Source organism: Oryx dammah, unplaced genomic scaffold (genome assembly GCF_014754425.2).
Source record: "Oryx dammah isolate SB20612 unplaced genomic scaffold, SCBI_Odam_1.1 HiC_scaffold_3, whole genome shotgun sequence".
Classification (NCBI taxonomy): domain Eukaryota; kingdom Metazoa; phylum Chordata; class Mammalia; order Artiodactyla; family Bovidae; genus Oryx; species Oryx dammah.
Window position 1 is genome coordinate 107,970,342 of NW_024070187.1, and position 144,179 is coordinate 108,114,520.

Sequence of the window (144,179 nt, forward strand, 5' to 3'; positions counted from 1 at the left end):
TCCTGAAAGATGATGCTGTGAAAGTGCTGCACTCAATATGCCAGCAAATTTGGAAAACTCAGCAGTGGCCACAGGACTGGAAAAAGTCAGTTTTCATTCCAATCCCAAAGAAAGGCAATGCCAAAGAATGCTCAAACTACTGCACAACTGCACTCGTCTCACAAGCTAGTAAAGTAATGCTCAAAATTCTCCAAGCCAGGCTTGGGCAATACTTGAATCGTGAGCTTCCAGATGTTCAAGCTGGTTTTAGAAAAGGCAGAGGAACAAGAGATCAAATTTCAAACATCTGCTGGATCATTGAAAAAGCAAGAGAGTTCCAGAAAAACATCTATTTCTGCTTTATTGATTATGCCAAAGCCTTTGGCTGTGTGGATCACAAGAAACTGTGGAAAATTCTGAAAGAGATGGGAATACCAGACCTCCTGACCTGCCTCTTGAGAAACCTATATGCAGGTCAGGAAGCAACAGTTAGAACTGGACATGGAACAACAGACTGGTTCCAAATAGGAAAAGGAGTACATCAAGGCTGTATATTGTCACCCTGCTTATTTAACTTATATGCAGATTACATCATGAGAAATGCTGGACTGGAAGAAGCACAAGCTGGAATCACGATTGCTGGGAGAAATATCAATCACCTCAGATATGCAGATGACACCATCCTTATGGCAGAAAGTGAAGAGGAACTCAAAAGCCTCTTGATGAAAGTGAAAGAGGAGAGTGAAAAAGTTGGCTTAAAGCTCCACATTCAGAAAACTAAGATCATGGCATCCAGTCCCATCACTTCATGGGAAATAGATGGGGAAACAGTGGAAATAGTGTCAGACTTTATTTTGGGGGGCTCCAAAATCACTGCAGATGGTGACTGCAGCCATGAAATTAAAAGACACTTACTCCTTGGAAGAAAAGTTATAACCAATCTAGATAGCATATTGAAAAGCAGAGACATTACTTTGCCAGCAAAGGTCTTTCTAGTCAAGGCCATAGTTTTTCCATTGCTCATGTATGGATGTGAGAGTTGGACTGTGAAGAAAGCTGAGCACCGAAGAATTCATGCTTTTGACCTGTAGTGTTGGAGAAGACTCTTGAGAGTCCCTTGGACTGCAAGGAGATCTAACCAGTCCATTCTGAAGGAGATCAGCCCTGGTTGTTCTTTGGAAGGAATGATGCTAAAGCTGAAGCTCCAGTACTTTGGCCACCTCATGCGAAGAGTTGACTCATTGGAAAATACCCTGATGCTAGGAGGGATTGCGGGCAGGAGGGGAAGGGGACGACAGCTGATAAGATGGCTGGACGGCATCACTGACTCGATGGACATGAGTCTGAGTGAACTCCGGGAGATGGTGTTGGACAGGGAGGCCTGGTGTGCTGCGATACATGGGGTCGCAAAGAGTCAGACACGACTGAGCGACTTCACTTTCACTTTCATCCTATATGTGTAAATCATTAAAAGAGTGAATCCTAAGAATTCCCATCACAAAAGACTGTTTATTGTTTCTTTAATTTTGTATCCATCAGTTCTGTTTAGTTCAGTCAGTCGTGTTCGACTCTGCAACCCCGTGAATCGCAGCACGCCAGGCCTCCCTGTCCATCACCAACTCCCAGAGTTTCCTCAGACTCACGTCCATTGAGTCAGTGATGCCATCCAGCCATCTCATCCTCTGTCGTTCCCTTCTCCACCTGCCCCAAAATCCCTCCCAACATCTGAGTCTTTTCCAATGAGTCAACTCTTCGCATGAGGTGGCCAAAGTACTGGAGTTTCAGCTTTAGCATCATTTGTATCCGTAAGAGGCGATAAATGTTCACTAAACTTATTATGATACTCATTTCATGATGTATATAAATCAAATCATTATGCTGTACATCTTAAACTTACACAGAGCTGTATATCAATTAAATCTCAGTAAAACTTGAAGGAAAACATACATATATGGAACGCGTTATACTAGGCATTGAGGAAAGTGGGATGAATGGAACTTGGCTCCTATCATCAAGGAGTATTCCTTAATTAAAGGAATAAGGAAAGGCAGGGAAATAAATTATTATAAAACAATGTGATATTACTTGACAGTTAACATGCACAAAATAACATGATAATATCAGGATTGCTAGTTGGTTGGTGATAAAGCCCAGAGATGCTACATCAGAATCCGGATGGGAAGTGAGTGTCCAAGAGAACTATTTGGAGGATAGGTTAGGCTTGAGCTGAGTGTTTTTGGAAGGGTAGCTGTTGTTCTATCGAACCCTGGTCTCCTACAATCCAGGCAGACACATTAACCTCTGAGCCACCAGGGATGTCCTCAAGTCAGTAAGTCATGTCCAACTCTTTGTGACCCCATGGACTATAGTATACCAGGCTTCCCTGTCCTTCACTATCTCCTGGAGTTTGCTCAAACTCATGTCCATTGAGTCAGTGATTCCATCCAACCATCTCATCCTCTGTCTCCCCCTTCTCTTCTTGCCCTCAATCTTTCCCAGCATCAGGGTCTTTGGAAGGGTGCATAGAATTAGCTGAAGGGAGTGGAGAAATGTTCCATACCAAGGAATTCTCACCTTCAAATATTTGGAGATGTGAAATAGAAGTAAATATATGAGGACCTGGAAGTAGTTTCAGAAGGTTGGTATGAAAGGGGAGGTAGGGAATGGGGTTAGGAAGATTAAAAAGCTTAGACAAAGACTAGGTTAAGGTTGCTGGTACTGGGAAGAACTTCCACCCTCAAGGAGAATGTGGACTCTGGAGATCTTGTTTGTAGTTTTGTTGTTTTAAGCTCAATGCCTACATCATGCTTAAGAATTTCTTACTGGGATGCACACTCCCCCTCTAGGTCAATATTTCCTGCTATGTGAGAGGTCATCCGAACCGGCCCTACAACTAGAATCAGTAATTTATGCCATGTCTTGGTTTGGAGAAGGAAAATCAGCCTTCAGGGTAAACAGAAAGTTGTCAAGGCTGGAGTGGAGGGGGTTGATTAATAGCTCAGAAGGCATCTGCTAGGAGACGGAGTACCCCCTTCAGATCTTGGTGGCCTTCTACAGCTTTCACTAAACTTTCACCTGGAAAGTCACGGATTACCTTCTTCAACAGGACATTTAAGCATCTTCCATGGCAGCTGTGGTCCTGATATCCAACAGACAGGTTGTGAGGCTCAGCCGGGAAGCTTATCTGGCATGTATTCTGTGAAGACTGTTTATAGTCATTGTGTTGTACTAGCCATAATTGAGTGGGCATTTCCCATGTGACAGCTTCTATGCCACACTATAAACATCCCTGATGTCTAGTCGCTCAGTTGTTTCTGACTCTTTGTGACTCTATGAACTATAGCCTGCCAGGCTCCTCTATCCATGAGATTCTCCAGGCAAGAATACTGGAGTGGATTGCCATGCCCTCCTCCAGGGGATCTTCCCAACCCAGAGACTGAAACTGTATCTCCTGCACTAGCAGGCGGGTTCTTTACTACTGAGCCACCTGGAAAGCCCATAAATATCCCTAAACACATTTAATTATCACAATATCCTTATAAAGCAGGCACTGTTATCCTCATTTTACTGTTGGGGAGAGTGAATTTTAGAAAGATTGAGTGGCTAAACCTATAATACACAGTCAACATTCAACGTGGAATGACTTGGGTTTGTCCCATGCTAGACTTCTCTCTATGTGGTACATGGCCAAAATTGTCCTTTGATGTTTTAGTCCTCAGCTTTGTACCTTCTCTCTGTCTGGAGCATCCCTTTTTCTTATTCCTCTTGGTTAAATTCTAGATCATTTTTTTAGACCAGCTCTTACAGTCTTCTATGAGGACTTTCTTGACCCCATTTATTCATCTTAATTTCTTTTTTTTTAACATTTAAAACATTTTTTATTGTGGCAAAATATGCATAAAAATCTACTTTATTCTTCAGTGTACAATTCAATGATATTAGTTTCTCTTCTTTAAATCAGAATTATCCCTCATGCCTTGTTCTGTCTGTACTTTGTACAAATTTCTACTTTAGCTACTCATAACAGCTCAGGCTGCAAACTTTAGTGCTTTTTAAAATTTTTTTGTTTTATAAAAAATATCTTTTGAAGTGCAAGGTTGTGCAGTGTAGGAGGAATTCACTTTGTTTGCAACTATCATCATTCATATCCCAAACATTTTTAATCTTGCAAAAGTGAAGCGCTATACATTAAATAACAACACCCCTTTCTTCCTCTCCCTCAGGCATTGTAACCCTTTTTCTACCTTCTTTCTCTGTGATTTTGACTATGGCATGTACCTCACAAGGTGGAATCATACAGTATTTGCCATTTGGTGACTGGTGGTTTCATTTAGCATAATACTCTCAAGGTTCATCCATGTTCTAGCATGTATCAGAATGTCCTTCTTTTTAAGGCTAATAATATTCCATTGTGTGTATGTGTATAAATCTATCTATCTATCTGTTTAAAATCACCTATCTAACTGGCTAGCTATCAATTTCCTATTGGTTCTATATACTTGGAATATCCTAACACACTCTAGTTTTTTTTTTTTTTTTTTGGATAGTTTCAAATTTGTGGTAAATTTACCTCGTCCTCTGAAAATAGTTGTAGTTCAATATTCTTCAAAACCTTTAAGATCAAGATCTTAGCTCATTCACCTCTCCTCTAGAGAGAGTGATAGGAACATGATACATAGATCCGAGTCTTAATCTGACCTACCCGACTACTGAGTGTGTAACTTTTCTAGCTTTTGCAATTTCCTCTAACTCTTGTTAACATCTTACTCAAAAGGTTGTTGTCAAGTTTAAACTAGCTCATATACATAAAGAATTTCATAAATCACAGTAGCCTTTTGTTGCCTCGTTAGAATATTTTAATATTTCTTTCTTTTCTCCCTTTTATTTTTTTCAGTTCTTGAAGGACTGCCAATCCTTGGAGGAATATGAAGGGCTGCCAGTTTCTGGGAAGAGCGAACTATCTTCAGACTAATGTCAATAACATCTTCATGGTCAGGTCAGTAGTTGTTCACCTGATCTTGCTTCTTGCCTTCACTCTCAGTGGTTCAATTTCTTGGGTCTATTTTAGCTGATAAGAGGGAAGAGTTTGATCCTAATTTCTGCTCAAAGCCAGTACATTTAGTTTCCTGGGCCACAGTCTTTGAAGAGATTAAAGATTATCAAGGAGGAAAAATACCGTTCACTGAAGAGCATCTTTGAAGATCTAGAGAAAAAAAAAAAAAAAAACTGGAGAGTGAAGGACGGCAATAGAATTGATATCTGGGAGCAAAAATCAGATGTTGTATTAATTCCAAACTCCTAATTTACCCCCCCCCGTCCTTTCCCCTTTGATAACCATAAGTTTGTTTTTTCATAGGTGCATTTCTTTGTTGTGTATAACTTCATATGTATCATTTGAAATATTTTTAGATTCCACATATAAGCAATGTCATATGATATTTTTGTCTGTACACCCGAAACTAACACAATATTGTAAATCAACTGTGCTTCAATAAAAAATAAAAAGAAAACTCCAAAAATCAGATGTTGTAATTATTTTTTTCAGATTTCAATATCTTTTCTTGTCATAAATAAGGCTACTTATGATCCTAGATATGTCTAGATATATCATCTTTATTCATATAACTTCTCTTGTATAAAAAGAAACCTTCTGTTTGTCTTCTGTTTTCCATCAGTAAGTCTGGCCTTTGAACTACTGTCTTGCAAATTTATGCACATATTTCAGCTTGAGGAGATAGTTGAAATTGAGTGAGACAACACAATCACTACAAGATTCTTCAAAGGAAAAAATAAAGAATTAAAAACCCACAAAAATAGCCCAAGCGATATTGGTGAATGCAGAGAAGAGAGAACAAGCTTCAGAACCATTGCTTGGGTGTTTCAGACAGTCCCATCCAGAGAATTGCAGAAGAGAAAGACAAGTAATTCCCTCTCAAACAGTCTATCATCAAAAACTGATGAAAAAGCAAAACTTCTACCTTTCAATAGAATAAGAAGTAGGAAGGTATATTTATGACGGATCTATGATTTTTTCTTTCCTTTGTCCCTTTTATCTCAGCAAATGACATCATATCTATTCAGCTCAAGCCAAAAACTTGTGAGAGATTCTCAATTCTTCCTTTGTCATCCACAACCAAACCTCCTCCAACTCCACACAGAGAGCCTGACTGTCCAAATGAGAATCAAACAATCATTCTTGGTGGCCCTCAGGTTGGAGGAGGTTACACCCCAGAGAGGACTGACCTAGCCTAAGAGAGCTTGTTCAAGCTTCATAGTGAAAAGACACCTCCTATGTTCTATACTGTATATCTTCATCAATCCTGTTGCATTTTTTTTAATGAAAGCTTATTTAATAATAAGTAATAACCCATATTGTGGATTCATATAGATTTCAGGGTGGAATAATTGTTGGAGAAGTCTCAGTTCTCTTCACTCTAAGGCAGTCTTTGTTCTTGAATTTGAAAGATATCTGTGATGATGAGAATTACCCTCTTTTATCTCTCCATTGAAACACAGTAATCTTAATTTTGTCACTTGTACTCTGCAGTGATGAATCATGTGTTCGGACCTTGACGGAAACCTCCTTAAGCTCGTTCAAAGATAGCATTGAATCTCATGTATAAAAACCCATTTCATTTCCTTCGATTATGTCATTGCCAAGTCCTTTGTAACATCTGACACCTATTTGCTCCTTCTCTGCAAAAACATAAAAATTCATTTCAGACAATGAAATTCAATTTGTCTTGAAAGTAATTCCATAAAGAAAAATTAATAATCTAGGCAGCATTCTAATCTCCTTCTACAATGTTATGTTGAGTCTGGGCAGTGTTAACTGGCATTGTTCTAGTATTATAAGAGGATAAGTGGGAAATTAATGTTTCTGGTAAGGCAACTATTAATGATAATGGAAAGTAATTAAAGCCCAAAGTAGAACCTGGAGGAAATTCACTCCAGTCCAGAGGAAATTCACTCCAGTCCAGAGCAAATCAAAAGATTTCTGGTTTAATTTGCTGTGATAGATGGTATTATTAGTTCACAATTATTCATTCTTTCTCTGTCCTTATTCTGAGTTTTTAATCCTGGTTGCTGTATTTGCCCAGTTATAATAAAACTGGACAGGGGGACCAGTGGAGCACCTAATGTTTGTTTTCCTTACTCATCTATGTAGCGTAAAGCCTACCTACTTAAGACGATGGGGGTCCATTACATTTGCCAGAATGGAAATCCTTTCTTTTCCTTCTATTTATAGGCATAAGGAGCCAAGGTAACAGAAGACTTTAAGTTGGGGAGGATGTTTACTGTGTGACCCCATGAAAATCTTCCTCCTGTTGGGACAAGAAACTCTACACTCATAGTGTCAAGATCCATGAGGAAATGGAGTGTAAATTTCCAGACTGGGTCATTGGGAAAGCTGACCACTCTTTCCACATCTACATTCCTTGACCTGTGTACCCTACCTACTGGAGAACATAATATCCTATACTGTTTATGTAAGGTACATGGCATCTTTTCAAAATACCATCTCTAATCTGGTGCATTAAATCCATCATTCCATCAGGTTAGCATCTTCGGTGAAAGGACCAAGGGATTTTGTGCCCACAGCTACATCTCATTTAAAAGGGGCTTCTTACTCAGCCATCAAATACAATGAAATACATTGCTGCCATTTGCAGCAAAATGGATGAATCCAGAGACTATCACACTAAGTGAAGTAAATCAGACAGAAATAAAACTGTCACGTGATATCACTCATATGTGGAATATAATTTTTTAAAAATGATGCATATGAATTTACTCACAAAACAGAAACAGATTTACAGATATCAAAAACAAGCTTATGGTTACCAAAGGGGAAACACTGAGGGGAAGAAGGGATAAATCAGGAGCTTGGGGTGAACATATGCACACTACTATATATAAGATAGATAAGCAACAAAGACCTACTGAGTGGCAGAGGGAACTCTACTCAATATTCTGTAATAACCTATAGAAGAAAAGAATCTAAAAAGGAATGAATGCATGTATAGATTTAACTGAATCACTTTGTTATATACCTGACACTAACACAACATTGTAAATCAACTATTCTCCAATAGGGCCAAAATTTAAAAAAAAATAGAAAGGGGGTTTCTTGGTCCAAAAAGAGGTCACATGTCTGTATATCACTCACTCTGGGAACCTTCAGTTAATTATGCTAGTTTCATGTAAAAAAATTACATAAAATGCTACCTGCATAGAACAGACTTCTCTTCTTAGTGTTAGTTGCTCGTGCCCAACTCTTTGCGACCCCATGGACTGCAGCCCAGGCTCCTCTGTCTGTGGGATTTTCCAGTCAAGAATAGTGGAATGGGTTGCCATTTCCTTCTCCAGGGGATTTTCCCAACCCATGGATTGAACCCAGGTCTCCTTCACTGCAGGCAGATTCTTTACCATCTGAGCTAACATGTGGTTAAATTTGAAGGACAAGTGGTGATAACCTATCTCACTTCTCAGTTGCAGAGTAACACCTGCTTTCCAAGGATAGCATGCATGGCACCCGCTGGTGAAATGAAGTGTTTGGATGTGAATGCTAGGAGAGACAGCTAATTTGTCCTGCTCTCTGATGGAGAGGGGAGAAGTCTTTGTTGATGCTTCTGCTGCCAGCCACTTGGTTTTCCAGTCGGCAGCATCCATGGGGAACATAGCAAATTATATGCTACCTGGTCCTTCAACACCTTCAGGCTGTAGGCACTGAACAGCACAAAGTAGAACACATAGATAGTAGTTCTATTTGCTTGCTACAGTGACTTTGACATTTGTTTGATAGCTTCGATCTTTGCGTGTGCTCAGTCACTTCAGCCATGTTGAACCCTTTGTGACCCCATGGACTGTAGCCCACCAGACTCCTCTGTCCATGGAATTCTCCAGGCAAGAATACTGGAGTGGGTTGCCAGGCCCTCTTCTAGGAGATCTTCCAGACACAGGGACTGAACAAGCGTCTGCTGTGGCTTTTGCATTGCCAGTGGATTCTTTACTGTTGAGTCCCTGGGGAAGCCCCAGGGTTGATTTTTAACCTTATGTATTTTATTGTTTGATATTTTCTGTTTCTCAGTTTTGCAATACATTTTTATTTTTCCCAGAAAAAAACAAAAGTGAATGTTTGATGTAATATTAAGCACTGGCTTCAAATTTCTTTAGAAAGCTAAGGACAATTGTGGAATTTGCCCAGTGTATTTGTTGATACTTAGCCATCCACCAAGAAGAACATGGTGGTATAATTGGCTGCAGACTCTGCACAGATATGACACATTAAAACTTCTAGTCAGAGATGGTGTGAAACATGGCTATTTATTTAGATCAATTGAGTATTGCTCTAAATTTATTTTCTTTGTTTTTTAATTTTTCCTGTGTATGTACCAAAAATGGAAAACATAGCTGCAAATATGTTGACTCCATTAGAAGAAAAACATTTTGGAAATAGTTAAAGGACATAATCTGATTTTTCAAGGAAAACACAAGTTGGTTAATATCATCTGGATAATTGATCAATTGTTTACTTTGTTAATAAATCAGGGTAAAGCTTTGGGAATTTCATTCTGTCAAAGATGACATATCTGACATTATTATAAACACTGCTTAAAATACAATCAAAAGACAAATTATATCTGTGGTGATAATATGGATATAAATATTGATGGAACATATCATCATGAATATGTGATGTTCTTGATGGATTAAGAAATCTATGGAGCAGCCATAAAAAATGAAATCTTCCCATTTGTGACAATATGAATAAACCTAGAGGGTATAATGCTAAGTTAAATAAGACAGAGAAAGACAAATACTATATGATTTCAGATATAGGAGAAATCTAAAACAAAACAAATTGACAAACATAGGAAAATCAAAGCAGAGTCATAGTTGCAGAGAACAAACAGGTGATTGCCAGAGGGGAAGGGGATAGGGAAGTAAGAGAAATTGGTAACGGAGATAAGAGGTACAAACTTCCAGTTGGAAAATAAACGAACTATGGGTAAGTAATATACAGTGTGTGTGGGGTGTGGTATATGGTCAGTAACTACGTAATAACTTTGGACAGTGACTAATCATAACTAGATTTATCATGGTGATAATTTTGAAATGTATAGAATGCTTGATTCATTATGTTGTATAACAGGAACTCATGTAGTGTTATTGGTTGATTGGTCATCAAAAACAAACCATCAAACAAGATTCAAAGAAAAAGGGATCAGATCTCTGGTTACCAGAAGAAAGGGTAGGGGGATGGGAAGTAAAATGAAGGCAGTCAAAATCAAAACAAACTCCATTCATAAAATAAATAAGCACTATAGATATAATGTTCAACATAATCGATATAATTAACACTGCTGTAATTACATGGGCTTCTCTGGTGGCACAGATGGTAAAGAATCTGGCCGCAATGCTCAAACTACCACACAATTGCACTCATCTCACACGCTAGTAAAGTAATGCTCAAAATTCTCCAAGCCAGGCTTCAGCAGTACATGAACTGTGAACTTCCAGATGTTCAAACTGGTTTTAGAAAAGGCAGAGGAACCAGAGATCAAATTGCCAACATCCGCTGGATCATGGAAAAAGCAAGAGAGTTCCAGAAAAACATCTATTTCTGCTTTATTGAGTATGCCAAAGCCTTTGACTGTGTGAATCACAGTAAACTGTGGAAAATTCTGAAAGAGATGGGAATACCAGACCACCTGACCTGCCTTTTGAGAAACCTAAATGCAGGTCAGGAAGCAACAGTTAGAACTGGACATGGAACAACAGACTGGTTCCAAATAGGAAAAGGAGTACGTCAAGGCTGTATATTGTCACCCTGCTTATTTAACTTATAGGCAGAGTACATCATGAGAAACGCTGGGCTGGAGGAAGCACAAGCTGAAATCAAGATTGCCGGGAGAAATATCAATCACCTCAGATATGCAGATGACACCACCCTTATGGCAGAAAGTGAAGAGGAACTCAAAAGCCTCTTGATGAAAGTGAAAGAGGAGAGTGAAAAAGTTGGCTTAAAGCTCAACACTCAGAAAACTAAGGTCATGGCATCTGGTTCCATCATTTCATGGGAAATAGATGGGGAAACAGTGTCAGACTTTATTTTTCTGGGCTCCAAAATCACTGCAAATGGTGATTACAGCCATGAAATTAAGACGCTTACTCCTTGGAAGGAAAGTTATGACCAACCTAGATAGCATATTATAAAGCAGAGACATTACTTTGCCAACAAAGTTCCAGCTAGTCAAGGATAGTGGTCATGTATGGATGTAAGAGTTGGACTGTGAAGAAAGCTCAGTGCCGAGGAATTGATGCTTTTGAACTATGGTGTTGGAGAAGACTCTTGAGAGTCCCTTGGACTGCAAGGAGATCCAGCCAGTACATCCTAAAGGAAATAAACCCTGAATATTCATTGGAAGGACTGATGCTGAAGCTGAAACTCCAACACTTTGGTCACCTAATATAAAGAACTGACTTATTGGAAAAGATTCTGATGCTGGGAAAATTGAAGGCAGGAGGAGTAGGGGAAGACAGAGGGTGAGATGGTTGGATGGCATCACTGACTCTATGTGTGTGAATTTGAACAAGCTTTGGGAGTTGGTGATGGACAGGGAAGCCCGGCATGCTGCAGTCCATGTGGTTGCAAAGAGTTGGACATGTTTGAATGACTGAACTGAACGAAACTGAAACATCACTGCATCCAAACAAGCTTAAGAATTCAACAGCAATGGACTTCATGTTGCGTCCTCCCCAAATTCACAAGTTGCAATGTCCTAAATGTGATGTTTTCAGAGGGGGATGTCTTTGAGAGGTGATTAGGTCATGATAGTAGAGCCTTCATGAAAAGGATTAGTGCCTGTATAAAGGGACCTGTAGAGAAGGAAATGGCAACACACTTCAGTATTCTTGCCTGGGAAAATCCCATGGACAGAGGGGCCGAGCCTGGTGGGCTACAGTCCATAGGGTCACAAAGAGTAAAATGCAACTGAGTGACTGAGCACAAAAGGGACCTCATAGAACTCTCAATTTCTTTCCACTGTGTGAAGACACAGTGGAAAATGGTCCTCTGTATCCCAGAAGAGGACCCTGAACAAACCTGACCATGCTGGCACTCTGATCTGGAACTTTCAGCCTCCAAACCTGTTGTTTATAAGCTACCCTGTTTATGTCATTGGGTTAGTGGCAAAAGTTCATTTGGGTTTTTCTGTGAGATATCAGAGAAGCTTATGGAAAAACTCAAACCAACTTTTGGCCAACCCAATACTTTGTTATTTCAGCCAGAATGACTAAGATGTCTACTAATGAAAATAAGAGCTCTGATTGTTAAAGTTTACATGAAAATAAATAGTACATGTAAAGTAAATAGACTACAACCTTGTTTGGGGGACAGTGTAGATGTTGAGGACAAAAGACACTTTAGCATCAAAGGGCCAAGACTGTTGTTGCTTAACCGAATTTTAGAAATATGTGGGCTTTTGAAGAACAATTGAAAAATCCACCTACGTGCTGTAAGGGAATTTTCTCATCCTTCAGTCAGTAGTTTCCCTCATTCCTCTTATAGTGTGAATAATTTACTATCATAAGATTTTATGCAACTCTATAATATGATTCTAAGATAGTCATCATCTTATCACTTTATAAAAGATATCCCCCTCAAGTTAGTCACTGTCCTATCTTGTGCTTGTATGCTTGTGCAGGGTCCTTGGGACCATCTCCGATTTTCTCCTTATTCAGTGATTTCAGCACATAATCCCTATAAAATACAAGTATTCTATAATAAATTAATAACTTCATAAGGTAGTGCTATGATATGGGCGAGCATAATATCAGTGAGTGAAAGGCTTATTGAATGCAAACCTATTGTGAATAATCATGCTTATTGGGTTTTGTGAGAACACACTTGTCTGGTTTTGTGAATCATGCCATGAGAACATGGGGGTCATTACTGAAGGTAGCCCAGGGCATCAGTGGGATGTTCATGTTAAGATCAAAGGTCAGACCATCCATCCGATGGGATTCTTCCTGAACAGTTGTGCTTGCCCTGGGTGTGATAATACATCTTGAACTAAGGCAATAATAGCAACAAATGAAGGTCCTTGACAGAAAACATGACTCAAAAGAGGTTGGGATGGTGCTTCTTTGAAATGATGATCCTGACCCTTAGGAGATTTGATTCTCTGACAGTTAAAAGAAAAACCTCTAAGATGTAGCAATGTTTATAGGAAAGAGTGTGAGGGGAGATAGAGCATGGGGCTTGCCATTTAACAAGTATCCATGTACCATCTCCTGGTGGCTAAGCTGGTAAAGAGTCTGCCTGTGATGCAGGAGACCTGGGTTTGATCCCTGGGTCGGGAAGAGCCCCTGGAGAGGGAAATGACAACCCACTCCAGTATTCTTGTCTGGAGAATCCCATGGACAGAGAAGCCCAGCGGGCTACACTCCATGGGGTCGCAAGAGTCGGACACAACTGAGTGACTAAACCTAACCTGCTGCTAAGCTGCTGCTAAGTCACTTCAGTGGTGTCTGACTCTGTGTGACCCCATAGACGGCAGCCCACCAGGCTCCCCCGTTCCTGGGATTCTCCAGGCAAGAACACTGGAGTGGGTTGCCATTTCCTTCTCCAATGCATGAGAGTGAAAAGTGAAAGGGAAGTCACTCAGTCGTGTCCGACTCTCTGAGACCCCATGGACTGCAGCCTACCAGGCTCCCCAGTCCATGGGATTTTCCAGGCAAGAGTACTGTAGTGGGTTGCCATTGCCTTCTCCCTAACCTATATACCATCTATTAGCTGAGTGGCTTGAAAATAAAAGCCAGACATATCCATCCTTTCATGGGGTGGAAGGAGCACACATTTTGGTAGTAAGAAACATGGTGGGCTGAGTCTGGTTTTACTCACACACTCTCTTTATTTATTATTTGCTGCAATAATTTTTCAACACATATGCATCATAGTTATGCCATGCACACTTGTGCACCTTATCTAATAAATATATCCCCAGCAGTCCGTATAAACGTACCCCCTCTAGGAGTGTAGAATTCATTGTATGAATAAATTTTACTCAGTCTTCAATGGATAGGATTGTTTCCAGCTTGTTTCAAGCAGATATTTTACATGGTACATTTCATCATGTTTGCATGTATATATGTAAATTCCTAGAAATGGAATCATTGAGTAGACAGAAAAATCCACTTTATTTTCAGAAGATATGGCACAATTACCCTCCACTTAAGTGTTGGCCAAGGTGTAGACTGAAGACGCTAACATTCACTGATGGGGGAATGTAAATTAGAATGGAGATACAGGATAGTCATTTTACATGGCTTATACAGCATAATTCCCTTCAACAAATTGCCTCATGGAATTGCTTGCTTGTATATCTCCTAAACAGTTTATTTTGGGCAGCCTTTTAGAAAGTAGAATAACACAAATTTATACACCTGACTATATACGTGTGGGTGCTCAGTCATTCCAACTATTTGCAACCCTATGGACTGTAACCCACCAGGCTCCTCTGTCCATGGGGTTTCCCAGGCTAAGAACACTGGAGAGGGTCACCATTTTCTCCTTCAGGGGATCTTCTCCACTCAAGTATTGAACCCTCATCTCCCGCATCTCCTGCACTGGCAAGCAGATTCCTTACCACTGAGCCACCAGGGAAGCCCATATATCTGATTGGTGTCTTACTAAAGTATTTAAAATTTTTGTTTTTTTGAAAAATTTTTATTGATCAAAGCATTTTTTATTAAAATTTTTGATTGCCAAGACACAAACAATCCAAGTGTCCATCAACAGATGAATGGTGTGATATATATATGGAATATATATATATATATATAGGCTCAGAAGTTAAAACGTCTGCCTGGAATGTGGGAGACCTGGGTTTGATCCCTGGGTTGGGAAGATCCCCTGGAGAAGGAAATGGCGACCCACTCCAGTACTCTTGCCTGGAGAATCCCATGGAGGGAGGAGCCTGGTAGGCTACAGTCCTTGGGGTCGCAAAAAGTTGGATACGACTGAGCGACTTTATTACTTACTTACTTACATATATACATATACATATACATATATATGTATATATATAGACATATATCATATATATATATATATATGGAATACAACTCAGTCAAAAAAAGAACAAAATTTTGCATTTGCAGCACAATGGATGGCCTCGGAAACATTATGCTAAGTAGAATAAGTCAGAGAGAGAAAGATAAATATTGCAAGACATTGCCTGTATGTAGAATCTAAGAAAAAAAATACAACAAATTAGTGAATATAACATAAAAGAAGCAGACTCACAGATACAGAGAACAGACTAGTGATTTCCACTGGGAGGAGAGGGGTAATACCGGGGTGAGGGAACAGGAGGTATAAACCATTGGGTTTAAGATGGGCTCAAGGAGGTTTTGTACTACTCAGGGAATATAACCAATATTTTGTAGTAACTGTAAATGGGAAGTAAGCTTTAAAAAATGTGTAAAATAAAATTTAAAAATGTGTTTGTTTTTGTCCTAGGTGGGTATCCTCTGAGCCCCATCTTCTTTTCAGCAATGCAGGATCTTACTTAGCTGGTCACATGGTCTTCATGAGCAGACTGAAAATAATCTTCTGTGTGAATCCTGCCCCTCACTTCTCTTCTGGGTGGAAATGCAGCGGACTTACATTCAGACACTTGGGTTGGTCTAATCTGTGTCTTCAGTTCTCATAAATGCTCTTTTCCCTGCATTTGTCTTGTTGGTCTCTCAGGCACATGGTTCTATATGCCACAGAAAAGTAGCAAGTTGAATTCAAGGCATCTCACAGGTAGAAGCTGTGCCAAGCTGAATGTTACTCCATGTCTGTACAAAGATGAGCCAAGAGAGATGGTATCCAGGGAGGGTTGTTTGAGATAGACCACTCTGTCCTCTCTTTCAGAAATCCTTAAATATACACCTGGATCACATACAATAGCTGAAGAGCTTTGTCCAAGACCTTGCCTAGAAGGATTTTTGCTTAAAAAACTGAATTTCATCTTGCTGCAATATCTGTTCAGGCTATTTTGATATTATAAGAAATAGCCTTCTGAAACCCTGGTAGGATTTACAGTAAGGAAACTGTACAGGTCACTGTAGTCATATTACAAGATTTCTTTTCCTTTTCTTTCTTTCTTTTTTTAAATGAGAACCCCTAGGAGAAATTCCTATAGGAACATAGCATTAAGGAAAGTTGCAATTCTCCTGAGCCACTGGCTTATTTTTATTTCATGAATACTTCGCATCTTGTAACAGATATACTTTCTATTTTTGTTTTGCTTGCCGAAAAAGCTTCAAGCTAAATTTCTGATTCATCCACAGTAGATTTTTTTTACAGAGCAGATTCTTCCAAGGTTTTAGGGATTCCATCTTTTCCTGTTCAACAAAGCTTATTCATTATAAAGCCCACCTTTGTGTGGGTATATACAATACCGTGGTTTTTTAATCTTCTAACCTACCAAGGGGCCATGAGACAAGTAGGACAGTGCCACCAAAGATTTCAATCACTCATGCTAAAATAAGCATATTTTCCCCCAATCCCAAACAGATCTTTATTGTTGTTGTTGTTGGTTCTTCTTTTGCCTCCACTCAGCTTTCCACAGGATGATTTATGCTACATTCATGGGGCTCCACAAAACTGCCTATTTCAACTTTTATTTGTTTATTTATTTTCCTTAATTTTTTTTTATTTTTAAAATTTATTTATTTTAATTGGAGGCTAATTACTTTACAATATTGTATTGGTTTTGCCATACATCAACATGAATCCACCACGGGTGTACACGTGTTCCCCATCCTGAACCCCTCTCCCACCTCCCTCCCTGTACCATCCCTCTGGGCCATCCCAGTGCACCAGCTCCAAGCATCCTATATCCTGCATCAAACCTAGACTGACGATTCGTTTCTTGTATGATATTATACATGTTTCAATGCCATTCTCCCAAATTATCCCACACTCTCCCTCTCCCACAGAGTCCAAAAGACTGTTCTATACATCTGTGTCTCTTTTGCTGTCTCGCATACAGGGTTATCATTACCATCTTTGTAAATTCCACATATATGCGTTAGTATACTGTATTGGTGTTTTTCTTTCTGGCTTACTTCACTCTGTATAATAGGCTCCAGTTTCATCCACCTCATTAGAACAGTTTCAAATGTATTCTTTTTAATGGCTGAGTAATACTCCATTGTGTATATATACCACAGCTTTCTTATCCATTCGTCTGCTGATGGACATCTAGGTTGCTTCCATGTCCTGGTTCTTATAAACAGTGCTGTGATGAACATTGGGGTACATGTGTCTCTTTCAATTCTGGTTTCCTTGGTGTGTATGCCCAGCAGTGGGATTGCTGGGTCATAAGGCAGTTCTATTTCCAGTTTTGTAAGGAATCTCCACACTGTTCTCCACAGTGGCTGTACTAGTTTGCATTCCCACCAACAGTGTAAGAGGGTTCCCTTTCTCCACACCCTCTCCAGCATTTATTGCTTGTAGACTTTTGGATAGCAGCCATTCTGACTGGAGTGAAATGGTAACTCATTGTGGTTTTGATTTGCATTTCTCTGATAATGAGTGATGTTGAGCATCTTTTCATGTGTTTGTTAGCCATCTGTATGTCTTCTTTGGAGAAATGTCTATTTAGTTCTTTGGCCCATTTTTTGATTGGGTCATTTATTTTTCTGGAATTGAGCTGCAGGTGTGCTTGTATATTTTTGAGATTAGTTGTTTGTCAGTTGCTTCATTTGCTATTATTTTCTCCCATTCCAAAGGCTGTCTTTTCACCTTGCTTATATTTTCCTTTGTTGTGCAGAAGCTTTTAATTTTAATTAGGTACCATTTGTTTATTTTTACTTTTATTTCCAATATTCTGGGAGGTGGGTCATAGAGGATCTTGCTATGATGTATGTCGGAGAGTGTTTTGCCTATGTTCTCTTCTAGGAGTTTTATAGTTTCTGGTCTTACGATTAGATCTTTAATCCATTTTGAGTTTATTTTTGTGTATGGTGTTAGAAAGTGTTCTAGTTTCATTCTTTTACAAGTGGTTGACCAGTTTTCCCAGCACCATTTGTTAAAGAGATTGTCTTTAATCCATTGTATATTCTTGCCTCCTTTGTCAAAGATAAGGTATCCATAGGTGCGTGGATTTATCTCTGGGCTTTCTATTTTGTTCCACTGATATATATTTCTGTCTTTGTGCCAGTACCATACTGTTTTGATGACTGTGGCTTTGTAGTAGAGCCTGAAGTGAGGCAGCTTGATTCTTCCAGTTCCATTCTTCTTTTTCAAGATTGCTTTGGCTATTCGAGTTTTTTTTGTATTTCCATACAAATTGTGAAATTATTTGTTCTAGCTCTGTGAAAAATACCTTGGTAGCTTGATAGGGATTGCATTGACTCTATAGATTGCTTTGGGGGTAGTATACTCATTTTCACTATATTGATTCTTCCAATCCATGAACATGGTATATTTCTCTATCTATTAGTGTCCTCTTTGATTTCTTTCACAAGTGCTTTATAGTTTTCTCTATATAGGTCTTTAATTTCTTTAAGCAGATATATTCCTAAGTATTTTATTCTTTTCATTGCAATGGTGAATGGAATTGTTTCCTTAATTTCTCTTTCTATTTTCTCATTATTAGTGTATAGGAGTGCAAGGGATTTCTGTGTGTTGATTTTATATCCTGCAACTTTACTATATTCATTGATTAGCTCTAGTAATTTTCTGGTGGAGTCTTTAGGGTTTTCTATGTAGAGGATCATGTCATCTGCAAACAGTGAGAGTTTTACTACTTCTTTTCCAATTTGGATTCCTTTTATTTCTTTTTCTGCTCTGATTGCTGTGGCCAAAACTTCCAAAACTATGTTGAATAGTAGTGGTGAGAGTGGACACCCTTGTCTTGTTCCTGACTTTAGGGGAAATGCTTTCAAGTTTTCACCATTGAGGGTAAAGTTTGCTGTGGGTTTGTCATATATAGCTTTTATTATGTTGAGGTATGTTCCTTCTATTCCTGCTTTCTGGAGGGCTCTTATCATAAATGGATGTTGAATTTTGTCAAAGGCTTTCTCTGCATCTATTGAGATAATCATATGGCTTTTATTTTTCAATTTGTTAACGTGGTATATTACAATGATTGATTTGTGGATATTGAAGAATCCTTGCATCTCTGGGATAAAGCCCACTTGGTCATGGTGTATGATCTTTTTAATGTGTTGTTGGATTCTGATTGCTAGAATTTTGTTAAGGATTTTTGCATCTATGTTCATCAGTGACATTGGCCTGAAGTTTTCTTTTTTGTGTGTGTGGCATCTTTGTCAGGTTTTGGTATTAGGGTGAGGGTGGCCTCATAGAATGAGTTTGGAAGTTTACCTTCCCCTGCAATTTTCTGAAAGAGTTTGAGTAGGATAGGTGTTAGCTCTTCTGTAAATTTTTGGTAGAATTCAGCTGTGAAGCTGTCTGGACCTGGGCTTTTGTTTGCTGGAAGATTTCTGATTACAGTTTCAATTTCCGTGGTTGTTATGGGTCTGTTAAGATTTTTTATTTCTTCCTGGTTCAGTTTTGGAAAGTTGTACTTTTCTAAGAATTTGTCCATTTCTTCCACATTGTCCATTTTATTGGCATATAATTGCTGACAGTAGTCTCTTATGATCCTTTGTATTTCTGTGTTTTCTGTTGTGATCTCTCCATTTTCATTTCTAATTTTATTGATTTGATTTTTCTCCCTTTGTTTCTTGATGAGTCTGACTAATGGTTTGTCAATTTTATTTATCCTTTCAAAAAACCAGCTTTTGGCTTTGTTGATTTTTGCTATGGTCTCTTTTGTTTCTTTTGCATTTATTTCTGCCTTAATTTTTAAGATTTCTTTCCTTCTACTAACCCTGGGGTTCTTCATTTCTTCCTTTTCTAGTTGCTTTAGGTGTGAGTTAGGTTATTTATTTGACTTTTTTCTTGTTTCTTGAGGTATGCCTGTATTGCTATGAACTTTCCCCTTAGCACTGCTTTTACAGTGTCCCACAGGTTTTGGGTTGTCGTGTTTTCATTTTCATCCATTTCTATGCATATTTTGATTTCTTTTTTGATTTCTTCTGTGATTTGTTGGTTATTCAGCAGTGTGTTGTTCAGCCTCCATATGTTGGAATTTTTAGTAGTTTTTCTCCTGTAATTGTGATCTAATCTTACTGCATTGTGGTCAGAAAAGATGCTTGGAATGATTTCAATTTTTTTGAATTTACCAAGGCTTGATTTATGGCTCAGGATGTAATCTATCCTGGAGAAGGTTCTGTGTGTGCTTGAGAAAAAGGTGAAATTCATTGTTTGGGGGTAAAATGTCCTATAGATATCAATTAGGTTTAACTGGTCTATTGTATCATTTAAAGTTTGTGTTTCCTTGTTAATTTTCTGTTTAGTTGATCTGTCCATAGGTGTGAGAATTCAGCACCACCAAACCAGCTCTCCAAAAAATGCTAAAGGATATTCTCTAGACAGGAAACACAAAAAGGGTGTAAATGGCAATGGGATCATACTTATCAATAATTACCTTAAACGTAAATGGGTTGAATGCCCCAACCAAAAGACAAATATTGGCTGAATGGATACAAAAACAAGACCCCTATATATGTTGTCTACAAGAGACCTATCTCAAAACAGGGGACACATACAGACTGAAAGTGAAGGGCTGGAAAAAGATATTCCATGCAAATTGAGACCAAAAGAAAGCAGGAGTAGCAATACTCATATCAGATAAAATAGACTTTAAAACAAAGGCTGTGAAAAGAGACAAAGAAGGACACTACATAATGATCAAAGGATCATCCAAGAAGAAGATATAACAATTATAAATATATATGCACCCAACATAGGAGCACTGCAATATGTAAGACAAATGCTAACAAGTATGAAAGGGGAAATTAACAATAACACAATAATAGTGGGAGACTTTATTTATTTTTTAATTCCATGTCTTTTTAAGATAATTGCTTTGGGGCTGTCAGTTAATCTTTACTCAGCATTGACTTTAATAGAATTTGATTTTCTTCCAAGTGGGGTAAGTAATGTTATACTTGTGAGATAAAAGTTATACAATCAGATGCTAATTTTCTCTTATAGACACCAATTTTTTTCTTTGACTGTTTTTGCAGAAAGCCTATTTTCCTCTGATCAGTCTACATTTTCCTGAAAAGTTATTCTAACAAATTAATATGTTCTGTGGTTAGTTTTACTCCAATAGATATGTTGTTGGTATTGTTCAGTTGCTCAGTTGTGTCCAACTGTTTGTGACCCCCATGGACTGCAGCATGCCAGGCTTACCTGTCCTTCACCATCTCGTGGAGCTTACTCAAACTCATGTTCCTTGAGTCAATGATGCCATACAACCATCACATCCTCTGTCATCCCCTTTTCCTCCTGCCTTCAATCTTTCCCAACATCAGGATCTTTTCTAATGTGTTGGCTCTTTGCCTCAGGTGGCCAACATATTGGAGCTTCAGCTTCAGCAATAGTCTTTCCCATGAATATTCAGGACTGATTTCCTGTAGGACCGACTGGTTTGATATCCTTGCAGTCCAAGGGACTCTCAGAGTCTTCTCCAACACCACAATTCAAATGCATCAGTTCTTTGGACCTCAGCCTTCTTTATGGTCCAACTTTCACATCCATACATGACTACTGGAAAAAACATATCTTTGACTATATGGACCTTTGTTGGCAAAGTAATGCCTCTGCTTTTTAATATGATGTCTAGGCTGGCATAGCTTTTCTTCCAAGGAGCAAGCATCTTTTAATTTCATGGCTGCAAGTCACCATCTGCAGTGATTTTGGAGCCCAAGAAAATAGTCTGTTTGTTACCATTGTTTCCCCATCTATTTGCCATGAAGTAATGGGACCAGATGCCAGGATCTTAGATTTTTGAATGTTGAGTTTTATGCCAATTTTTTCACTCTCCTCTTTCATCTTCATCAGGAGGCTCTTTAGATCCTCTTCACTTTCTGCCATAAGGTTGGTGCATATCTGAGGTTATTGATATTTCTCCTGGCAATCTTGATTCCAGCTTGTTCTTCAAACAGCCTGACATTTTTCATGATGTGCTCTGTATATAAGTTAAATAAGCAGGGTGACAATATACAGCCTTTATGTACTCTTTTCCCAATGTTGAACCAGTCCATTGTTTGATGTCATATTATAGACACATATTAAACATTTGTTAACTCTTTTATAACAGCCAAAGTTGAAAAAAAATAGTCACACTTTTTTTTTTTTGCATGAATTTTGAACTGTGCTTTGGTGTATGTTTTTGTAAACAAAAGAGAAAAACTATAGTTTTTTTTTTTTTTTTTGGCCACACAAGGGACTCTCAAGAGTCTTCTTAATCTTCAGTAATTTATGTAGACCATTGTAATATGTTTTCTTGTGCTTTTACTAGCTTCACTTTGTCCCTGTCCTTATTGTTTGCCAACTTTATCTCTATTTTGATATTTACAATCCTCTCTTAAACTATCTTATAAGTTGCAAAAAACATTTCTGGAAATTTTGGGGAATAAAGATAAGCACACAACTAATGTTTATTTTGGCCTGTGAGAAGTCATCATGTGAAGGAATAATATTTTCTAGAGATACATTAAATATTAATTGTAACAAATATTAGCCTAAATTTCTCACTTGAACTATCTAATAATTCTAAAGGACTTCAGTTTCCTGTGTTCTTAGATAAGTGATGAGTAAATTTGATACAATTTTATGTCCTTCAAGGATGAGACAATTTTTAAGTCAAAATATGCACAATTACAACAGGTAACATTTGAGGGAGAGTCATTTAATGTTGTCTGGTTCCTTTTGGGATAGAATCAATTAATTGAGTAAGAAAATAGCATCACTCTCATGTTCTTATTAAACATGTAAACTACTGTTTTAATCTTAGCCATGTGCTATGCCTTGATGGTAAGAAATTTTAGACGAGGCTGAAAGCAGATACATAAACTGGTGAGTCAATATGGATTTATTTTAGCTCTGATATGTAAATTGAATTTGACACTGATAAACATATGAAACAAAGGTAAAGAAAAGTCCCTGGTTCTACTGCAAAGTATGATTTTTCACCTGTAGTAGCTTTATTCAAAGTAGCTTTGTAGATAGACTTGAATATTTATGACCAATTGCTATTTGGAGCACCTGAAGGTTTTTGGTCACAAAAAGACTCGCCCAAGTGAGGAAACAAATCAAATAATTAATACTTGCTAGTCACACTGATCACAGATTGCCCTGATGCCAGGGGTACATTTGTGGCATGACTGATTGTAAACTAGAAGTAGTTAGTGAAGTGATCAAGGTTCATAGAGCAGAAACATGGAAAGATAAAACAGTTTACACCAAAAGCAAACCAATGTCTCCACTACAATGAGTGGTTTCCTCAGATGCCCAGGAAAGCTAATTATTTCAGTCTTTGCTTGCATGGCATAGGAAACTAATTTTTATTCAGAGTTTCCAAAAGTCATAATTATACCTCTCCAATCCTGTTTGTCTGGACTATGATAAGTTCCTTGATGGTGCTAGAAGACCCCCAGATTCACTCAGACTTTTTTTACTCTCTCTGCATCTCTGTCCCAGCTCCCATGTGTCTTTGCTCCTAAGGGCTTACACTGAGACCCTAGGCTATTGAAACTGGCCTGTATGCAGCATAGAGAGCCAGAAGTCACTGGGATGACTTGTCGATGATGGGCTTGTGTAAGAGTATGAAAGACTAGCTCCCTTGCTCTGAATCGGCACCAACTCTGGAACTTAACTTATATGCCAGGGCTCTACAGGATAAGGGTGGAGCAATCTGCTGTGAGGCTTTACCTGAAATCACATCCTTCCTTGATTTTTGTCCCTTCTCTTCTTCGTTTCTTCTACGCACTTTAGGTTTTTCCTAGGAACCTTTCCTTAAGAATCACATGTACAGAAATCCTGTCTCAGGGTCTCCTAGAGAGCCTGACAACGATCAGCATTCCTTCATCCATCCTGGTTTTCCCAGGTCGAGTAGGGACTTACCAAATGCTTGTGGAATTAAGGAATGAGAAACACAGAATCGATTCGGAAGTAGAAACTTGGCAAATAGACAAGTGTCTGCCTTTCCTAGGGGTAGCTTTTATATACTTACACCAAATTCTGAGCTGGACTCACCACACACAGTCTGATGCAGAGGTGTTTTGGTCTTGTTCTGTTCAGGTGATCTGGCCTGGTTTAAGGAGGATGCTCCAGAAAGAACTTTTATGGTCCGTTGACACAGTTGCTTGTTCACACAGAATGAAACTTATTTCTGGCTTTACTGATGAAGATAAGCAGGTGATGTATAACACAGAGGGTACTGAGGAAGTGGATTCTGAAAACCACTGTTTCTGAAAATAAATCTGCACACATTTAGAAAGCGGAGTGGAAGGCAAAGGTTTGTCTATGTTCCTTCTTGTCTGTGTCAGTCTTCTGCTTAATCCCCCTTGAAATCTCTGCCAGTCCCTGTCTGTTGACTTCAAGATCCTTATGGTGCCCAAGGTTCTTTAGGGCCTGTCTAATGTTTTAGTATCATTTTCCATTACTCCTTCCTTAATGCTTGTTATCCACACTATCTAATGCCAGATATCCCTCCCTACATCATACTATTCCTCATCTTTATGTCTTTCCTCATGCATTTTCTGGAATGGGCTCCTCTAACCCAGACCCCTTTAAGATCCATTTTGGTTACAGTTGTCTTAAGTATTAGGTGTTTTTGTCCACTTCTCTGTGCATGTATATCACCCTCTCACTGGACATATTTTAACAGTCAGTGGCTGTTAATGGAGCTTTCCTGGCTAGATTGAGAGTTCCTTCGTGGTGTTGTTTTGTTTTGCAGTATATAGGTATTTACTGGATAGCATCCTCTTCATTGACTCTATAAATACCAGTGTTCAAAATCATTCAGAGTTAGACAATAAACATTCTTCTGAGCGACTCTTCTTCCCAAAATGCCTATGCTAAGAGCTTTCATACCTCTGTTCTTATTTGATGATCAGAAGAACCCCATGGGGTGGAGGGTTATTATCTGCATCTTTAAAAATTAAAAAAAATCAATTGAGGTAGAGTTAATTTACAATATTATGTTAGTTTCAAGTGTGCAGAAAAGTGTTTCAGTTATACACACACATATATATTAAATATGTTCTTTTTCAGATTCTTTATAGATTATTACAAGAAATTGAGTATAGTTCCCTGTGGTATATTATAGGTCCTTGCTGTTTACCTATTTTATATATAGGAATGTGTATATGTTAATCTCAAGCTTATAATTTATCTCCCCCCCCATTCCATTTGGTAACCATAAATTTGTTTTCTATATCTGTGAGTCTATTTCTATTTTGTAAATAAATTCATTTTGATAATTATTTTTTAGATTCCACAATCTAAATTCCACAATCTTTATCCAATTTACTTCACTTAATGAGGTAATCTCTAGGTCTATTCATATTGCTGCAAAAGTCATTATTTCATTCTTTTCATGGTTGAGTAATATATATATATACATTGCATGTGGTGGTGGTTTAGTCACAGAGTCATGTCTGACTCTTGTGACCCCATGGACTGTAGCCTTCCGGGCTCCTCTCTCGATGGGATTCTCTACACAAGAATACTGGAGTGTGTTTCCATTGCATCTCTTTTGCCCGTTCATCTGTTGGTGAATACTTAGGCTGCTTCCACATCTTGGCTATTGCAAATAGTGTTGCTATAAACATTGGTGTGCATGTATCTTACCATATTATAGTTTTCTCTGTATGTATGCCTACGAGTGGGATTCTAGGATCATATAGTATTGCTGTTTTTAGTTTTTTAAGGAACCTCCATACTGTTCTTCATAGTAGCTGCACCAAGACTGGATGCTATAAAGCTCCTAGAGGAAACATATCTAGAACACTCTTTGAAATAAACAGCAATTTGGGGAGATTCATCCCCTAGAGTAATGGAAATAAAACAAAAATAAACAAATGGAGCCTAATTAATTTTAAAAGATTTTGCACAATGAAGGAAACTGTTAAAAAAAAAAAGACAACCTACATACTGAGAGGAAGTATTTGCAAATGATACTATCAAGGGACTAATTTCAAAAATACACAAACAGCATATACAGCTTAATATGAAAATAAACATACAACCCAATCAAAAATAGGCAGAAGGCTAAATAAACAAACATTTCTCCAAAGAAGACATACAGCTGTCCAGCAGGCACATGCAAAGATGCCCATTATCACTGATTATTAGAGAAATGCAAATCAAAACTACAATGAGGTATTACCTCACACCAGTCAGAAATGCTGTCATTAAAAAATCTACAGATAGTAAATGCTGGAGACAGTGTGGAGAAAAAGGAACACTCCTACACTGTTGGTGGGAATAAATGATTTTCAAATTAAGATATATACACTGTAATGCTATTGCACACTCAATAGACTACAGTATAGTGCAATAACTTTTATATGCACTCAGAAAGTGAAAAATTTGTGTGACTCTTTTGCAGTATTATCTTTATTGCAATAGTCTGGAACCGAGCCTGAAATATCTCCTAGGTGTGCCTGTACAAGTGTGTTTTTGTGTGGAGCAAAGAGACAAGAACATACCAAATAGCCTTAAGCCCAATGCAAATAATTATTACCAGGCAAAGAGTGATGGAGAGCAATACTTTACATAGGGCATTTTCCTGTGGTGGGAAAAAGGTCAGTGTTGGTGGAGTATCATGAGAAGAAGTAGAGACTGCATTTCAGAAAGCAAAGGAAGAATGGAATTCTATTTTGATTCATAGTAATCTTTGGGCTCTCCAAACCTCAGAATGAACACAAGCTGGTAGTCTATGAAAAAGCAAGAGAATTCCAGAAAAACATCTATTTCTGCTTTATTGTCTATGCTAAAGCCTTTGACTGTGTGAATCACAGTAAACTATGGAAAATTCTAAAAGAGATGGGAATATAAGACCACCTGACCTGCCTCTTGAGAAACCTGTATGCAGGTTTAGGAAGCAACAGTTAGAACTGGACATGGAACAACAGACTGTTTCCAAACAGGAAAAGGAGTACGTCAAAGCTGTATATTGTCACCCTGCTTATTTAACTTATATGCAGAGTACATCATGAGAAACGCTGGGCTGGAAGAAGCACAAGCTGGAATCAAGATTGCTGGGAGAAATATCAATAACAGATAGGCAGATGACACCACCCTTATGGCAGAAAGTGAAGAGGAACTAAAAAGCCTCTTGATGAAAGTGAAAGAGGAGAATGAAAAAGTTGGCTTAAAGCTCAACATTCAGAAAATGAAGACCATGGCATCTGGTCCCATCACTTCATGGCAAATAGTTGGGGAAACACTGGAAACAGTGGCTGACTTTATTTTTCTGGGCTCCAAAATCACTGTACCTGATGATTGCAGCCATGAAATCAAAAGATGCTTACTGCTTGGAAGGAAAGTTATGACCAACCTAGATAACATATTAAAAAGCAGAGACATTACTTTGCCAACAAAGGTACATCTAGTCAAGGCTATGGTTTTTCCAGTGGTCATGTATGGATGTGAGAGTTGGACTATAAAGAAAACTGAGTGTTGAAGAATTGATGCTTTTGAACTATGGTGTTGGAGAAGACTCTTGAGAGTCCCTTGGACTGCAAGGAGGTCCAACCAGTCCATCCTAAAGGAGATCAGTCCTGGGTGTTCATTGGAAGGACTGATGCTGAAACTGAAACTCCAAATACTTTGACCACCTGATGTGAAGTGCTGACACATTGGAAAAGATGCTGATGCTGGGAAAAATTGACGGCAGGAGGAGAAGGGGATGACAGAGGATGAGATGGCTGGATGGCATCACTGACCCTATGGACATGGGTTTGGGTGACCTCCAGGAGATGGTGATGGACAGGGAGGCCTGGCGTGCTGCAGTTCATGGGGTCTCTAAGAGTCGGACACAACTGAGCGACTGAACTGAAGTGAACTGAGTCTACTCTCCTACCTCCCTAAGAAAATGACTCTGCAATGAAGAACCAGTGGACTGTACTCACTGAGATGGCTCATTGTGTGTCTCCTTGACTGGGGTACAGACCACCTAGACACTGAGTTAAACATTATTCTGATGTGTCTGTGAAGTGTGTCTAGACATTTGAATCAGTAGACTAAGTAAGTAGATGGCCCTCCCCAATGCAGGTGGACCTCATCGTAATCTGTTGAAAGCCTAAACAGGATAAGAAATGAAATAAGAGAGAACTCATTCTCTCTGATTGTCTATATATCCAGATAGGTAGATAGGGGATAGGTGTCACCTATTGCTTCTGTTTCTTTGGGGAACCTTAACTAATACATCACTCATTTCCCTAAAACACCACTTTTCATAGTCCCTGTCATGTATTCCCTTAAAATCTTTTCAGTATTCCCCAGAGTCTATAAGTTATGATCCAACTCCAGCAGTGTAATTTTTACTGTTGTGCTGCTGATGTTATGTGTGTCTGTGTGTGTGTGCGTGTGTCTTTGTCGCTCAGTTGTGTCCAGCTCTTTGCAAATACATGGACTGTAGCCTGCCAGGCTCCTCTGTTCATGGACTTCTCCAGGCTAGAATACTGGGATGGGTGGCCATTCCATTCTTCAGGGGATCTGCCTGATCCAGGGTTTGAGCTTGGGTCTCCTGTATTGAAGGCAGAATCTTTACTGTCTGCCATTAGGGAAGCCCCTGCTGATGTTCAGTTCAGTTCAGTTCAGTTCAGTTCAGTTGCTCAGTCTTGTCCGACTCTTTGTGACCCCATGAATCGCAGCACACCAGGCCTCCCTGTCCATCACCAACTCCCGGAGTTCACTCAGACTCACGTCCATCAAGTCTGTGATGCCATCCAGCCATCTCATCCTCTGTCTTCCCCTTCTTCTCCTGCCCCCAATCCCTCCCAGCATCAGACTCTTTTCCAATGAGACAACTCTTCGCATGAGGTGGCCAAACTACTGGAGTTTCAGCTTTAGCATCATTCCTTCCAAAGAAATTCCAGGGCTGATATCCTTCAGAATGGACTGGTTGGATCTCCTTGCAGTCCAAGGGACCCTCAAGAGTCTTCTCCAACACCACACTTCAAAAGCATCAATTCTTCGGTGCTCAGCCTTCTTCACAGTCCAACTCTCACATCCATACATGACCACAGGAAAAACCATAGCTTTGACTAGACGGACTTAGTCGGCAAAGTAATGTCTCTGCTTTTGAATATGCTATCTAGGTTGGTCATAACTTTTCTTCCAAGGAGTAAGTGTCTTTTAATTTCATGGCTGCAATCACCATCTGCAGTGATTCTGGAGCCCCCAAAAATAAAGTCTGACACTGTTTCCACTGTTTCCCCATCTATTTCCCATGAAATGATGGGACCGATGCCATGATCTTCGTTTTCTGAATGTTGAGCTTTAAGAAAACTTTTTCACTCTCCTCTTTCACTTTCATCAAGAGGCTTTTTAGTTCCTCTTCACTTTCTGCCATAAAGGTGGTGTCATCTGCGTATCTGAGGTTATTGATATTTCTCCCAGCAATCTTGATTCAAGCTTGTGCTTCTTCCAGTCCAGCATTTCTCATGATGTACTCTGCATAGAAGTTAAATGAGCAGGGTGACAATATACAGCCTTGATGTACTCCTTTTCCTATTTGGAACCAGTCTGTTGTTCCATGTCCAGTTCTAACTGTTGCTTCCTGACTTGCATACAGATTTCTCAAGAGGCAGGTCAGCTGATCTGATATTCCCATCTCTTTCAGAATTTTCCACAGTTTACTGTAATCCACACAGTCATAGTCTTTGGCATAGTCAATAAAGCAGAAATAGATGTTTTCCTGGAACTCTTTTGCTTTTTCCATGATCCAGCGGATGTTGGCAATTTGATCTCTGGCTCCTCTGCCTTTTCTAAAACCAGCTTGAACATCAGGAAGTTCACGGTTCACGAACTGCTGAAGCCTGGCTTGGAGAATTTTGAGCATTACTTTACTAGTATGTGAGATGAGTGCAATTGTATGGTAGTTTGAGCATTCTTTGGCATTGCCTTTCTTTGGGATTGGAATGCCAACTGACCTTTTCCAGTCCTGTGGCCACTGCTGAGTTATCCAAATGTGCTGGCATATTGAGTGCAGCACTTTCACAGCATCATCTTTCAGGATTTGAAACAGCTCTACTGGAATTTCATCACCTCCACTAGCTTCATTCATAGTGATGCTTTCTACGGCCCACTTGACTTCACATTCCAGGATGTCTGGCTCTGGGTGAGTGATCACACCATCATGATTATCTGGGTCATGAAGATCTTTTTTGTACAGTTCTTCTGTGTATTCTGCCACCTCTTCTTAATATCTTCTGCTTCTGTTAGGTCCAGACCATTTCTGTCCTTTATCGAGCCCATCTTTGCATGAAGTGTTCCCTTGTTATCTCTAATTTTCTTGAAGAGATCTCTAGTCTTTCCCATTCTGTTGTTTTCTTCTATTTCTTTGTATTGATTGCTGAGGAAGGTTTTCTTATCTCTTCTTGCTATTCTTTGGAACTCTGCATTTAGATGCTTATATCTTTCCTTTTCTCCTTTGCTTTTCGCCTCTCTTCTTTTCACAGCTATTTGTAAGGCCTCCCAAGACAGCCATTTTGCTTTTTGCATTTCTTTTCCATGGGGGTGGTCTTGATCCCTGTCTCCTGTACAATATCACGAACCTCATTCCATAGTTCATCAGGCACTCTGTCTATCAGATCTAGGCCTTTAAATCTATTTGTCACTTCCACTGTATAATCATAAGGGATTTGATTTAGGTCATACCTGAATGGTGTAGCAGTTTTCCCTACTTTCTTCAATTTAAGTCTGAATTTGGTAATAAGGAGTTCATGATCTGAGCCACAGTCAGCTCCTGGTCTTGTTTTTGCTGACTGTATAGAGCTTCTCTATCTTTAGCTACAGAGAATATAATCAATCTGATTTCGGTGTTGACCATCTGGTGATGTTCATGTGTAGAGTCTTCTCTTGTGTTGTTGGAAGAGGGTGTTTGCTATGACCAGTGTATTTTATTGGCAAAACTCTATTAGTCTTTGCCCTGCTTCATTCCACATTCCAAGGCCAAATTTGCCTATTACTCCAGGTGTTTCTTGACTTCCTACTTTTGCATTCCAGTCCCCTATAATGAAAAGGACATCTTTTTGGGTGTTAGTTCTAAAATGTCTTGGAGGTCTTCATAAAACCGTTCAGCTTCAGCTTCTTCAGCGTTACTGGTTGGGGCATAGACTTGGATAACCATGATACTGAATGGTTTGCCTTGGAGATGAACAGAGATCATTCTGTCGTTTTTGAGATTGCATCCAAGTACTGCATTTCAGACTCTTTTGTTGACCATGATGGCTACTCCATTTCTTCTGAGGGATTCCTGCCCACAGTAGTAGATATATAATGGTCGTCTGAGTTAAATTCACCCATTCCAGTCCATTTTAGTTCACTGATTCCTAGAATGTCAACGTTCACTCTTGCCATGTCTTGTTTGACCACTTCCAATTTGCCTTGATTCATGGACCTGACATTCCAGGTTCCTATGCAATATTGCTCTTTGCAGCATCGGACCTTGCTTCTATCACCAGTCACATCTACAGCTGGGTACTGTTTTTGCTTTGGCTCCATCCCTTCATTCTTTCTGGAGATATTTTTCCACCAATCTGATTTCGGTGTTGCATATTGGGCACTTAATGACCTGGGGAGTTCCTCTTTTGGTATCCTATCATTTTGCCTTTTCATACTGTACATGGGGTTCTCAAGGCAAGAATACTGAAGTAGTTTGCCATTCCCTTCTCCAGTGGACCACATTCTGTCAGACCTCTCCACCATGACCCGCCCGTCTTGGGTTGCCCCGCGGGCATGGCTTGGTTTCATTGAGTTAGACGAGGCTGTGGTCCTAGTGTGATTAGATTGACTAGTTTTCTGTGAGTATGGTTTCAGTGTGTCTGCCCTCTGATGCCCTCTTGCAACATCTACCATCTTACTTGGGTTTCTCTCACCTTGGGTGTGGGGTATGTCTTCACAGCCGCTCCAGCAAAGCACAGCCACTGCTCCTTACCTTGGACGAGGTGTATCTCCTTACCGCCGCCCTTCCTGACCTTCAATGTGGGATAGTTCCTCTAGGCCCTCCTGCCCACCTGCGCAGCCACCGCTGTTCGGGTTGTTCCTCCTGGCCGCTGCCCCTGGCCTCTGGCGCCCCTGCTGATATTAGTGTCCACCAATTAAACCCTCCAGGTTTCAGCTCCTTCATCTGCAAGCTGTGTCTACTTTATCTGTCCTGTCTCTTCTCTGATAAGACTGTATCCTTGGATTTTCAGTCACCTTTTCCTCTGACACTTTGCCAAATTGCCCATGGTCTGGCTTCTAATGTCTGGAGTCACAGAGAAGGAATGTTAGGTTTGCTTAGAGCCATATTCACCTTTCTAGTAAATAACTTTCTAATTCATATATGAACTCAGGAAGTGATCTGTGTGCACATTTCTTACTTTAGAAACTTGCAGCAGCTCTAGCTTTGTCAGATGGCTGTGACAGAATTACAGGATTTTTGTTCCTTGCATTTTCCCTTTTGATTAGAATGGAACAAAACTTCCTACGCCTAAAGAATTGTTTCCCAAATGAAATATTCTCTTCTCTATTGCCTTTGACATCTGTGGCTAGCAGATCTCTACTTTTTGTGTGTATATAAACTGCTTATTTGATTTGACCTGGTTCTGAATCAAGAAATTGATTTAGATGGGCCTCTGCCTTTGGAAATTGTATTGCATGAAATCATCATGGTAACATATGCTGGAACTTAACACTGCAAATGCAGAGGGAGAAAATGATCTTGCAGCTACTTCCCTTCTTTCGAGGACTGGAGACATGAAACTGTATTCTAATAAAATGAGGTGCGTTTGCATCTGAGGCTGGGGCAAAATCAAGATACATTAGGAGAAATTGACATTAAAAGTGCAATATAACAGACGGGTGGAAAAATGAATTTTTATCAAGATGATCTATTAGTGTTCTGCAACCAGTCAGAGGAGAACCATGACCCAGAACAAATCAAGAAACATGGTGCTTGACCTGTGTTTACTTGTTCGAAAGGGTGACCTGTATTTATAATCTTTAATTAGATATGCATTTGTTTCTGGTTGACTAGATACATTTTTCAACTACTGTTGTTTTCTTTTGGGGTGGGGGGAGTTGGGAAGGTGGGTGTTGGAGGTGGTTTGGGGCAAAGGATTTGGGTTCATCAAATTAGATTAAATGCAAAGAGAGAAAACAAGTCCAGTGGAGTGAAGCCCTGATTAAGTGGTAGAGTTTTTTGCAAAGAAGGAACATTAATTTCCACATTGGGGGTGGGGAGCTGAGTAGCTGAGTAGTTAATCAGCTATTAACCTTGCATAAGCTTGAGTAACTTTGACATCAATATTTAATAGCAGGTAGACTGCAGACCTTGTTTTTAACCTCATATTTTCTCTTTTCCTGACTATCAAGCTTTCTGTCTACTCTTTCACTTACCTCTGGAATCAAGTACTTGTATTTTAATGGAAAGAAAGGAGAAAGAGAATGCAAACAGAATGCCCTTAAGTTTTCTGTACAAACTAGGCTGAAAATGCAAGCCAGTGAGGGCACTATGCCAACTCATTTGGGAAAACTTGAAGTTTTATTGCAGATGAATTGCTAGGTTGCTTGCCTCGATGCCAAGGAATAAGTAGCTTGGGATAATTCATTTGCCATATCTGCTGCTTGTACCTATCACTTCCTTGCCGCTGGCTGATGTCAATAATATGCCTGGGAGGGGGAGGAGGAGACAGAAGTTTTCTCCAGTGTCACTATATGCCTCTAGAATCAGTACAATTGTAACCCAATTCCATATGCTTGGATTAAAACCCCAGCCTATCAAGCTTGATCAAACTCCCCTAAGAATTCTTTTGGGAACAAACCATAGTCATTTAGCTAAAAGAAGGAAGATGAGAAATGGTAAAGGACATTTTAATAAAATTTTAAACCTGGAAAGAAACCTTTATAGATGGTGTAATTCCACCTAGCCTAGTATGGAAATAAGACAGGTGAAAAACGTTGAACTCAATGGACACTACACGGTGCCAGGTGACGTGTTCAAATTTCTTTCTACCTCACACTCTATGTCAACATTTCAAGGAAGGACTATTATTATGTGTCCATCACCCAATTTTTCTAGATAAAGAAAGTGAGTCTCAAGTGTTACATAACGGATTGCCTAAGTTTCCTCCAAAATCTCCCCAGACAGTGATTGCAGCCATGAAATTAAAAAATGGTTGCTCCTTGGGAGGAAAGCTATGACAAACTTAGAGGGCATATTAAAAAGCAGAGACCTCACTTTGCTGACAAAGGTCCATATAGTCAAAGCAGTGGTTTTTCCCAGGTGGCACAGTGGTAAAAAGAATCCACCTGCTAATGCTGGAGATGCAAGAGACTCGGATTTGATCCCTGGGTAGGGAAGATACCCTGGAGTAGCAAATGGCAACCCACTCCAATATTCTTGCCTGGAAAATTCTATGGACAGAGGAGACTGGCAGGCTACAGTCCATGGAACTGCAAAGAGTTCGATTCATCTGAGCACACACACACATCATTTTTCCAGTAGCCATGTGGGGATGTGAGAGTTGGACCATGAAGAAGGCTGAGTGCTGAAGAATTGATGCTTTTTGAATTGTGGTGCTAGAGAAGACTCTTGAGAGTCCCTTGGATAGCAAGGACAATCAACCAGTCCATCCTAAAGGAAATCAATCCTGAATATTCATTGGAAGGACTGATGCTGAAGTTGAAGCTCTGATATTTTGGTCTCCTGATATGAAGAGCCAATTCATTGAAAATGATCCTGATGCTGGGAAAGATTGAGGGCAGGAAGAGAAGGGGGTGACAGAGAATGAGATGGTTAAATAGCACCACCAATTCAGTGGACATGAATTTGAACAAACACCAGGAGATAGTGGAGGGCAGAGGAGCTTGGTGTGCTGCAGTCCATGGTGTTGTTATTGAGAACAAAAACAAGTTTTCTCAGCTAGTCCAGGATACAGTCCTTATCAGAATCCATGAATGTTAGATTCCAACCCCATGCAAGGATATGCGCAATGTGCAGGAACATAGTACCTTTCCCAAATAGCTGTGGTGGTAACATCAACATGAGATAATATTCCTAAAAGTATATCTCCCTCCAAAAATTCTAAATTGAAAGATATTATTCCAGTATGAATTCTTCATATATGAAACATCCTCAGATTGTGGAGTTAGAGTAACTGAATTTATTTCAACCACTCACAATGAGTAGGCATCCATGGATGTCCCAGATTCTCTGAACCTCAGTTTTCTTATCTCTGAAATGGAAACAATATTTTTACATGTGTAACCTGGCAGTGTTGGCAAAGCACAATTGCTGGCACAGGTGGTGAGGACGAGGTGGGTGGGTGGAGTGGTGAGTAGAGGGAAGAGTACAGATAAATGTTGAGATGTGGGGAGGAAGGAACCTGCTGTACCAAAAACTAGATGTCTATGTGACAAGGTGTGCTGTGTGACAGGGTTCAAGGGTGCTCTTAAGAGGAGAGAGACCTTGTTTTTGCAGCTTGTATGCCAGGCAGGATCAGTACAGGAGAAAGTGCACAGTTCAGTTCAGTTCAGCCACTTAGTCATGTCCGAAGCTTTGTGACCTCATGGACTGCAGCGTGTCAGGCCTTCCTGTCCATCACCAACTCCTGGAGTTTACTCAAAACTCATGTCCATTGAGTTGGTGATGCCATCCAACCATCTCATCCTCTGTCGCCCCCTTCTCCTCCTGCCTTCACTCTTTCCCAGCACCAAGGTCTTTTCAAATGAGTCAGTTCTTTGCATCAGGTAGCCAAAGTATTGGAGCTTCAACTTCAGCATCAGTCCTTCCAATGAACACCCAGGACTGATCTCCTTAAGGATGGACTGGTTGGATCTCCTTGCAGTCCAAGGGACTCTCAAGAGTCTTCTCCAACACCACAGTTCAAAAGCGTCAATTCTTCAGCGCTGTTTCCTTTATAGTCCAACTCTCAGATTCATACATGACCACTGGAAAAACCATAGCCTTGACTAGATGTACCTTTGTTGGCAAAGTAATGTTTCTGCTTTTTAATATGCTGTTTAGGTTGGTCATAACTTTCCTTCCAAGGAGTAAGCATTTTTTGATTTCATGGCTGCAATCACCAGGTGCAGTGATTTTGGAGCCCAGAAAAATAAAATCAGCCACTGTTTCCACTATTTCCCCATCTATTTTCCATGAAGTGATGGGACCAGATGCCATGACCTTAGTTTTCTGAATGTTGAACTTTAAGCCAACTTTTTCACTCTCCTCTTTCACTTTCATCAAGAGGCTCTTTAGTTCTTCTTCACTTTCTACCATAAGGGTGGTGTCATCTGCATATCTAAAGTTATTGATATTTTTCCTGGCAATCTTGATTCCAGCTTGTGCTTCATCCAGCCCAGCATTTCTCATGATGTACTCTGCCTATAAGTTAAATAAGCAGGGTGACAGTATACAGCCTTGAAACAGAGTTCACATGAGGTACCAAATCAATGTGCTTGGCTTGAAAGTAAGTAATGATTCTTACCAGTCTGAAATAGATGGTCATTTATATTAGAGTTTAGTTAGCTTGAATGCAAGTGGGGGTAACCTGGATGATGGATATATGCTATCTTCTCTGGGACTGCAGAAGGGATTGGCAATCTGCTCCAGTATTCTTGCCTGGAGAATCCCAGAGGAGCCTGGCAGGCTACAGTCCAGGGGGTCTGCTAAGAGTTGGACAGGACTGAATGACTAACACACACTTTCTTTGGCATTAAGTTTATTATTGGCATCAGGGAGGAGGGTTAAGGCAACACCAAGGTCAGAAGCTTCCACCAGGGAGGATTTGGAGGGGATGAGGGAGGTCTCTTACATGTCCATGGCTTCTTTTTAGGGGGTCTTTTCAAAAGTGCTTTCCTGGTGGCTCAGTTGGTAAATCTGCCTTCAGGGCAAGATACCTGGGTTTGATCCCTGGGTCAAGAAGATCCCCTGGAGAAAGGAATTAAACCCACACCAGTATTCTTGCCTGGAGAATTCCATGGACAGAGGAACTTGGTGAGCTACTATCCATAGTGTTGCAAAGAGTCTGACACAACTGAGCAACTAACACTTTTCAAATGTGCTGCCTGCTTGTGGTCAGTTTAGATGCAGGCAGTTGGGACTAGACATCTATAACATCTCCCTGGCAGCTTTCAATCCAGCCTTGCTCATCATGATGAAAACATTTCCAGTGACAGCAGAGACTTATTATTATGTAGAGATGTTAGTCACTGAACTCTGAGACCTCTAGAGAAGGTTTATAATCCTCTTATTCAAGAAAGCAGGATTTTTTAAATATTTGTAAGTAAGCCTGCCTCTATACACAGAGGAAAATATTAGATTCAGATGTGTGAGTAGTTTTCTTGAAAATCTTGGAAGCAAAACATTTAGGAGAACGTTGGTCACGAGGCCACCGGACTCAGGTGGGAGACTTTTTGGTCTGTCTCCCTGGGCGTGTGAGCTGTCTGGAGAACTGGTTTGGACATGTCAGGTTGTAAGTAACCTGAAGCTAAAGCCATTTCTTGTTATCTGCTCCACAGAAACCACAAAAGTCTCACTAAGCACCTGTTACAGAAAGATGCTGCCACAGACTGGCTGGTATTTACATTTTAGTTGCAGAGAAATGTAATGTTTCCAAACAGGAACTTGAAAGTGCAAGAAATAATTATTGAAGGGTTTTGAGTAGCCTTGTCTGCTCTATCTTTTTCTTCTCTGAATTAAAACTCTCTCCAGATGCCTGCGATTGAAGAGTGTTAAAAGAACTTTTCTTATCACATGGCATTTCAGACCTTTTGTTCCTCTCCACATTCCCAGCTCTGTTTGATACAAAAGCTACTCGTTCCTGAGAAGTGGGGCTGGGGGAACTCAAGCCTTGGAGCTGATGGAGCACAGGCGTCAATTAAAAGCAAACATTTCCACTTCAGTCACAGCCTGTGGGTGTTTTAAGAAGGAAAAAAAAAATCTATTAAAAATATAAATATCAAACTTCTTGGGTTTTGATCTATACGTTTCATGGAGAAGGTGTTCCTGACAGAGCTTGGATCTTGAGAAGTTGATAAGGAGGCTTTGCTCCTAAAATTGTGAAACAGACAGAGAATATCCTGCTGGGTGGTGAACAAGAGAAGCCAGGCTCTGGTAGGTGATGAGGCTGAGGAACTAGGGTAGAGACAGGAGGAGAAAGTGGATGGTCTTGGGGCATATGAGTCCCAGCCCAGAACCAAAGGGCAGGCAGAGCAAGAGGGCAATCCTTGCCCTGTTTTCTGTATTGATTTAGCCTCTTATTGCAGTAGAGAAATTTTCTACTGTCTTCCTTTTCCCCAGCTCACCTTTATCCCTCAAGTCTTCCTTCACAGGGGCAGTGTTGCTCATCAGATTGTTCAGAACTTGAGATTTATCCAACTCCCTTTCTTAATGGGCAGGATGTTATGTTTTAAAAGGCATGTGATCTTGTTTAGTTTCTCATCTCTACTTCCTGGACATATTTGCATTGGGCAAGAGCCTAGGTTCTGGCCTCCAGGTCAGGCATGATTTGTGCTGTGGGCGGAAGCAAGCATCCAGATTTCTCACTTCCAGCTCCTGTTCCTTGGCTGTGGCTTAGAGAAGAGGAATTAGAGTTTGATCCAAACATTGCAACATAGACATGGAGCTGCCAGGAGACCCACTTTGATGCCCAAGCTTAAGCCTGGGTTACAGGGTGAATTCTATCCTGCCAAGTTTCTATGTGAGGTCTTGACCCCTAGTGCCTCAGAATGTAACTGTATATAGATATCAGGCTATTAAAGAGGTATTTAAAGTAGACCTGAAAAACACCATGAACTAATTCAACATAATTAAAATGTGTACAATTTCTCACATAACGAAAATTCTATTAGAAGGAGACACTGGAACATATCCAGGGAGGTTAAAAAGGGGGGTGGGGGTACAAAAATTTCAAAGTCTAAAGGTATTGAAGGGTTTCCCAGGTGGCTCAGTGGTAAAGAATCTGCCTGCAAAGCAGGAGACCTGGGTTTGATCCTTGGGTCGGGAAAATCCCCTGGAGGAGAAAATGGCAACCCACTCCAGTATCCTTGCCTAGAAAATCCCATGGACAGAAGAGCATGGTGGGCAACAGTCCATGGGGTTGCAAAGACTATGGCATGAGTGAGCGCACACACACACACACACACACACACACACACACAAAGATATTGAAGTTATACAGAGTCTGTTCTCTTATCACTGTGGAATTATGTTAGAAAACACTATCAAAAGATATTTGAAAATAACTCACTTATTTTCAAGTGCAATGTGACATTTACCAAGAAAGGTCTTTGGCTTACTTTTCTGTATATTCATTCTATTAATTTTTGAGAGTTTGATATTGAAACTCCACCTAAAAATCTTAATTTATCTATTAAAAAATTGTAATATAGTGTAACTATATGTAACTTCATTCTGTACTTTCCAAGTCTCCTTTAAACGTGTTATCATACTTTCATAATTTAAAAAAAAAGAAAAAAATAGTTAATTAAAGTATTGGGTTGGCCAAAAGTTGTTTGTTAGGGTTTTTGTAGTTAAGATCCTACTGCAAAACTCAAAAAACTTTTTGGCCAACCCAGTTAAATGAGGTGCATAGGGTTGCAAAGAGTCGGGCATGAATGGGTGACTGAACAACAACAATAATATCCCTATGATAGTGTCTGGCATAGAGCAGATGCTCGAGTTATGAGCATTCCCTTTTCTTTTCTTTTCTTTTTTTTTTGCCACTGCAATTTTACCTTTCTCACATATAAAGTTGCACAACTTTCTCTGTTTTTCATCTTTCTGACATCCTGTTTTTTTGAAAAGATCAGAGAGATTTTCTTTCTCTCCTGGTCTTTACTGAGGGGATGCCAGAGGCAAGAGAGTGGATAAAGTATATATTTGAGAAATTATTCTTGGGATCTCTGACACTTATCAGAAAGTTGATTCAGAGATTCTACTTGCCCATGGACCACAAGCTATTGGAAAATACTTTTCCTTCTCATTAGAAAAATTTTAAATTTATATTCGTAAATCCCATAGGAAGAGCTGATCTGAAACTCAGCTATTCTGCTTAGAATCTACTTTGGGCTCTGAGTGAAGTGAAAGTCACTCAGTTGTGTCCAACTCTTTGCCACCTCATGGACTAGACTGTCCATGGAATTCTCCAGGCCAGAATACTGTAGTGGGAAGCCTTTTCCTTCTCCAGGGGATCTTCCCAACCCAGAGATTGAACCCAGGTCTCGTGCATTGCAGGTGAATTCTTTGAAGTGGGTAGCCTATCCCTTCTCCAACAGATCTTTCTGACCCATGAATCCAGCCAAGGTCTACTGCATTGTAGGCAGATTCTTTACCAACTGAGCTACCAGGGAAGCCCCTTGGCTTGTAAGGGAATGGAATAAATTATGATCTGGTGAAATTTCCTCTTTATAATGTTTATTTATTGTCCCCAAAGTTATTAAGCCTAGTCACTGGGAAAAAGAGTTGCTTTTACATTAAAATTTTGAAGCATACTTTTTAAAAAGACGATGATATTTCTTTCTTACAAATTAAACTTATTTTGCATTGGAGGTATAGCTAATTAACAATGTTATGATTGTTTCAGATGGACAGAAAAGTAACTCAGCCATACATATGCATGTAACCATTCTCCTCCAAACTCCCCTCCCGCTCAGACTGCCACATAACACTGAGCAGTGTTCCCTGTGCTGTACAGTAGGTCCCTGTGGTTTTATTAAAACTTATTTTATGCATGATGTAACTTTTTCTTGGAAGTTCAAGAAGTGTCTATTTGTGAAGCTTTCCTGGAAATTTCACTGGAATGAACAACTAATAAATTGCTTATTTGTTCTCTGAGTGTTGAAGAATTGCAAAGTCTATTATTGCATTATTCTGAATATTGTTTTTCAAAGACTCTCTAAAAATGTTGTCAACTCCTAATGATGATAATGAAACTAATGTGTGCAAGCATGCTCCATGGTGTCCAGGTCTTCAAAACCCCATGGACTCCCCCATCCATGGGATTCTCCAAGCAAGAATGCTGGGGTGGGCTGCCATTTCCTCCTCCTGGGGATCTTCCTGATCCAAGGACGATCAAACCCATGTCTCCTGCGTCTCCTGCCTGAGCAGATTCTTTACCACTGCAACACCTAGAAAGCCAATGAAACTAGTGAATAATGCCTAACAATGGCAGATAATAAGTGGAAAACCTGCTTTGAATCGTTACTTTAGAGCCTTCACTTAAGGTGGGTGCAGCCTTGGGGACATAACTAGAGTAACGTTATCATATATTCATCTCTTCTCCTCTTCCCTCTGTTACCTTCCCCCCCCCCTTTCAGGCCCCTTTTCCTCTCTTGGGAAAACTGCAGTGAGGGGAAGGTGGGGGTAAATGTTATAAACCCACCCCAGGCAACTGTGTTCTATTTACAAAGCTGAGAGAAGGAAGAATCTAGGAAACTCTTTGTTTGACTCTATCATGGACTGTAGCCCATCAGGCTCCTCCATCCATGGAAATCTCCACTCAAGAATGCTGGAGTGGGTTGCCATCCCCTCCTCTAGGGGATCTTCTCAACGCAGGGATCAAATCCGGTCTCCCGCATTGCAGGCAGACTCTTTACTATCTGAAGCACCAGGGAAGCCCCCATCAAAAAAGCTGGCCAGGCCTTAATGGCTTCCCTTTGCATTTTATGGTGGTTTAGTCACTAAGCTGTGTCCGACTCTTGCAACTCCATGGACTGTAGCCTGCCAGGTTCCTCTGTCCATGGGATTTTCCAGGCAAGACTACTGAAGTGGGTTGTCATTTCCTTCTCCAGAGGATCTTCCTGACCCAGGGATTGAACCCGGATCTCCTGCATTGCAAGCAGTATCTTCACCTACTGAGCTACCAGGGAAGCCTTGCACCTTATAGAACAAGTCTAACAACAACCTCCCTGTAGGATCACAGATGTGAAAATTAGGAGCAACAGAGTTCTCACCATTAGTACTCAACACAGTAACTCACCATTCAGAGGCAAGTTCCCTGCCTCATGAAAACCACAGGGGCCCAGACTCAAGCAGGACCAGTATACTCACCTGGAAGCCAGCTAAGAGCTTAATGATACATATGAGGCTCCCACAGCAGAGAATGGTGCTGGCTCAGAGTATTCTGTTGCTTATGGTACAAAACAATCCTTTCGGAGCACTGCCCTTCATGCCATAAGAATATATACCTTTTAGACCTTCTGGTCTCAATTCCTGTGTTCCAGACCTTTTTTTTTTTTAATCAGGAACTTGAACTGAAGCCATCTTTACTCTGCCTTGCTCTGGGGAGCGATCAAATTTAATTATCTCATGTGTCAGTAACTTTTGCTGCCTAGAAACAAGTAATTCTGGGCAGAGGGTTCTCTCTCTTAAAAATTGACTAGGCTAAAATAAGTGAGAGTTAGTGATAACTAAAGTATTTGGCAAATGAGAATGACACAACATGGGTCACTAAATTATGCCTGACAGCAAAGTTTATTTCACATTTAGCATTCAGATTTTTCTAATGCTTCCATTTGTACAGGCATAACTGGATATGAAACTGAAAAAAAATATATGAAAATAAATTGGAATCTCCCTTTGATAGTTCCAAATAAAAAAATAAGCTATTTAGAAAGTCAAAACAATCTGTTAGCATGCTTCTCTCTCCTGACCTGAGAGCTATCTTAGGTCAAGGACTCTGTCTTATTATCATTATTTTCTCAGTGACTGATGATATGATAGGAGATATCATATCAGGTTCTCATGAAATAGGTGTCCTTTTGGAATGTGCCCATCATCCACTTTGGGCCATTTCATGATGGAAATTATTGGATATATGTTGTATGTCTGTAGTGTTCTCAAATATATGGGATTCTCCAGGCAAAAATACTGGAGTGGGTAGCCATTTCCTTCTCCAGGGCATCTTCTCGACCCAGGGATTGAGTCTGGGCCTCTTTCATTGCAGGCAAACTCTTTACCATCTTAACTATCAGATTACTCCTACATTCCCTGCAATTTTTCAAAGAGAAGAAAGAGGGAAACCCCATATATGAGCATACACACACACACACACACACACACACACACATTCTGTAGCTCACATGTATATTTAATTATGAGTGTGATGTGTATAAATGAGTTTTGTCTCCTTCAACAATCTTTTAAATGTACAGTACAAAGTTATTAACTATTGGTCAATGTTGTACAGTCTAGAATTTACTCATCTTGCTGAACTGAAATTACAGGATTGCTGATTTTATTGCTCTTTATTTTCCCCTCTCCCCAGTCCCTTGGCAACCATTCTATTCTTTGCCTTTATGAAGGTGGCCCGCTCTATCCAAGGGGAAACTTAGAATAGGGAGGTCAGTGGGGTGAATCACAGAACTATTTTTTAAATTGAATATAATTGGCCATTTGATGCAAAGAGCCGACTCATTAGAAAAGACCCTGATACTGGGAAAGATTTAAGGTAGAAGGGAAGGGGATGGCAGCGGATGAGATGGTTGGATGGCATCACTGACTCCATGGACATGAGTTTGAGCCAACTCTGGGAGATGCTGAAGGACAGGGAAGCCTGGCGTGCTGCAGTCCATGGGGTCCCAGAGAGTAGGACACGACTGAGAGACTGAAGGAGTAGTATAATTGCTTTACAAGGTTGTGTTCATTTCTGTTGTACAACAAGGTGAATCAGCTATATGCATACACATATCCCCTGGCTTTTAAGCCTCCCTGCAATCCCCCACCCGCATCCCACCCCTCTAGGTCATTGCAGAGCACTGAGCTGAGCTCCCAGTGCTCAGCTATTTGTTTTGCACAGCAGGTTCCCCCTAGCTATTTGCTTTACACACGATAGTGCATGTATGTCAAACCCTAATCTCCTGGTTCGTCCTGTTGCCCTTCCCCGCTGTGTCCGTATGTCCATTCTCTACATCGGCCTCTCTATCACCCATACCATTTTACTAGACTCCACATGAATGCATTAGGATACAATATTCGTTTTCCTCTTTCTGACTTACTGAAATAAGTATTAAAGATCCTAGATCCATCCATGTCTCCACCAATGACCACTGCTGTAGTTGGTTGTGGGACCAGAGCTTATGTTCCTTCCACTAACCATTCTAAATCTCTCAACCTCATTAATCACCTCTACTGGTCTTAGTGGGTTATCTGTGTACAACCCCAAACTTAATTCTTCATGGGTCTCAGATCCTGATCACCATTCTCTTCTTGTGCCAAGGTTGCTCCACTCGTCCAATCGTAGTCACTGTTTGGCAAGCGAGTACCCAGAAGTGCCCACCTGGATTACTCAAGATTGACACACATTCTTCTTTTCTTCCGTCCTGTAATAGGAGTCCTGCTGATCGAGGTCAGTTACCTGTGGCAAGATGATGACTCATTTTTGCCTGATAAGCCCTGGATGCCAGGAACTCAGAGTGCACAAGAGCTAGTGGTAGTCTGAAGCTCACTGTGGTTCTAGCCCTCCTTTGGAGGAGAGGATTTCTAATGCTGCAGATCCCAGAGCTGGGGACCAAGGAAACACCCGCCATGGATCACTGGGGATGGTGATAAAAGGGACCACTCCTGCTTCCAGTGCCTGTTGTCTGGATTCATGTATTCTTCTGTTGGGGACACAAGGACATTAAAAGTCTCTGATTTAATGAGTGTACTGAAAGCAGGAGTGTGGCATCCTATCCTCGTAGGTTTTGTTTCCAAGTTAGTACATCAATTGTGCATTTAACACAATATTTCAACACTCTACCAGGCCATCAATAACCAGGTGATTTAAGCAGTAGATCCCATGATTCTGGACCCACTCTTATGTTTCTTAAATTGTAAGGAGATACAATATCCCAGTTAGATGCCATGTTACAAGGGGTTATATGTCTATGAATCAAGCATTCCATGTTTTAAGTAGAGCTGAAAAATAAAAGCAATTCAATAGAATGATCTTACTTTGTCATTTTTATCATTTTAATATTAGATAAAATTTATCGAATGTATGTCATGCTAAAAGCCATGTCCAGGAAACAGAACATAATTTCTCATCCTTACAATGGAGGCATTATATAAGGAAGACATTAAAAACAAGAATATTTGGATTAGAAAAACAAATTTCAACCAAAAATCTCCTATAACAGTTTGATGACTGAGGCAAGTTACTTAACAATTCTGAGCCTCAGTTTCCTTATTATTTTTTATCATAGCCTGGGCTAGGAAGATAGAGACTAGCAGTCCACTCGTAGCTTTGACCCTCATGAGCTTTGTCTGAATTAGATCTTTGGTCTTGGGAAAAACCACCATAATCTTACTACACCAACATTGAGCTCATTAATTTCTAAGATCCTTTCAGCTTCAAGATTTTATGACTTTCTTTGATAGACAATTTTTTAAATCTTTCCCTTAGGATGAAAGACTTCACTGTGAAAACTGTGGGTTTGGTTTGTCAGAATCACCTTCCTGATTTTCAACTTGGATACCTACAGAAATGCCTGTTCCCAGCAGATAACCAGGAAGCTTGCTTTTTTGTACCAGTCTTAAATTTCTCTCATTCTAAGATGCAGACGGTTTAAGACTCTGATTTCAGTAGGACAAGGTCGAATTATATAGTAACACCTGAGGTTGCAGTCGTCAGCCAGGAGATGGACTTTCCCCTAAAATCACTGAGACTCTAATTCAGACTAATGGTGTGCCCAAATTACCCATCTCAGTAGGTTTGCTTGATTCCCTGCAGATGTTTCTCGTTTCAGTTTCCAGAAACATCACTGCTGGGTGATTTATTTGCTGAAATGCATGATCACTCGCTTGCTTTTCTGCTGATGAATGATTTATTACCATCCATTATGCACAGGAAGACAGAGTTGCTTTACTCATATTATTTTTTGTTTTTATTTGCTGTTATCAGGTACCCAGTAGACAAGTGAGGAAGCAATCTCAGTGGTGATAGATGTGTGGTTGTATGTCTGGGTTGGTGCAAAGTCAAAGGACTCATTTTTTTCCACCGATAACACTGTAGCTTGTTGGGCCTCTCCTGGGTCTTTTTGAAGGCACTGGACTTGGAATTTGAACACGGAGATCACGGGTCCTAATTCTTGGGATCACAATTGACAATCTTTGCTTTTCAGCTGTGGATTCACAGTAGCACATATTTGTGTCAGTCCTGATTCTAAGCACTTAACCTGTATTAGCTCATTTAATGTACTTGTCACCCCTATGGGGTAGGTACTAACTACTATCATTCTCATTTTATAGGGGAGAAAACTGAGCCATAGGGTTTAAGTAATTGTCCTTGAGTCACATAGTGGGGAAAAAAAAATCTGAAACCTGGTCTTTTGACACCAAATCCAGATGCTTAATCATTGCTAACAATGTGGGAAGGGAAGGGTGGAATGAATTGAGAGGGTAATATATATATATATACATATTATATATTACAATGTGTAAAATTAATACACAGCTCCTGTACAGCACAAGGAGCTCAGCTCAATGATCTGTGATGATCTAGAGGGGTGGGATGGGAGGGTGGAAGGGAGGCTCAAGAAAGAAGGGCTATATGTATACTTACAGCTGACTCACGTTTTTGTACAGCAGAAACTAACACAACATTGTAAAGCAAGAATATTCCAATTTTTTAAAAGGAATTTATTTCCTTCAGGCTAACTGACTGAAAGTCTCACTTCCTACTGGCTGGAGGCTGGAGCCCACTCTCAGCTTCTAAATGTTGCCCAATTCTCTGCCATGTGCCCTTCTCAGGGCTAGCTGGCAACATGACTGTGTGCTAATCCAAGGCCAGCAGGGGAATCTATCTATGTTCAGTCTGCTAGGGCAGAATCTTAGATAATGAAACCGTATCACAAGAGTGGCATCCATCATCTTTTCCATAGTTGATGGTAATAAGCCAGCTACAGGTATTGATTATAAGCCTAACTCAAGGGCAGGCAATAGACAAGAGCATGACTCATTAGTGTTGTCTTCGGTTGTCTGCTAAGCAGACAGACATTTCCCTACTGGTTAGTTTACATGGGAATCCAAATGATAGTCAACTTGTTACTTGGTTAGTAATCATGGACTCCTAGAAATGGAAGAGAGATGATGATAATGGCCAGTGGCTTCAAGCTGTGAAGTTTCAAGCGTTCTTCTCCCTATGCCTGTCACAGATACCTTATTTCCACATGCTCTCATTCAGAGATCCTTTCCTCAAACGACCCAGGATAGCTGATTTACCAGTCAAGTCTTCTCATCTCTCCATTTCTCATCTTTGTACTGAACATCTCTTCTCTGTTGGTTCATTTTTTAATTCAAAACCAGAATTTCCACCTGGTGAAGTTCAAGTTTTCTCAGGGCCAATCATGTTGCCGCCATGCATCAAGTCTCCATCTGAGATTCTCTAAGCCTCTTGGCAAAGCTGGATGTCAATAGTGACTTACCTCAATGGCCTCCTCCATTTCAGTTTCCTGAACTTAATCCTCAAAGAGTGACCTGCACAATTGGAAGGTGTCCTAACTGTCCCCCCTTGTGCAGGGTAAGCTAGTTCTGATCGTCTCTGTGTTTGTGCATCTAATATACTTTGCAAATAGTTGCTACTGAACTCAACACACATTCATGAAAAGACCTAAACAGACCTAAACAGAAGTACTTGTTCTATCCTTCTCTTGCCTGGAGAGATTTAATTCTTTTTTTGCATTGATTCTTTCACACCAAGCAACTTCCCTTACGTGATACTTGGGAGCATGACACTTATTGAACTATTCTGGGACAGTCCATATTTGAAGTATACACTGATCAGGGAGATTTCCTGTGTTTTCTTCCTCTTAGTCCACGACTTGTGTCAGAATAGATGATGCACTTCCAGAGGACCTGAGGTTAAAACATTATTGTGTGTGAAGCATTTTTCGTTCATCCCTGAGTGATTTTTTTTATCAGGACAGACCTAAGCAAAAAGGACTGTGCAGGCTCTGGAAACAAGTTTGGGACCCTTTAGGGATGGAATTTTGGGTTCCCAGAACCTAGAATGTGGTCCAGAAGGGATCATGCTGGCAGGACACCTACATGCCTGGGATAGGAACACTGATTTCCTTAAGATCATTTATTTGCAATGTTCAATTTCTTGATATTTTCTTCTCCTGAGAAGTTTATAGTTTATAGTTGGATCAAAGCAGGGACCCAGGCATTGCTTTGCTGAATAATATACCCAAGTCTCTCAAGTAAAGGTAGGGTTCCCCTGAGCCGTACTTCCCTCGGGTTGAAGACTGTGCTTCCCTGGAATTTAGTCTTCCATCATTTGAATGAAACATTCATTTCCCCTCCTTGATCTGTGCATTGTAGTTGTTGGCTTGGAATGTCTTATTGTAGCCTACTGACCCCTGATATTATTGTTTACTCTTCTGTCTTCTGTCCCTCTACTAAATGGGTATCATAGAGAATAATAATTTTCCCAGAGCTTGAAACAGCATTAAATAATGTGTATTCTCCATTGGTAATTGTTTCAAGGAGCTACACTTTCCAACTCAATTGGAATCCATTCTTTTGAGCTCTATTTGAGTTGGATTTTTTTCTATTTCAGTTCAGTTCAGTTCAGTCGCTCAGTCGTGTCCGACTCTTTGCGACCCCATGAATCACAGCATGCCAGGCCTCCCTGTCCATCACCATCTCCCGGAGTTCACTCAGACTCACGTCCATCGAGTCAGTGATGCCATCCAGCCATCTCATCCTCTGTCGTCCCCTTCTCCTCCTGCCCCTAATCCCTCCCAGCATCAGAGTCTTTTCCAATGAGTCAACTCTTCGCATGAGTTGGCCAGAGTACTGGAGCGTCAGCTTAAGCATCATTCCTTCCAAAGAAATCCCAGGGTTGATCTTCAGAATGGACTGGTTGGATCTCCTTGCAGTCCCAGGGACTCTCAAGAGTCTCCCCCAACACCACAGTTCAAAAGCATCAATTCTTTGGCGCTCAGCCTTCTTCACAGTCCAACTCTCACATCCATCCATTTCTATTTAAAACAAAACAAAATTTGTGCTTCCTAGTTGCTTTGTATATTCACTGCTTCCCTAAACATGTCTCTGAATTATAAAACCATCTTCTCTTCTAGCAATAGGTTTTTTTTTTTCCCTCCCAGAAATGCTTAAAATAACCCCTTTTTCATGGCACATTCATCAAGTTGTGTCCTCCCTAAAAGTTACCATTGACGGCATACTTCATTTCTGAGAATTTCACTTCAGGTTCTCTAGATTGGTCAACTCTATAATAATGGTCTTTAAGTGGATATAAACACCACATGCTCTCACACCTACTCCCAATCCAGCTGGTTATTCCTTCCCTGAGGCCCTGAACTCTGTCTTAGCTCTGAACTTTAAACACATGCTACACCCTTGTCTTAAATATCTTTCTTCTGATCCATCCTACCTCCATCACTTGGTTAACTCCCTGCATTGTTGGTCCAGTTTATACTCTGATTCATCCATCACCTCCCCTACTGAGTCTAGGAGGGAATCCAATACTCCTCCCACCCAGTACACGGGTCCCAGGAGTCGTACTTAGTGAAATAGAACTGATGGCTTTGCCTTGTGATTTTCTGGCCTCTTGCCTTGTTTTCTCAGACAAACTGTGAACACCTTGAGGAAGAGCTTGTTCATCAAGTTACCTCCACATTCTTGATAGAATTTTATTAACCGAGTGAATGAATGAATCCCTATCAATCCCTATCAAATAGACAAGGAGACTGAGAATCATAAAATATAAGTAATATCCTCATCTTCAAATGGTTGTAAAAAGTAAAAATAGGGTACAAATCCATGTTAAAGTTTCTAGAGTTAGATTTTCAACTGCAGCCTGCTATACCTGCTTTGCTTATTTATTTGCTATAGACCAAACATGTCTCCCTCAAGCTTATTTGCTGAAGCTTAATCTCCAATGTGATGGTATTTTGAGGTGGGATCTCTGGGAGGTGATTTGTACCCTTATAAATGAGACCCCAGGAAGCTGTCTCACCCCCTCTTCCATGTGAGTAATAGCAATAATATGGTCATCTATGAATTAGAAAGGAAGGGGCCATCAATGAACCAAATTGATCACCACTTTGATCTTGGACTTCTGACTTCCAGAACTGTGGGGACTAAATTTCTGTTTCTTATATGCTACCCAATTTATGGTATTCTGTTAGAGCGGCCTGAATGAACTAAGACAGTAGTGTTGCATATTAGACAATCACATAATTTAGTGATTTAAAATAACCATGGTGCCTTAATGCTCCCTGGGGCCTCTCTTCTCTCTGTGTGTCTTCTCATACCCCAGGGTGTCTCCTCATGACTTGAGCTTGACAATGTGTGGTAGCATCTCTTTCACTATTGCAGTTAGCTCTCAAGGGGTAGTGCCAGGCCAATTAAAAGCTATGCTCATATCTGTGACAATGTCACTTCTCTTATATTCTGCAGGTCAAAGCAATCATAGGGTTCATTCAGGTTAAAGAGATTAGAGAAAGTGAAAGTTGCTCAGTCATGTCTGACTCTTTGCAACCTCATGGCTATAGTCCATGGCATTCTCTAGGTCGGAATACTGGACTACATAGCCTTTCCCTTGCATAGCCTGTCAATAAACTCTATTTTTGATTGGGAGAAGACAAAATCATCTTGCAAAGGAACATGTGAAGTAGGAATTACTGCTATAGCTAATTTGGAAAATATAATCTGTCACAAACCACACAGACCAGCTGAAGGTATGAAAAGAAAAATTTCTTCTGCCCTTCATTCAGTAAATGTTCTTCACATAGTTTTATCATAATGCACACATTATATAAGTGATCAAGTCATGCTCCCTAGTTTCAAGGGACAAGCTTCTAGTAGAAGAAGTGAGAAAAACAGTTTATCAGTCAGGTTGTGCTGTGTAACAAAACACCTCAAAATCTGGTAGCTTGAAAACAACAACTATTTCTGTGGTTCATGATTCTGTGAGTTGGTAATTTAGGCTGGGCTCTGGTGGGATGTCCACCCAGGTTCAGTCATGCTCACTTGTGAATCAGTGGATGACTTGGTGATCTTGGTTGGTTGGGCTTTTGTACTGGTTTGGGGTTGGCTAGCTATAGGCAAGACATCATGGCTCTCCACCATTTGATCTCTAATTCACCAGCAGGATATTCTTCACCTGTTTTCGCAGAAGAGCTGTCTAAGAGAGCAAAAGAGAGAGTTTGAGTCCTTTCAGGCATAGACTTGGAACTGACACAAAGTCATTTCTGTTGCATTCTTTTGGGTTAATGCAAGTCACAAGGTTAGCCAAGATTTAAGAAGTGAGGAAGTGCAAAGCACAGGGATGCAAAATGACCATTATTTTTGGCCACTGTGGAATCCATATATGTTGATGCAGAGTGGGAAGTGTGGTAAGCTATGGAGTGCAGAGAAAGGATATTTTATGAATCTGGGGCACCCAGAGGGCATGGAGGATGGGAAGTAGCATAAAAAAGGATCAGGATAAATTTCTCTTAGAAGTGGTTTCTGAAGACAGATGGGTTTCTGAACCTGCATGGAGAACAGAAGGGAATGACTGCCCCTTTCTTTATCAAAGTAGTCCTGCCAAGAAGAGTATAAAATGATTTTTTTAAATCACAATAAAAATATATTGAGGTACATGCTTGGCTGAGTCCCTTTGATGTTCATCTGAAACTACCACAACACTATTAATTGGCTATACTCCAGTACTCCAAAGGGAAAGATTGAAGGCAGAAGAAGGGGACAGCAGAAGAGGAAATGGTTGCATGGCGTCACTGACTCCATGGACATGAGTTTGAGCAAGCTCCGGGAGATGGTGATTGACAGGGAAGCCAGGTGTTTTGCAACCCATGGGGTCACAAAGAGTTGGACACAACTGAGTGACTGAACTGAATTGATACTCCAGTACAAAATAAAAAGTTTGAAAAATATATATATATATAATTAGGTTATAAAGAACCGAAGTTTGCATATATATCCACAGAGCTTGTTTGAGAACCTCAATGCTAAAAAAATATTCAAGATCTTTATCTCTTATTCCTGGTTAGGTGTCAGGAGACAATCAGGCAAGCCACATGGCCATGCTGATAAACCAGCTGAGAAAATCAGAACCAGCAGGGATCCTGGAGATGAATTCCCTCTGTTCATTTCATAGGTTTGAAGCTTAGGGATGAAATAGACTTGCCCCAGTGTATTAGTCAGCCAGGGCTGCCAAAACAGAATACCATAGACATGGGGTGGGGGGTGGGGGGCTTTAAACAACAGAAATGTATTTTCTCACAGTTCTGAAGGCGAAGGCCCAAGATCAAAGTCTCAGCAGGTTTAGTTTCTTCTGCTTGTAGATGTCTGCCTTCTTTGCTTTGTTTATTCTGTTTTTATTATTATTATTGGAGTAGAATTGCTTTATAAGGCTGTGTTAGCTTCTACTGTACAGTGAAGTGGATCAGCTATACATATATCCTCTCCCCCTTGGAGCTCGCTCCCAACCCACCCCTCATCCCACCCACCAAGGTGATCACAGAGCCCTGAGCGAGGCCCCTGTGCTATGCTGCAGAGTCTCACCAGCTAGCTCATTTACATGTGTGTATATAGGAGGACCCCAGCCACCCAGTTCATCCACACTCCCCTTCTCCCCAAGTCCACACATCTGTCCTCTATTCCTGTCCTGCAGTTGGGTTCATCTGCACCATTTTTTTAGATTCCACATGATGCTTTAGTATTGTTTTTCTCTTTCTGACTTACTTCATTCTGTAAGACAGACTCTAGGTCTTGCTATGACCCCACACAGTATTTCCTCTATGCTTATCTGTGTCCTAACCTTTTCTCTTTAAGGACACCAGTCACATTGGATTGAAAGTGAAAGTCACTCAGTTGTGTCCAACTCTTTGCAACCCCATGGACTATACAGTCCATGGAATTCTCCAGGCCAGAATACTGGAGTGGGTAGCCTCTCCCTTCTGCAGGGGATCTTTCCAACCCAGGGATCGAACCCAGGTTTCCCACATTGCAAGCAGATTCTTTACCCATTGAGCCACAAGGGAAGCCCAAGATTACTAGAGTGGATAGCCTATCCCTTCTCCAGCGGATTTTCCTGACCGAGGAATCGAACTGGGGTCTCCTGCAATGCAGGTGGATTCTTTACCAACTGAGCTACTGGTTAGGGCCACCCTAAACACCTCATTTTAAATGAATCAGCTCCCTAAAGGCCTTATCTTCAAATACAGTCGCTTCTGAGGTAATGGGAGCTTAGGGCTTCATCATGTGCATTTTTGGGGGGAAGTGATTACAATTCACCCCACAATACCATGGCCACATAATCAGAGTTGAATCTGGAAGCTCAAGTTTTTCTCTGTGAAGCACATAGCCTCTTGACTGTTAGCTGAAAATTGCTTCTCTTCTGCTTCCCAGATAACTGTTGTTCCTAAAAAGAATGCTTGAATCTAATCATGTCCCTGACCATGTATTCTGCTGTCTCCTTCCTTGGGGAATCCACCAAAGTCAATAAAAAGACACAGGAAACTCAGACAGAGCCCAGAGGTAACAGACGACCCAGGGCACAAACCAACTTGTTAGCTGTTGGCACATGTGAGGGATATTATCTTTAAATTAGTTGGGAAAATTAATATTGCTTGCTTGCTATGCTCGCCCTTATTGTCTGCTCTGAGAATCAGCAGGGCCAGAGCCACCATAGATAGTATTTTTTAATTAGAAGGAAAAATAACTTCTTGTGATTAATCTGCTTCTATGGGGACTTGATACAGGATCTCATAAATCTAAAGTGGAAGTATCTGCTGGACCCATGACAGACTCCCTCCCCTTCAGCCAGCTCACGAGAAGAGTAGGAGAGAGCCCTGTGAAAGCAAGACAGAGCCCAGACCAGGCAGATACAGGCCAGGAGATCAGAGGTCTAGCTTCAAGAAGACATGGGTCTCAGCAGAGGCAGACTTTCTGGTAAGGAAATCTCCTATCATGTTCAAGAGAGCAGGTGTTGGTAGCAGAAGGTCTTAGGTTAGGTCATGGGCCTGCAACTTATTGGAGCCTCAAAGAATGTCTGAGACTCAGTTTTCTCATCTTTAAAATGGGTAGATAAACATTTATCTCCAAGAGAGCATTTCTGCAAAAGACTCTCTGAGCTCTGGAGCCAGGTTGCTTGGTTTTGAATTTGGAACACTTCACTTTCTTGTGATATCAAGCCAGGCATTTAAATTTCTGTACTTCTGCTCCCTTCTGTGAAATAGGACTGATAAAGAGGGCCTGTCTCAAAGGGCTGTTGTGTGGACTAAATAAGTTAAAGTACACCAAGTGCTGGGGCAGGCATGGAAACACCCAATAAACATCTGTTCTTACAAGGCCAGTGTGTTAACACACACAGTGTCCTCTGTGGTTGTTGCAATGAAAGGGATCTTAGTGGGAGAACCGGGGGTTTCCCAAGTGGTACAGTGGTAAAGAATCCACCTACCAGTGCAGGGTACATGGGAGATGTGGGTTCAGTCCGTGAGTTGGGAAGATCTCCTGGAGTAGGAAATGGCAACCTACTCCAGTATTCTTCACCTGGAAAATTCCATGGACAGAGAAGCCTGGCAGGCTACAGTCCTTAGGCTAGTAAACAGCTGGACACGGCTGAGCAGGCATGCAGTGGTGGAATGGTTCAGATTCCATTCTGAAGATGGAAAAACGGAGGTTTAGGAAGAGGGTGAGACTTTCCCAAATCATAGAGTGAGTTTTGGGGCAAAGCTGGGTTTATGATGCCGGTTTCAAACCCAGAGCCAGAAGTTTGTAAAACAACAACAACAACAACAACAATGTGTGGTTTTAGAATTTCTGTCTGGTTTTAGTTGGCTTCCCTCATAGCTCAATTGGTAAAGAATCCACCTGCAATGAAGAAGACCCTGGTTCAATTCCTGGGTTGGGAAGATCCGTAGGAGAAGGGATAGGCTACCCACTCCAGTATTCTTGGGCTTCCTTTGTCGTTCAGATGGTAAAGAATCCGCCTGCAATGTGGGAGACCTGGGTTTGATCCCTGGGTTGGGAAGTTCCCCTGGAGAAGGGAAAGGAAACCCACTCCAGTATTCTGGTCTGGAGAATTCCATGGACTGTATAGAGAATTCCACGGACTGTATAGAGAATTCCACGGACTGTATAGAGAATTCCACGGACTGTATAGAGAATTCCACGGACTGTATAGTTCATGGGGTTGCAAAGAGTCAGAACGACTGAGCGACTTTCACTTTCATCTTCTAACAATCTGGAAAGAAGTCATCTTAGACCAGCACAGTTAGTGTTAGAGGACTGAAAGTTGATATCAGGTCTAAACACCCCTTTAGGAGACAAGAAAACGCATTGGTTGTGGGGAAAATGATAGTTTCACCTACACTTAGCTGTGAATTTCTCAGGTAGACCTAGGATCTAGCTTTAATCCTCTGCCAGATGTACCCAACTTTGACGCACAAGGAATCTTTTCTATGTGACATTCTTAGGACTGGAAAAAATCTCTAGATCCCTAAAAATGTTACTTATCTTTCCAGCCTCAACCCAAGCTGCCAAGGGTCCACAAGAATAGTCAGGAACATCCTTCACTTCAGTTCAGTTCAGTCGCTCAGTCATATCTGACTTTTTGTGACCTCATGAATCACAGCACACCAGGCCTCCCTGTCCATCACCAACTCCCAGAGTCCACTCAAACCCATGTTCATCAAGTCGGTGATGCCATCCAGCCATCTCATCCTCTGTCATCCCCTTCTCCTCCTGTAACCAATCCTTCCCAGCATCAGAGTCTTTTCCAATGAGTCAACTCTTCGCATGAGGTGGCCAAAGTATTGGAGTTTCAGCTTTAGCATCATTCCTTCCAAAGAACACCCAGGGCTGATCTCCTTTAGAATGGACTGTTTGGATCTCCTTGCAGTCCAAGGGACTCTCAAGAGTCTCCTCCAACACCACAGCTCAAAAGCATCAATTCTTTGGTGCTCAGCTTTCTTCACAGTCCAACTCTCACATCCATATATGACCACAGGAAAAATCATAGCTTTGACTAGATGGACATTTGTTGACAAAGTAATGTCTCTGCTTTTGAATATGCTATATAGGTTGATCACAACTTTCCTTTCAAGGAGTAAGCATCTTTTAATTTCATGGCTGCAATCACCATCTGCAGTGAGTTAGTAACCCCCAAAAATAAAATCTGACACTATTTCCACTGTTTCCCCATCTATTTCCCATGAAGTGATGGGACCAGATGCCATGATTTTCATTTTCTGAATTGTTGAGCTCTAAGCCAAATTTTTCATTCTCCTCTATCACTTTCATCAAGAGGCTTTTTAGCTCCTCTTCACTTTCTGCCATAAGGGTGGTGTCATCTGCATATCTGAGGTTATTGATATTTCTCCCTGCAATCTTGATTCCAGCTTGTGCTACTTCCAGGCCAGTGTTTCTCATGATGTACTCTGCATAGATGTTAAATAAGCAGGGTGACAATATACAGCCTTGACGTACTCCTTTTCCTATTTGAAACCAGTCTGTTGTTTCATGTCCAGTTCTAACTGTTGCTTCCTGACCTGCATATAGGTTTTTCAAGAGGTAGGTCAGGTGGTCTGGTATGCCCATCTCTTTCAGAATTTTTGACAGTTTATTGTGATCCACAGAGTCAAAAGCTTTGGCGTAGTCAATAAAGCAGAAATAGATGTTTTTCTGGAACTCTTGCTTTTTTGATGATCCAGTGGATGTTGGCAGTTTGATCTCTGGTTCCTCTGCCTTTTCTAAAACCATCTTGAACATCAGGAAGTTCACGGTTCACGTATTGCTGAAGCCTGGCTTGGAGAATTTTGAGCATTACTTTACTAGCGTGTGAGATGAGTGCAATTGTATGGTAGTTTGAGCATTCTTTGGCATTGCCTTTCTTTGCGATTGGAATGAAAACTGACCTTTTCCAGTCCTGTGGCCACTGCTGAGTTTTCCAAATTTGCTGGCGTATCAGATCAAGTTGTGTCCTTTGCACAAAAACCTTCACAACATTGGTGCTTCCATTTGGGATATTCTAAGCAGATTCAGAAAGTGAAGAGGAACTCAAAAGCCTCTTGATGAAAGTGAAAGAGGAGAGTGAAAAAGTTGGCTTAAAGCTCAACATTCAGAAAACTAAGATCATGGCATCACTTCATGGGAAATAGATGGGGAAATTTGTTTTTCTGGGCTCCTAAATCACTGCAGATGGTGACTGCAGCCATGAAATTAAAGGATGCTTACTCCTTGGAAGGAAAGTTATGACCAACGTAGACAGCATATTCAAAAGCAGAGACATTACTTTGCCAACAAAGGTCCGTCTAATCAAGGCTATGGTTTTTCCAGTGGTCATATATGGATGTGAGAGTTGGACTGTGAAGAAAGCTTAGCACCAAATAATTGATGCTTTTGATCTGTGGTGTTGGAGAAGACTCTTGAGAGTCCCTTGGACTGCAAGGAGACCCAAACAGTCCATTCTAAAGGAGATCAGCCCTGGGATTTCTTTGGAGGGAATGATGCTGAAGCTGAAACTCCAGTACTTTGGCCACCTCATGTGAAGAGTTGACTCATTGGAAAAGACTCTGATGCTGGGAGGGATTGGTTACAGGAGGAGAAGGGGACGACAGAGGATGAGATGGCTGGATGGCATCAATGACTCGATGGACGTGAGTTTGAGTGAACCCCGGGAATCGATGATAGACAGGGAGGCCTGGCATGCTGCAATTCATGGGGTCACACAGAGTCAGATATGACTGAGCGACTGCACTGAATTCAAGTGAACTGAACTGAAGCAGATTCATGAATGACTTGCACCATCTTCTGTGGGATCTTCCTCAAGTTTGCTCCTCTGCACTTATTGTTCTAGAATTGATCAGTTTGCAATCATGCTCATTCATGAATCCCTAAGAAATTTGAAACCCTTTGTTTTCACTTTGACTCCTCAGGAACCAGCAGCTCACCAAGCACTCAGTAGACATCCTGGAAAAGTGTGTACATATAACTGTCACTATCAAACAATAGTGCTTATTATACTATACTGTTATGTTCACAAGGACTCACTTGAGAGATCTCTTTCAGAATTTAGTAACGAGATTAAAAAATGTAAGTTTCTCCTAAGAGGAATTTGTCTATTTCTATCTTTCCTATAAAGGGGACTATGTTTGTTTTCTTCTGTGTCCTGGCTGCAGGGAATTGCAAAGCCAAATCTGACATATAATTAAGGCAATGTTATTAACACTGGTAGTTCAAATGTTTCCCTTCTCCATCTTTCTTGAATCCTAAGTTTGTTTTAGGATTTGGAATAGGTTTAGGATTTTCTCAATGTTTAAAGTCACTCCCAATATATTTCAGAAAGATGTAAGAAATAAGTAAAATGTATAAATTAAAAAGTGAAACTATACATGCTTAGCAGATACTGCATAGTAATGATGATGGGGGAAATAGAAAGTGCATGAGGGTGATGTCTGGAGAACTTTCAGGAAGAAATGGGGCAAGTCTGCTTGGGGACCCCCTGTGTACTATGACATCCAGAGCCGAAGAAAATGCATAACATTATGGTGAGCTATGGAGAAGGACAGGCAGACACTGGGGAGATTTCTATCCATCAAATCACTTGGAATTTATACTCTGAAACCTACTTGAAAATTGAATGCAAATTAAGGCCCAATCATCCTCCTTAGAAATCAGAGCCTTTGGAAAAAATAGGATTGCATTTCAAGCTTCCCACGGTTTTGTTGTTGTTATTGCCTAATACTGCAATCATTTTTACCCTCTGAGTCATAGACTTCTACTGCCAGATGGGACTCTATCCTGGAGATTTTGTACCTGGATTCTACGGGTAGCCGTGGGATTGAAAGATGGGCTTTATGAAATCTGTTCTCCAGGAACATTACATGCAAAATGTGAACTTTTCTTGAGTCTAGAGTCTTCTCTAGATTCTCAAACAGGTCTGTGATACTGCACTTTCCCCTACCTCGGCCTCCCTTTGATAAAAATGCTGACTGGCTTTGAGTATTGAGAGTTGTGAAAGATGAAGCTCAAAGGGAGAAAGTGACTTTCCCAAGACCACACCCAAAGTTGATGCCATAGCTGTGCCCTAACAGCAGAGCTAGTTCCTGTTAAAGTGCAATACTGCCTGTAAGTCAGACAGCTGGTGCCTTTTGGGCAAGGTGACTCTATCCATCTACAGGTACCAGGTATCAGGTCTTTCCCTCACCCTCTTGCCACCTCAGAGGAGTACCCAGCACAATCTTAGTCATCTTGTGCTGCTATGACAAAAAAAAATTCCCTAGATTGGGTGACTTATAAATGACAGATATTTATTTCTTTGCTGAAGAAGGCTTTTGAGAGTCTCTTGGACTGCAAGAAGATCAAAACAGTCAATCCTAAAGAAAATCAACCCTGAATATTCACTGGAAGGATTGATGCTGAAGCTGAAGCTCCAATACTTTGGCCACCTGATGCAAAGACCTGACTTACTAGAAAAGACCCGTATGCCAAGAAAAATTGAAGGCAGGAGGAGAAGGGGATAACAGGATGAGATGGTTGGATGGCATCACCGACTCAGCAGACATGAGTTTGAGTAAGCTCTGGGAGATGGTGAAGGACAGGGAAGCCTGGCGTGCTGCAGTTCATGGTGTGACAGACTCTGACATGACTTAGAGGCTGAACAACAACAACAATTTATTTCTTATAGTTCTGGAGACTGGAAGTCTGACTTAGGGTGTCCACATGTTTAGGCTCTGGAGAGGACACGTTTCTGTGTTGCAGTCTATCGACTTTGAATCCTCACATTGTAGAAAGCAGAGAGAGGTTTTGAGGTCTCTCTTATAAGAGACACTAACCCCTTTCTTGAGGGCTTTGCTCTCATGAGCTAAATGCCTACCAAAGTCCCCATCTCCTAGCACCATCATATTGAAGGTTAGGGTTCCCATGTATGAATTTTGAAGGGTACAGATACTCAAAATACTCATATACTCAGATCTGGATACACAAATACTCAGAATAGAAATAACATTCTTTGAAAATTGTTGCAGGTATTTGGAGACTTTTCTGGCTTCCAGGGAAGCAAACCTCATTTGCACGGGTGCTTAAGAAGCAAAATGCTTCCCCTTTCCAGTTTCGGAGGCCGTATTTCCTGCATAAGAACACAGCCTTCCCAAGGAGACGAGGAAAACTTGCCTCTCAGGACCCAGGCAGCAGGGTTATACTGGATGTCAAAGGGATGTATTGTACATTTACAGTCATGTTATGGACACTTTCAAGCGAGGCAGGTTTTCACAGTAAATTTCTGCCTGAAGAGAAACTTCTTATACTTCACGGTTTCACAGAGAGGAAGAGAACAAGGTCTCTGTCCAAGCTGCATCTGGGTGACTGATTTCCTCCTTGTCTCTCAGGTACAAGAAGCCAAGGATCACGAAACAAGGATGATAGTCAGATGAGATACAGACTGAGACACGGAGCTTGCCTAGAATCCACATTAGCTGTCCATGAAGCAAAATGCAGGCAGAGAGAGAATTATGTGTCCCCTTCTGTCTTTTTAACATAATTCCATGGTTGGCAAAAAGTCCAGACATAGTATTTGCATTTAATTTATACGCTTGCCTTGGGGAATGATAAACTACCTTGAGTTGTTCCTGAGATTTGATTTGTATTTGTGTCTCTGAGCCAACAGATATGACAGATGAAGAAGGATTTGGGACAAGTTCCTTGTGAATCTTGGTTTGAAGCCACTGTCCTGCGTATTTTGGGGCTGGGGGTATGGACTTGGGAATTATGAGCTCATTTCAGCATTTGCTATGGTTCTGCTTTGTTTCAGGGACTCTCCTGAGTACAAGGGCTTTAAGGGTGACTCATACCACTTCCGTTGTGGAGAAAAGTGAAAGTGTTCATTATTCAGTCATGTCCGACTCTCTGCGACCCCATGTACTGTACCCTGCCAGGCTCCTCTGTCCCTGGGATTCTCCAGGCAAGAATACTGGAGAGGGTTGCCATGCCCTCGTCCAGGGGATCTTCCCGACCCAGGGATAGAACCCGGGTCCCCTGCCTTCTGCCTTGTAGGTGGATTCTTTACCATCTGAGCCACCAGGGAAGTCCTCTGTTGTGGAGAAGCTCATGGTCTTCTGCGGATGGTGGAGAGACAGCAGAGAAATGCCATGCAATCTAGTGACTGTCATGGTAGAGACCTGAACAGAGGATTCTGGCCATAGAGGAGATCTACCCGGTATGGGAGGGACCAGGAGAGTCTTCCCAGATAAATAATCCCAGACTGTCTAGAGAATGATAAAAGGGAGGTAAAAAGCCTTGTAGGCTGAGGGGGCAAGCAAAGTGCAAACACAGAGGTGAGGAACCACAGGGTGGGGGCAATGACTCAAGGAGTTTCATGCTATAGGAGGACAGGAGTGTGAGACGGGAGAGAGGGGAAGTTGAATACACAGGGAGGAGTCATAATTCTCACCATATCCAGGGATGTGGGGAAAAGAGCACCATTCAGCTTGGGAATGATGTGGAGACTTGAGTTACAGAGAGGAGAGATTGCAGATAAGGAGATGAGCTGAAAGTCACTTCACTGAAAGCTGAAGGTCTTATCCAGAGTCAGAGGTCACAAGGAAGAAGAAAGAAACATATTTACAGGTACTTCTAGAGAAATATGAACTGATCTTGAGCTAAAGGAAAATTGGAGAAGATTTTCTTCTGCTCCAAGATCTAGGAAGAGGGAATGAGAAAAAAAGATAAGCCCAATTCTCTAATGCAATTCTAAAACCCTCTGTGTAAGTTACTTCTTGTTGCTTAGTTGCTAAGTTGTATCTGACTCTTCTGTGATCCCATGGACTGCAGCACTCCAGGTTTCTCTGTCCTTCACTTTCACTATCTCCTAGAGTTTGCTCGAACTCATGTTCAGGGAGTTGGTGATGCTGTCCAACCAACCTGTCCTCTGTTGCTCTTTCTCCTCTTGCCCTCAATCTTTCCTAGCATCAGGGTCTTTTCCTATGAGTCAACTCTTCACACCAGGTGTCCAAAGTATTGGAGCTTCAGCTTCAGCCTTGGTCCTTCCAATGAATATCCAGGGATGGCTTACTTTAGGATTGACTGGTTTGGTCCCCTTGCAGTCCAATGTTCTCTCAAGAGTCTTCTCCACATCAGAATTTGAAAGCATCAATTCTTCAGTGATTGGCTTTCTTTATGGTCCAACTCTCTCATCTGTACATGATTACTGACTTACTTAAAAGGTCCTAAAGTGCTTTTCTCTTGGTGTGATGTTGATGAGATAACAAGATGAACTGACTGGTTCTGGTCCCAAGAACAGATTTCATTGTACAGGAGAATATAACCACAGAACAGACATACATACAAGACCCTTCTACTGCACAACCCTCTGAGAGGTTAGGTCTGCAAGAACTTTTACATGGAGGTTAATGAACAGCAGGAGGGGATCTGTGGCTTCTTCTCAGGGGAAAAACAAAAAGAACTATTCAGAGATGGTACAGAGCACCAAGGATAGAGGGATATAATAAACTGTTGCCATAGCCACTGACTGGACCAATGTGTTGCCCATGTCAGCACAGATTATTGAATATCTTTTGCATTCAGTTCCACATCAATTCCTTCATCCAAAAACCATATCCTGAAAATTGCTTGGTGCTTGATTGGCCCTAGGGAAAGAAACAAAAGGCTGAAGCAAAATACACAGACTTTGCCCTTAAGGAGCTTAGAATCTTCCTTGAATTTTGATCTGGATCTCAAATTCCAGTAAAATATGTATTAGTTAAGATAATACTAGCTGCTGTAACAGCAATAGCAGCATCAAAACAGGTTATAGGGGTTGAACATGGTTAAGTTTACTTCTGAGTTACAGATCAGTCTAGTACGGGGATCCTCAGCCAATGTGGGGTGACTGGGAGCCCTGAGGTTCTCCCATCTTGGGCTTCATCCTCCTCTTAGCCACTGAGACCTCCACGTAATTGGAAAATAGAGAAGAGTGTGGAAGGCATAGCAAGTCTCCGGATCGTTGTCCTGGAAGTGATGCATATCACTCTTATTCACATTTCATTGGTGAGAATGAATCCAAGGGCCCAAGATGCAAGGGGAAAGGGTTGCAGGTCAAAAGAGTTGTGCTAAGCAGCCACTTTTCGGCAACAGCAGATATTCATGGCCGTGTGATATCTAGCTGTCTACAGAAAAGTTCTTTAACCACTGATCTAATGGAAGGTAGATCACTGTGGGACAGCCTGAAATGCTCTTCCCAATCTTTCATTTCCATTCACTGCAATCTCACTCAACTGCTTTTCTCACGTCCACCACCACTGCTCTTAAGCGGCCTTCTTGGAAGTTCCCCTTCCTACAGATTAATCTAGGTTTCATATCCACACGCATGTGTTTCATAATACAGATCACAGGTTATATGATTATTCATTTCCTTGGTGATTGTTTCACCAGGGTCTGTGTTCCCCACAAATGTTGTCCTGATTACATACCTGGCACTATTCTAAGCACCTTCACGTGTAAAATCATTTAATTCTCTGAATAACGCCAGTGCATGTATGCTGCTCAGTTGCTTCAGCTGTGTCTCGGTCTTTGCAATCCTATGGACTGTAGCCCACCAGGCTCCGCTGTCCAGGATTCTCCAGGCAAGAATACTGCCGGGAGTTACCATGCCCTCCTCTAGGGGATCTTCCTGACCCAGGGAATGAGCCTGCGTCTGCCTGTGTCTCCTCATTGCAGCCAGATTCTTTACCTACCTGGGAAGGCCCAGTAACCCCAGTAGGTAGGTACTATGATTATCTCTGTTTTACTGATGAGGACCTGACATTCAGAGAGGTAAAACAGCCTGCCCAAGGTCATGGGAAATATCACAAGCATAGTCAGGAAGTAAATGATGAAGCCCGGATTTGAGTCTGAACAGTCTGGCTCTAAGACCAGCTTCTAGAATACTGCATGGCACATTGCTGTCACTGTTTTAGTCACTAAACTGTGTCCGATTCTTTTGTGATCCCATGAACTGTAGCCTGCCAGGCTCCTCTGCCCATGGAATTCTCTAGGCAAGAATACTGAAGTGGGTTGCTATTTCCTTCTCCAGGGAATCTTCCCGACCCAAGAATCAAACCCACGTCTCCTGCATTACAGGCAGATTCTTGACCACTGAGCCACTGGGGAAGTCTCCGTGGCACATGGTGGATCTTAAACATATGTTTGTTGAGGGGATGGATAATACCACATTATAAGTCAATGCTGTTCTAGAGAAATCAGCATGGTGCAGGCAGAAATGATGTGCACAGTTACAGCATTTTGTGGAGCGGATCAAAGGAAACTACACATATAACCTTTATATTTTTAATTATACTCGAGTCCTTAGAATAAGAAATGAAAGCAGACACCTTTGATTTCCCACTCTCATTTGCTGCTATTAAGGACTGGGCCTCCTGTCACTCCCCCTACCCCCTGCTATATGCCAACTGTGAGCCAAGGTCCTGCCTCCCCACATGTCCTTCTTGGGTTTCTGACCTGTGCATTTGCAATTGGCTGCTCAAAGCAATTCCCCTTTTACAAACCTCTTTTCCTCCCCCCAGACTCAATTAAGCTTCTGGAAGCATGAGAGCAACTAAGCCATTACCCGATCTGAACTTGAACTCTAAGCCTCAGGAGATTCACTGATCACTGAACTGCAAGCCTCCCCTGGCTTCTAGCTGCAGCAGTTTTGTGAAGTCAGCACAGCGTTGCCCACAGTTTGGGAGGGGGGCACCATATTTTATTTTTCAGTCAAGCATGGTACCGTCAAGCATGGTATGTATTGCTTAAGTGGCTCAATATCAGCACTTTTTTCCCCCCTCAAATAACTTATCAACTTTATGTGCATGAAGTTTCCCTGTGCAAAAATTTGTCAGCTAGCAGGATTTTCCAAAGTCCTGGTTTTCTTGTTCTGAGTGGCAGCAGAGTTTCCTTTAACTGTGATCCCTTGGGGCCTGTTCTGCTGGAAGATTTCCAGTTTCTATCTATCTTTTAGCCATAAATACACTCTTATGACTCAAGATCGAAGCAGCCAGAATCAATCTTGGGGACATGGGACAAAGGTCAGGGATGTAGGGGGTGCTCCCTTAGTCTCAGGTATTTGGTTGATAGAATTCAGGGCTTCTCACTGGCAGGTTGGCAGTGCAATTCTGTGCTGCTTTCAGATCGAGCAGCCTGTGAAGTGTTGGATGCTTGGTTTCAGCTACTATTTTCCTTCAGGTTGCCATTCAGCCTTGCTTTTCAAAGGGGCAATGCTTCTGGCAGATTTTGTGGCAGAATTCTGGCCGAATTCCATGGACAGAGGAACCTGGCAGGGTACAGTCCGTGGGGTCACAAATTTTCTTATTTTCACCATGAGCCCTTCAGCTGAAAAGGAATCTGACTTTGACAGTGAGAATTTCCCCTCTTCCAGGACCCTAACGTTCACGAGACAGCAGCTGCCTGGACACGGATTCTGGCAGTTCATCTCCCTAGAGTGACGCTTCTGAGTCCCGTGCACCTGCCGGAGCCGGATTTCCACCATCGTCCATCACAGCTGGAGGACCCTGAGCTTTGAGGTGCTCCCGAACATCCTGCAAGCTTCATATTTGGTAGGGAAATGGGATATGTAACATCCTCAAATGATAGCATAAAAAGGAGAAAGGGGTCTTTATGTGACCATAGGCTTCCCCTGCCTATAATTCAGAACCACCTGAACTAGGAAGGGAGGGCCACAGGGGGCAACATCAGGGTCAGTTAGGAGGAAGAGGGACTCAGAGGAAACATGGGCAATAATTTTTCTTGAGGTTTCTGTGGAAAGAATCAGGCAAGGCAGGACAAGCAGATTTAGGATTAGCTGATTTGAATAATTTGAGGATACTCTGGGGCTCAGAGCTGCTTTTTGCTGTCTGGGGTTATTAAAGCGGGGAAATAGTGGCCTGGAGTATGAGATCCTGATACAGGAAGCATTTAGGGGATGTGAACTCTGGATCGATTGGTTTGCATATGAGAGGAATGCTCCTACACAAGCTCTTCTCTGTCTCTAGGAATTGACTCTCCTGGGACGGGTGATCCCTCCAGAGTCAGCAAAGCCCCCAGATATCAACACATCAAAAATAAAGTAAATAAAGAGACAGGATTCATACAGGGAGGCATCTATTCATAGAGTTCCATCAAGGAAAATATGGCTTCTAGAAGTTAACTGGCTTGATGAGGTTTAAGTAGTGAGAAAGAGGGAGGGAAAGTGGAATCCAGACTGGTGGACTTTCCAGTCTTCCATCAGCAACTGTTGTCCTCTTTGTATCAAGAACCCCTTCTCATCCATGAACTCTTTAGTGACAAGAGAGAGGACCCAGATTTGAATGAGGTGAAAAAAATAGGGTAATTTATTGACCTCCGAAGTGGGAAGGGCAGAATTATGGGTGTAGGAGGCTATAATAAGAGTCCTCTCTCCGACTCACCTTTGTTTATCTCTGCATTTGCTTCAGTCTTTCTACTTGTAGATTGCCTTTCTCCGTAAGGCAGGATGCATAACTTCTAGAAGTTTCTTACATCTGCAGTACTTTAGTGGGAAGAATTTCCCCGATTGCCCTGACTTGTGGTTACTCCTGGAGAAGGAAAGGGAATCCCACTCCAGTACTCTTGCCTAGAGAATCCCGTGGACAGAGGAGCCTGATGGGCTGCTGTCCATAGGGTCACACAGAGTTGGGCATGACTGAAGTGACTTAGCAGCAGCAGCAGTGGTTACTCCATGGACTAACTCTTATTACTCAGAAATGAGGTACTATCCTGACCCCATCTTAGGTCATGTGCTCACATGGATGTGGAAGGAGGAAGGCAAGGAAGATCAGAATAAGTAAGGGGATGGTAGTCAGACTGTAAATGCAATGTAAATGTAAAATATTACATTTGGAATTTAATATTTGGAAGGTTTGGTACAATTCAAAGTGTGATTCTGTTTCTCACTGTCACCAAAATCTTGGATGACTTATTACTTAATCCAGGTCATATTTATCAGAGCAAATCCTAAGAACATTCTAGCAGCCATAAAATAGATGGGAAGAAAAAAGAATAATCTCTTTCATCACACATTAGAAAAGGAAGTTTAAAAAGTCTGCAGCTCTAAGGAACACATTTCTATGAAGGATACAGCCCTGAAAGTCTGGATTTTTGGAAACCAATCTGACCCTCACAGAGTCATAAATTGTTTTAAACAAGGAGATTCAGGGTTGTGTGACTGTCTTCAGAAGCTGGTCAGGACAGGACAGGGGAAAAATAGTTTCCTCTGCCAATTGTAGACTCCTCAGTCTTGGTGTTTCCTGGGAGTGAAATCAACTTTATGCATCTCTGAGCAATAAGAACAAATGCAATCTTTGGTTTGGTACCAAAGAGTCACCCACTTAACAAGGTAAAACCTACCCTGAATGTTGTGTTGTTCTCTGTCTCTCTCAAAGATAAGTGATTGCTTCATATCGTACACCCTTCCAAACTTCTCCAAAACATACCTGCAATTTGCCTTAGTGGCTTAAACCTTAGTCTTCCTAAGACAAGGTCATTGTCAGTTTGGAACTCAACAAGGGCCGTGGTTGGCTTTGACTAGAAACTCCCCGCATAGGGTCCTTATTCTCCTGAGCATCAGTAGGGTGTCCGTGAAGTTTCAGTAACCACTAAATGCATTTAAAAAAAGTCCTACAGAAATTATATATTAACCAATACCTAGGTCAAAATGGTAAATGGATGTAAGGATTGCTCAGCCTATAGCTGGAATTGCAGCAGTTTCCAGGTGTGGGTAGCCTTTCAAAAATCCAAGTCAGGCTAAGCTTCAGAAATGTATCACATTCAACTCGTTTTTCAGAGGAGAGATATGAAGTTTGGGGTGGAGGGGGTGGGGATCCACCTGTGATCAAGTGCTTGCAGCAAAACTGAGAAGAAAGTAAACTAAGAGTAAACTTTTAACTTCTGGGTGATACCTTCATGATCTTTACCATCACACATTCAGGGAGACGTATTTTTCTCTGAAACACTATAAAGCTTTGTGTGAATTTGTTCTATTTGACTCTAAAGGACAAAGAAGGTCAAATGATGGAAGTTATAAAAGAGAAAATTCAGCTGAATGTATAAAAAAAAATTCTAAGCATTAGAACTGTACAAAGATGGAATGGATCAGTGGGTCATTGATTAAAATTTAGTGAGCATAGTTTGGGGAAGTGTTAAGTCCTCTCTCTCTCTGTGAGGATTCAAGGAAAGCATCACCACTTGTAAAAAAACCAGGAAAGTTTCCCCAGAATCATCTTAAAAAGCAGCTGGGAGGAATTTATTAAAAGAACATAGAATCTCAGTGCTTCTTAGGAGAGGTTGGTAATAGCAGCCAACTCATGGTACAGGGACTAGAACTTTCTCTGCCTTCCTGTCCCTCTAGGTAGTCTCCAATCATGATCCTACTCATCCTCAGGGTTCACAGAACCTTGTGACAATTCTCAATTATCACACCTACCCCACTGGGCTGGTATAAAATACTCAGGAAGGATGTGCTTCTGAAGACCTCAAACAGTCCAACTCCAACTTCATTCAAGACTATTCTTAACCAAGGATGGCAAATGTTAAGAAGTCAGTGAATATTCATTACTGAATACTGGTGTTATCAGCTGCTCTTTCTTTGACCATCAAGTGATGGAACGTAACTACTTCATACAGAGGTGCTGTAATATAATAAAAAACATAAGCTTTGGAATCAGTCAAAATGCCTTCAACTCTTCACTCAAACACGTACAGGCACACCCAAGAGATATTGTGGGTTCAGTTCCAACCCCCTACAGTAAAGTGAATATTTCCATAAAGCAAGTCACACATTTTTCTTGGGGGAGGGTTTCCCAGTGCATATAAGATTCGTGTTTATGCTATACTGTAGTCTATTCAGTCTGCAATAGTATTATGTCTGAAAACAAAACAGTGCACCTACTTTAATTTAAAATACTTCAGTGGTAAAAATAATCAGAACAATTATAATAGTAATGACAAAGACCACTGATAACAGATCATATATATTAATAATGAAACATATATATTAATAATGAAACAGTTTGAATTACTGCCAAAATTATCAAAATAGACACAAAGTCAAGAAGTGAGGAAATGCTGCTTTAAAAATGGTGCTGATTGACTTGCTTGATGCAAGGTTGAGACAAACCTTTATATAAATATTATTAACTATTAACCCAGCTATGCTGGGTCTTCTTTGCTGTACACTGGCTTTCTCCAGTTGCAGAGACCGGAGGCCGCTCTTCATTGCAGTGCACAGACTTCTCATTCAGTGGCTTCTTCTGTGGAAGTGCATGGTGCGTGGCCTTCAGTAGCTGTGGCACAAAGGCTCAGCAGTTGTGGTGAATGGGCTTAGTTGCCTGTGGCATGGGGAATCCTCCTGGGCCAGGGATCACACCCATGTCACCTCAATTTGCAGGCAGGTTCTTTACCAGTGGACTACCAGGGATGTCTGGCCACAAACCTTTAACTTTTAAAATAAAAGAAAAAAGCAACATCTGCAATAAGTTCAGTTCAGTCACTCAATCATGTCCGACTCTTTGTGACCCCATGGACTGCAGCACACCAGGCCTCCCTGTCCATCACCAACTCCCGGAGTTTACTCAAACTCATGTCCATTGAGTCGGCCATGCCATCCAACCAACTCATCCTCTGTCATCCCCTTCTCCTCCCACCTTCAATCTTTCCCAGCATCAGGGTCTTTCCAAATGACTCAGTTCTTCACATCAGGTGGTCAAAATATGGGAGTTTCAGCTTCAACATCAGTGCTTCTAAAGAATATTCAGGACTGATTTCCTTCTGCAGTGACCATCTGCAGTGATTTTGGAGCCCAAGAAAATAAAGTCAGCCACTGTTTCCATGGTTTCCCCATCTATTTCCCATGAAGTGCTGGGACCAGATGCCATGATCTTAGTTTTCTGAATGTTGAGCTTTAAGCCAACTTTTTCACTCTCCTGTTTCACTTTCATTAAGAAGCTCTTTAGTTCCTCTTCTCTTTCTGCCGTAACAGTGGTGACATCTGCTTATCTGAGGTTATTAATATTTCTCCCAGCAATCTTGATTCCACCTTGTGATTCATCAAGTCCAGCCTTTCTCATGATGTACTCTGCATAAAAGTTAAATAAGGAGGGTGGCAATATACAGTCTTGACATACTCCTTTCCCTGTTTGGAACCAGTCTGTTGTTCCATGTCCAGTTCGAACTGTTGCTTCCTGACCTGCAAACAGATTTCTTAAGAGGCAGGTCAGGTGGCCTGGTATTCCTATCCCTTGAAGAATTTTCCATAGTTTATTGTTTTCCACACAGTCAAAGGCTTTGGCATAGTCAATAAAGAAGAAATAGATGTTTTTCTGGAACTATCTTGCTTTTACCATGATCCAGTGGATGTTGGCAATTTGATCTCTGGTTCCTCTGCCTTTTCTAAAACCATCTTAAACATCTGGAAGTTCACAGTTCATGCATTGCTGAAGCCTGGCTTGGAGAATTTTGAGCATTATTTTACTAGCATGTGAGATGAGCACAATTGTGCAGTAGTTTGAACATTTTTGACATTGCATTTCTTTGGGATTGGAATAAAAACTGACCTTTTCCAGTCCTGTGGCTACTGCTGAGTTTTCCAAATTTGCTGGCATATTGAGTGCAGCACTTTCACAGCATCATCTTTCAGGATTTGAAATAGTTCAACTGGAATTCCATCATCTCCACTAGCTTTGTTCGTAGTGATCCTTCCTAAGGCCCACTTCACTTAGCATTCCAGGATGTCTGGCTCTAGGTGAGTAATCATACCATCATGATTATCTTGGTCTCTTTTGTACAGTTCTTCTGTGTATTCTTGCCACCTCTTCTTAATATTTTCTGCTTGTGTTAGGTCCATACCATTTCTGTCCTTTACTGAGCCCATCTTTGCATGAAATGTTCCATCGATATCTCTAATTTTCTTGAAGAGATTTCTAGTCTTTCCCATTCTATTGTTTTCCTCTATTTCTTTGCATTGATCACTGAGGAAGGCTTTTTTACCTCTCTTTACTATTCTTTGGATCTCTGCATTCAAATGGGTATATGTTTCCTTTTCTCCTTTGCTTTTTGCTTCCCTTCTTTCCACAGCTATTTGTAAGTCCTCCTCAGACAGCCATTTTGCTTTTTTGCATTTCTTTTTCTTGGGGATCGTCTTGATCCCTGTCTCCTGTACAATGTCATGAACCTCCATCCAGATGACCATTATATCTACCACTGTGGGCAAGAATGCATTAGAAGAAATGGAGTAGCCATCATAGTCAACAAAAGAGTCCGAAATGCAGTACTTGGATGCAGTCTCAAAAATGACAGAATGATCTCTGTTTATTTGCAAGGCAAACCACTCAGGATCATGGTAATCAAAGTCTATGCCCTGACCAGTAACGCTGAAGAAGCTGAACGGTTCTGTGAAGACCTACAAGATCTTCTAGAACTAACACCCAAAAGCAGATATCCTTTTCATTATAGGGGACTGGAATGCAAAAGTAGGAAGTCAAGAAACACCTGGAGTAACAGGCAAATTTGGCCTTGGAGTACAAGCGGGGCAAATGCTAATAGAGTTCTGCCAAGAGAATGCACTGGTCATAGCAAACACCCTCTTCCAACAACATAAGAGAAGACTCTACACATGGACATCAGCAGATGGTCAACACAAAAATTAGATTGATTATATTCTTTGCAGCCAAAGATGGAGAAGTTCTATACAGTCAGCAAAAACTGGGAGCTGACTGTGGCTCAGATCATGAACTCCTTATTGCCAAATTCAGACTTAAATTGAAGAAAGTAGGGAAAACCACTAGACCATTCAGGTATGACCTAAATCAAAATCCCTTATGATTATACAGTGGAAGTGGTAAATAGATTCAAGGGATTAGATCTGATAGACAGAGTGCCTGAAGAACTATGTCTGTGACATCTGCAATAAAGCGAGGCCCAATAAAAAAAAAGGTAACTCTGCACTAGCTCAATGGCCCAAGAAGAGGTTACTTTTATTTTGTGTGATGGAGGAAAATAGGATATGTCTCAGAAGGATGCTCTGAGGATTTAACAACATAGTATACAATACCCTCATCCCAGAACCAGACTTCTGGGGTTACTACCCTTTTTACCAGACCCAATTGTTGAACAGCTCTGGTTCATATATATATATATATATATATATATATATATATATTTGTCCTGTTGAATAGTATGTGTTTACTTTACTTCCACTTCTACCAACAGATCCTGGATACAGCACTTACTTTGCACTGGAGCTGATATTTCTGCCTGAAGTTCCCACCCATCCTTTATGTCATTGGGGTGTAACAACTAATATTTGATGATGCCAGAGAATTATCAGGGAAGCCCTTTTGCTTTTCATTTCTAGTGGTGACAGGTACTTAATAAATACAGAGGAGTTTTACATTATATTATGGAGATGAATACTGGTTCATGGTACAAATGAGTATTTCTATATTGCATTTATCCAATTTGAGAATAGCAATGCAATGTATTATAAAAAGATCAATCATTTTGTCATTATGGTCTTCTTTGGCTCCAAACCATTCTATTGGATTCCTTTAGTCTCAAGTAACAATAAAATAAATTATCTCATATTAAAAGGGAAAATATCATATTTGAGACAGGATTGAGATTTTATGGCTGATATAAAAATAAACCATTGAAAACGCAAGTTTCTTATCAATGGGTTGATGAATTATATGTGAACAAGATCTATTCCTTCTCCTTATATTGGGGCCTAATACAATGCCATTTGGGGTTTGATCTTTCAGAATAAAAGTTCGGTACTTTAATTTCTTGCATTTTAGTGTGAGATAGAATGAAAAAAGATCACCTATTCTAATGTCATTGATTTATCGATAGAGAAACTGAAGTCCAAATTTACCCCTTGAAACGACTTCTACATACCAATCATCAAGCCCTAAGGTTTCTCCTATAACTTGATCCAACCATCAAAGTTATACAGCATGAAGTTTTAAAGCTAGTTTGCAGCTTGGTGGTTATCTGATCATACTTATTTTACAGCTGAAGAAACAGAGAAATAAATGGTTCTTCAAGGTTGCATGGACAATTACCTGCAGCTTTAGGGGCAAAAGTCTCCTTGTCTAGACTTTTCTATATTATCTCAATTCCTCCCACTGTGTGCTACACACAGGGCTGCGGAATGTTGAGAAATGCATCAGAGAAATAAAATATTCTCATTCTCCTGGAAGAAGTTCCAATCTTAAGAGACAAACTGTTTTAGGAGATAAGATTTTCTCCAACCACAGGAAAACATGAGAAAATGATGTCCTGTTTTCTTTCCTCCCTCTCTTCCCCATGTAGACCTCATCGTCAGTGCCCTCCTGGGCCCCTCCTCTCACTTTAGCTCTAGTCTTTATCTCACGTAATTGCTGTTATTCATTTAATATTTTGTTTATCATTTGTTTCCACATCCTAGCCACTCGAAGTCAGGGCTTCACTCATCAACTTCAGGATTTTTCAACACATATGCTTCAGAACTTAAAGCTCCTAAACAATTCAAAAATATCAGAGTATAGAGAAAGGGAAAAACAGCCTACACAACCTGAAAGGTTCTAACACACTCCCCGCCCCCCAACCTCGCCCATTACCCTGGCCTATCCCCTGGTCTTGCCTTTCCTCTTAAATTTGTTATGACATTTTACTTAAAGAATCTATAAAAATCAAACGTACATAATAAGCCTGGGAACCTTTAAAATTAGTAAAATAGAGGCTGTATTTTTACTCAGATGGAACACCCCAGCTTGTATGATTCATTTGTGGGAGTCACTTGCAAGAGTTGTTAGAGAAGAGGATCGTGCAGGAAAGGCTGAGTGAAGTCATCCTTTTTGGAGAATAAGAAGACTCATGGCTGAGCTTGGAGAGAGCCTGCCCTTTCACTTCCCTTATGAGTGACTGCAGAGGGGCAAGGTCATTGTCAGCGACGTTGGTGGGAATTGTGCCTTCCCTGGGGGTAACAGGAACACTTAGGTCAGATCTCAGCACCAACTTGACCTTGTTTGGATAAACCATCAGTGTCAGTCTTGTGCACTTGTTAGCAAGACCTGTCTATATTAGCAATATACTAAGCTACAGGAACAGAAATGGCAGGAAAAAAGTGACAGTTGGGACCATCAGGAAGGGATGGACCTTGAGATTGAGGGCTGCAATAAGAAGCCAATAAGACCAGGAAAAAGTGCATCCAGATCTAATAGAGGAAGGCAGGGAACAGGTGGGAAGGGGCAGTAGCACCAGTCTCAGTGATTTTGCTGCATGGGGTTGAGAAATAACTCAGAGTGAAGTGTCTGTTACTCTTGTAACTATCATCATTATGCTGATCATCTCCCCAAGCTTATGTATCCAGGAAACTCAAGAGTCATGGAGGAGAGGAAGGGAGACAGGAAAAAAGAGGAGACAAAAGGAAGGGTAGATCATTACATGGGACTTTCTATCTATAGAAGACTATGATTGGTTGAAATAAAAACAGCAACAACAAAATATGTCACACATGTCTTTGTTCCAGGCAAAATGCTAGCAGAGGTCAAGATTCAGGGGCACAAAGATGTGTGAATCTGAGAGCATCTTTTTCTTAGCTTGGATGTCATATTAGGATTGCCTATTGTGGATTTTTCAAATGAGACTGAATTTCTCTAAGGCATGATCCGGACTTTTGCATCTTTGTGTCTGCAATGCCTAGTTCAGTCTTGCACGCAGTAAAATGACTCCATTAACTTTCTGTGCCAATGGAGACACCCTTGAGAGTGAAATGGGTGCTATTAATAATTACACCTGGACAACAGGCCTAAACGGGGGCTGCAAAATGAAGCATTGATGAGTCACTATATTTTCAGAGAATGAATGCACCTTCAATGGCTTCAGTTCTTTGAGCTCAAGGCAGACCCTAAAACAGTCACGAGCTTACTGGCTTACAGTTGACAGCTGAAGGCACTGTGACTCTAATTTTGTGCCAGTTTGGATACATTGTTACTGTATTATTGGGTTCTGACTGTGCAGAAATGCAAAAGAAAAGAGATGTGTGTGAGACAAGCTGTTCCATAGCCATCCAGAGTGACTAAATCTCCTCTGCATCTCAAGAGGACCTTGATAAAAGGATTTGTTGGTGGGGATTTTTCTTGGCATCCCGGTGACTTCAGGGATAGATGTGTATATTGAGCTCACAGCAGAACAACTGCAGGAAAAAAAAAAGAAGAAGAAGAAGAAAAGGAAGCCAGACAAGGAAAGTGAGATGGGGCGAATATTCCTGCTGGAGACAATGACTAATTTAAGCAGGGCAGGAGAAAAACTTTTTTTTTTTTTTCCAATTTCTTTTGCATGACTTCAGAACACTCTATGACAGCCCAGCAGGCAACTTGGAACTGTTAGAAGAGACCTGAGAGAGAAAGGGAGTGCAGTAAGAAGTGCAGTATCACGACCAAGGGCCTGGAGGTACATTCTGGAATTTTCCACCCCCGAGGTAAATAGGGAGGTAAAGACTTTAAAGGAAGGTAATTATGGCTCATTGGGTAAAGAATCCACCTACAATGCAGGAGACACAGGAGACATGGCTTTGATCCTTGGGTAGGGAAGATCCCCTGGAGGAGGAAATTGTAACCTACTCCAGTATTCTTGTCTGAAAAATCCCATGGACAGAGGAGCCTGGTGAGCTATAGTCCAAAGAGTCACAAAGAGTGGGATATGACTGAGCGTGCACACACACACACACACACACACACACACACACACACACACACACACAGTTATTTATCATTGCAGGCGGCTGCGACCTGGCGCACTAAGCGCGGCCGAGAGGCGCTACCCCGAGTCCGAGGCCAGAGGCGGCGGCAGAGAGGAGCTACCCCACATCGGAGGTCAGGGGCGGTGGCAGAGAGGAGCTACCCCGCATCCGAGGTCAGAGGCGGTGCCCGAGAGGAGCTACCCCACGTCCGAGGTCAGTGGCGGCCGGGAGGAGACACCCCTCGTCCGAGGTCAGGGGCGGCGGCCGAGAGGAGCTACCCCACACAGGAGGCCAGGGGCGGTCAGGAGAAGCCATCTAACACCAAGGCCAGGGGTGGTGGCCGGGAGGAGCAACCCAAGGAGCGGTGGCTGTGCGGGCGCAGGAGGGCCTAGAGGAGCCATCCCACATTGAATGCCAGGAAGGGCGGCAGTAAGGACATACCCCCTCATCCAAGGTAAGGAGCAGCGGCTGTGCTTTGCTAGAGCAGCGATGAAGAGATACCCCACGCCCAAGGTAAAAGAAACCAAGTAAGATGGTAGGTGTTACAAGAGGGCATCACAGGGCAGACACACTGAAACCATACTCACAGAAAGCTAGTCAATAATCACACTAGGACCACAGCCTTGTCTAACTCAAAGAAACTAAGCCATGCCCGCAGGGCAACCCAAGATGGGTGGGTCATGGTGGAGAGGTCTGACAGAATGTGGTCCACTGGAGAAGGGAATGCAAACCACTTCAGTATTCTTGCCTTGAGAACCCCATGAACAGTATGAAAAGGCAAAATGATAGGATACTGAAAGAGGAACTCCCCAGGTCATTAGGTGCCCAATATGCTACTGGAGATCAGTGGAGAAATAACTCCAGAAAGAATGAAGGGATGGAGCCAAAGCAAAAACAGTACCTAGCTGTGGATGTGACTGGTGATAGAAGCAAGGTCCGATGCTGTAAAGAGCAATATTGCATAGGAACCTGGAATGTCAGGTCCATGAATCAAGGCAAATTGGAAGTGGTCAAACAAGAGATGGCAAGGGTGAATGTCGACATTCTAGGAATCAGCGAACTAAAATGGACTGGAATGGGTGAATTTAACTCAGACGACCATTATATCTACTACTGCGGGCAGGAATCCCTCAGAAGAAATGGAGTAGCCATCATGGTCAACAAAAGAGTCTGAAATGCAATACTTGGATGCAATCTCAAAAACGACAGAATGATCTCTGTTCGTCTCCAAGGCAAACCATTCAATATCACAGTTATCCAAGTCTATGCCCCAAACAGTAACACTTGAAGAAACTGAAGCTGAACGGTTTTATGAAGACCTACAAGACCTTTTAGAACTAACACCCAAAAAAGATGTCCTTTTCATCATAGGGGGCTGGAATGCAAAAGTAGGAAGTCAAGAAACACCTGGAGTAACAGGCAAATTTGGCCTTGGAATGTGGAATGAAGCAGGGCAAATACTAATAGAGTTTTGCCAAGAAAATGCACTGGTCATAGCAATCACCCTCTTCCAACAACACAAGAGAAGACTCTACACATGGATATCACCAGATGGTCAACACTGAAATCAGATTGATTATATTCTTTGCAGCCAAAGATGGAGAAGCTCTATACAGTCAACAAAAACAAGACCAGGAGCTGACTGTGGCTCAGATCATGAACTCCTTATTACCAAATTCAGACTTAAATTAAAGAAAGTAGGGGAAACCACTAGACCATTCAGGTATGACCTAAATCAAATCCCTCATGATTATACAGTGGAAGTGAGGAACAGATTTAAGGGCCTAGATCTGATAGATAGAGTGCCTGATGAACTATGGAATGAGGTTCGTGACATTGTACAGGAGACAGGGATCAAGACCAACCCCATGGAAAAGAAATGCAAAAAATCAAAATGGCTGTCTGGGGAGGCCTTACAAATAGCTGTGAAAAGAAGAGAGGTGAAAAGAAAAGGATAAAAGGAAAGATATAAGCATCTGAATGCAGAGTTCCAAAGAATAGCAAGAAGAGATAAGAAAACCTTCTTCAGCCATCAATGCAAAGAAATAGAGGAAAAGAACAGAATGGGAAAGACTAGAGATCTCTTCAAGAAATTTAGAGATACCAAGGGAACATTTCATGCAAAGATGGGCTCGATAAAGGACAGAAATGGTATGGACCTAACAGAAGCAGGTGATATTAAGAAGAGGTGGCTAGAATACACAGAAGCACTGTACAAAAAAGATCTTCACGACTCAGATAATCACGATGGTGTGATCACTAATCTAGAGCCAGACATCCTGGAATGTGAAGTCCAGTGGGCTTTAGAAAACATCACTACGAACAAAGGTAGTGGAGGTGATGGAATTCCAGTTGAGCTGTTTCAAATCCTGAAAGATGATGCTGTGAAAGTGGTGCACTCAATATGCCAGCAAATTTGGAAAACTCAGCAGTGGCCACAACACTGGAAAAGGTCAGTTTTCATTCCAATCGCAAAGAAAGGCAATGCCAAAAAATGCTCAAACTACCGCACAATTGCACTCATCTCACATGCTAGTAAAGTAATGCTCAAAATTCTCCAAGGCAGGCTTCAGCAATACGTGAACCGTGAACTTCCAGATGTTCAATCTGGTTTTAGAAAAGGCAGAGGAACCAGAGATCAAATTGGCAACATCCACTGGATCATGGAAAAAGCAAGAGAGTTCCAGAAAAGCATTGATTTCTGCTTTATTGATTATGCCAAAGCCTTTGACTGTGTGGATCACAATAAACTGTGGAAAATTCTGAAAGAGATGGGAATCCCAGACCAGCTGACCTGCCTCTTGAGAAATTTGTATGCAGGTCAGGAAGCAACAGCTAGAACTGGACATGGAACAACAGACTGGTTCCAAATAGGAAAAGGAGTACGTCAAGGCTGTATATTGTCACCCTGCTTATTTTATTTATATGCAGAGTACATCATGAGAAACGCTGGACTGGAAGAAACACAAGCTGGAGTCAAGATTGCCGGGAGAAATATCAATAACCTCAGATATGCAGGTGACACCACCCTTATGGCAGAAAGTGAAGAGGAGCTAAAGAGCCTCTTGAAGAAAGTGAAATAGGAGAGTGAAAAAGTTTGCTTAGAGCTCAACATTCAGAAAACAAAGATCATGGCATCTGGTCCCATCACTTCATGGGAAATAGATGTGGAAACAGTGGAAACAGTGTCAGACTTTATTTTGGGGGGCTCCAAAATCACTGCAGATGGTGATTGCAACCATGAAATTAAAAGACGCTTACTCCTTCGAAGAAAAGTTATGACCAACCTAGACAGCATATTCCAAAGCAGAGACATTACTTTGCCGACTAAGGTCCATCTAGTCAAGGCTATGGTTTTTCCTGTGGTCATGTATGGATGTGAGAGTTCAACTGTGAAGAAGGCAGAATGCCAAAGAATTGATGCTTTTGAACTGTGGTGTTGGAGAAGACTCTTGAGAGTCCCTTGGACTGCAAAGAGTTCCAACCAGTCCATTCAGAAGGAGATCAACCCTGGGATTTCTTTGGAAGCACTGATGCTAAAGCTGAAACTCCAGTAGTTTGGCCAACTCATGTGAAGAGTTGACTCATTGGAAAAGACTCTGATGCTGGGAGGGATTGGGGGCAGGAGGAGAGGGGGACGATAGAGGATGAGATGGCTGGATGGCATCACTGACTCGATGGACACGAGTCTGAGTGAACTCCGGGAGTTGGTGATGGACAGGGAGGCCTGGTGTGCTGCGATTCATGGGGTCGCAAAGAGTCGGCAACGAGTGAGCGACTGAACTGAACTGATCAAAGATGCAAAAATTGAGAAAACTGAAATAAAAAGTTTTGTTATATTCCCTAAATTTGTGTAGGCATTTGAAACATAGTTAGATTTGGAATCAAATATTCCCTGGTGGCTCAAATGGTAAAAAATAATCCACCTGCAATGAGGGAGATCCGAGTTTGATCTCTGGGTTAGGAAGATCCCCTGGACCAGGGCATGGAAACCCACTCCAGTATTCTTGCCTGGAGAATCCCATGGACAGAAGAGTCTGGAGGGCTACAGTCCATGGATTTGCAGAGTCTGAAACACATAGAGCACACAACTTTATCCTCCATCTTCAACCATTTTCACTAGAGGCAAAAAAAAAAAAAAAAAAGAGAAAGGAGTGAAGATTTACTGTTGACTGGGATTCTCCTTATGTAAAGGAATCAGTCAGAGAATTGAGAAACAACTTTTCAGAGTCAGGTCAAGGGGGGATCGTGTCAGTATAAAACTAAGGTGCCCACTGATGATGAAATCTCACTCTTTCTGGTTCAGGTTGGCCCTCTCTGCAAACCTTTCTTTTCCATCAACAGAACTGAGAGCCTGCAGTCCCAGAGATCGCCTGTCTGTGCCTCCAGTGTTTCAAATGGCAACTGGGAAGCAGACCTGTGAGAATTTCAAAGAGAGGTCTCTCATTTATCACCAGTCGAAAGAAATTTGGGGGGTGGGAGGGTTTGCTACTCTTGAAGCAGTCTTGTGGGCTCTGATTTGGGGCTGGACATGCAGGGGTGAGGTCAGAGGATCACCGCTTCATGTCATGCAGGGACCTGTTGTTTTACAGCTGCGGAGTGGAAGTGGTTTCATCTTGTTCTCCAGGCTTTCTCCCTTGGTTGCCGTCTCTTCTCTCTACTTGGTTAAATATTTGATCTTGCAGCCTTTTGAGGACTAGCACTCCTGCTTCTCTTTCCTCCCTTCCAGGCTATTCACAGGGGTGCATGGTATATACAAATTTGGGTTGCTAGGCAATGTTACTGTGAAGTGTTTGTGTGTTATGTAAGTGTGTAATCCGTGTGGTATGTGTGCATGTGCATGGCTATGCATATGTGAGTGTGTGTGTGTGTGTTTAGTTGGTCAGTCATGTCAGACTCTTACGACCCCATGGATTGTAGCCCACCAGGCTCTTCTGTCCATGGGATTCTCCAGGCAAGACTAGTGGGATGGGTTGTCATTTCCTTCTCTAGGGGATCTTCCCAATCCAGGGATAAAACTCATAACTCCTGCATTGGCAGCTAGATTCTTTACCACTGGGCCACCGGGGAAGCTTAGTATTGTCTAGCCATGGCGTATGCATAAAGCATTCATTGCATATATGCACATGTGTGTGACTTGGGTACATATTTGTGTGAATGATTAAGCATGCTGTGCACCTGTGTTCTGTGATTTACATATGTTTCATATATGACGTATGTGATATGCATGTGAGTATATTGTATGTGTACTTCATGTGTTGACTTGTGTTAAGGTTTGTATGTGTTTTGTGTGTGGATGTGTGTGGTATATGCATGCACTTATGTGTGTCATATGTGTTATCTGTAGTGTGTGGCTAGTGTTAGATATGTATTGTAAATTTTATGCATGTCATGTATTTTACACCTGGAGAAGGCAATGGCACCCCACTCCAGTACTCTTGCCTGGAAAATCCCATGGATGGAGGAGCCTGGTGGGCTGCCGTCTATGGGGTTGCACAGAGTGGCACACGACCGAAGCGACTTAGCAGCAGCAGCAGCATGTATTTTACACCTGCTGTGTGTATGGTCCCCATGCTATGTGGGTTGAATATGTGTTTTGTGCATGTGTGAGTCTTATGTGGATTGCTGTGTGTGCCCTGTGTGTCCATGTGTATCATCAGGATCGTGGAATTCCTTTCTCATGGTAATCGTCTGTGCAGGGCATGCTCTATAATTTGTCTTTGTTTCTCTTCAACTTTGGGCACCCGATGGGACCACTTTTCTCAAGATATCTCTAAGCCGTGCTGAAGGAAGCATAACTCCTGAGTTAATGAAGGAACCACTGTTCCTCAGCAAATGATGGCAGATTTCTGTTGGTTTATCAGCTACTCCACATGCTGAACCTCTCCCTGGAGCCACAATCGTCTCCCAGTTCTCACACATCAATCTTGACTTTCACATAGAGGTGTCATCTCTTACTCTCTCTGCATCCTCCTCAAGCCCTTTAACTATCCAGAAATGTCCCCCCTACCCTGCTCCATCATGAAGCCATGAAAATGGCCTCCTTGTGGTTAACAAAGAGTTAAATGCCACGTTTATTGGGCACTTGTCAATCCTTGTATCACAAAAATTAAACAATCTCAAGCATTGTCCAACATTTCATCCTACTTATGAAATTCTCTCCTCCTCTGAATTCTGCAACAGCTTATCATCTTGCTATTCTCCCTTCTTTTCCAGGAGCTCCTAATCTTCTCCATCGCACTCACTCTTCAGCCCATTAAAAAAATTTTTTGCAATTTGCTTCTTTTTAAAAATAATTTTATTTGTTTATTTATTTCTTGCTGTGCTGGGTCTTCGTTGCTACACAGGCTTTTCTCTAGTTGTGGCAAGTGGGGCATACTCTCTAGCTGCCATCAGTGGGCTTCTCATTGGGGTGCCTTTTCTTGTGGAGCAGGGGCTCTAGGCCATGTGGGCTTCAGTAGTCGTGCTCTAGAGCACAAGCTCAATAGTTGGGGTGTGTGGGAACAGGTGCTCCATGGAATGTGGGATCTTCCCAGGTCAGGGATTGAACCTGAGTCTCCTGGCTTGGCAGACATCTTCTTTACTCCTGAGCCATCAGAGAAGCCCCCGCCCACTTTTGAAATGTTAGTCCCCAATATGAACTGTGGTGTTGGAGAAGATTCTTGAGAGTCCCTTGGACTGCAAGGAGATACCAGTCCATTCTAAAGAAGATCAGTCCTGGGTGTTCATTGGAAGGACTGATGTTGAAGCTGAAACTCCAGTACTTTGGCCACCTGATGCGAAGAACTGACTCATTGGAAAAGACCCTGATGCTGGGAAAGATTGAGGGCAGGAGGAGAAGGGGATGACAGAAGATGAGATGGTTGAGTGGCATCACTGACTTAATGGATATGGGTTTGGGTGGACTCTGGGAGTTGGTGATGGAAAGGGAGACCTGGCGTGCTGCAGTTCATGGGGTCACAAAGAGTCGGACATGACTGAGCAACTGAACTGAGATGAATACAGTAACATGATCTCTACATTCGAGTTTAGTCATTATTTTTGGATGATTACATTTACACCATCAGCCTCGATTCTCTTCTCATGAATGGGCCACAAGTGTTCTGGCACAGTCAAGACCCCTTCTGGGTGCAGACCAAAAGCTCTGCTCCCTCCTGGACAGGGTCCCCCACATAACTCAGCAGATACTTCCAAGGACTTGCCCAGAGCCTGTATCTCCTGTCTCTGTTATGTCTGTCATTGGCACCATTGTACATACAACCACCGGGCTAGAAACCCCAGAGAATTTTTACCTTCTCTTAGAGGAGAGTGATATTCTCCTAGGAGGGTTATTGGAGGAATAAAATGGGATAAGCAATAAAAATAAATTTAATACACCATCAGGCTTTCATTAGGTATCCAGAAAATATTTCTTTATTTCACTTGTCTTAAAAAAATACCATGGAAATTCATGGAGTTAGAGGTAATTTTCAGATGAGTTTTCAGATATGACTTTAGGAATATGTCATTACAAAATTCGATCTTGTTATGAAAGAAAACTTAGGACAATTATGTGTTATCTGGAATTCATCATCAAATTTACTGAAGAAACACTTTATGGTTAAAATCAATTCTTTGTTAGTTATCAATTTATTGCCTCTCATCTCTAGTTCCATGTATCATAATCCTGTATACTATTGTGAATAAAAGTCATTATATCTTTTCAAAAAATTTTTTTTTAATTACAGTATTTAAATAACAAATAGCAAGGACTATCTGACCACCATTATCTGGGCAATAAAACACTTTTATAATTTCTCCTCTCTTGGATGTTCAGAAATCTATGAGGTTGGAGGACAAGGATTGTTTTCTTAACTTTGTAAACAACCTTTGCTTCCAGTGGATTTAATGACTTCCCCCACCTAAATCACAGCTTGTTAGTGGCAGAGCTTGGACTTCAAGTTTATCCTCCCAGCTCTGTGTACTATCTGCCACCTGTGACCTGACTAGGACAAAATAAGTGGTGTTACATTGTCCAACTGGCCAGACTGACAGCTGACCCATCAGTTATGAACCCAGAGCACGGGTCAGTGACTGAACTGGGACAGGCTTCCCTGGTGGCTCAGTAGTAAAGAATCTGCCTGCCAGTGCAGAAGATGCAAGAGATGAGGGTTTGATCCCTTGGATTAGGAAATGGTAACGCACTCCAGTATTCTTGCCTGAAAAATTCCATGCAACAGAGGATCCTGGAAGGCTACAGTCTATGGGGTCACAAAGAGTCAGACAAGACTGAGAGACTGAGCAGGCACACACATAGGCATACACAATCACCATAAGCATCCTTGGTGAGGTTGAAGTTGATGACAGCTTTTAAGAAAGGAACATGCCTTTGGGAAGAAGCGTGAAGGGGGTTGTGAGCAGGTGGTGTAACAGACAGAAAAGGAAAGATGAAGAAAGAACCTCAGGGAAATGTCTGCCAGGTTGTGTTGATTATTTTGCCCATCTTTGAGTGCTCATAGAAGAGGGGCTAGAATGTGGTCTGGGTGCCAGAACCACCAATACAACCCTCTACACACACATTTTAAAGTTTGTAAGGTGAAAGTGTATACAAGATCTGTTGAGGACCTTGCAAACCACTCTGTGACTTTTAAATCATTATAGTATTATTGCTCCCAATTTACAGGTCAAGAAGTTAATATTCAGAGTGGAGAATTTGTTATTGGTCATGTTTCAAGGTCAACTAGCAGAAAGACAATGGACAGAAATCTAGGACAAGAGACCTGAAATCTGCTAAACTTGTTTCCGGTATTGCAGCTGGTGCTTGTCCTTGTTTTCTCTTCTTGGGACACCGGAACCTCTTTCACAAATGTAGATAATGACCATCATACTAACCGTGACATTGTTTGTGAAATCCATATCAATTATATATATGGAAGACTTGAAAAATCCAATATACAGAACTAGAGAGAGTATTGATGTGAGTTTTCATTTCTGCTGCTTTTCTGCTCCATGACTTTCAGCTTTATCTGAAATGAAAGTGAAAGCTAGTCGCACAGTCTTTGCCATACTGTGGACTGCAGTCTGTCCTGCTCCTCTGTCCATGGAATTCTACAGGCAAGAGTACTGGAGTGAGTTGCCATTTCCTTCTCTAGGGGATCTTCCCGAGTTGGGGATCAAACCCAGCTCTCCCACATTGCAGGCAGATTCTTTACCAGCTGAACCATAAGGGAAGCCTTTATCTGAAATGGAGGCACCATTTTCCTTCAGCCATCAGTATGTTTTGTCCTCAGTTCCTGCATGGGAGGCCCTGGCTAATTCCTAGGCTGTTATTGGATCAGAAGTGACAGAATGTCAGTGTGGGAAGTCAGATCCCATGGACCAACCTCTTCTTTTTGCAGAGGAGGGCACGCAGATTTGCGGTGGTGAAATGCAACTGGCCCAAGGTCACACAGATGGTTAATGGAAAAGCCACTTCTAATAAACCATCTGTTTTTCTTTTCTAGATCTTTACCCTGTCTTTAGGACTTTTCTGTCCACATCATTGTATTTAAACAGAGGGAAAAGAGAAGAAAAAGGATACTCAGACCTCTTGTTTTAAACTCTCAACTTTCTAGTCCAAGTCCAGGTAGGGAGTGGCAGGGAGAAAATACTGGTTAATCACATCACCTCTTGAGAGAGTATGTTAGCTAAGAGTTATTTTTCTTTTCTTTTCTTTAGTTTTGTTATTATTAGAACGTTGGCAAAGGTAACAGGCTTCTGACTGCTTTTGAATTGTGATGCTGAAGAAGACTCTTGAGAGTTCCTTGGACTACAAGGAGATCAAACCAGTCAATTCTAAAGGAAATCAACCCTGAATGTTCATTGGAAGGACTGATGCTAAGGCTGAAGCTCTAGTATTTTGGTCACTTGATGCAAAGAGCCAACTCACTGGAAAAGATCCTTATGCTGGGAAAGATGAAAGCAAATGGAGAAGGGGGCCACAGAGGATGAGATGGTTAGACAGCATCACCGACTCAATGGACATGAATTTAAGCAAACTCTAGGAGATAGTGAAGGACAGAGGAACCTGGTGTGCTGCAGTCAGTGGGATCACAAAGAATTGGACGTGACTGAGCAATATAACCTTATCTTGAGGGTATGTGTCTGGTAGAGCTTCCTGGGTAGCTCAGTGGTAAAGAATCCACCTGCCATTTCAGGAGATGTGGGCTCAAACCCTGGGTCAGAAAGATAATCTGGAGAAGGAAATGGCAACCCACTCCAGTATGCCTGCCTGGGAAATCCCATGGACAGACAGAAATCCCATGGAAGAGCCTGTCAGACTACAGTTCATGGTGCTGCAAAGAGTTAAACATGACTTGACTGGCAACTAAGCCTGCATGCATGTGTGTAGTAGATATTGAAACCCCTCAAAGTATTGTAATTCTCATCCTCCTGGGCATATGTTAAGACTGCACTTTTCTTTCCCTTTGCAGTTAGACATGGCTTTGTGACTTGCTTTGGCCAATGAAACATTGGTGTATCACTTCAGGGAAAACCCTTCGGAGCCAGTTCACAATTGCTGTGTGACCTTTATCTTTACCACCACAATCTGCAATGGTTCAGAGAGGGCTGCTCTGACAGCCTGAGCTCTGGAGTGAGAATAACCCAGAGCAGCCTCCAGCTAATCCTTGATAAGCAGTTAGCATGAGCCTGACATATATTTCTGCTATTTCATCTTATAGGGGTTTGGGAATTGTTTGTTACTGCTTCATAATCTAGATCATCCTGACAAATGGAACACACAGGTAAATAGCATCAGGCTCATTCCAAGGTGGTTGAAGGACATCCACCAAGAGCAAGGGGCCATTAAAAGAACAGAAACAGAAGCAGGGATGTAACAACAAGAGTAGCAGCAGCAGTCACAGTGGAAGCAAAAACAACAGCAGCTCTGCCCCTGGCTCCCTGGGTATCCACAGCGATTATAGTTGCTGTGAGGGTTGCACTGGCTTTTCCGAGAATTCTCTGTCCTTTAAAAGCAGGGACTGTCTGTCTGCATTCACCATATCATTTCTCTACAGATTGTCCTTAGGGTGGAAGAACATTCCATTGACTGGGTTTATGATGCTCTGCTTCACTCCCTCTGGCCAGAAGTAAAGTTGAATTATAAAATAGGGCCAGCCTTATCTTGGGCAACCATGCACCAATGGTATCTGGAGGTGAGCACTGAAATATGTCTTGGGGTTTTGGGAAATGTTTTCAATTCAACATTCTGAGATCATCATCCAAAGATTCTTGATAGTGTCCTTTAGGAGTCACTGAATACAAACAGAAAAGAGAGAGAGAGAGAAGGAAACAACCCTGCATTCAGAAGTCTCAAACTAATAAGTAAACCAGCAAATGTCTAGAAAAGGATTTGTGAATTTAGTAAAGATAACGATTATAGTTTTGTGTATATATTGTGTGTGTGTGTTATTCGCTCAGTCTTGTCTGACTATATGTGATGCCATGGACTGTAGCCTACCAGCTCCTCTCTCCATGGGATTCTCTAGGCAAGAATACTAGAGTAGATAACCATTCCTTTCTCCAGAGGATTTTCCTTACCCAGGAATTGAACCCATGTCTCCTGCATAGCAGGCAGATTCTTTACTGTCTATGCCACTAGAGAAGCCCAAGTGAAAATGTAAGTCACTCAGCTGTGTCTGGATCTTTCAACTTTATGGACGGTAGCCCACGAGGTTCCTCTGTCCCTGGAATTCTCCAGGCAGGAATATTGGAGTGGGTAGCCATTCCCTTCTCCAGGGGATCTTCCTGACCCAGGGATTGAACCCAGGTCTCCTGCATAGCAGGCAGATTCTTTACCATCTGAGCCACCGGGGAAGCCCCCATATATATCATATATAACATTATTCACTTGTCCAATCATATATGTGACTTTTAGAGGAAGGCTCAGGGTCATTTAGTAGAAGACTACGTGGGTATCAGAAGACCTGGATTTAGTTCCAGTTCATCGCTAATCAGCCAGGAAATCTTGGGCAAATTGCTTAGCTTCTGAATATTTCTTGGACCCAGAGAAGCTTGCATTCTAGAGATCTGAAATCTGAATGTTAACACTTAAAATGGAACACTCCTCTTCCCATCCTCACTCCTTTAAAGATTGCTCATTAAAAAAATAAATTACATATTTGGCTGCACCGGGTCTTAATTGTGGCATGTGGCATCCCTGACCAGGGATTGAACTCCAGTCTCCTGCATTAGGAGCATGGAGTTTTAGCCATTGGACCATCAAGGAAGTCTCTAATGGTTGTTCTTCTTAAGGGTGTTTCATAGACATTTCCACCAAATGCTACTAAAGGCAGAGGCAAAGGAGAGGCTTCTTCAGTGTGTATCTCTGGTCACAGCTTCAAGTGATCCCTTTTCTACTAGTTACCTATTGCATTATACCAGATTACACCAGAAACAAACCTGTATTGTCTCATTGTTCCAGTGGGCCTGGGATCCAGAAAGAGTTTAGCCAGGGTATGCAATGTCTCACAAACAGTGGATCAACTACGGTTTCATTCAAGTCAAGACTCAAATGTGGAAGATTATACTTCTAAGCCCACCTGCACAGTTATCAGCAGTGTGTTGTTCCACACGGGTTGTATGGCTGAGACCTTAGACCCTTGCTGGTCCATTTTTGCCGCGTGGGCTTCTCAATAGGGCAGCTGACAACACAGCACCTGGCTTCATCAGAGTGATTAAGTGAGGAGAGAGAGATAGGAAGACAGAAGCAAACTCACAATCTCTTACAAATAACTTAATGTCAGATATGTTATCCCATCACATTTCTATCCTCTATAGAAAAGTCTGTATTCTATTCTCTAGAGAAAAGTCACTAGGTCTGGCAATTCTTCAAGGGGAGGAGATTACACACAGACACCAATACCAGGAGGTGGAGATCACTGAGACCATCTTCGAAGTCTGCCTATCACACTTTTCAAGCCAGATATGTCTTTGAGGCTTTGTGTTTTATCTTTAAAACATATACATATTTGTATTTTATGGTAAAGTGTATCTATGTTCATTTTGTAGGAGGATAATGCTTTGAGTTACTTATCAGAAAAAAGTAGGTTTTCTAGAAAATTGCACCCTGCTTATCCCATAACTTTCAGTGCGCCAGCTTGCAGGTGTGAACTGTGTTTGGAGGAGCATGGCCTTGGGTCATTTCCTTATGTCTTCGCTTCCAATTTTATTATTTATATAGAGGGAGAAACTAGTCCAGAAAGGGTCAGTGACTTGCTCCAGGCCTCTAACCCTCAAGGCAATGACCAAGTTGGGACTTTATCCTGGGAATTCAGGTTTTGTGTCAAGTGTAGTTTTTTCCCAGACCTTTTCTTACTTGGTTCTCTTCCTTCTGTTCTAGCATCTAGCAGCTACTGGACCTTCCCTGATGGCTCACAGTAAAGCATCTACCTGCCAGTGCAGAAGACACAAGAGACTTGGTCTCAGTCCCTCGGTCAGGAAGATTCCCGGAGAAGGAAATGGCAACCCACTCCAGCATTCTTGCCTGGGAAAGCTCATGGACAGAGGAGCCTGGCAAGCTAAAATCTGTGGGGTCACAAAGAGTAGGACACGATTGAGCAACTAAGCATTCATGCACACATTGGCATGCTCAAATTGTGTCCAGCATATGTGGCTTTTTCTCCTAGTGATACCATGATGTCTTACACTCAGGAACCTTCATTCCTTGTTTCCTGGCACATCACATAAGATGTGCTCAAAGAATCTATTACATATATTCTTTTTTCTTAATGTGGAAAGTCTTGATCATGACCTTTCTATTATCTATTGAGACATTATTTTCCATTACAATCTCTTAAAACCTTCTCTCACTTTACTCCTATGGCCTCACCCAAGCCCTCATCTTTGTTATCTTGATTTATTCTGTGCTGTGCTGTGCTAAGTAGTGTCTGACTCTGTGACCTTATGGACTGTAGGCCGCCAGGCTCCTTTGTCCATGGGATTTTCCAGGCAAGAGTATGGGAGTGATTTATTCTAGTAAGCTCCTAACACATCCCTGAATTTCATGGATCTTTTCCATTTCAGTAAGTTTTACTCCTTTTAGCCTGTTCTATTTTATTTTTTGAAGTATAGCTGATTTACAATGTTGTGTCAATCTTTGCTGCACATCAAAAGGGACTGACTCAGTTATACACATATAGACATTCTTTTCTATATTATTTTTCATAATGGTTTATCACAGGATATGGAATATAGTTCCCTGTGTTATATAGTAGGATCTGTTGTTTATCCATTCGAAATGTAATAGTTTGCATCTACCAACTCCAAACTCTCAGTTTGTCTGTCTCTCTCCAGTCATCATCTTCCCCTTTGGCAACTGCAAGTCTGTTCTGTATGTCTATGAGTCTGTTTCTGTTTTAGAGATAGGTTCATTTGTGCCAAATTTAGATTCCACACATAAGTGGTAACTATGGTGTTTTGCCATTCTCTTTATAATTTCATTTAGTACAATAATCTCTAGTTACATCCATGTCACTACAAATGGCATTACTTCACTCTTTTTTGTGGCTGAGCAGTATTCCATTGCATGTACTGTGCATTTTCTACACATTCATCTACTGCTGGACTTCTAGGTTAGGTTGCTTCCTTGTTTTGGATCTTACGAACAGTGTTGCTATGAAAATAGGGGTGCATGTATGTTTCTGAATCATAGTTTTGTCCAGGTATATTTCCAGGAGTGGGATTGCTGGATCCTATGGTAATTCTGTTTTTAGTTTTCTGACAAACATCCATACTGTTTTTCATAGCTACAGCCATTTACATTCTCATAGCCTGCATAGGGTTTCTAAAGCAGTTTTCATTGCTCTGCTGAAAGAAAACTCATCAGTGTTCTCCCCCATTTCTTCAAATGGCTCTGATGCCTTAGTTCAGCCAAGTAGAATCTTCATGACAAGGTCCCTGGCTTAGATTTCAGATTCATCTCATCCTCTTCTGACATGAATCCTACTCCTCAGCGGAGTTGCTCTTAATGAACAACCCCAAGAAGACAGAACTGTCTTCAGCCTTTGTGCCTGTCTTCATGTGGCACCCTAAGCTCTGAGTCACCCTTTAACATGCCTCTTCTTTCTCTTCACTCATCCATTGAGGTGTATCTCAAGGATCATGTTCTTGGAAGTCTTTTCTGTGGCCCTTCTCTCCCGGCCTGTATTTCCTACCAATTTCCTATACTCCTCCTTCATCTAGTATCATATTCCTTGTAGCTTCAGCATGACACCCAGAGCACAGAGCAGGCTCCATCAACCACAAGACTCGCAACAAAAACCACACCATGGTGAGCGATTTGGTTATTATTCATTGCATTATTATAACACCTCAAACAGTGCACTAGGTATAATATACATATCCTTTTTTTTAACAGTAACTTTAAGAGTTCAGCATGCACAAACTTTATGAGGAAAGTGATGTTCAGAGCTGTTAAGATGTACCAGGTCTCACGGCTAGTCTGAGGCAGAGCTGGCCTGCTAGAATCTCGAGGCAAATTATCAGGTAGTTGAATCAGCATGACCTTTAGGACATTGCCTCTGCAATGCTCTTGTGAATATCCTTGTGGTTGATCAAATTTTGTGCTACATTTGCCCAAACCCAGCAACCTTCATTTTTCCTAATTAAATTTGAGGATTCATTTGAAATGGTTCCAGGAGGGTGGTTACTAGCAACATGACATGGGGATCACCCAGAGCTATTCTCCTGCTTATCTCCCTAAAGTCTTTGAATCCTCAATAATCTGGTCCTTGCATCTGGATTAGGGTCTTAGCTGTTTATAGCAGCGGTTCCCAAACAGTAGCTCATTAGGATACAGATGACTAAACCCTGAAGGTTTTTAATTCCGGCGTCTGAGAGGTGGTTTGAGAATTTGCATATTTAACATGTTCCCGGGTGATGCTGCGGCTGTTGTGCTGGTCCGTGGACTATCTATTGAAAGCCACTGGTTTACATAATTTGCCTGGGACTGCTGCGGAAGGGATCCCATGGTCCCATTGCACAGGAGTTAGCTTGGGTACTGCTTCTCCCACTTGGAAGGTAGCAACCACCCTCCATTCCCTCATTCCAGCTAACCTGTTTTCTTGGCAACTAAGGGTGAGATTTTAGGATCATCTTTCAGATAATTCTAGTAATTATTTCACACGATTATTATCTAAGTCTGGACTTTTTTTTTTTTAACCTCTGAAATGATATAATTAATATCTTTACTTGTTACTGAGTCCAAGCTCACTCTACTCACCACACAACAGGCCAATAAACTGGGTGATAAGGTGTTGAGACAAGAAATAGCAGCTTTATTTGGAAAGCCATCAGACTGATAAGATGGCAGACTAGGGTACCAAAAGAAAAAAAATCTTATGGGGACTAGATGCCAATTTCTTTTATAGAACAAAGCAGGGAGGAGGTGAGGAAGTAAAGAAAGTAAAAAGGCCAGTAGTTTCGCCTGGCTTGGCCAGCACTGCCGGGAGGGGATGTTAATTTCTTTTCTATAGCCATTCAGAGGTGGGCAGGGCAAAACTGTCTGGGAGCTGAACAAAGGCACTTTAGTTTAACGGCCAGACAGAGGGGTGGGGTTCCCAGAGGCAGGCCATTAGGTATGATTATAATAACAAAAGCAGTGAAAAGCAAAAATTTAAGAAACAGATCCAACATGGCAGCTGAATTTGCTCTTCTCTTTTACATATTGTTGAACTGAAATTTTCTTGGGAAGCTGTTAAAGCATCCTCAGCAGTATAGGTCTCTAGATGAGCTTCTGCGAAATCTCATCTCCCCATCCCCCCACTCATCATAGCCATAACTACAATTTTCTTCTTTCCTCCTCTGAAAGGAGAGAGGGTCTCTCCTTCTGTCTAAGAGGGATATTTTGGATCCCTTCCCTCCAGCCTTGTTGAAGTTCTTATTCCAACAGTTAACCACTTTAACTCCCATTCTGTCAGCCTCTTGACCTTGCCTGCTTTAGCATATACACAAGCTCAAGTCTCCTCCATCCTTAAAATAATATTCTAAGGATGCTCTTCTGTGCTACTTCAAGTGCAAGACTGAAGACAAACATTGACGAAAAGATTCTCCACAGCCCAGAAGCTTGTTGACATTTCTGAGGCTGTGCATAGCCACTGGGAGAAGCCCTAATGGTTTCAGACACAATGGTGGTCTCTTTCTCCTGGAAAGAAACAGAAAACATTCCATATTGGCACGTGGGGGAAATAGAAAAAAAAGGGGGGGCTATTGTTTACATGACCTATAGTTATATCCAGAACATGCCTAAAAATATTGACAGGGACTTCAAGAAGAGGGTAAGGTCTACATACATTCATTTTCCCTTTGTGGAACATATTTAAGCAAATGTGTCTCTTGTTTAAATCTGAAACATCTTTATTTGAAAAACAAATAAAAATACATCTGCAGTTTTGCTTGAAGTCAACCATTGCTCTGCATTTTACACACATGGAAAGGTAAAGGTTTAACTCATATCCTTAAAGAAACAGGTGGGTTCTTTACCACTAGCACCACCTGGGAAGCCCCCTTAAGATATCTGGTTTTCCTTAACTAACAATAATCTTTGATGTTCAGACTGCCTGCCTTGCTTTGTTACAGAACATGTCACGTTCTTAAAGAAACATGAAAGAATATGAGTTAAAACCCCAGTGGGCTGATCCGGCGAGGCATATCTATTGTCATCCCCTATCCCACTCTTTTAGGCTTTCAGAAAGAGTTGATCGCAAACTCTCTCCAGTCCTTGATGTCCAATTTCAAATGGGCCACAATGTATTCTCTACCTACAAAAGCAGTGCTGACAGTCTCCCGTATTCAGAAATGACCTCTTAATTTTCAGATTCAGTGGAATTACAACAGTCCCTCATTTTACCTGATTGACCTTATCCATTTGATACTGTTAACTACTTTCTTCAGAAAACTGTATTTCCTTCTTCTCCTTGGACCTTGGTCCTGGTCCTTTATCTGTCTCTTCCTAGCCCTTGCAGGCTGCTATTCACCTTTTCTTATCCATTGGATTTTGTATATCTCTGGGTTTTGTTTCTGGTCCCTTATTACTCTGTATAAACTCCTTGCGCAAATGCTTGTGGCTTTCATTCTACCCCTAAATTCCTCCCAGTCCTGATCAATCTTTACCAGGTCAATGCTTTACCTTATGAGGCATTTTGAAAATTTGTGGTGATTTAAAAAAAAAAATTATCATGATGAATGAAGGAAGAGAGCTACTGGTATTTACAAGACAGGGCCCAGGAAGTATCCTGCAATGTATTGGATGGTCCTTCCCACACAATACTGAATTGTTCTGTGCTTTGCATGACTTTGCCATCATTCATGTAAGTATAAAACCTGATTATAATTGTACAGACCCAGAAAGTAGGTCTATTTATCATAAAATCCCAAAGAAGATTTTATTCATTTTTTTATCATACATTGAATCTCCTAGAATGCAGTGAATGTGCAAATCAATAAGCAATTGTACTGTTCTTTATTCAGAACTTTTATCTGAGAAATAGAACTGATCACAAATTTTGAAAAATCACATTAATGATGGTGATATTGTTCATATGATTTGAGTCTCCAATTTAACACACTTGTGCCAGTTTGCATTCAAAAGCATTCTACTTATTCATACCAATGTGCCTAATTATCCCTTATTTCAAAATGCCACACTAAAAAAAAGAATCAACAATATTCAGCTGGAAGTTCTGTTAACATTTCTTTCTTTCTTTTTAATTTTTATTTTAAATCTCAGCTTGTTATTCTTGCTTTCCTCCACATGGCTAGCCCTAGACAATAGAGGAGGAGAAGATACATAATGAATATCAATAAGTATTAGAGACACCTAAATAGCTTTCATTAATTTTCACACACTGTTTTAAGAGCCTGGCATATTTTAACTCAATCCTCACACTAACTCTGAAGATAGTTATCACTGTTCCCATCTCATAAGTGCACAGGACACAGAGGTTAAGCAAGTCTCCCAAGGGAAAACAGCCAGTAGGCATTGGTCTGTGATTTGAACCAAGAATCTCTGTCCTTAAATCTTCATGCTCCACTGATCCTCAGAAAGGCAGGAGCTGAGAGTATGGGCAGTTAGTAAAAATGTAGAGGAGAAAAGATGTCAGCATTGCAGAAAGTCCTAGAGAGAGAAATCCCATCAAATCAGTTGATTCCAACTGCAGGTGGACAGGTGTACTGAGAGCCAGGGTCTTATTAACAATTTTTATGAAAAGACCAAGTCCAAGTGGGCAGAACTTCCTGCCACCCCGATCTAGTATACCATGCGTCAAGTGGAGTGTTTCAGCTACTCAAGCAGCCTCTGCAGTGTCTTCTGCCCGCTCGTCATGCTGCATTCTTTTGTTCTGGCGCATTATTCCCCATCTGTCCATAACTTGAATTCTTCTTTCTAGCTCCTAAGGATTGAGGACTTGGTTACATATCTGTCAAAGCTGATTTTTTCTCTATAATCCAAGGGCCTGTCCTTCTCATTCCAGGCTTCCAGGGCCTTGGCTGAGATGCAAACCTCCTCATTTCCTTCGAGCTAGGGTGAATACCACTAGAATTTCTTCTATATCCAACAGAGTAAGAGTTCTTGGAGTGGGTGTCTCTTAAGATTCTTTCTTGCTCTAATGATGAACATATTATTTTTTTTTCAGTTTGCAAATCGTCCCATTATTTAAAGTAATAGTGTATTTACGATATATAATAAATACCATTAAAAATATAAGTCGTTCTGGGTGTGTTTGCTCATTAAAATGAATGCTTGCTAGATTTTAAAGCAAGTTTTGGAAGCGTGGTGCTAACTCATGTAAATAGCCATGACAAATGTGCTTTATGACCAATAAAGTGTGTCCTGATTCATTAATAGTCACATCCAACATCTCCCTGTTGGTTCCCCAGAAAAGGTGAGTGGAGATGAGTGGAAGAAAAATTGCTCCCCGAACTCTGCCAACCTTCAGGCTTTCTCATCAGCATGTGTGATTTTGGCGGTGGTCTGTTGTAATGCTGTGCACCTGTGATATAGCCCTGGCATTTTTGATCCTGCAAGCTATGGAAAAACCTCAGAGCTTGGTACACTCTTCCTGCCAATGCTTGATGTGGCATCTTTGGATTTATGCAGACTCCCCAGCCTCTTCCTGGCTTTAAAAAAAAAAAAAAGCTTTACTGAGCTCAGAAGATGGCTGCCAGATTAAGCTCAGCACAGGTGAGTGGCAATGGAGTCAGTCCAAACAGTAAACAAGCATATCTCCTGTCTCAGAAGCACTGTGGAGCCAGAGGCATAAATATGCAATAAAGCTGCTCAGAGGGGAGGCAGGCTCATGTTTTATAAAGTAATTATGTTCTACACAGCACCTGAAATTCCAGGCACAGTCCAGATTGTGGCTGGTGGGGTTTTTCCAGGAAAAAAGCACCTCCCCCATTACTTAGTAAAAATATAATTTGGAATTGTGATTTGCAAGAAGTTAGGTATGTTGATGTATGCCTTTATTATTCCTTTTGCTCCTAAAATTTGCTGGTTAATTGTATTTGATACAAACTGCTTCCCTAATGGAGAAGGCAATGGCAACCCACTCCAGTACTCTTGCCTGGAAAATCCCATGGATGAAGGAGCCTAGTGGGCTGCAGTCCATGGGGTCACTAGGAGTCCGAGACGACTGAGTGACTTCACTTTCACTTTTCACTTTCATGCATTGGATAAGGAAATGGCAACCCACTCCAGGGAGCCTGGTGGGCTGCCATCTATGGGGTCGCACAGAGCCGGACACGACTGAAGTGACTTAGCAGTAGCAGAACATCTATTCAGAATAATTGAATACCTAAAACAATAAAATGCATGTATACAATCAATAGCAGCAAACCAAGTTAAAAAAGAAGCAAAAAAAAAAAAAAAACATACCCCCCAACAAGAAAGATTCATTGGCATTTATTTTATTTTATTTTTCATTATATTTATACTTCAATTTCTTATTAAAAGATTGCATAAAAATAAGTTTTTATGCAAAAGTCCCAGTTAAACAAGGAATAGACACAACTTGGTGAATGCATTACTGTAAAAATATTTACCAAAACTATAGGAGACAAATATGAAGATCTAATTTTTACTGGGTCCTTACTAAATACAAGGCTTGAAGAACATATGCATGGTTACTTAATTTACCTTCACAAAAGTTCTTTAAGTTAAGCAGTACTGTTACTCCATCTTACAGTCTGGCAGTTGGGGCATAGGTAAATTATGTAATCCATCCAGTGATACTGAGCTAGTCAGCGACAGAGTAGGGATTCTAAACCACATTGTCTGCATCCCACTACTGTTATTTTAATGAAGGAATCTTAGACCTATCAGAGTTCAGTCTTCAAGTAATATGAGAAGAAGCATCCATTTCACCCTTTCTTAGCTTTTTCTTTTCTTTTTTCTCAACAGGGAAAGGAACATTCAGGGATTGATTACTTTTATTTAGAAAATGTTAAGAGAGGCCTTTCAAGGAGTGAGTAAAATATGAGACTTGGTGGGACCCTGGACATGCTATTTAGAAGGACAAAAAGAAAATAATAAGTGAATTTTTGGTTACAATAGTAGCCCATCTGTGCTCAAGTTAAAGTGATGAGGAATAGAAGAAGATGAAGTTTGGTTGACGGCACAGGTAAACTGAAAAGGTAAAAACAACACCAAAAGCAAAAAGGGAGGGAAGTGAAGATAGCTGTGTAATGCTGGAGAAGGTGGACCCAGTAGTAGACAGATGGGTTTGAGAGTTATATTCCTTTACGTGTGAAAGTCACTCAGGCGTGTCCTACTCTTGGATATGTGTGACCCCACGGACTATACAGTCTTTGGATTTCCCCAGGCCAGAATACTGGAGTGGGTAGCCTTTCCCTTCTCCAGGGGATCTTCCCAACAGAGGGGTCAAACCCAGGTCTCCTGCTTTGCAGGAGGGTTCTTTACCATCTGAGCCACCAGGGAAGCCCAAGAATACTGGAGTGGGTAGCCTACCCCTTCTCCAGCAGATCTTCCTGACCCAGGAATTGAATTGGGGTCTTCTGCATTGCAGGCTGATTCTTTACCAGTTGAGCTACCAGGGAAGCTCTAGGAAAGTGTTGATTAAGGAAGGATGGTGATGATGTATTATCTGTTTGTCATCATTAGAGCCTAGACTTCTGGTACTGTGACTTGAATTCTATTCAGTTCAATTCAGTCGCTCAGTCATGTCTGACTCTTTGTGACCCCAAGAACTGCAGCACACCAGGCCTCCCTGTCCATCACCAGCTCCCGGAGTTTACTCAAACTCAGGTCCATTGAGTCAGTGATGCCAACCAACCATCCCATCCTCTGTCATCCCCTTCTCCTCCTGCCCTCAATCTTTCCAAGAATCAGGGTCTTTTCAAATGAGTCAGTTCTTCGCATCAGGTGGTCAAAGTATTATATGATATAAAAATCCATCTAAGAGTGGGTTCTCTCTACCTGCTTCTGGCATGTTAGCCTTCCTGGAGAATTATTTTCCAGCATTGTCACTTGGCAGAGGCACTAGTTTCCCAGGGCTGAAATAAGAATGTCACAAACAAGGTGACATAAAACAGCAGGAGCTTACTGTCTCACAATTCTGGAAACTAGAAGTAAAAAAATCAAGGTGTTGGCAAGGTTGGTTCCTTTTGGCAGCACTGAGGAACAGGCTGCTCTGTGCTTCTGTCCTGGCCTCTACTGGCCACGGACAACCCTTGGCGCTACTTGGCTTATAGTTGTATCGCCTGTGTCTGCCTCCGTCCTTTATATGGTTGTCTTATACCTGTGTGTGTCCACGTCTTCACATGGTATTCCACCTGTTAACAAGAAGAATCTACAGAAACAAGGAGGGGCCCCTGAAGGAAGGCATTTGTAGATGGTGTCTGGCTTGGCTTCCCCAAGGCACCTTTGAAACTCAAAACAGTGGGTCTCAAAGTTTCATAACATATGTCATGAGCCAAAGTCATGTCCAGGAATTCCAGTGCTAATAGCTAGTTCTTCCCCACTCATTATACCCTGGAGGTTGAACAAGATGAAGGCAAGTCATTTACCTTGAGGATGCTACAAAATATTCTTGATACCTAATGACCAAGAACATGTGAACTTACCTTCTCATGAGGGATCAGAGATTTTGGGAGGTGAACAATAACATGCTGAGCCCAGTTATTACTGGGGAATCTGTATTAGCAGAGAATAATATGAAATGAATGTCAAGCCATGTAATGGCATTGGTGGACTCAATTTCTATTTACAGAAACTTTGGAAGTAAGAACTCTGAGTTTTATGTCTAGTTCACTGAAGGTTTTAATGAAGGAAGTGATTAAGGTGAAAATTTCTGCATGCATAGGTCTATTTTATTTGGAAAAAGTTGAAACAATTTCATTTAATATAGATCAGTAACTGAATCAAGGGAAAAAATCTGAAGGGGGTTTATTGATCTGCTTTTTCAAATTAAGGAGTTTTGAGAATCAGATTACTTTGGACAACTCAAATGTTCAAACTCTTAACTGCATTTTTACACTGCTGCGGCAGAGATATGGATTCACCAGACTTGATGCTGTTAAAGGAGAATATATATTTGATTCTGCTGATTTGTTTGAGGAAGTGAGGGATGCAAACTGGATTGAGCAGATGGGGATTTGAGACAGCACCTAACACCCATTGCTAAATATCCCTGAAGTCAATGGAATCACAGCTGTCCAAGAACTGCAGAGCAATTTAATTTAAATAAAAACCTAATTTCAGAAACAATTCATAGATTTGATGGACACAGATCATGTCTCAGGATTCTGTGCCTGCCTTTAGACTTCAATGCTGAGGATGGATCCCAGTCATTGAAGATCTGTCTCATCTTTGAAGTTGAGCTTCCAGAAAATCTCACTGGACCCAAGCAAAATATGTTTGCCAAGAAGATTGCATAGGACAAAATTTTGGAGATACTGTATAAAAATTTCAGGGATATCTAGCAATTTGTAATTGTGTGTACAGCTTTTGGAATGGTGGGCCTATTAAGCTATGTATTCCCTTTAATAAAAGGACTGAGACTGGGACATTGAGTACCACTTTCAATATGATACAGGCTTTGGAGTTGCCTCGGAAAATATTCCACTTTCAACAATTACATCTTGATTGACTAAAGCTGATCACTGACTGTCACTAGACATACAGGCAGAGAAGGCAATGGCACCCCACTCCAGGACTCTTGCCTGGAAAATCCCATGGACAGAGGAGCCTGGTGGGCTGCAGTCCATGGGGTCACAAAGTGTCGGACACGACTGAGTGACTTCACTTTCACTTTTCACTTTCATGCATTGCAGAAGGAAATGGCAACCCACTCCAGTGTTCTTGCCTAGAGAATCCCAGGGATGGTGGAGCCTGGTGGGCTACTGTCTATGGCGTCGCACAGAGTCGGACATGACTGAAGCGACTTAGCAGCAGCAGTAGCAGCAGCAGACCTACAGGAGTGCACCCTTTTAACAGTAAAATGGGTTTATTTAGACTGTTTTTGTATTGCTGTTACAAATCCATTCTTGTATATAGCTAATAGCTTAATAGTTTCCCTTGCAAATGATTAAAATTTCACGAGGATCTTCAATTAAGAGAGCTATAACTAAGAAAAGAATGTAGATTTTTGGTAAATCCCTATGATTTTGTTGAACTGCCATGACTTTGGACCATCACCTATGAGAAAGTTACAACGCTTACTGCTCTATATCTAAATTTTCTCTTGAGAGCTTTCAGGGTATGTAGATCCTGCAACAGAGCTGTGTTCTAGGCTTTACCATTTCCTTCTGAACTCTGAGCACTGAATTCATTCCCCCTGCCCCCATGTGGTTGCTTACTTTCAATCTAAGGAAGATCTTTTCTCCCCTACCTTAGTTTCAGTTTCTTAATCATTGACCTGACACAATTTACTTGGTTTCCTCATAACCTGAGAAAGTTCAAAATGAAAACCATTCAGAGGCCATGATCGGAATCTTGAGTAGTCACTGTGAGATACAGCTAAGTGTTACCCTGGAAATGTGACATCCCTAAGTGGTAGAACAACTTGGGGTTCACAGACTGCTTCACTCTTTTATCAGGAGCATCATTTTAACAGTGGTGCCAACAGGGTGAGCTATAACATCTTATCAAATCTAAACATCTTTCTTCCTTGCCTTCCGACTTGTGGAAGCCAATGATCTTATTTAATCTCTGCCCCCCAGTGAGGTTTAAATTATACAAGAAAGATATATTTATTAGTCCAATAAATGCTAAAGATTGTTGGGGGTAAGGAGCAATCATTCAGAACCAACACTAATGACAGTCTGAAATTAGACACAGGGAGATGAAATTCTAAGCCTCTGATGTGTTCCGAAAAGTTAAATAACTGCCTTATATCAGTTAGTGCCTTTTTAAGAGAGTCCAGGGTGGATGACTGAGGGATGAATAGATGAAAATTCCTTTCTCAATTAACATAAGACAAGACTGGAAAAGGAAGAAAAGAGAAGCAAGGACATTCTGATAAATACTGAAAACACGCCATAAGGTGGATTCTACATTTATTTTAGGGTTTTGAAGAGCGTTGTGTCAAAATTGTCACAGACTTCTGTACATATAAAATAATTTTTTTTAATGGGGGAGGTGCATGGGACAGGTGATTTGTAGAAAACGTCACCTGAAACTAAAGAGCACAGAGCTTGAAAACAAACAATGTTCTACCTTCTCTGTGAGTGCAGTCAAACTGTTTTGAAACGGCACCTTATTGGAAGAATGCAGACATGCTTCACAGAGTTATTCAACTGTCAAGCCAGAGACATAGTATTGGGCACAGCTGGAACAAGGCTGGACTCTTGTCTCTCAGTAACTTTTCCCTCTTCACTGCTGATCCAGATCTGTGGCTGCTGACAATTCTTGAGTTTCATTTATTTTAAAAGACTACCTGTATTTCCTGTATCAAAAAACTAAAAATATTGAGTCAAGGCTCTGATTGACCTGGTCTGGGGTAGATACCTACTGTTGGATGAATCATTGGAGTTACAAGTTAGCTATCCTAATAAAGGTGAGTTTCAATGATAACCTTGCAGTAAACAGTAGTATCTCCCAGGTTTATAGGAAAGTGATTCAGTTATACAAATACAGGTATCTATTCTTTTTCAAATTCTTTTCCTATTTAAGTTATCATAGAATATTAAGCAAAGTTTCCTGTGCTGTAGTAGGCCCTTGTTGGTTATGTTTTAAATATAGTACTGTGTATTATGGGATTCTCTGGTGGCTCAGTGGTAAATAATCTTCCTGTAATGCAAGAGATATGGGTTCAATCTATGGATTGGGAAGATCTGCTGGAGAAGAAAATATTCCACTCCAATGTTCTTTCCTGGGAAATTCCATAGACAAAGTAGCCTGGAGGGCTATAGTCCATGGACTCACAAGATGGCTGGACATGACTTAACGGCTAAACAGCAACAGCAAAGTGTGCATCAATCCCAAACAATTTTTTGGGTTAGTAAACTCCTTTTCATCCTGTAATCAAAGATGGCTTTGCCTCTTCTTTTAAAAATAAAATCAAGGCACACTTTGCCCCCTACCTCTGGAGAAAAATGTTAAGACTGTGTGACATAAAGTTTGCATGCATGCTGTGTAGAGTTGATGAACCAGGAATCTTGGCTACCTTGTTCATTGTTATATACTCCCATCTAGAACAGAGCCTGGCACTGTGGACTCTCACAAAAATATGTTGAATAACTAAATACAAAAAAAAAAAATGACTTTATTCTGCTTTTCTGTTTCCCTACTTACTAGTATTTAATCTTATTGTTCTGTAAGATAATTTTGAAATCCACCTTAAAAGGGCAAGGGAGGAAATTGTTGGGATTTCAGGTGACCATAAACAGTACGCCCTTTCCCATCCTGAGTTTAGAACTATTGAGAGTAAGATGCAGGAGACACTCTGGGGAAGGATATGACCTTAGGGTGTTGGCCAAATAGCCTTGCTTCTCTATAACAGGCTTGCCAACCTAGGGCAACTGCAGGCACCCACTGGAAAGGGCTGAGCAGAGCCTTCTCAATTTCTTCTCACATGTTCATCATTCAGATGAATCACTCCTTGTCTCCTGGGAACAGAGGGAGTCAAAAGAGAAATCAACATTCTGTTTAGTACAAATCCCTTCATATGAAAACTCAGGTTTACAGAGAGAAGGGAATTCTTCTCTAGCTGAGTTCAGTTCAGTCGCTCAGTCGTGTCCGACTCTTTGTGACCCCATGAATCACAGCACGCCAGGCCTCCCTGTCCATCACCATCTACCGGAGTTCACTCAGACTCTCATCCATCAAGTCCGTGATGCCATCCAGCCATTGCATCCTCTGTCGTCCCCGTCTCCTGCTGACCCCAATCCCTCCCAGCATCAGAGTCTTTTCCAATGAGTCAACTCTTCGCATGAGGTGGCCAAAGTACTGGAGCTTCAGCGTTAGCATCATTCCTTCCAAAGAAATCCCAGGGCTGATCTCCTTCAGAATGGACTGGCTGGATCTCCTTGCAGTCCAAGGGACCCTCAAGAGTCTTCTCCAACACCACAGTTCAAAAGCATCAATTCTTCGGCGCTCAGCTTTCTTCACAGTCCAACTCTCAGATCGATACATGACTATAGGAAAAACCATAGCCTTGACTAGGCAGACCTTAGTCAGCAAAGTAATGTCTCTGCTTTTGAATATACTATCTAGGTTGGTCATAACTTTTCTTCCAAGGAGTAAGCATCTTTTAATTTCATAGCTGCAGTCACCATCTGCAGTGATTTTGGAGCCCCCCCCAAATTCTTCTCTAACAGGTATATAAAGAAAGAAAATGAAGAAGAAGGAAGGAAACAGAAAATCTGCCAGAAAAGATTAAAAAAAAAAAAAAGACAAAACTAAGTTCTGATCTGATTACCCCTTTAATATAAGTATCAATAACTAGCCTCTAACTCCTCCCCAACTCTACCCCATCCAACTCTATTCCAGTCTTGCCCCTAGATTTCTGTCCTAGTGTTTCAACATCTTTGCTTTCTTCCCAGACATCCTGGAATGTGAAGTCAAGTGGGCCTTAGAAAGCATCGCTATGAACAAAGCTAGTGGAGGTGATGGAATTCCAGTAGACCTGTTTCAAATCCTGAAAGATGATGCTGTGAAAGTGCTGCACTCGATATGCCAGCGCATTTGGAAAACTCAGCAGTGGCCACAACACTGGAAAAGGTCAGTTTTCATTCCAATCCCAAAGAAAGGCAATGACAAAGAATGCTCAAACTACCGCACCATTGCACTCATCTCACACACTAGTAAAGTAATGCTCAAAATTCTCCAAGGCAGGCTTCAGTAATATGTGAACCGTGAACTTCCTGATGTTCAAACTGGTTTTAGAAAAGACAGAGGAACCAGAGATCAAATTGCCAACATCCACTGGATCATCAAAAAAGCAAGAGTTCCAGAAAAACATCTATTTCTGCTTTATTGACTATGTCAAAGCCTTTGACTGTGTGGATCACAATACACTGCGGACAATTCTGAAAGAGATGGGAATACCAGACCACCTAACCTGTCTCTTGAGAAACCTACATGCAGGTCAGAAAGCAACAATTAGAACTGGACATGGAACAACAGACTGGTTCCAAATAGAAAAGGGAGTACGTCAAGGCTGTATATTGTCACCCTTCTTATTTAACTTCTTTGCAGAGTAGATCATGAGAAACGCTGGGCTGGAAGAAGCATAAGCTGGAATCAAGATTGCCGGGAGGCATATCAATCACCTCAGATATGCAGATGACACCACCCTTATGGCAGAAAGTGAAGAGGAATTCAAAAGCCTCTTGATGAAAGTGAAAGAGGAGAGTGAAAAAGTTGGCTTAAAGCTCCACATTCAGAAACTAAGATCATGGCATCTGCTCCTTTCACTTCATGGGAAATAGATGGGGAAACAGTGGAAACAGTGTCAGACTTTATTTTGGGGGGCTCCAAAATCCCTGCAGATGGTGACTGCAGCCATGAAATTAAAAGACACTTACTCCTTGGAAGGAAAGTTATGACCAACCTAGATAGCATATTCAGAGAAGGCAATGGCACCCCATTCCAGTACTCTTGCTTGGAAAATCCCATGGATGGAGGAGCCTGGTGGGCTGCAATCCATGGGGTCACTAACAGTCGGACACAACTGAGCGACTTCACTTTCACTTTTCACTTTCATGCATTGGAGAAGGCAATGACACCCTACTCCAGTACTCTTGCCTGGAGAACCCCAGAGATAGGGGAGCCTGGTGGGCTGCCGTCTATGGGGTTGCACAGAGTCAGACATGACTGAAGTGACTTAGCAGCAGCAGCAGATAGCATATTAAAAAGCAGAGACATTACTTTGTCAACAAAGGTCTGTCTAGTCAAGGCTATGGTTTTTCAAGTGGTCATATATGGATGTGAGAGTTGGACTGTGAAGAAAGCTGAATGCCGAAGAATTGATGCTTTTGAACTGTGGTGTTGGAGAAGACTCTTGAGAGTCCCTTGGACTGCAAAGAGATCCAAACAGTCCATTCTAAAGGAGATCAGTCCTGGTGTTCTTTAGAAGGACTGATGCTAAATCTGAAACTCCAATACTTTGGTCACCTCATGAGAAGTGTTGACTCTTTGGAAAAGACTCTGATGCTGGAAGGGATTGGGGGCAGGAGGAGAAGGGGACGACAGAGGATGAGATGGCTGGATGGCATCACCAACTCGATGGACATGAGTTTGAGCAAACTCCAGGAGTTGGTGATGGACAGGAAGGCCTGGCATGCTGCAATTCATGGGGTCACAAACAGTCGGACACGACTGAGTGACTGAAATGAACTGAACTGAAATAAGTGAGATTTAAAAATTATAACAAAAACTGGGAAAGATATCAAGTTGGTCTATCATTTTGAAATTAAAAATCCATTGCCCTTCTGTTCATGGTGGAAGCACAAGCTGGAATCAAGATTGCTGGGAGAAATATCAATAACCTCAGATATGCAGATGACACCACACTTCTGGCAAAAAAGTGAAGAACTAAAGAGCCTCTTAATGAAAGTGAAAGAGGAGAGTGAAAATGTTGGCTTAAAACTCAACATACAGAAAACTAAGATCATGGCATCCAGTCCCATCACTTCATGGCAAGTAGATGGGGAAACAATGGAAACACAGACTTTATTTTCTTGGCCTCCAAAATCTCTGAAGATGGTGACCACAGCCATGAAATTAAAAGATGCTTGCTCCTTGGAAGAAAAGTTTTGACCAACCTAGACAGCATATTAAAAAGCAGAGACATTACTTTGCGAACATAAGTCTGTCTAGTCAAAGTTATGTTTTTTCCAGTGGTCATGTACGGATGTGAGAGTTGGCGTATAAAGAAAGCTGAGTACTGAAGAACTGATGCTTATGAACTATGGTGTTGGAGAAGACTCTTGAGAGTCCCTTGGACTGAAAGGAGATACAACCAATCTATCCTAAAGTAAATCAGTCCTGAATATTTATTGGAAAGTCTGATGCTGAAGTTGAAACTCCAATAATTTGGCCACCTGATGTGAAGAACTGACTCATTGAAAAAGACCCTGATGCTGGGAAATGTTGAAGGTGGGAGGAGAAGGGGACAACAGAGAATGAGATGGTGGGATGGCATCACTGACTCAATGGACATGAGTCTGAGTAAACTCTGGGAGTTGGTGCTGGACAGGAAGCCTGGCATGCTGCAGTCCATGGGGTAGCAAAGAGTCAGACATGACTGAGTGACTGAACTGAACTGCCCTACCCTAATGTAGCTATTATGATTAAATAGTTTCAAGACCTTTAGGATGAGAAGAGACCTTTGGTCATTACTGGGTGTCCATCTCATGGATATGAGAATCACCAGAACCCTGTGCTCTTTTCTCATGAGGAAAGTGGTTAGGAAACTAGAATTATGTCAACTCAGTCAGCAGATGCTCATTGGCTTCTTACCATATATGAAGCATTTGACCTCAAACAGAATAAATTAAGTTTGATTGATACATATATTTTTGGAAAGATATTTAAGAGCACAAGATAAAGACCATTGAAAGACAGCCCAGCATCAGCTGCCCGAAGGCTGATATGACCAATACATGAGTGTAGAGGAAGAGACTAAAACAATGAAAACAAACAAAAAAGCTTCCTCTTTACGAAAATGTTTGCCTATTGCAAAATAAGCATGAATAGGAGCACTGCAATTTATAGTGTGTTAAAAAGACCCACAAAATTCCCATTATTTTTAAACTCTAAGTAGATAATTTAAGATTTTTCATGAAAGGTGAAAGAAAATCTATATATGAGTAAATAAAGTGCATGAACAAATATCTAACATATAATGTTGTCTCATAGTCTTCAAAATCTATGAAAATGTATTTCTAAGAAATTAAAATATAAAATAAAGAGTAAAGGAAAGAACAAAAACAACTGCAAGCTATGGATAAAAGTGCTTGAGGTCATAAGAGTTGTACTTTTAATTCTACTTCAATTTTTTTCTGAAAATATAAATGAAAATTTTACAAATTAACTTTAAAAATTCACAATTTTAATAATTTTTAAAACCTGGATATTGACCACTACACTGTCTGAGATTCAGCAGTCCACATTTGAATATGAGATATCAGCTAAAGTAAGATCTAAGGACTCCTTCTAGTAAATGCAGGCAATAATGTTAGCTAACCTCTAGAGGGCTTCCTATAAAGTAGATCCTGTTGGCAAAGAGGAAAGCATTTTTCTTTAAGAGTGCTTTATACAGATTGAAGGGCTTCCCTAGTGGCTCAGACGGTAAAGAATGTGCCTGCAACGCAGGAGACCTAGGTTCAGTCTCTGGGTTGGGAAAAATCCCCTGGAGAAGTGAATGACTACCCACTCCAGTATTTTTGCCTCAAGGATTCCATGGACACAGAAGCTTGCAGGCTATAGTCCATGGGGTCACAAATAGTCGGGCACAACGGAGTGACTAACACACACAGAGATTTAAATGTTTTTATTTGGAGAGATTCATGCCTAAATTGCTTTTTCAAATGACAAAAGACTCTTCACCAGGTTTTAGGTATAATTTGATATATTCCAAGTCTTAATTCAGGTTATTTGCCATCTCTACTGTGTTGAAAAATCTGTATGCTCCAGGTCTGTACACTTGCCTTTGTACCCAACACCAAATACATGGAGCTGGGTGACGAAGAAATGTGTGTTTATTTGAATCCATCTGCTCCTGTAGTTCAAATAGTATCTGGAAAATGTTATCAACACAGAATGAAGCAGAAACTAATGAAAACACATCTGACATTTTTGTAACTTGTAATACTTAACACACATTTTCATGTATACTATCTTACTAAAGGCTTAAAATATTAATGAATCCGCCTTTATTATCATTAACATTGATGAGACGACTTCATCTAGGGGACTTGATGTAATAAAATGGAGATTCAAATTGAGTTCTTTTGATATCAATCTCAGTGACCTTTTGCTTGACTCATTGCTGCTTCTGGTTATCCAGATAATGAAGTGACAAATTGGTAACCTTTCTAAAAGGTGTCCCTTAGTAGACAGACTTGTGAAACCTGCATGGAGGAGGCATTAGGCATGATCTTGCTTAATTAGTCATCATCTTGGAAAACTGACTGACTCATGAAGAGAATCAGGAAGTGTGGTCTCCATGTATCAGCTCCTGGAGAGACTCAAGCAAAATTGTTCAACCTAACAGGTGCCACAAGCAGAGATCAGAGCCAGAAAGGAGAGCCAGAGATTAACAGACCTCTAGGATCATCCATAAGTCACAGGATGAGCCGGGCCAGAACTGAATAGCAAGTCTGAGTGAGACACAGCATGGCGGAGCGCAAGAAGAAGTGATCATCGTGGGATCTGGTGGACATGAACTTAGTTCAGGCGGCTGGGTCTGACTGCAGTCCTCGTTTAGTCCACCCATGCTGTTTCTATCTTGGTGATGTAGTGCTCAGGACAGGAAGAAGAGGGAATAGAAATTTTTAATTTAAAAACATCCATTTTCTTCCTACTCACTAACTGTTACCTGGCAGTAAACCTGGATAATCATGACCCAGAGAAATGGATGCTTTGATAAAAGAAATATCTCTCAGTTTCTAAATAAGAGTAGATTGGTGAGGTTGCTTCTAGACAATGCCCTGAGTGTGATAAAGGATGAAAAGGGCAGACATTAATGAAAGGCAAGCAAGAAGAGAGGATGAGTTCCTGAAGGTAAGTGATGACAGCCTTGCAATTTTGCTATGGGCTTGTCTTCCCTACCATTGAAAAGGCAATAAAAAACAATGATTAAGAGTCCAGACTACCTGGGTTTGAACTTTTTGCATCTACCATTTACTAGCTATATATTTTGAAGTGAAAGTGAAAGTCGCTCAGTTGTATCCTACTCTTGGATATGTATGACCCCATGGACTATATAGTTCATGGAATTCTCCAGGCCAAAATACTGGAGTGGGTAGCCTTTCCCTTCTCCAGGGGATCTTCCCAACCCAGGAATCAAACCCTGGTCTCCCACATTGCTGGCAGATTCTTTACCAGCTGAGCCACCAGGGAAGCCCAAGAATACTGGAGTGGGTAGCCTATCCCTTCTCCAGTGAAACTTGAACCAGGGTCTCCTGCATTGCAGGCAGATTCTTTACCAACTGAGCTAAATATTAGAAAAAAATTCTAAATTTTTTTCTGTAAAATTGAGATGATACAGCACCTAGTTCATGGGCTGCTGTATAATATTTAAACTAGGACTTGTAAAATTTTACCAAAGTCTTAATTTAAATATTAAAATAATTATATAATATATGTGATTTATTTGGACTATCAAACCCCCAACAAATTTCAGTTATTTTAATAGGAGAGGACTTTGATGGATGAGGCATATTGGGAAAGAACAGTAATTTGCACCAGCAAAAAATCAGATTGGATGTCACAATTTTAGGAAAAAGTGTATACACTTCAGGGTCTACAGGAAAAATCTGGACTTTTTAGCATGATGTTAAGACTTGAACATATGTTAATGAATTTCCCACCCATATCCCTGGTTTACCTTTCCATCTTCCCATCCCGAACTAAGTAAAGTATCTGTTATACAATAATTTATCCATTAATTCAACAAATAGTTATTGAGTGTCTATCCTTTGATGCAGTGGGCTGTTCCAAGCATCAAGAAACGGTAGATAGAAAGTCCTGCCCTCAGAGAACTTCTATTCTAGTGGAACTCCCTTGCGTAGTTGCTAATGTTTATTTCTGTGTTTCCTGGCTATTGTGGGTTGGAGAATGAGTTTCATTTTTCCTCTCCCTAAGTGGTGAGGAGCCTAAACCTTTACATACTTATTTCCTTTGGATATTCTTCAAAAAAAAAAAAAAAAAGTGAGTTTCATCCTGGTCCCTGCTATCCAACCAGCTACCAGCAGGGGTCCTTGAGGGAGAGTTCAGATTCCTGTGTCCACTGGTGAGCTGAGCACAGGGTCCTACCTTCTCCCATCTGGGGTCTACTTACATTAACTTCATTTGTGAGTCCTACTATTGGTTTCTTGTTTAATTTTTGCTTTCTTTTCATCATGTATGTCTGTATTTTTTCACTGCCCTGGGACTTTCTTGCTACATGTGGGTTTTCTCTAGCTGTCAAGAGTTGGAGGCTACTTTCTAGTGGCAGCGCATGGGCTTCTTGGTCCTGCGTCTTCCCCTGTTGCAGAGCACTGGCTCTAGGGCATGCAGGTTTCAGTGGTTGCATCTCAAGGGCTCTAGAGCACAGGCTCAGTAGTTGTGGTGGTGCATGAGCTCAGCTGCCCTGCAGCACATGGGTCCTAGTTCCCAGAACAGGGATTGAAACCACATTTCCTGCATTGCAAGGCGGATTCTTAATCACTGGGAAGTTCTCTGCTATTGATTTCTGATGCACTGTCCTGAAAGTCCCCAACCACTCATAAAACAAACTGAGATAGCATTTACTCCCTCTCCTTCAAACCTGTCTGCCCCTGACCCAGTCGTACTCTGCCAGAGTGACTCTCTCCTTGGGCTTTTTGTAGGACTTTGGCAGAGTCTTCTGTTCTTCAAAAGTCACCTCTTTCTCCAAAGGTTATTGCCTTTCTGGCACACCTGGCACACCAGCAAAGACTTAATAAATATTTGTCAAATGAACTCAGGTGGTCTGCAAGATGATCTTAGGGAGTATGTGGAGCAATAATTTGTATTTTAATCCATTCACGTTTAATGTTCTAGGAAAAATGTAACTTAAATGCATAGATGAATTTTTTTTTAAGTTTAAAGATCACCAGCTTTAACAGGAGCCCAAACTGATCAACGTTTCAGTACCACTGACCCAGTAGCTGATAATACAAGCTTTATAGTTTAACAGGTTGGGTTTTCATCCTGGTTCAGACACAAACCAGTTGAGTGACCATGGGAAAGGGCTTTCTGAGCCTCAGTTTCCTTATTTAAACATGACCTAATGATAGTACTGACCTTATGTGTTGCTGTGAGGCATAAGCTAAATAAAAAAAAATGTGTAATTCTTGTGAAATGCTAAATAAACCCTGTAGTAGATATATGTGACTGTTCGGTAAATGATGACTGTTATCTATCATTGCTATAATAGCCTAGTTCCCACCTTGTAACTCTTGCTTCCTATTCTGAGCACTATTGAATGGAGAACTCAGGATGCCATCTTGTTCCCAAGAGCTTGCATGGGAACTGGAGAAGGTCTGAGGGTGTGCAGGTGGATCCCATCAGCAGATAGGCTGAGAGGAACCTGGGATATGGAAATAGAGAACTGCATAGGACCAAGGAGAAACTGGGCCCTGGGCAGATGTCCTGTGGCTTAGCTCATGAGCACATCTGCCAGGCAGTGGAGTGAGAAGACTGAAATCTCTTCTAAAGATCCTAAGACTGCTTTGCCTGGCCAGATTATTTTCACTGATGCACTTTAGGTCTTTAAAAAATGCCCTGACTTCTCTCAATATTCGATGAGTGCTCAGTCCATATACAATGCTATGAAGCAGAAATTCTGCACAGCAATAAGAAAAACACAAACATAAAAAGATTTGTTTAATCATAAAACTTGAAGTTGGTTAGTCATTACATTGTAGTCTAACCTGATCTAAGCAAGGCAGTGCACATATGCTATATAAGCTTTTTCTCTTCTAAAAATATCTCATTACCATCCATAAAACAGTTAAATATAGATATTTTGTTTTTATGGCCTTTATTTCTGAAACATAAAAGGTTTTATGCTTCTAATCCCTAGACAATGTTTCCATGGTGTTTCTGTTTATCTTGCATTCTACTTCAAGCCATGTTTTGGGGGAAATGAAACAGTTTCAGAAAAGGCTGAAGTGAGTTTCAATTATTGTGAGTGAACGTGGGACTGGAGAAGTCATTTATCTCCCTTGATCTTAGACAATTGCTCTGCATGACAGGAGTTACTCTGGTTGGGTTCTTACCCTCTTGGCTTTTTAAAAATTCTCTGCAGTTGCTCTCAGTTCCTTTTGTGTTTCTTCTTTGTTTGCTGCAGTGAGTTTCAACGGGGCTTACCTAGACTGGTTTTGTAGCAAAAAAAGAGTTGCTTAGTTGAAAGTTTTCCAATATCAGAGTTTCATTATGCAAAAAATTAACAGCCCTGGAGTCATTTCCAATGACCTTAGGGTGGATTTGAAGAAGAACTCTGAGGAGGTGAAAGCAGTATTGAAAATTTTCATATACATTCTTCCCCAGGCAGGGCAATTTTTTGAGTGTAATGCATGTTCAATCAGAAAAGGACTCCACACTTAGAAGGCCTTGACCTCGGTTTAATGCTCTGCTGTCATCGTTTGGTACTCTTAACAGCTTTTGAACAATTCCTTATGAAGTCATGGGCTGCTCCAGCTCCAAATTAGATGCCACAAGATGCTTCAACTGCCATGAGCACCACCTCGTACTTCTTACTCTCCTGGATAAAGTCACAGTTCAAGGGTCATTCTCTCTGCATAATTTAATCTCCCTTCTCCAAGCAGAGTTAGTCACTCAGTGTCTCCATGTTTCCGTGGCAACTCATGCACATCTTTGAAATTGCACTTTTTATTCTGTACTCCATGTGCAGGTATGATTTTCTATCTATCTCAACCATGAACTCCAGGGAAGGGATAAGTCTGAGTTGGGCTTCCCTGGTGGCTCAGGGGGTAAAGCATCTGCCTGCAATGTGGGAGACGTAGTTTCAATCCCTGGGTTGAGAAGATCCCTTGGAGAAGGAAATGGCAACCCACTCCGGTATTCTTGCCTGGAGAATCCCATGGACGGAGCAGCCTGGTAGGCTACGGTCCATGGGGTCGCAGAGTCGGACATGACTGAGTGACTTCACTTAACTTTTTCCTTTTGTTCATCTTTGACTGTGTGGATCTCAACAAACTATGGAAAATTCTGAAAGAAATGGGAAAGAGACCAGCTTATCTTTCTCCTGAGAAACCTTTATGCAGGTCAGTCAGTCAGTTTAGTCCCTCAGTCATGTCCAACTCTTTGCAACTCCATGGACTGCAGCACACCAGGCCTCCCTGTCTATCACCAGCTCCCAAAGCTTGCTCAAACTCATGTTCACTGCATCAGTGATGCCATCCAGCCATCTCATCCTCTGTTGTCTCCTTCTCCTCCTGCCTTCAATCTTTCCCAGCATCAGGGTCTTTTCCAATAAGTCAGTTCTTCACATCAGGTGACCAAATTATTGGAGATTGGGCTTTACCATACAGTCCTTCCAATGAGTATTCAGGACTGATTTCCTTTAGGATTGCCTGGTTGGATCTCCTTGCAGTCCGAGGGACTATCAAGAAGCAACAATTAGAACCAGACATAGAACAACTGACTGGTTGAAAATCGGGAAAGGACTATTACAAGGCTTTATATTGTCATCCTGTTTATTTAACTTATATGCGGAGTACATCACGTGAAATGCCAAGCTGGATGAATCACAAGTTGGAATCAAAATTGCCAGAAGAAATATCAACAACCTCAGATATACAGATGATATCACTCTAATGGTAGACAGTAAAGAGGAACTAAAGAGCCCTTGATGAAGGTGAAAGAAAAAGTGAAAAAGCTGGCTTGAAACTCAACATTCACAAAATGAAGATCATGGTATCCAGTTCCATCATTTCATGGCAAATAGATGGGAAAAATGGAAGCAGTGACAGATTTTATTTTCTTGGGCTCCAAAATCACTGTGGACCCTGACTGCAGCCATGAAATTAAAAGATGCTTGCTCCTTGGAAGGGAAGCTATGACAAGCAGTGACATCACTTTGCTGACAAAGGTCTGTACAGTCAAAGCTATGTTTTTTCCAGTAGTCGTGTATGGATGTGAGAGATAGACCATAAAGAAGCCTGAGCACCAAAGAACTGATGCTTTCAAACTGTGGTGCTGATGAAGACGCTTTAGAGTCCCTTGGACTGCAAGGAGATCAAACCAGTCAGTCCTAAAAGAAATCAATTCTGACTATTCGTTAGAATGACTGACGCTAGAGCTGAAGCTCCAGTATTTTGGCCATCTGATACAAAGAGCTGATTCACTGGTAAAGACCCTGATGCTGGGAAAGATTGAAGGCAAAGAAGAATAAGGGCAGTAGAGGTTGAGATGGTTAGATAGCATCACCAACTCAGTGGACATGAGTTCAAGCACACTCTGGGAGATAGTGAAGTCCAGGGGAGGCCTGGCATGCTGCAGTCCATGCGGTCACAAAGAGTCAGACACAACTTAGCAACTGAACAACAATGACAATGAGAAAAGTTTCAGTAAGTATTAACATCTTGCATTCAGCAGCATGACACATTCATTTCCCTTGTGCATGACTCTTTGTACAAGATACCATTATCTATTCTTATACATAAGCGTGTAGAACCCTTATTCATTTTGGAAGGCCCAGCTGAAGGTCACTTCTGGGAAGACTTCCCTTGAAGGTAAAAGAAAAAAGTTCATTTTCTCCTCTGTGCTCTTGTAGCTCTAATTTTACAGAATTGTGAGTGTTTGAAATGTATATTTCCTCAACCTGACTGAGAGCACCTTGAAGTTCATATGTGAGTCAACTTTATATCCTAAACCCTGGCTTGGTACCTGGAACAAAAAAAAAAAAGAAAGGAAGGAAGAAGGAAAGGAGGGAATGAAGGATGAAAAACTGAAGCAAGCAAGCAAAAAGAAAGGAAGAAAATGAAAAGTCAAAGAAGCAAATTATATAGTGGCATGACACCAAAATGATGACTTGATAGATGAAAACTCTATTTGAGTAGTTCAGTTGTATTATCTCACATGCTACGAGTTGATCAAGTACCTTTTTCTTTGTATCCTAGTGTGCGGAAGAAGAACAGGGGACTCTCTAATGTAACTGATTTTTCAGCACAAAGTTTAATTGTCTAGTTGTATGCATTTTATGGATCCAATTAAACCAGAGCCCATATCATTCACAGGATAAGAAAGAGAAGTCTTAAACTTTAGGATAAAAAAGTAGCTCCCTTAAAGTATGATAGATGTACTAATTTATATATTTTATAAAGTGAATAACATATTATGTTTAATGCAGTGTATACTCTTGAGACCCTTGTTAAATCTCAGTTGACTACAGATGTGTGGGCTTATTTCTGGGGTCTCCATTCTGTGCTATTGTTGTATGTGTTCAGTTTATGCTATTGCCATACTGTTTGGATTACTGTAGCCTTGTTATACTTTTCAAACCATGATTTGTTCCACTTTGTTCTTGTTCAAAATTCCTTTGACTACGTAGGGTCTTTTGTGGTTCCTTATGAAGTTTCAAGTTTTTGTCTCTGTTTCTGTAAAAAAAAAAAAAAAATACACTTAGAGTAGTTTAAAAAAAAAGAAAAGAACAAAAAATCACTTAACTTTCTCCCCACAATCCCTGTTAAGTAAGCACCACTATTACCACTTTCCTGGTAAGAAAACTGAACTTACGAAAGTGGAATATCTTGTTCAATGTTATTTGACTGATAAGCAGCCTTGCTACTGCTGCTGCTAAGTCACTTCAGTTGTGTCCGACTCTGTGCGAACCCATAGATGGCAACCCACCAGGCTCCCCCATCCCTGGGATTCTCCAGGAAAGAACACTGGAGTGGGTTGCCACTTCCTTCTACAAAGCATGAAAGTGAAAAGTGAAAGTGAAGTCGCTCAGTCGATAAGCAGCCTTAGAACCAAATAAATTTCATTTTTTCCCAAACATATATTTTGGAATTGTGACTAATGGGTAGAGTGGGTGTTACCTAGGCTAATAGGTTAAATTCACTTCATTTTAAAGATTCAGAATGCAAAAGCACATTCTAGTTATTGGGTGCCAACTAATTCTGATAATAATCCATTGTAAATCTGTGTTGGCTACAGAGTATTAACTGTTTAGTAGCAGTCATTTTTAACAAGCCCATAACATTGCCATTACATGAATTATACATGGTTTATAAAATGATTATTTAGTCAGTGGAAAATTAAATCCGTCAGTGTTTTCCAAATCTGAGCTAGGACATTCATCAGAAAAACTGTTAAATTTTTAATCAACTGTACAGCAGTTGATGTAGCTATCAGCCTAAATTGCTCTTTCTCTGTCATTCCCCTTGCTCCAGAATATAGTGTAGAATTACCAGCTCTACAATGCTAATTGATTTTTTTCTTGCAGAGATTTAAGACAGAGTGACATGCCATCCAGCACTGGAATAAAGAAGTTGCATGAGCATCAAAGACACGTTTCACATACACTGAGTGTAATTTAACATCTTAGGTTATTTTTTATTAACTTTATTCTCAGCACCTCAAACTGTAGTCCACCGTGGTCCAAGTTTACACTGTAAATATTCAGATGCAAACAATACTGTACTAAAAATGAATATAGTGTGTTAAAAGATGATAAAAATCATGAAAAACATAGTATAAGAAAAAGGAACTTCTGTTTGTATAGCAGTAATAGAACATCATAAAAGAGCAGATTCCTCAAGTGCACAAAGGAATGACTAAAACTCCATACAGGTAGGTAACTAATGGACGCTTCTTACAGCCATCAAGTGATTTAGACAATTTCTCTCTTAACATGTCAATCTATGCCAAAACCAATACAGAATTGTAAAGTAAAAATTAAAAATAAATAAATTAATTAAAAAAATAAAAAGAAAAAAAAATAACAATAAATCTCGCCTTTTTTTTTTTCAGTGCACAAGTTCTTCTGATGACAATCAAGGGACATTTTTGTGTTTTCCTTTCAGAAAATGCATTTATTCCTTCCAATTTGTGTTTGTGTCCATTTAAAGTAACACCTTCACAGGTAGACATAGGCAAGGAAGGGCTCTGAGAACACTTCTCTGCCAGAAGCACAGCTGGAAGTAGGAGTCAGAAGATGTGATGCCCACCTGTGTACTTGACAAGGCACTGCCCACCCCAGGCCCCAGCTGCTGTCACTCCATGGGTTTCTGCCCAGTTCTACATCCCCTCTGGCTTTCTCAGGCCTGATGTATTGTGAACAATAGCATATTTATCTAAACCAGAATTTCTCAGACTCAGATGTTCCTCCAATTCCCCTGAGAGCCTTGCTGCAATACAGATTCTGGTTTTGTTCATTTGCATGGTGAGGGGCTCTATCTGAGATAAGGATGCACTTGCTCAAAGCCCTCCTGGTCTGTTTCCAACATTTGTGATCAAACCATTGTCTGGAGATAAACATTCACAGTTTCCCTAATACACCTTTACATTTGCAATCTCTGTTTCCTCTAAGTGAAACATCCTTCCTCCTTTCTCTGCTTGATGAGAGCTTGTTTCTCTTTCTAGATAGAATTCAAAAGAGAGTTGTGCTCTATCCCCCTGCCTGGGCAGTCCCCACCCAGGCAAAGTTGTTGCTCCTTCCACTGACCTGGTGTTTCTGTTGTAGCAAAGAACAACAAACCTGACTCCATACTGAAGCTATTCCTTTAAATTTATCTTTACATCTGTTGCTTGTGCTTGGTCAGGCTGTCTGTACATTCTATGAAAGAACGTTACCTATAACCTGAAATATACAGGTTAGCTCATTCTCAAGGCTCTGACCTTTAAATGTATAGCACTTTTCTCTTCCTATAAAGACAAACATAAGATAAAACTTGTTGAAAGTTTATAGGAACATTATGTTCTGACCTCCATGGGCAGCTGCAAGTACAAACGATTCCAGCATCAAGAAGTCTGCAGCAAGCAGCCACACTCCCTCCCCTTTTCTATAAAAAAAGCTAGAATTTTCACTCAGGTAAGATGCTTCTTTGGGGCAGTAGTCCACCATCTTCTTGGCCTTCTGACTTCCCAAATAAAATCACTATTTCTTACCCCACGAACTCATCTCTCAGTCTATTGGCCTGTCTTGTGGTGAGCAGTACAAGCATGGACTCAGTAACACTGTGTTAGTATCTTAATGGTTCTTCCTGTATTTGTTCTCATCAACTCTACCCCATCTTGAAATCCAATCCAAATTCTGAAAATGTAAATCAGATGATAAAAATCCTCTACATCAGATGATAAAAATCTTCCACATCATTTATTAACACCTTCCTAAATTCCAGTCTCCCTACCCAGATCCACAAGTATATACATGACACGTCCCTGCTGCTGCTGCTGCTAAGTCACTTAAGTCGTGTCCTACTCTTTGTGACCCCATAGATGGCAGCCCACCAGGCTCCCCTGTCCCTGAGATTCTCCAGGAAAGAATACTGGAGGGTGTTGCCATTTCCTTCTCCAATGCGTGAAAGTGAAAAGTCAAAGTGAAGTCGCTCAGTCATGTCCAACTTTTAGCGACCTCATGGACTACAGCCTACCAGCCTCCTCCGTCCATGGGATTTTCCAGGCAAGAGTACTGGAGTGGGGTGCCGTTGCCTTCTCCCTACTTGCCTCTGAACTTCCTTTCCTTGCTGAACTCCTTCCCACACAGGAGTTCTGGTTCTACTATGCTTCCATCTGAATCTTTAAGAGGATGACTTTTTCCCCTCTGTCTGAAACGTTCTTCCTCAGGAGTTTCATTTGCTTGACCTTCTCACTTTGACCTCAGTTCACTCCATCAAACCTAGAGTAGAAGTGACCATGGGGCTGTCTCTGAGTATTGTTCAGTATCGCTTCTATGGCAGACTTTATGATTTCCTGCTGTTTTCTTTGTTTATTGTCAGTCTCTTCTGTCAGAATTATCAGTCCCATGAGAAAGGGGGCTCTGTCTTCTCTATAGAATACAGTATCCCCATAGTCTAAAGAAATATTTGATGCTTGGAAGACTTTCATTAAATATTGGTTGAATCAATGAATGTTGAAAGTATTCAACAAAAAGAAATCCCCTTTAGACAGGCAGATCTAGGCTTGAAACCACCCCTGTTCTTTTTTCTATTTCTTTCATTTGTAGGATGAGTGGTTCCAGATGGGGAAGAGTTTGGTGGGGGCCTGAGGCAGAGCTGAGATAACTGCTCTGAGAGGTATATTTTCACCCCTAGGTCCTGGCAGGACCTGAAGTCACATTGGGGACAGGAGGCTTCTGCCTGAACCCACTCTCTCTTGAAGTCAAGGGACTTCTTAAAGAGCTATTTACTCCCTCTAAGCCTCAGCTTTCTCATCGCATGGCCACCTGATACAAAGAGCCAACTCACTGGAAAAGACCCTGATACTGGGAAAGATTGAAGGTAAGAGGAGAAAGGGTTGACAGAGGATGAGATGGTTGCATGGCATCACTGACTCAATGGACCTGAGTCTGAGCAAACTCTGGGAGATAGTGAAGGACAGGGAAGCCTGGAATGCTTCAGTTCATGGTGTTGCAGAGTCAGGCATGACTTGGTGACTTAAGAATCCCACTCCAGAAAGCCGTAGTGATAAGTAAAACCAGATAATGCATATACCTTGTATAGCGCAGCATGGCATAAGGACCAAGCTCAGTCAACACAGTTATGATTTTCATTACTATCAACAACTTCTTTATTTACACAAGAGGAGCTGTACGGATTGCGGGGAGCCAGGGGGCGTGAGAAGGCACATACCTTAGAAACAACATGGGAACCATGGCCTTCTCTTCTAGCTCCAGGAGGTATCTCAAGATGGGGACTGTTTATTTAGAGAATCAGCTTGAAAGTTAGTAATTATCTGATTAATGACCATCTCACAAAGGGCTTCTTCTCCAGGATGATGAGTGTAAATGTATCTGGACTCAAGGGGAAGATTCTAACCTGCTGCTACATGAATAGTGAAATATTTAAAATTGGATGTATGGAGTGGGAAGGTAATTATGTGTGCAGCAAACATATGGCAGAGGCTATATTTCTCCCGCTGAAAGAAACAAGTCCAAATATGTAACATACACACATTCTCCTTCCTATAAATACACAGATTGGATGATGCTGTGGCAACATTTTGTTAAGTACCAGAATCCTGGAGAAATCACTCGAAGCACGTTATCCGAAGAACAGATGGTCGGTGTCCCTCCTGATCTGAAGGTATTTCTGGCTGTCATGTGCTTATTCTATAAATAAGCCCCACTGAGAGGCAGTGGAAGGTAAGCAATCAGTTGTACTCTCCAACTTTACAAAAGAAAACACTGGAGAAAGCAAATTAAAGGCTGGTTATGTTAAAGATGATTCTATCACAGAGCCTGGGGGCTAGAAGGGTCCTAAAAAAGCATAAAGACCATCTGCTGTTTCTGGGTGAAAGCTCACTGGATTAGAGTCAGCTTGACTTTGAAGACCTGCAGGGGACGATTCCAGAATTCAATCATAACATCTGTGGCTTTGTCCAGAAATGCTGCCTTGTAGACTCTGTACATGCAGATCCTATTACCTCATGCATAGTCCTCTCCCCTGGGGACTTGTTCTAGGTCAGGCAGCCCCTCAACCACGTCCGTGTTTCTCCTGGTCCTGCTCTGACCTTGAGTCAGGACGCATGAAGGCAGGTACTCATAACCAAATGCTGACTGCACCCCAGCTGATTTGCATTCAGCATGTTTTTTCCTTTTTCCTCTCTCACATCCAACAGTATTGCAAAACCAGTTTCATTATTTTTATTTTACAGATGAGACTTTGATGGCCAAGATGTTAGCTCTTTGCCCAAGGCCACAGAGGTAGGAATTAGAAAGAAGATAGAGACTGTCCCCAGGCTCTCTTTCTCCTTGCCACTTCATCAGATGGATGCAACAATCTTATCTTTTCTCATTTCTTATGCTTAATGCCTCCAATAGAAATTCTCTTCCCAGAACTTCAGGGACAACCATTTACTCTTTAGAGTACAGTGTGAAACTGACCTATAGATGGACAATGAATAGCCGTATAGTGGAAATCCTTATGTCCGTTCATTCTCTTTTATTTATTTTTTCATGAACATCATGAGAGTGAGGGACCTGCTGCTCAAGCTAGAAACCTCTCATCACTCTTTAACTGTCTCTAGCTCTACTTCTATCTAATTCTGTTTAGTCACTTGAGGTTCTGAACCATAGTTTCCAGATCTATAAAACAGAGCACGTACTTGCCATAGAGAAGGGTCATGGTTATGACAAAGTGCTAATTTTGAAGTGCTTGGGTTGTTAGCCAGATTAAGTACCCTTTCTCTCCATGTGCAGAATAAAGTAGAGTGAAGACTCTTCACATGCACCATAACCTCTCCTTCAATACTGAAGAAACATATGTTTATTTTCTAAATTCCTGGGGCTGGATCTATAAGAATTTCTTACATTTTAAACTCACTGGTATATGTGCTCAGAACCAGAATGAGAGTGGGGTCAGTTCAAAGCAGGTGCTTAGTAGGTCTTTGTTGAATGTACATATTTATAAATGGAACCTGAAAGCAAAATACCTTGTTCAGAAAATTCTGAACTCATATTAGTTTTTTATAAAATGGATTTTCTTTACACATTAATAATTGCTATCTGTAAATGACACTTTTATATTGGATTTTTATCCTATGATGGTAATAGTCTCAACTATTTCTAAAGAAAAGCTGGAGTTTTCAAGCTGCTAGCAGACATTATTTTATTCCCTAAAGTCTTTGTTCTTACATTCTAAGAATAACCAAGATCTCCAGCTTGAAGAATTCAATGAAAAATAGCCTTTGTTTTCCTATTTAATTTTAGAAATTGATATTAAAGATCATCTTAGAACTTTAGTTTTAGGAAAGAAAAAGCAGTTCTGTGTAAATAAATGTATACTGGAGACTTTTAAAAGACTTTTGTATTTCTGTGTTATTGGCAATTACTATGTAATTAATGGGGAAAGAATATCCATCAACAGAGAAACGACATTCTGAACAATACTGCTGGAATTTCATTGGCAGAGATAGCCTGTTTGCACAGTCTGGTTGTCAACTTTATTTTTCCCACAACAATCAACTTTCTTTCTGAAATATTAACTGTACCTCTATTTTTAAGAACTGCTAACTTGCATCACTAGGAGAAACAAAATTGCTAATTAAATTGCAGCTTTTGTGTACAGTTTTTATAATTTTTCACTGTACTATTTCATCCAAATTCTAGTTTTTCAAAGTTTTTTAGGCTGGTTCTTTGCTTTCCAAGCCCCTTCAGTGTTTTTTTTTTTTTTTTCTTTTCCTATTCGTTTAATTCAATTGAGTTTATTTCATATTATTTGCGTTCCACTTTGGATTCCCTTGCATTCTGGTTGATATTATTTACTTATTATTTGATGTGGAGGTTTGCAACATATTCCTGTGAGTCAGAGCTACACAAAGAGGGGTTCCTCTCTGCTTAACCCTACTACCTGTTCCTGTGCCAAGATACTTTCCAGTCCTTTCCTATCTAGCTTGTGAATGTAACCCGTCAGTTTAGCTTCTGATTTATCCTTCCTGTATATCTTTTGCTAAAATTGTGCATACCCGTGTATTTTCTTACATCCTCATATTTGCTACATGAAGTGTAGTTTACTATAGGTAAACTTTTGCACTTTTCACTTTTCACCAAATAGTATTGTCTGAAAATCACATTAGTTAAAAGGATCTTCTTCTATTTCTTTTGTCATAACTATCTATTATCCCATTGTGTAGATATATCACATTTTTTCCAAATACTTCTTTTTTTGTCGTAGTATCTAAATCATTTCTAATATTTTTAAATAACAATTTTTCAATGAATAACTTTGTACATATGTGTATTTCATGCTTTTAATTCTGAAGAGTGGACATGCTGAAAGGTAAACTCATAGGTTATTTTGTGCAGTTCAGTTCAGTTCAGTTGCTCAGTCGTGTCTGACTCTTTGTGACCCCATGAATCGCAGCACGCCAGGCCTCCCTGTCCATCTCCAGCTCCCGGAGTTCACTCAGACTCATGTCCATCGAGTCCGTGATGCCATCCAGCCATCTCATCCTGAGTTGTCCCCTTGTCCTCCTGCCCCCAATCCCTCCCAGCATCAGAGTCTTTTCCAATGAGTCAACTCTTCGCATGAGGTGGCTAAAGTACTGGAGTTTCAGCTTTAGCATCTTTCCTTCCAAAGAACACCCAGGACTGATCTCCTTCAGAATGAACTGGTTGGATCTCCTTGCAGTCCAAGGGACTCTCAAGAGTCTTCTCCAACACCACACTTCAAAAGCATCAATTCTTTGGCACTCAGCTTTCTTCACAGTCCAACTCTCACATCCATACATGACCACTGGAAAAACCATAGCCTTGACTAGATGGACCTTTGTTGGCAAAATAATGTCTCTGCTTTTCAAATGCTGTCTAGGTTGGTCATAACTTTTCTTCCAAAGAGTAAGTGTATTTTAATTTCATGGCTGTTATCACTATCTGCAGTGATTTTGGAGCCCCCAAAAATAAAGTCTGACACTGTTTCCACTGTTTCCCATCTATTTGCCATGAAGTGATGGGACTGGATGCCATGATCTTCGTTTTCTGAATGTTGAGCTTTAAGCCAACATTTTCACTCTCCTCTTTCACTTTCATCAAGAGGCTTTTTAGTTCTTCTTCACTTTTTGCCATAAGGGTGGTGTCATCTGCATATCTGAGGTTATTGATATTTCTCCCGGCAATCTTGATTCCAGCTTGTGCTTCTTCCATCCCAGTGTTTCTCATGATGTACTCTGCATATAAGTTAAATAAGCAGGGTGACAGTATACAGCCTTGACGCACTCCTTTTTCTATTTGGAACCAGTCTGTTGTTCCATGTCCAGTTCTAACTGTTGCTTCCTGACCTGCATATAGGTTTCTCAAGAGGCAGGTCAGGTGGTCTGGCATTCCCATCTCTTTCAGAATTTTCCACAGTTTATTGTGATCCACACAGTCAAAGGCTTTGGCATAGTCAATAAAGCAGAAATAGATGTTTTTCTGGAACTCTCTTGCTTTTTCCATGATCCAGCAGATGTTGGCAATTTGATCTCTGGCTCCTCTGCCTTTTCTAAAACCAGCTTGAACATCTGGAACATCACGGTTCACATATTGCTAAAGCCTGGCTTGAAGAATTTTGAGCATTACTTTACTAACGTGTGAGATGAGTGCAATTGTGTGGGATTTTGTCCATAGTGGAATTAAAGAAATGACTTTCGTATTACGAAGCCCTTCTTTTCTAATAGCATTTAGCACCTCCGCCCTCATCTCCACACAATAGTTTATAGGTTGCAGACTATGGTCGGGGTGGGACGTGGAGGGGGTAGATTTATTGTCTGCCTTGTGAACTAGGATAAGTTCAGAGTCTAGTAAAATTCCTTACACACAGTAGGTAGTAAACTAAGTCTTTCTTTAATGGCTATGAAGGTGAAAGAATAAATGAATGATGTATTTCTATTGAATCATTTCAAATTCAGTGTGGAAGTAGCTAGAATATGAGGTGGTTAGACATTAAACATCTATTTCTCAATCATATTTAAATAAGGAAAATGATATTTATGAACGAATATTTTAACGAGGGATCAATTATCTCGTGGGTATCTAGATATGTTGGTATTTCTGCGGTGGATTAGGTATTACACCTGGAGATTTCACTTCTATTAGCTCACTTAATTCTCATTGCAACCCTATTAAATAGATACTAGCTTGCTTGACAATGCTGAGGGACACTCAGAATGGTTCAGTGATTTGCAAAAGATGATGCTAGAATTTGGTCTTCAAATCCACTTTCTCAACAGCATGTTGAGAAGTATTAAGATTTTTGCCCCAAATACAGGATCTAAGAAAACCATAACAGCCTATGAGAATGGCAGATGTGCTTAATGTGTTAATTTACTGACATTTGCAAACTATTTCTTGAGACAGTATCAGAAATATCCTGCTTCTAAAATGTTATTAGCATACCCCAATCTATAGCAGGTAATAAATAATTTAGACTGAATTTGGCTGGAGCAAACATTTGTCCTTTCCCACTTTCTGTTGGCTTAAAAGGAAATTATTTTCCCTTTTTAATTGGTTACTGAACAAAACCACATTTATGCTGTTTTCTAAGCCTGCTGTGTGTTCTGGCCTATTTTCTCCCATTGCTTTGAAGAACAAATTGTGGTAAATCTGCTTACTTTAGTAACAGGAGATCCTGCTAAGAAAACATTCAGCTAGACTCACAATAAAGCACACCAATCGGATGTTTGCATCAGATTTAAGAAGTCGGTTCTCCTCTTCTTCGAAATAAGTCATTCTATTCTGGAAGATGAACTACCATGGTACAACTGGAAAGTGAAAATCTTTATTTAAAATCACCCTCGGTTTTCTGATGGTTTAATAGTTGTATTTAACACAGGTAAAGATAAGCCAAAGGCAGTTTCAAATAATAATGACATTTTCTTAGTCTGTTCTTACGGCCCTCTCCTGATACCAACATGATGGAAATACCATGCTTTTAGTTAGAGTATTTTATTGGCAGCACCGGATGACCCTGCGTCTGGATGCAGCTGTGATGCAGTGAAGGAGGAAACAGACAACGTCTTGGGCCGGGACTGTGGACTTTGAGCTCTATGCCCAGTATCTATGGAAATGACATACCAACTGAAAAACCAGAGCCTCGGATGGAAGAGCCCCAGGGCTCGTACCTAGACTCTCCATCCCCTAAAAGAATACCCTAATTATCTTTGTAACCGAATAAAATCATAAATACTAGTATGCTTATTGGGGTATGACCACAGGCCTTCTGATAATTGTCCACTGTTAACTACCTAGGCTTAAGGCATATGAATCAAAAATCATGGGTTTAAGGATTAAGGCAGATGAATCACGGGTTAACTTTGTATCTTTCTTTTCCTTTGTTCAGACTAGTTTCAGAGAATTTGGGGAGGTGGGTTTGAACACATACACTTAGGGTATATAAAATTTTCACAAAAACTGGTCAGGGTCCTTGGCTAAGAGGAGACTCTGCCTTGGGCCCACTGGTGTAATAAACTGCACTCCACTATCTGCATTGTCCTTCTGAGTGAGTTTGTTTCCCGAATGCATGACTACAACAGCAGCAGAAAGAAGATGGAAAATGAGTTGAAGTCAGACACCTTATGTTTAATTTCCAACTGAATGAGGTTTGCAGCTTGACTGAACCAAGTGTTTTACCCTTTCTGAATTGATGGAATGTGTAGATTTAAGTGAGATTTGCATATGAAAGCTGTTGAGATAATCTAAGACACTATGCAAATGTAACCTTTTTTATTCCTATCATTTTTCTTGTTTTTTTTTTTTTCCATTGACTTAGTGAGCTAGGTAAAGATAGTAACAATGATGACAGAGAACTAGATGGTTGGATGGCATCACCGAGTCAATATGAATTTGAGCAAGCTCTAGGAGATGGTGAAGGACAAGGAAACCTGGCATGCTACAGTCCATGGGGTCTCGAAGAGTCGGATGTGACTGAGTGACTGAAAAACAACAGCAAAAGATAATATAACACCTACGGAGACTGACTTGAGACACGCACAGAAAAGCTTTCTGGTTACCTACATTTCGTAAGGAGGATGATCCCATTGGAAAGGGAGGAAGCTCAGGACTTTCTGCTCAGTTTTAATTTTTTTTTTTTTTTTTTTTTTTACGTATAAGACTGTGGTGAGTCTTCTTCAGATGCTGAAAAGAAGTTGAAAAAGATTAGACTCACCCTGCTACTGCTTCTAAGTCACTTCAGTCGTGTCTGACTCTGTGCGACCCTATAGACGGCAGCCCACCAGGCTCCCCCGTCCCTGGGATTCTCCAGGCAAGAACACTGGAGTGGGTTGCCATTTCCTTCTCCAATGCATGAAAGGGAAAAGTGAAAGGGAAGTCGCTCAGTGGTGTCTGACTCTTTGCGAACCCATGGACTCTAGCCTACCAGGCTCCTCCATCCGTGGGATTTTCCAGGCAAGAGTACTGGAGTGGGGTGCCATCACCTTCTCTGTACACTCACCCTACTTACCACAATTATGCTGCTGCTTATGAACCAGGATCTACCATAAAAGAGTAAATCTTGATTACTATTCTCAAAGTGCTCATATTGAGAAGGAAAGGCTGACACACAGCTAGATAATTGTGACCGATTTGACCCTGTGAAATGAAAATATCTCCTGCCATATTAATAAACAAGAAAAGTCACAGCCATCAGCGATTTCTGGCCTCCAGGTGTGAATGAGAGCTCTCCAAACTGTGATCCAGTAGATGCTGCCACCCCCAATGGTGATTGCTGAGGAGCTGGGGAAATGCAAGAAGCAAGGGGAACAAGGAAACAGGACTGGCCCCAGATAGCTGAGGAGCCTATGCAAGGAATGGACTCAGTGAGCCCAGAGGCTTGCATCTTCCCACACACAGAATGCTGAATTCCTTAACTTGATACCTGATCTTTGATGCTTAGACTATCTGCTCCCTTTGTTACAAACTTGTACAGAGCCTGACTTCCCCTCCAGCCTCCTTGGAGCAGCTTTCTCAGAGCTACTGAGATGCTGTCTTCATGGCTCACGGTTCTAAACATTTCTACCAAATAAGATAACTCTCTACTTTCAGGTTGTGACTATATTTTTTAGTTGACAATCCACTTCGCAGGCTTCCAGAACAAAGGACATAATATTTTTCTTGTTCTTCAGATTCTTGGCTGAAGTCCTTTGCTTTAATTTGCTGTAAGATCAAATTTTGAGTTCTTCTTCCCCCTACACCAACTAGTCAAGAACTATGGGATTAACTCATTTTCCAATCAGCAGACTGAGACTATAGCAAAATTATCAGTGCACCTGTGATCCGCTGCATGGTGCTATGATTCTTTACTGCTGTCTAGTGTCATCTTGACTACCTTTTATGTTCCTGAACTGGAGCCAGCAGCATATCATGGTTATAGCTCTCTGGCATGTACTTTATGGTTCTGTTGCAGGAAGGGGGACCCCTTCCAGGGCCCGAAACTGGGCTCTTGTTTAACACTCAGAAATGAATTGTCTGAGGAGACACATGTGCTGAGAAAGCAAGAGATTTTATTGGGAAAGGGCACCCGGGTGGAGAGCAGTAGGGTAAGGGAACCCAGGAGAACTGCTCTGCTGCGTGGCTCGCAGTCTTGGGTTTTATGGTGATGGGATTAGTTTCAGGTGGTCTTCGGCTAATCACTCTAATTCAGAGTGTTTCCTGGTGGCGCACGCATTGGTCAGCCAAGATGGATGCTAACGAGAGGGATTCTGGGAAGTGGATGGACACCTGGTGTCTCCTTTTGACCTTTCCCGAGCTCTTCTGGTTGGTGGTGGCTTATTAGTTCCGTATTCCTTATCAGGATCTCCTGTCATAAAACAGCTCATGCAAATGGTTACTATGGGCCTGGCCAGGGTGGGCGGTTTCAATCAGTGTGCTTCGCCTAACAGTTCTAAAGCATAGTAGCTTTGTGAGAGCAGTGGCTTAGAGGGCACGTCTTACCTTTCTCCTGTGAACTGTCCAATGTGATGGCCACTCAAGGACTAGAGCATTTGGAATATAGCTAGTCCCAATACAAGTGCATTTATAGAAAATACATTCTTTGTGGGGAAAATGGAACCCTGTTACACCGTTGATGGGAAGGTAAATTGGTGCAGGTGTTATGAAAAACAGCACAGAAGTTGCTTTAAAAACGAGGAAGAGAGCTACCATATGATCCAGCAGTCCCACTTCTGGGCATATACCCTGAAAAGAGGAAAAATGTAGCTCAAAAATTTACATGCACCCCAAAGTTCATAACAGCATTGTTTACAATAGATAAGATGTGAAAACAACCCAAGTGCCCACTAACAGAAGACTGATTTAAGAAAATGAGATATAGAGGTAGATACATACGGTGGAATATTACTCAGCGGTAAAAAAGAGTGAAATATTGCCATTTGTATCAACATGGATAGATCTAGAGAGTATCACACTTGTGAAGTAAGTCAGAGAGAGAAAGACAAATATTATGTGATAGAACTTTCATGTGGAATTTAGAAAATAATACAAATGCATCTGTATGCAAAACAGAAACAGACTCACAGACACAGAGACAAATTTACGGTTACCAAACGGGAAAGAGGGGGCAGATGTAAATTAGGAGTATGGGATTATCAGATAGAAACTACTATATATAAAAGAAATAAGCAACAAGGAATTATTGTTCAGCACAGGAAACTATATTCAGTCCCTTGTAGTAATACATAACGGAAACCTGAAAAAATTGTTCGTGCATATACACTACATACATACATACATATGGGCTTCAGTAGGGGCTCAGACAGCAAAGAATCTGCCTGAATGTGTGAGACCAGGGTTCAGTCCCTGAGTTGGGAAGATCCCCTGGAGAAGGAGATGGCAACCTACTCTGGTATTCTTGCCTGGAGAATCCCATGGACAGAGGAGCTTGGCAAGGTACAGTCCCCAGAGTTACAAACAGTGCAACACGACTGAGTGACTTACACTCACACATACACACACACACTCACACACACGTCTATACATACATGCATATGCAATTATATAACTGAATAACTTTGCTATACACCTGAAATGAACACAATATTGTAAATCAACTATATTTCAATAAAAAGGAAAAATATAATTTTGATTTAAAGTATTCAACAAACGTAAAATAATACAAAATATTTCAATAATTTTTATATTCAATTTTTGAGGTGATAGTACTTTGGTTGTATTAAATAAAACGTACTCAATTTAAGCACCTGTTTCTTTTTACTTTTTTTAAAAAATATGGAAACTAGAAGATTAAAATTACATTTGTGATTTGCAGTATATTTCTATTGGGTATTACTAGTTTAGTTTGTGATGTTTGCAGATTACTGGTTAAACCCCTTCTCTTCATGATGGTCTCCTCTTTGGTGGCCTTGGATGCTGTTTATCCCTATAGCAACTTTCACTTCTGACCATCCTCATCCATTAGGAACATTCTCAGACAGTGGCCCTTAAAAGAGAAAGGGGTCAGAATCTAGATATTTTTCTTCCCAAGAGATCTCTTCTCTCATTTGCAGATTTACTAAAACCTGCCTCAGTGCCAGCTGCACAGGTCAAGGGGAATTTGGAGGGATTACCTTGTCAAGACCTTCCCTTACAATGGGCATCTACCTTAAGACATTAGAATTGCTCTAGTGATTGCTTTCAGAACAGAGAAATGTTGGTGTCTCCACTCATAAGTGTACGAAACTAGTGATACTTAAAATGGTATCATTTGTAATGCAAGACAACAAGCCTCTTACTCAGTTTCATTCTTACCATCTATAAAATGGGTACAACGTGCCTTGCCTACTTGCTTAGATAGTCTCTAAAGTAGTTGGGATATCACATAACATTAGGACCCCAAACGAAAAGCCAAGAGACGAAACATGTTTTAAATGACATCCTCTGTACACCAGTTCATCTCAGAGAAAAAACAGAATGAATCAGCGGATGGGGTTAAATCAGCTAGAGTTAAGGCACCTCTGGAAGCACAGGGAATGTGGGAGAGCTTCCAGAGTAACTGTGCATGCTAGAGTCAAAACTCTGACAACTTTCCTACCACCCCCGCCCAAAACAAATTCTCTAGTGATACCATAGCCAGGTCATCTTCCTCAAGTAAAGCACCCTGCATGCTAACAAGGGCTTCCCCAGTAGCGCTAGTGGTAAAGAACCTGCTTGCCAGTGCAGGAGACATAAGACACCCATATTCAGTCCTTGGGTTGGGAAGATCTCCAGCAAAAGGGCATGGCAACCCACTCCAGTGTTCTGGCCCGGAGAATCCCCTGGACAGAGGAACGTGATGAGCTACTATCCATAGATTTGCAAAGAGTGAAGCGACTTAGCAGGCATGCACCACTGTAGCAAAGTCCTTAAATCTTTAGAGAGGTCTTTGTGTAAATTATGCTGAGCATTTCAGTACATCCCAGCAAGGATCTTGAAGCAACACTGGGGTAAATTTTAAATATGGTCTTATTAATGCAACCCTTTCTACAGCTCAGGAAATGCAAGGAGGCATTCAGAATCCTCCTAGATCAGGCAAAGTTAAAAGCGGATTCCTTTTTACTATGAATGCAAAAGTATAGGCAAATTGGTAACCTGTAGAATTAAAAGCCATTTACCCAGGGGGACTTTGGGATGATCAGATGTTTCTGAAGCAATTACCTCAGAGATATTATACGTTTGGCTCCAGACCACCAAAATAAAGCAAATATCAAACTGTACAAATATCAAAATTTTTCTTTCTAGTGTATATAAAAGTTATTCTTATACTATATAATAGTCTATAGATATACAATAACATTATCTCTAAAAAAATTACATACATGAATAAAAAAATTTATTGCTAAAAATTGCTATCTATCATCTGAGCCTTCAACAAGTCAAAGACTTTGCTGATGGAAGGCTTTGCTTCAAGCTGATGGCTGCTGACTGATCAGGGTGGTGGTGGTGGTTGCTGAAGGCTTTTCCTATGCATTCACAGCTTGGCTGTTTGCTGCGGAGGTTTAGCTTTTGGCTCAGCTCTCCACATTCCTTCTTTACCAAACTTAAACATTTCTAGTTTTAATTTAAAGTGAAAGACTTGTGACTATTTTCTATTGTAAGCACTAAAAAGCAACTAGAGGGCTATTAATTAGCCTAATTGTAATATTGTTGTGTCTCAGGGCATAGGGAGGCCTAAAGAGAGGGTGAGACAGAGGAATGACTGATTGGTGAATTCAGAACACACGCAGTATTCGGAGATTAAGTTCATTGTCTTGCATAGGACTGGTTTGTGGAACCCCAGAGCAACTATAACATCAAAGATCACTGATCACAATCCACTTTAACAAATATAATGGCAATGAAAAACGTTTGCAATATTTTAAGTCTTACCGAATTGTGACACGGATGTATGAAGTGAGCAAATGTTGTTAGAGTCTTACCTCAAACTTTCCATTTGTGAAAAATTGCATAATCTGCAAAGCACAATAAAGCAAAGCATAATGAATTGAGGTATGCCTGTATGCTGAAAATGCCAGGCTGCTTTTCAATCTAAAAAGAGACATTCAGTCTAAACAGGAGTTACTGTGTACCGCCTCACTAGCTACCAAGTGTTGAAGTGATAAAAGGAAGACTTAATTATTTAAGTGAGGGGGGGATGAAGAAAGGCTGTGATATCCCAGGAGGAATGGAATAGGAGGTATACCTTCTAGGAACTGAAGGTTGGGATGGCTCATGTGGGTTGGGTGGGGAGGGTAAGATGACCTGAACTGAGATGACCAAAGGAACACAGATGAATAAAAGGCCTTCTGCTCAAAAATATCTGGTCTCCCACTGCAACCTCTTCTAAAAAGAGCCATCACGTTAAATCTGTGACTAGCAATCCTTGAATTGAAATTAAAATACATGTTACAAACAAATATATAACAGCACATTCATAAAACCTCTATTCACAGTAATAAAAGCTTAAATAGTCACCAACAGTTTAATGGATACAAAAGCGAAGCATCTTCATCCAGTAGAGTGCTGCTGTTGTTGTTTGGTTGCTAAGTTGTGTTCGACTCTGTGACCCCATGGACAGTAGCCCATCAGGCTCCTCTATCTGTGGGATTCTCCAGGCAAGAGTACTGGGATGGGCTGCCATTTCATTCTCCAGGGGATCTTCCCGACCCAGGGATTAAGGCCAAGTCTCCTGCTTGGCAGGCAGATTGTTTACGGCTGAGCCACCTGGAAAATCAAACAGTTTAGTGGATACAAAAGTGCAGCAACTTCATTCAGTGGAAAGCTCAGCCACAAAAAGTAGCAAACTACAGATAAATATTGTACCAATAGTGAATCTCAAAGAATTTATATTTTGTCAAAAAGAAAGGCAGAAAATAAGATTATATATTTTTTAAAATTTTGAAGTGAGGCACTGTTTATGAAAATTTAGCTCTTCCACCAGGGATTGAACCTGGACCTCACTAGTGGAAGCACACAGTCCTAACCACTGGACCACCAGGGAATTCCCAAATTATGTATGATATTATTTTATTTATATGAAGTTCTAGAATAAGAAAACTAACTTACAGTGACAGATGTCAGAGCAGTAGTTATCTCTAGGGGATTAGAACTGACAGAAATATAGTACTAAGAGGGAACTTTCTGGGATAATAAAAATATTCTGTACCATCATTGCAGTGCTGTTTGCACAAACATCTATATTTGTCAGAACTCATCAAAGTGTACATAAAGTCTGTGCTTTATAAAGTCTGTACATAAATTGTGCTTCTATTTTTTAAAAGGTAAGAAAAAAAATCTTCCAAGTTTAAATGCAATTTCCTTATATCACTGCCAAAGTGAATCTGTGGGTTCAATCTGACTCCAAGATTCATCCATACAGGCAGTCTTCCTTTATCCATGGTTTATTACACAATGTCTCTCCTGTGCTATTTTCCCAAAAAGTGAGGAGAAGAAGAAAGGGAGCTGGAGTATGAATGAGCTTTTCTCATCAGCGAAAGGGTTAGTCCAAGCATCTGCCTTTAAAAGGACAGAGAACAATCCCCATCTCCATCAGATATCTAGGTTCAGAGATGCTTTTCATTGCCCTATAATGGTTTCCTTTGCAACTGGCAACTACCATCTGAAATAGAACTTGGAATCTGAGAAAAAAGTCTTGGTATATTCTGGTTACTCTTTTACTCTTCCAAAGGAACTGCCATCTGGAAAAAGCATCTTCCGTTTCAAATAGAATAGCGGTTAAGATAATATAGGATTTGAAATAGAGAGAGAAACTGACTTTATCACATGCTTTTCTGATTCCTTGATATTGGTCAGCAAAGTTTATTCTAGCCTCAGTCGTGTGAATTTGTCACATTCAAATAAGGCATATGATGACTAAGTGTATCTGGATGTGGCTCACGAAAAGTAAATTTTCTACCACATACTTGATGATTTTTCAAATCCTGAGAAAGTAAGTTATCTTATCTCATTGGTATAAAATGATGTCAAATGAATACCAAAAGGGCATAAGTGAAGTGAAGTCGCTCAGTCATGTCTGACTCTTAGCGACCCCGTGGACCGCAGCCTACCAGGCTCCTCCGTCCTTTGGATTTTCCAGGCAAGAGTACTGGAGTGAGGTGCCATTGGCTTCTCTGACCAAAAGGGCATAAAGGATAAAAATAATATAAATAAACTCCGTTTCCTGAGTTTGATGGGGTTTTTTCTCTTTGACCTTCGAGCATCAAACGATGATAGTGATGATGACAGCGATGGTGGTGATGAGACAGCTTCTGGGAAAGCTGGCCACCAAGGAGACTGTGGGTTACAAACTTATCATCTAGAATTTAACTGATTCAGTTTGCAAACTAATCATCTTGTGGCTGGATCTCTCCACATTCTTTTGTTTATGCTATTCTATAACATCAAGACTATGATCTCTGCCTAATTTACAAATCCATTCAATCTTATCTTCTATAGCTCCTGGACATGCATTTTCCCCACCAGTGAAACTTTATTCCTTACCATCACATGATTGACATATGCTGACTCTTATAACAGGAGAGTTCTAAAGGGTTTCCCCAGTGGCTCAGATGGTAAAGAATCTGCCTGCAATGTGGGAGACCTGGGTTTGATCCCTGGGTTGGGAAGATTCCCTGGACGAAGGCATGGCAACCCACTCCAGTATTCTTGCCTGGAGAATCCCCATGGACAGCGGAGCCAGATGGGCTACCGTCCATGGAGTCACATGGGCGTCACAGGAGTTGGACATAACTGAGCAGCTAGGCACAGTACAGCACCTGGCATAAAAATAAGCCCCTGATTATAAAAGAACAATTTATTATCTGTCTATATTATCATTTTTTTCCTTTTCCAACTCAGTGCCTGTGAAGCGTAAGACATTGTTATTTGGCAGATATAAAAGCACACACTCATTAAGTAATTATGGTGAAATTGTATATATGAAACAGACATGTAGCTATAGATAAGAAAAACTATGAAATCATGAGCAACTGAATTTGCTAACATGGCTATGTTATTGGACATGGGTTTGCAAAAATTCAAAAGAAAGCAAAGTTGTTTAAGAGTGATCATTGAAAAAATCAACTGACCTTGCTCTTCTCTCACTCAAGTCAGAAAATAAACAGAAAGTGTATCTTAGTGGTTTGCAAGTGATTCAGAGCAGGATGCTCAGCTATTAGAAAGCCATCGATTAGGCTGGAGGAAATGCGTTGGCTGCAGCCTGAGATATAAGCCAATGCCCAGGATTGTGAGGTCAGGGAAGGATGCCAAGGTGCCCTGCATTACTTGGCAGGAGTTCAAACTCATAGCTAAAGGGCTGTTCTTATCCAGAATCCACGTTTTCTAGACTTTGCAAAATTCTTACCTTGATGTTCAATGTATTTCATTCAATCTTTCCATCTTTCAAGATTTTGGATATTGGTATAAAATGTTCCTTTGATTACAGCCCTCAAACCCACATTTTTGGGTGAAAATTCATTCACTACTTTTAGACTGACTGGCCTTTTAGACTGATAATCAACTTTGTTCACTGATTCTATTTTCATAAATATTGCTCACTCTGGAAAATAAGCAAGTTTGCCAAGAGTATTACTCAGAAAAGAAAGTATATTAATGGTTCAAGAATATCAAATCCATTAGACACTCACCAGTCTGCTTCAAATAAGATGTACTGGGAAGGGTCATGGCTAAACGGGAAACCAGCAGCTATCAGTTCTATTCTGGGTCTGGCTTCTGGGTGACCTTGAGCAGTTCACTCAATTTTTCTGCAGCTCAGTTTGCTCAGGTTTCAAAAAGTTGAAATGATAATACCAGGATGTTGTGGAGAGTTATCAGATTAGCACGATGCTTTGGACTCATGAGACACATGCTAATACAGAAATAGAAGATACCCAAGATGTGACTTACAGTAATACATCTTGCACTCTATATACTATATTCGTCTATTTTCTTTCCTCACTGCTGTAAAGCCCCATGAATTTTTCCTCCCAGGTACTGCATTGTTCTATTTGAGCTTGTTGCTGGGTTACAAATGATGCGATGAAGGTGTACTCTCCTGAAATCAGTTCATTTCAATTCAACACAATAAAGACTGATGAAGTACTTATAGAAAGTAGGTTGTTAGCTTGATGACAATCCATAATCCCGTAGTATTAAAAGAACCTCCTAGTTTCTATCTCTTTTTCTGAACCGTGAAGAATCCAAAGTTGTTTTACTAACACCATCTCATATTTACCAAGTGATTGCCAGCTGCTAAACACTTTCCTCACATTATTTCATTTCGTTTTCACAACCCCATGAGGTGTTTTATTAATATCCTCATTTTTACATACCAGAATACTGAGTGAGAATTAGCAAAGACTCAGAATCACTCAGAGTATCAGGAGTGTCACTGTCTTTTGACTTAGGGTCTCTCAACTTCTAGCCACTAAGTTACTTTCTTAACTTCTAGCCACTCACTTTCCTCGAACTGCTGCTGCTGCTGCTGCTGCTGCTGCTACTAAGTCACTTCAGTCGTGTCCGACTCTGTGCGACCCCAGAAACAGCAGCCTACCAGGCTCCCCCGTCCCTGGGATCCTCCAGGCAAGAACACTGGAGTGGGTTGCCCTTTCCTTCTCCAATGCATGAAAGTGAAAAGTGAAAGTGAAGTCGCTCAGTCGTGTCCGACTCTTAAAGACCCCATGGACTGCAGCCTACCAGGCTCCTCCATCCATAGGATTTTCCAGGCAAGAGTACTGGAGTGGAGTGCCAGTTCCTCGAACTAGTGATTATCAAACATGAGTATGACATGCTTTTGAATATTTCACATGCTTGTTAAAGATGCATGAAACCCATATGCTCAGGGTTCTTGCTGCTACGGCTTGTTCATTGTACATTAGAGACACATCCAAGGGTTGAAAGTGAGTGGCTTTGCTGTGGCCTCATTTAGGACTGACAGTCAGAAGAAAGACCATACAGGAAGCTGAAAGAGGATCCTCCTGTTGCTAGGTTGGATGAGCAGAGGATACCGCAAACCTTATGACCTTCAGTCGCTCTGGTTAAAATTTCTACGTGACTAGAAATTGGTAAAAGGCAACTGTGTGTATACATCTCAAGGGCAAGTGTTTCTTTAAATACCACCAGTCAGGATTCAGTTTTTATTCTCAACAGCCTATGAACTGCTGTGAGAAATTGCATACCAATAGACACTATGCCTGCGTGCGTGCTAAGTCACTTCAGTCATGTTCCACTCTTTGTGCCCCCGTGGACTGTAGCCCATCAGGCTCTTCTGTCCATAGAATTATCCAGGTAAGAATACTAGAGTGTGTGGCCATACCCTCCTCCAGTAACTCTTCCCGACCCAGGGATCGAGCCTGCCTCTCTTACGTCTCCTGCATCGGCAGACAGTTTCTTTACCACTAAAGGTGGCCACTGCAAGTCAGAGTTTTTCAACGTCTGTACTATTGACATTTTGAGCCAGGTAATTCTCTTTTGTGGAAATTTTTCTGTACACTGTGGGGGATTTAGCACTATCCATGGCCTCTAGCCACCAGTAGCTGGTAGCATGCCTTTCCTAGTTGTAAAAATAATAATTAAAAAAAAAGTCTTAGACTTTGTGCAAAGTTCCCTGAAGGACAAATCACATTTGCTTGAGAGCCACTGTTTTCTGTTATATTGGCACACTCAGGGCATTGGGAAGTGCCAGCAGTGGAAATCCATTTGCTTCATAAAATTTATTACGTGAGGAGGATCTATAATGAGTCTAGAGTTCAAAAAGGTATGCTTTTTACAATGAAGGCATCTATATTCTAGTAGATCAAACATCATATTTGCATACATAACAGTAATATAAAGTATTGATGGTTATAAGAAATGTTCCAATAGCTGTGCGGATCCAATAGCTGGTCCCCCTCAGACTGCTAGAGAAGCTGTGAATTTGGGGGTTGAAGTAGGAGCACCACAGAAGCAAGAAGAGAGAGAAGACTCAGCAGAAATAGAGGCTATGACAGGACTTTCCTGGCAGGCCAGTGGTTCAGACTCCAAGCTTCTACTCTATGGGGTGTGGGTTTGAGTCCATTGAGGAGCTAAAACTCCCACATACTGCAGGAAAACATTTAAACATTAATGAAAACAAATACTTTTAAAAATAAGAAATAAAGCTGGAGAACCACAATTTGGAAAGGTTGTGGCAGGCAAGGGGGAGCATACTCTACAGAAAAAGGGACAGAGTGGGGTATGTCGCGATAAGGAATCTGGGGGCAGGAACCTCTGATGATAGGAATTAGAGCATTTGAGCTGAGGGGGCAGCAGGCAGGTGGCAGAGAGTGAGTGAGAAGTGATGGAAGATAAGAACATGGAGACAAGAGAGAAGAATGCGTTGGGAAAGCTTTGTTTGGAAAGGAATGAAAGTTACAGCCTGAGGGTAAAGCAAAGTGAGTGAAAGTCACTTAGTCATGTCCGACACTTGCGACCCCATGGACTGCAGCCTGCCAGGCTCCTCTGTCCATGAGATTTTCCAGGCAAGAGTATTGGAGTGGGTTGCCATTTCCTACTCCAAAAGCAGAGAAGAGACTCATTAAAGCTGATGCATTCATAGAGTGTTTTCAGAATTAGAACAGGCTGGGTTCTAACACAATGAAGGTATAAAAAGTTATGTGAGTTAAGTCATTGAGGAGTTTGAAGATGACACAAAGAGTGGGCAGGAAGTAATTGATCAGAAATTTGGTTTAGTTTATTTTAAAGCAAAGAAAGAAAAACAAACTGAGTGATGGATTTCCCTTTCTTGCTGGTACTTCCTTGAGAAATCTCAGAAGGAACCATCTTTTCTCGTAAAGCCTTAAAAAAAGCCAGAGATCTCTTTCAGTGACCTTCCTCAAGCCTGCAGTTGATGCTGTGCTAGGAAACCTTTGTCGACTGCCTCTCTGGGACAAAGCAATACAAAACACAATGGAACATTCAGATTTATAGCATTTGCTGATTTCCTTCGTGGAAATATTCAGCTCTTCTGCCATAGCTGGTTCTATTTTATTTATTTTAACATTACGTATTCACTTGCCTGTGCCTGGTCTTAGTTGTGGCATACTTGCTTTTAGTTATGGCATGTGAGATCTAGTTCCCTGATCAGGGATTGAACCTGGACCCCCTGCACTAGCAGCACAGAGTCTTGGCCACTGGACTACAAGGTTAAGTCTCCATCAGTCCAGTTCCATTCAGTCACTCAGTCGTGTCTGACTCTTTTCAACCGCATGGACAGCAGCACACCAGGCTTCCCTGTCCACCAACTCCAGGAGCTTGCTCAAACTCATGTCCATAGAGTTGGTGATGCCATCCAACCATCTCATCCTCTGTCATCCCCTTCTCCTCTCACCTTCAATCTTTCCCAGCATCAGGGTCTTTTCAAATGAGTCAGCTTTTCCCATCAGGTGACCAAATTACTGGGGTTCCAGCTTCAGCATCTGTCTTTCCAATGAATATTCAGGACTGATTGCCTTTAGAATGGACTGGTTGGATCTCCTTGCAGTCCAAGGGACTCTCAAGTGTCTTCTCCAAAACCACAGTTCGAAAGCATCAATTCTTTGGCACTCAGCTTTCTTCACAGTCCAACTTTCTCACCCATACATGACTACTGGAAAAACCATAGCTTTGATTAGATGGATCTTTGTTGGCAAAGTAATGTCTCTGCTTTTTAATATGCTGTCTAGGTTGGTCATAACTCTTCTTCCAAGGAGCAAGTGTCTTTTAAATTCATGGCTGCCGCCACCATCTGCAGTGATTTTTGGAGCCCCAAAAGTAAAATCTGTCATTGTTTCCACTGTTTCCCCATCTATTTGCCATGAAGTGATGGGACCAGATGCCGTGGTCTTAGTTTTCTGAATGTTGTTTTAAGCCAAATTTTTCACTCTCCTCTTTCACTTTCATCAAGAGGCTCTTTACTTCTTCTTCCCTTTCTGCCATAATGGTGGTGTCATCTGCATATCTGAGGTTATTGATATTTCTCCCGGCAATCTTGATTCCAGCTTGTGCTTCCTCCAGCCCAGCAGTTCTCATGATGTACTCTGCATATAAGTTAAATAAGCAGGGTGACAATATACAGCCTTAACGTACTCCTTTCCTGATTTGGAACAAGTCTGTTGTTCCATGTCCAGTTCTAACTGTTGCTTCCTGACCTACATACAGATTTCTCAGGAGGCAGGTCCGGTGGTCTGGTTTTCCCATCTCTTGAAGAATTAGAATTGAAGTCCCCCATAGCTGACTGGCACCCCACTCCAGTACTCTTGCCTGGAAAATCCCAAGGATGGAGGAGCCTGGTAGGCTGCAATCCATGGGGTCGCTAAGAGTCGGACACGACTGAGTGACTTCACTTTCACTTTTCACTTTCATGCATTGGAGAAGGAAAGGGCAACCCACTTCAGTGTTCTTGCCTGGAGAATCCCAGGGACGGGGGAGCCTGGTGGGCTGCTGTCTGTGGGGTCGCACAGAGTCGGACACAACTGAAGCGACTTAGCAGCAGCATGGCTGACTTAAACTATCACCAAGTGGCCATTGACAAGGACACTGGAGAGAGATGCTTTCAGCTATAGACTCTTGCTCCCTGGTGTGAGCTGCTTAGTGAGCCAGAGTGAACTGACTACAGCTCACAGCATGGCTTCAGTCCCCGCTAAGTCATGCTTTCAGAAAGCCATCTTCTCAGTGTGTATGCCTTGACTAAATGTTTTGGGCAGAGGTGATGGACAGGGAGGCCTGGCGTGCTGCGATTCATGGGGTCGCAAAGAGCTGGACACGACTGAGTGACTGAACTGACTGAACTGAACTGAAGACTTTAAAGTGAAGGACTTATATGGTAAAGAATCTGCCTGTGATACAGGAGTCTTAGATTCGATCCCTGGGTCGAGAAGATCCCTTGGAGGAGGGTGTGGCAACTCTCAGCAGTATTCTTGCCTGGAGAATTCCATAGACAGAGAAGCCTGGGGGGCTACTTTCCATGAGGTTGTAAAGAGTCAGACATGACTAAGTAACTACCCCTATGAGGTAATAGTTTCATTTTTGTAGGTTTCCACCCATAGCTCCACTTAGAATGTGCAGGAATGGTATGCTGAAGTGGCGAAAAGCCAACTTGAAATGTGCGGGATAAGAGGGCTCCACAAAAGATTTAGAAGAACAGAATCAATAAATGGGGGGAAAGTGACCAAAATAAATGGCTCACATGGGTAGAATTTAACAGTAATGAATTTAACAGTAGCTTCTGCTGTTTGGTTATTTGGAGGAGACTTTGATTTCATGCATTTGGACAGAGCAGCAGCTCTGGTTATCTGTGTTGTGCTCACGGAGTAGCTGGGTAATAAAAGACTTCCAGCCCTGTTAGCCTTCGGCAGTCCTGACAAGCAGAAGCTGGGGTAGAAGCTTGAGAGTGAGAAAGGAAGGACATGTAGCTGGATTCACTCTACGTGCAAGGTTTCACGTTTAATTCCACTGAAGCTACTTCGTGAGACTGGGGCCTTGTAAAAACTCCCAATTTGAGGGAAATGATCTTGGATAAAAACCTTTGTGCGTCCTTGTCATTTGCTTCTTGTTCGTTTTAGGGACGCCAGAATTAATTCTTCACACATCAGTATAATCAGTTTAGGATCCAGGTATGAATTTGCCTACCAAGCAGGAGATGTGGATTTGATCTCTGGGTTGGGAAGATCCCCTGGAGAAGGAAATGACAACCCCCTCCAGTATTCTTGCTTGGAAAATTCCATGGATGGAGGAGACTGGCAGGCTAGAGTCCCTGAGGTTTAAAAGACTCAGATACAACTTAGGGAATGAGTGTGCAGTATATATATGGTTTAGCTGACTGGTGAACATTTTTGGGAGGATACTTTAAAGATCATATATATCCATGTTATCAAAATATGTAGGAAAAAAGTGAGGGATGGAGGAAAAAAATATACTCTGAGATGCAAACCTGCACTTTTGTCTTTTTCTTTTTTGTCTTTTTTCCCTATTATTTTTCTACTATATCTCTTATCTCCAAGGTATTTAAAACAATGAGGTGTGTTTCTAGTTTTCTAGTTCATATCCTCCTTTAGAAAAGAAGTGTTAGTGGGTAGATGCTGATGACAGAAATAAACTCATTAACATACACCCATCTTGCCTTTTATGTCCCTGACTCTGTAAATTAATGGTATGAATATAGGCTGCTGCAGAAAGTCAGAATGTTTAATTCGTTAATTTGAACTCAGGGAAGGTGTGTGGGTTGGAGAGCTCTCTGGGAAAAAGAGTAAACGTTTTGTTTGTTTAATAACTGGATGATGTTGAGTTACCTCATTAAGCCCATGCAGGTTTAATGATGTTTTACTGAGGGCACACTGGATGGTCCCTGCAGAGGGCAAAATTGTTTTTCCTTGAAGGTTTCTCACACATTTGTAACCTCTTCTCTGTAGTTGCCCCCTCTGGTTTTGGCTTTCATCTGATAGCTCAGGCCTTTTCCTAACCATTTTTATTTTCAGTCTGCTATCATTCTTCTCACACGACTCTCGGTGGATTTTTCTTGCCCATAATCAGCTCTCCCTGGCTCTGAGATTTTTCATCTGTTTACCCCTTAAAGCACCTGTCCCAGCGGCTAACTATAGTGACAGTCTCTGCCAGCTTCAGGACTTTCCAACTACATGATCCTTTCATAAACATTTTCTCAGTCCATCATTGAATTCCTTAGGAAACAAGTAGGAGAGGGTTCTATTGGGAAGGCTGGTACAAGCAGAGAGCCAAGCATTTGGAAGAATGCTAAGTTTAGTGGTAAAAATTTGAGATTGACACATACATAATGCTATATTTAAAAGATAATCAACTTTCAAAAAAGGCTTCCCTGGTGACTCAGACAGTAAAGAATCTGTCTGCCTTTCAGGAGACGTAGATTTGATCTTTGGCTTGGGAAGATTCCCTGGAGAAGGGAATGGTAACCCATTCCAGTATTCTTGCCTGGAGAATTCCATGGACAGAGGAGTCTGGCAGTCTCCAGTCCATGATGTTGCAAAGGATCAGACATGACTGAGTGACTAAAACTGTTACGTTTCACCCCGATGTTCACTGCAGCACTATTGACAATAGCCAGGACATGGAAGCAGCCTAAGAGTCCCTTGACAGATGACTGGATAAAGAGGATGGAATATTAGTCATTAAAAGAAATGAAATTGGGCCATTCGTAAAGCTGTGAATGGTACAGTCAAACCTATTTGCAGAGTAGGAATAGAGACACAGACTTAGGAGGCAGATGGGTGGACATGGAGACTTGAGATGAATTAGGAGATTGGGGTTAACATATATATATACACTACCAGGTGTAAAAAGGTAGTGAGTGGGAACCTCTGTAGGCACTGGGAGTCAGGTTGGTGCTCTGTGGTGACCTATATGGGTGAGGTGGGAGGGAAAGGAGAGGGTGGGCATACGTATACATATAGCTGATTCACTTTGTTGTACAGCAGAAGCTAACACAATATTGTAAAACAACTATACTCCAATTTAAAACAATGGATAGCCATCAAGGACCTACTCTATAGCACAGGGAACTCTGCTCAATATTATATAACAATCTAAATGGGAAACAAATTTGAAAAAATATATACATATGTGTGTATATATATATATAAATATATATATATATAACTGAATCTGTTTGCTGTATACCTGAAACTAACACAATATTGTTAATAACCTATAGCCCAATAAAAAACAAAAGTTAAAAAAAGTCCATTAGCACACGTCTTAGACTTTTCTCAACTTTGTGATTTCTTTCTTCTCCCCTTTTGTTTATCAGAAAGGATCCATTATCTAGTTAGACAATACTCTTTTCTCATAGAAAATTTTAAAGTTGCCTTTTGGAGCTGTGTGTTTAGCAAGAAAAAGCTGGAACCCGTTTGTGTGTGCCATCTATGTCATCTTGCTACTCCTTACTTATTGATGCTGAATGGGTCAGGTCTTCATGCTCACCATATCATCCTGGCGCCATGATGCTCCAAGTGGCCTAATCTAGAAAGAGGGAGGCTTCCCAAGACTGTACCATCCAAAACTCCAAACCAAAAGGTGAGGTCATCAGATCAGCCCTTTGGGAACAAATGCCTCTGTGTTTAAGTTATA